The sequence below is a fragment of the Rattus norvegicus genome, chromosome 17 (genome assembly GCF_036323735.1).
Source record: "Rattus norvegicus strain BN/NHsdMcwi chromosome 17, GRCr8, whole genome shotgun sequence".
Taxonomy (NCBI): Eukaryota; Metazoa; Chordata; class Mammalia; order Rodentia; family Muridae; genus Rattus; species Rattus norvegicus.
The window spans coordinates 71198436-71341808 of NC_086035.1; the positions used below are offsets into that span (position 1 = coordinate 71198436).

At 44.6% G+C, this 143373-nt stretch overlaps 5 protein-coding genes and 3 long non-coding RNA genes across 15 annotated transcripts; 4 read left to right on the forward strand and 4 right to left on the reverse strand.

The window, feature by feature from the left end:
- The first annotated feature begins 21175 nt into the window (after positions 1-21175).
- On the forward strand, positions 21176-27469 carry Ucn3 (urocortin 3). Of its 2 annotated transcripts, none has more exons than XM_063276701.1 (2): positions 21176-21446; positions 26539-27469. In XM_063276701.1, the coding sequence occupies exon 2, from the start codon at positions 26550-26552 to the stop codon at positions 27042-27044; it is 495 nt and encodes a 164-aa protein (XP_063132771.1). In that variant the 5' UTR covers positions 21176-21446; positions 26539-26549; the 3' UTR covers positions 27045-27469. The 2 variants fall into 2 exon arrangements, with proteins under 2 accessions (XP_063132771.1, NP_001073677.1); NM_001080208.2 differs by having other exon boundaries at positions 21221-21446; positions 26544-27469.
- A 7289-nt stretch (positions 27470-34758) lies between these two features.
- On the reverse strand, positions 34759-46862 carry Tubal3 (tubulin, alpha-like 3). 3 transcript variants are annotated; one of them, XM_063276236.1, is made up of 4 exons: positions 46820-46862; positions 43647-43890; positions 37801-37953; positions 34759-36145 (listed from the first exon to the last, which is right to left on the reverse strand). In XM_063276236.1, exons 1-4 carry the CDS (start codon positions 46820-46822, stop codon positions 35205-35207), a joined length of 1341 nt encoding a protein of 446 aa, XP_063132306.1. In that variant the 5' UTR covers positions 46823-46862; the 3' UTR covers positions 34759-35204. The 3 variants fall into 3 exon arrangements, with proteins under 3 accessions (XP_063132306.1, XP_063132307.1, NP_001099588.1); XM_063276237.1 differs by lacking the exon at positions 43647-43890 and having other exon boundaries at positions 46820-46856; NM_001106118.1 differs by lacking the exon at positions 46820-46862 and having other exon boundaries at positions 35205-36149; positions 37853-37953.
- A 5330-nt stretch (positions 46863-52192) lies between these two features.
- LOC134482593 (uncharacterized) lies at positions 52193-58000 on the reverse strand. Its single transcript, XR_010058956.1, has 2 exons — positions 57075-58000; positions 52193-53333 (listed from the first exon to the last, which is right to left on the reverse strand). It is a non-coding gene; the product is annotated as an uncharacterized LOC134482593 (long non-coding RNA).
- On the forward strand, positions 52710-81910 carry Net1 (neuroepithelial cell transforming 1). Of its 2 annotated transcripts, XM_006254206.5 has the most exons (12): positions 52710-52985; positions 57903-57969; positions 60651-60710; positions 75719-75826; positions 76198-76365; positions 76728-76790; positions 77093-77189; positions 77318-77394; positions 77958-78215; positions 78543-78713; positions 79527-79713; positions 80063-81910. In XM_006254206.5, exons 1-12 carry the CDS (start codon positions 52858-52860, stop codon positions 80464-80466), a joined length of 1788 nt encoding a protein of 595 aa, XP_006254268.1. In that variant the 5' UTR covers positions 52710-52857; the 3' UTR covers positions 80467-81910. The 2 variants fall into 2 exon arrangements, with proteins under 2 accessions (XP_006254268.1, NP_001034112.1); NM_001039023.1 differs by lacking the exons at positions 52710-52985; positions 57903-57969; positions 60651-60710 and adding an exon at positions 71798-71971.
- An 18992-nt stretch (positions 81911-100902) lies between these two features.
- LOC134482594 (uncharacterized) lies at positions 100903-102019 on the forward strand. The gene is made up of 2 exons (XR_010058958.1): positions 100903-101063; positions 101434-102019. It is a non-coding gene; the product is annotated as an uncharacterized LOC134482594 (long non-coding RNA).
- Positions 102020-102503: 484 nt separating this feature from the next.
- On the reverse strand, positions 102504-104944 carry LOC103694125 (uncharacterized). The gene is made up of 2 exons (XR_596842.3): positions 104437-104944; positions 102504-102911 (listed from the first exon to the last, which is right to left on the reverse strand). It is a non-coding gene; the product is annotated as an uncharacterized LOC103694125 (long non-coding RNA).
- Positions 104945-105890: 946 nt separating this feature from the next.
- Positions 105891-106810, reverse strand: Calml5 (calmodulin-like 5). Its single transcript, NM_001400752.1, has one exon. The coding sequence runs from the start codon at positions 106665-106667 to the stop codon at positions 106224-106226; it is 444 nt and encodes a 147-aa protein (NP_001387681.1). The 5' UTR covers positions 106668-106810; the 3' UTR covers positions 105891-106223.
- Positions 106811-131002: 24192 nt separating this feature from the next.
- On the forward strand, positions 131003-134633 carry Calml3 (calmodulin-like 3). 4 transcript variants are annotated; one of them, XM_063276491.1, is made up of 2 exons: positions 131003-132035; positions 132770-134633. In XM_063276491.1, the coding sequence occupies exon 2, from the start codon at positions 133183-133185 to the stop codon at positions 133630-133632; it is 450 nt and encodes a 149-aa protein (XP_063132561.1). In that variant the 5' UTR covers positions 131003-132035; positions 132770-133182; the 3' UTR covers positions 133633-134633.
- Positions 134634-143373: the final 8740 nt, after the last annotated feature.

The window sequence follows — 143373 nt, forward strand, 5'->3', positions numbered from 1 at the left end:
CTCTAGAACAAAAAGAAGCAAATACACCCAGGAGGAGTAGAAGGCAGGAAATAATCAAACTCAGAGCTGAAATCAACCAAGTAGAAACAAAAAGGACCATAGAAAGAATCAACAGAACCAAAAGTTGGTTCTTTGAGAAAATCAACAAGATAGATAAACCCTTAGCCAGACTAACGAGAGGACACAGAGAGTGCGTCCAAATTAACAAAATTAGAAATGAAAAGGGAGACATAACTACAGATTCAGAGGAAATTCAAAAAATCATCAGATCTTACTATAAAAACCTATATTCAACAAAATTTGAAAATCTTCAGGAAATGGACAATTTCCTAGACAGATACCAGGTATCGAAGTTAAATCAGGAACAGATAAACCAGTTAAACAACCCCATAACTGCTAAGGAAATAGAAGCAGTCATTAAAGGTCTTCCAACCAAAAAGAGCCCAGGTCCAGACGGGTTTAGTGCAGAATTCTATCAAACCTTCATAGAAGACCTCATACCAATATTATCCAAACTATTCCACAAAATTGAAACAGATGGAGCACTACCGAATTCCTTCTACGAAGCCACAATTACTCTTATACCTAAACCACACAAAGACACAACAAAGAAAGAGAACTTCAGACCAATTTCCCTTATGAATATCGACGCAAAAATACTCAATAAAATTCTGGCAAACCGAATTCAAGAGCACATCAAAACAATCATCCACCATGATCAAGTAGGCTTCATCCCAGGCATGCAGGGATGGTTTAATATACGGAAAACCATCAACGTGATCCATCATATAAACAAACTGAAAGAACAAAACCACATGATCATTTCATTAGATGCTGAGAAAGCATTTGACAAAATTCAACACCCCTTCATGATAAAAGTCCTGGAAAGAATAGGAATTCAAGGCCCATACCTAAACATAGTAAAAGCCATATACAGCAAACCAGTTGCTAACATTAAACTAAATGGAGAGAAACTTGAAGCAATCCCACTAAAATCAGGGACTAGACAAGGCTGCCCACTCTCTCCCTACTTATTCAATATAGTTCTTGAAGTTCTAGCCAGAGCAATCAGACAACAAAAGGAGATCAAGGGGATACAGATCGGAAAAGAAGAAGTCAAAATATCACTATTTGCAGATGACATGATAGTATATTTAAGTGATCCCAAAAGTTCCACCAGAGAACTACTAAAGCTGATAAACAACTTCAGCAAAGTGGCTGGGTATAAAATTAACTCAAATAAATCAGTTGCCTTCCTCTATACAAAAGAGAAACAAGCCGAGAAAGAAATTAGGGAAACGACACCCTTCATAATAGACCCAAATAATATAAATTACCTCGGTGTGACTTTAACCAAGCAAGTAAAAGATCTGTACAATAAGAACTTCAAGACACTGAGGAAAGAAATTGAAGAAGACCTCAGAAGATGGAAAGATCTCCCATGCTCATGGATTGGCAGGATTAATATAGTAAAAATGGCCATTTTACCAAAAGCAATCTACAGATTCAATGCAATCCCCATCAAAATACCAATCCAATTCTTCAAAGAGTTAGACAGAACAATTTGCAAATTCATCTGGAATAACAAAAAACCCAGGATAGCTAAAGCTATCCTCAACAATAAAAGGACTTCAGGGGGAATCACTATCCCTGAACTCAAGCAGTATTACAGAGCAATAGTGATAAAAACTGCATGGTATTGGTACAGAGACAGACAGATAGACCAATGGAATAGAATTGAAGACCCAGAAATGAACCCACACACCTATGGTCACTTGATTTTTGACAAAGGAGCCAAAACCATCCAATGGAAAAAAGATAGCATTTTCAGCAAATGGTGCTGGTTCAACTGGAGGGCAACATGTAGAAGAATGCAGATCGATCCATGCTTATCACCCTGTACAAAGCTTAAGTCCAAGTGGATCAAGGACCTCCACATCAAACCAGACACACTCAAACTAATAGAAGAAAAACTAGGGAAGCATCTGGAACACATGGGCACTGGAAAAAATTTCCTGAACAAAACACCAATGGCTTATGCTCTAAGATCAAGAATCGACAAATGGGATCTCATAAAACTGCAAAGCTTCTGTAAGGCAAAGGACACGGTGGTTAGGACAAAACGGCAACCAACAGATTGGGAAAAGATCTTTACCAATCCTACAACAGATAGAGGCCTTATATCCAAAATATACAAAGAACTCAAGAAGTTAGACCACAGGGAAACAAATAACCCTATTAAAAAATGGGGTTCAGAGCTAAACAAAGAATTCACAGCTGAGGAATGCCGAATGGCTGAGAAACACCTAAAGAAATGTTCAACATCTTTAGTCATAAGGGAAATGCAAATCAAAACAACCCTGAGATTTCACCTCACACCAGTGAGAATGGCTAAGATCAAAAACTCAGGTGACAGCAGATGCTGGCGAGGATGTGGAGAAAGAGGAACACTCCTCCATTGTTGGTGGGATTGCAGACTGGTAAAACCATTCTGGAAATCAGTCTGGAGGTTCCTCAGAAAATTGGACATTGAACTGCCTGAGGATCCAGCTATACCTCTCTTGGGCATATACCCAAAAGATGCCTCAACATATAAAAGAGACACGTGCTCCACTATGTTCATCGCAGCCTTATTTATAATAGCCAGAAAATGGAAAGAACCGAGATGCCCTTCAACAGAGGAATGGATACAGAAAATGTGGTACATCTACACAATGGAATATTACTCAGCTATCAAAAACAACGAGTCTATGAAATTCGTAGGCAAATGGTTGGAACTGGAAAATATCATCCTGAGTGAGCTAACCCAATCACAGAAAGACATACATGGTATGCACTCATTGATAAGTGGCTATTAGCCCAAATGCTTGAATTACCCTAGATCCCTAGAACAAACGAAACTCAAGACGGATGATCAAAATGTGAATGCTTCACTCCTTCTTTAAATGAGGAAAAAGAATACCCTTGGCTGGGAAGGGAGAGGCAAAGATTAAAACAGAGACTGAAGGAACACCCATTCAGAGCCTGCCCCACAGGTGGCCCAATCATATACAGCCACCCAATTGGACAAGATGGATGAAGCAAAGAAGTGCAGACCGACAGGAGCCGGATGTAGATCGCTCCTGAGAGACACAGCCAGAATACAGCAAATACAGAGGCGAATGCCAGCAGCAAACCACTGAACTGAAAATAGGTTTTGAAGGAATCAGAGAAAGAACTGGAAGAGCTTGAAGGGGCTCGAGACCCCAAAAGTACAACAATGTCAAGCAACCAGAGCTTCCAGGGACTAAGCCACTACCTAAAGACTATACATGGACTGACCCTGGACTCTGACCTCATAGGTAGCAATGAATATCCTAGTAAGAGCACCAGTGGAAGGGGAAGCCCTGGGTCCTGCTAAGACTGAACCCCCAGTGAACTAGACTATGGGGGGAGGGCGGCAATGGGGGGAGGGTTGGGAGGGGAACACCCATAAGGAAGGGGAGGGGGGAGGGGGATGTTTGCCTGGAAACCAGAAAGGGAATAACACTTGAAATGTATATAAGAAATACTCAAGTTAATAAAAAAAAAAATGTTTTAAAAAAAAAAAAAGTTTCCACTTCTAAACTGAAAAGAGGTTAGATTCCTTTGCAGAGATGGTTCTACAATATTGGAGATGCTTAGACTTCTCGTGAAATAAAGGGAACTATGTATGTTTTGGGAGAGAACTGTCGTCTGTATGCTAATTGATCAGAGTCATTAGGAAAGAAATCTTGCCCGTGGTTGGAGAAATAATTGGTGCCAATCTCTGTTCTCTTGGTCTGCCTGGCTAACTTCTCTGCTGTCAGCACTGGTTGGCCCTTTAATTCTCACTCTGACTGGATTAACAGCAGGGCCCTGAATCTCAGATGAGTCCACGGTTTGACTCATTCACTAAGACCAGTGGGGAATATAGCAAAGCTCCAGAGCTTAACGCAGACTGTAGCACAGCTGGCTCCGTGACGGAAGCACCATTCAGCTATAAAACTCGGCACGTGGGCACCACCCCTTGCCAACGCTAAAGCAAGGGCCTAACCCGTCGAAGTCCAAATAATTCTGGGAAAGTCTCAAACTGTACCAACCTTGCTTTTTAGCTTCTGTGGGTCTGCTTCTGTCTAGCTACTCTTGTTAACTGAAGTACGTCAACCCAGGATGTTTGTTTTGGCTTAAAACCTCACCCTGTGGAAGGCCCAGGACTACACTGGAATCCCAAACACCTGGTGTCGTCACCAGCCAGCTAGTAAGGACTTTCTATTGGCTTAAATCCATGTCTGAGCAGTCTTCTCGAGTGAATAGCACTACATGATGATGCTATCTGGCTGCCCTTAGCAGCTCTAGATAAATTGACAAAGAGGAGGAATGGTCCCTGAGAAAATTAACCAACTTGTAGCATCCCATAATACAGGGAAGGATAACAATGAAGGCAGGCAGCTGGCAGCTGCTTGTGAACAGTCTAACGGTTTCTAAGTGTACCCTAGAAGAGAATCTTCTCTTTAGCACCGCAGAGCTCAAGCTGAGGAAAATCAAACAGAGACCCTCATTCTAAGGTTAGCTGAACTGCAGCAAAAATATTCAAGTCCCAGCCTCAGAGGGTGTTGGCAATTAAAGTAAGGGCATAATGTAGTAAAACAGTGGAATCCTCTAGCTTGGATAGGGATGTGCAGAGAGAACCCTACTGAAACTGAGAACTTTGAATCCTCAGATTTTTCAAGGTTTGACTCCCCTGAGGAAGTAGTCTCTCTACCCTAAGCAGAGAATGTACTCCCACTCCCACTCCTGTGAAATATCCCCTTTTTCCTCATTGACTGAGGAAATTAACCCTTCATTGTCTGCTAAACCACCACTGACCTTCTCTGAAGGAAGTTCCAGGTAAGACAATACTGATATCCCTCAACCAAGAGTTGCCTCTAGGGGCTGGAGAGATGGCTCAGTGGTTAAGAGCACTGACTATTCTTCCCGAGGTCCTGAGTTCAAGTCCCAGCAACCACATGGTGGCTCACAGCCATCTGTAATGAGATCTGATGCCCTCTTCTGGTGTGTCTGAAGACAGATACAGTGTAGTTATATATAATAAATGAATAAATGAATGAGTCTTAAAAAAAAAAAAGAGTTGCCTCTAGACCTATAACGGGAGTTAAGGCAAAGCAGGTAGGCCCCTCGAGGAGAGGTAGAAAGTGGGGTCTGTGAGGAGATGTGCTACGCCACTAAAGAGCTTAAATTGTTTGCTATATTCATTTAAGCAGAAGTTTGGGAGATATGTATGGGAATGGTTTTTAAGATTGTAGAATAACAGCATAAAACTGAATCAGGCTGAGTTTATTGATATGACCCCTCTGAGTGGAGATTCTAGGTGACACGGAAGCTCACACAGTTGAAGTTGTCAAAAACTTGAATGGTCAGTTGAAGCATTGGTCAAAATATGGCCTACTAACAAGGACCTGAAGATGCCTGATATTCCTTGGCTTGGTGTTGATGAAGGGATTTTAAGGCCAATGGAAACTACAAAGCAACACACACATACACGCGTACACACGCACACACACACACATACAAACACACACACTACATATTACATATTACATACGTGTGTATATGTGTGTACAACCTACTGAGTCCATTTATTGTGGCTCGTAAGAGTTATTTTTAAGAGGAAAAATCATGTCAAAGACAACATAAGACACATTTGGAATTGTTAGACAGTTTTTTTTAATTAATTATAATGATAATAGGTTGATTTTTAAAAGTCTGATCCCGGGGCTGGGGATTTAGCTCAGTGGTAGAGCGCTTACCTAGGAAGCGCAAGGCCCTGGGTTCGGTCCCCAGCTCCAAAAAAAAGAACCAAAAAAAAAAAAAAAAAAAAAGATTAAAACTCTGATCCCATGGTGCTCTTCAGAAACAAACAAAGACCACATAAGACACATTTGGAATTGTTAGACTGTTTTTTTAATTAATTATAATGGATAATAGGTTGATTTTTAAAAGTCTGATTCCATGGTACTCTTCAGAAACAAAGATACAGAGAGGAAAATTAAAGATACAAGTTATTTAAGGTGAAATAATGCCAGCCAATAAGCACATAAATGAAAGGGTTAGAAAATGGCATATGTAATCTCAGTTTATCTGGGCATAGCTGACCTGTATCCTCCATTTTGAAAAAGGATCCCATCGGCAGTGTTGGTTAGAGAAACCAAACCTTGGAGGTAAAACACCCTGAGTAGGGAGTTATTTGGTCAATTCTCTTATTTCACAAAACAGAACCCTGACAGATAGCGCTGTCTTCAAACTAAACTTTGGAGGTTTGAAAGACAATCCCAGGGACAAAGGGTGGGCGAGTCAGAGATAAGCAAGGAATGTCGCTTGTGGAAATCTCATTTTCACTTCCAAGCTGCCCAGAGAGTGTAGTGAGGTTCTTGTTAGCAGCTCAGTTCTGCCTGGGCTGCCCTGCATCCCAAGCAGGTATGATGTCAGCTGACCTTCTGCAAACATTACGGACTGAGCAGCATACCTGCTGAGTGCCTGCTTCTTTCCAGCAAGAAACTCAACTCAAGGATCCCATGGGCTCCGTGAGCCATCCACCTGACATGCAAAGTGTGAAACGAGCATGATTGTTTCCTGACCTTGAGTGGAAAAAGAAAACTCAGTCAAAAAGAAAGGCAGGTTTTAAAGTGTTCTCATTGTTGTCATGTAGATAGAGAGAGAGAGAGAGAGAGATAGATAGATAGATAGATAGATAGATAGATAGAGATATAGATATTGTGTGTGTGCACACTTGAGCATGCTTGTGTGTATACACATGTGTGTGAGTGTGTGTGAGCATGTGTGTGTGTATGCAGGTGTACATGCATGTGCATGTGCGTGTGTCTATGCGTGTGTGTGGGAGTGTGGAAGTGTTGTGCACCTGTGTGAGTGTATGTGCATGTGTGTGTATGAGTGTGTGTGTGTGTGTGTGTGTGTAAAACCACAGTTAAAGAAAAAGAGGCCATGAATTTTATAGAGAGCAAGAAGGTACCTAAGAACAGAGGGATGAAAGGGACAATAAGAAGGATGTAACTTCAAAAAATTTAAAGAGTGTTTCCATTGGACATGGCACTGTGTTATATAACCATGTGTGTGTGCGTGTGTGCATGTGTGTGCGTGTGTGTGCGTGTGCGTGTGTGTGTGTGTGTGTGTGTGTGTGTACATGGGTATGTACAAATACACATGCACATTTTTAGGTGTGTATGTGGAGACCAACAATGATGTCAGTTTTCTTCTTTGGAACAGCCTCTCTCTCTCTGAACCTGGCTCCCACCATCTGACCACACTAGCTGGTCAGCCAGTGGGAGGGAGTCCCCTGTTTCCATTCTCCCAGGGCTGTAATTACAGGCAAACTTTAATTCCTAGCCTTTGACACGAGTTTCAGAGATCTGATTTCAAGTCCTCATGCTTCTGCAGAAAACACTTTACCATCTAAGCCATCTCTCCAGGCCCACAAAAGGAGATATCTCATTGAGAATTGTCTCTCGTGTGTGTACGTGTGTGTGTGTGTGTGTGTGTGTGTGTGTGTGTGTGTGTGTGTTGAATATGTATATGTGCATGTAAGTATGTATGCATGAGTGTGTATGTGTGCTTGTTAGTGTGTCTGCTTTAATAGGCAAATGGGAAACTATAAATTGTGACTAATTCTGAAATGTCAACACTAACTCAGAATGTTACTGACCACAGGAAGGGGAGCTATTATAATCTGGAAAAGTGGATGATGTCAGACCTCTAGGGGTCCCCCTAGATGGGCCTTGGCTATTGGTCCTTTGTCTTTTTCTTCAGAGACCAAGGGCTAAAGGACACTTTGCTATTGCTTTTTCCACCTAACAGAACTCTAGCCTAATACCTGCAAGATAATAGTCAAACATGAAAAGAATGAAGGCAGATGTCTTGACTTTTGGGGTGGTGGATAAGTGCATAAAACATAATCCATATTGAAAGTCTGAAATGTAATGTGAAGTCCCACAGCTTCCATTTTGAATGTTTATTCTAACAATACTTATTCATTGAGTCGTATAGGATTTGGGTCTGGTTAATTTGGGCTTGCAATGTTTTTATCCATTTGCAAGTTTTTTTAATAGAAAGTTCATAAAACTTTATAAGATATAATAAAAACAAAAATTATTCTTTGGAGGCAGTGAGTTCAGCAAAAAGTGAGAGGAATTTCCTTGGTCCCAGGGCATCTCTAGCTTTGGGAAAAACATCTATGGAATCATGGTGTATATGTGAAAGTGGGAGAATGAAAAGCACACTGGTTAGCAGCTCCCATTAGCTGACTAGAAATAGCCTACTGGGATTTGCAACAGAAACACTAGAGGTCCCAAGCTTCTAGGCACATAGGCAACACGGATAGATAGCTTGTCGAAATCCGAGTTACATGTATTTATAGTCACAGCACAGCTGCTATTTGATATTGCAACCTTTATTTTTCTGGGCTGGAAGGATAGCTCCTCAGGTAAGAGCACTGACATTCTTCCAATGGACCCAGGTTCGATTCGCAGCATGCACACGGCTGCTCACAACCATCCGTAACTCTAGTCCCAGGGGATCTGACGCCATCTTCTGGTCTCTGTGGGCACTGCATCCATATGGTGCACCGCCATTCGTGCAGGCAAAACATAGATACACAGAGAAATAAAACGGAAAGGAAGTATGCGGTGCTGGGGCCACGGAGGTGACTACAGAAGCATAACTACCTTAGGTCGATCCCCAAAGCCCACAGAGAAACACTGGGCATAGTGGCAAACACCTGTAACACCATGTGGAGACAGAGACAGGATACCTAAAACTTGGCGGCCAACCAGTCTAGCTGAAGTGATGAGATCCAGGTTTGCTGAGAGATCTGTCTCGAAAGATAACTACCAGATGCCAACATCCATCCCCTACACAAAGTCATGTACACCCATAAACACGTGTATGCTCACAAATGCACAGATTCCCCTTTGAATTTTACAATGCAAGTCAGCTTGGCATGGTGTTTCATTGTCAAAAGCAAACTCTTAGCGGTGTTACTGCTTTCTTATGGAGTACCAGGTCCTCACAAAACAAACTATACCTCCTACAGACTTCCTGGGTTGCTAGAGATAAACTATAACCACAATGCCATCTGATCCCCGCACTTGTCTTTCTGAGTAAATATCTAATAATCTCTCATCTTTATCTTATTTCAATAATATTATCTTCAATTACAGGCTCTGTGGCTAAAACAATCACTCACCTTCTAAGCAGGGCCCAGTTCCACACTCACTCAAGGCAAGCCATGGTCAAAGTCCCTGCTGTTGCACAAGACAAAGCCGCACAGAGCATGCCTGTGCCCAGGACCGGAGATCTAACATGGTCTGTGTGATCCTGACTACCTGATTTAACACACCTGAGCCTCAGTTTCCTCTTTTGAAAAAAAAATTGAATTCGATTTTTGGGCCAAATGTTTGATGATTATAGAAAAGTTTTTCCAAAGCTCAGAAATATTTAAAATTCCTAGAGAATATCTGTTTGGGAATACATTGTGGTTATAATGAACAATTTTTTTAGTTCTACCCAAGCCCACATTTTACAGAGCAAGCTCGCCAAAACATTCACCACACAGACGTAGATCAAAAGAACTTCCTCCTTCCCCACTTGACGATGGATACTCATTTTGAGAATCCAGTAAGGAAGAGGGGGGAGGGGAAGGTAGGGGGAGGGAGAGAGGAGGGGGAGCGGGAGCATGCTACATGCATAAACACACTCGGGAACACACAGAGACATACACGCACATGCACACACAGCAATACATATGCAGACATACATACAAAAGCATATACACAGCCACCACCACCACCACCACCACCCCAATACCTCATTTCCCCTGCCTTGATCTAATCTTCTTTCAGTCATGGTATTTTCAAAATTGTGTCTGAAGGAGTTGTTTATTTTGAGTTTGGCTTGGGCTTGTTTCATTCAATTTAATGTAGTAATAAAAGCTGTGTTCCAGACACAGTTTTGCACAGAATTCTATTATATAAAATAGAGAAAAGCAGGAGTCCTAGTGGCTGCGTGGAAAGCAACCTGAAACCCTGCCCCTTCTGTCTCCTCCTCTTTAGCTCACCCCAAACCGAACCCCAACCCATCCTCCGATTTCATGGAAGATGCCTGTCTCACCATGACCATTCTTCATTTCCAGTGAGAGGGAATGGGGCGGAGGTGAGCCTAATTTGTTCAAAACTAACAGTTCTGTTCCCTGGTGATTCTTTTTTAACTAAAACAATTTCTATATAAAGTGGACCGTCAGCCCAGCTACGAAGAAGCCTGAGGCAGGAGGATTGCCAATTCAAAGCCTGCCTGGGCTGCAGGGTGAGCTTGAGGCCAGCCTAAGTGACCTAGTGAGGCGGTCTCAAATAGGAAAGCAATGGATAAGGCTGCAGCTCACTGACATAGTTCTTGGTTAGCATGCACGAGAGTCCTAGGTTCCATCCCAGCACTTCAGAATAATTTTAGTGGGTTTTTTAAGTACGTGTGCACGTGGTGCGTTCATGCATGCATGCGTGCGTGCATGCGTGCGTGCGCGTGTGTGTGTGTGTGCGTGCCTGTGTGTGCGCGTGCGTGCGTGCATGCGTGCATGCGTGCATGCGTGCGTGTGTGTGTGTGTGGTGTGCGTGCCTGTGTGTGCGCGTGCGTGCGTGTATGTGTGCGCGCGCGCGAGCATGCGCACATGGTTTACATGTAGATGTCAGAGAACAGCTTGTGGGAGTTGGTTCAGTCCTTCCATCATGTGGGTCTGAGGAACCCATCTCAGCCATCAGTCTTGGCAGTGGGTACCTTTACTCACTAAGCCGTTTTACTACCACCAAAAATAACTTAAAAATACTTCTATAAACTGAGGTCATGTTATTTTAAGAGTTACTTCCGTGTGTAACCTTTCCAATATGGCCTCACTCTTCCAAAGCAAGCAAAAATACTCCTAATTTTTTCTTTTTTTTATATTGGGTGAGTATGGCATATTTCGGTCCTCCATTATGTTAGCCGCATGAAGTCAAGTTCAAGTCCCTTGACGTCATACAGTTTCTCTGCTCAGGCTCGCACAGTACTCTGAACACAAAGGTACCTAACTAACATTCTAAAACCAAAAGTTTCTTCCCCATTGCCCTTTCCTGTTGCCTAGAACTTTTTACTCTGAACGAAAGCACCTAAGTTTGTCATAACAGAAAATCTGCACTGAGGAAAGCATTGTGTCTGTCGAGGACACAGTTAAAAACAAATACTCAATTTCCAGCCTTGATCTTTGCAGGAATTTCTTATGTTCCCTCAATCTCTGCCGAAATAGGTTTGCAATCTCAATTTCAAATTCCCATGGATGGGGAGAACACTTTCCTTACACCTGCACCATCATTAGTACTGCAGAATTTATTTATTTATTTGTTTGTTTGTTTGTTTAAATGTTATTTGTGTGAATGTGTTGTTCCTGCTAATTGTGTGCTTACTGTCATGTGAGTGTAGTCTGCATGGTAACCAGAAGAGGACACCCAATCCCCTAGAGCTGGAGTCATGTCATGTGCTGGGGACCAAATTCCGGTCCCTGGCAAGAGCAGTCAAGGCTCTTAACTGCTGAGCCATCTCTCCAGCCACTAATGTAATTTTTTTTTTTTTAGAGATTAAGTTTTACCATCCAATGGAAGAAAGATAGTATTTTCAACAAATGGTGCTGGTTCAACTGGAGGTCAGCATGTAGAAAAATGCAAGTCGATCCATTCTTATCACCATGTACAAAGCTTAAGTCCAAGTGGATCAAGGACCTCCATATCAAACCATATACACTCAAACTAATAGAAGAAAAAGTGAGGAAGAGTCTCAAACACATGGGCACTGGAGAAAATTTCCTGAACAAAACACCAATGACTCATGCTCATGTTGATCAAGAATCAACAAATGGGACCTCATAAAATTGCAAAGCTTCTGTAAGGCAAAAGACACTGTCATTAGGACAAAGTGGCAACCAACAGATTGGGAAAAGATCTTTACCAATCCTACATCTGATAGAGGGCTAATATCCAAAATATATAAAGAACTTAAGAAGTTAGACTCCAGAGAGCCAAATAACCCTATTAAAAAATGAGGTACAGAGCTAAACAAAACATTCTCGACTGATGATTATCAAATGGCCAAAAAGTACCTAAAGAAATATGTCATCAGGGAGATGCAAATCAAAACAACCCTGAGATTCCACCTCACACCAGTCAGAATGGCTAAGATAAAAACTCAGGTGACAGCAGATGCTGGCAAGGATGTGGAGAAAGAGGAACACTCCTCCATTGTTGGTGGGATTTCAAACTGGTACAACCATTCTGGAAATCAGTCTGGAGGTTCCTCAGAAAATTGGACATTCCACTACCTGAGGACCCAGCTATACCTCTCTTGGGCATATACCCAAAAGATGCCCCAACATATAACAAAGACACATGCTCCACTATGTTCATTGCAGTCTTATTTATAATAGCCAGAAGCTGGAAAGAACCCAGATGCCCTTCAACAGAGGAATGGATTAAAAAAAATGTGGTACATCTACACAATGGAGTACTACTCACCTATCAAAAACAATGACTTCATGAAATTCATAGGCAAATGGAATGAGCTAGAAAATATCATCCTGAGTGAGGTAACTCAATCACAGAAAAACACACTTGGTATGCACTCATTGATAAGTGGATATTAACCAAAAAGCTCAAATTACCCAAGATGCAATCTACAGACCACAGGAAGTTCAAGAAGAAGGATGACCAAAATGCGGATGCTCCCACTCCTTCTTAGAAGGGAAAAAAAATCCATAAGAGGGATATGGAAGCAAAGTTTAGAGCAGCAACTCAAGGAATGGCCATTCAGAACCTGCCCCACATGTGGCCCATATATATATATATATATATACAGTCACCAAAACTAGATAAGATTGATGAAGCTAGAAAATGCATGCTGATAGGGACCGGATATAGATCTCTCCTGAGAGACACATCCAGAACATGTCCAGTACAGAGGTCAATGCTAGCAGCAAACCACTGAACTGAGAACAGGACCCCCTTGGGTGGAATTAAATGAAGTATTGAAAGAGTTGAAGGAGTTTGCAACCCCCCCCCCAAAAAAAAAAGAAAAACCAACAATGCCAACCAACCAGATCTTCCAGGGACTAAATCACTACTGAAAGACTATATATACATGGACTGACCCAGGGCTCCAACTGCATATGTAGCAGAGAATAGCCTTGTTGGGGCAACAGGGGAAGGGGAAGCCCTTGGTCCTGCCAAGGTTGGACCCCAGTGCAGGGGAATACGGGAGGGGGCAAAAGGGTGATGTATATGGGGAATACCCATATAGGGGAGGAGAGGGAATGGGGGCTTATGGACAGGAAACCAGGAAAGGGAATAACCTTTGAAATGTAAGTAAAGAGATACATCTAATAAAAAAATTTTTTTTAAGTTTTAGAATATTTCACGGGGAAAAAAATCTGCTTCCACAATGAGACTGTTCTCTTTATCAACCCCACCCTGCCCCCATTGAGAAAATGATCAATATGCTTGGTATGAATGACAGTTCATTTTACTTATCACAGTTATGAAATAAGGGAATTAATTACCCTGCAGCCATATGATATTGAGGCTTGAGAGACAGATGGTTTGCTGAGCAAAGGTCTGTTCCTTCTCATTCTTGACAAATGTAGAGACAATCTTTTGGTGTTATTAAAGTAGCTGCATTTTCTCATAGTAGCACTTACCTGTTTATTTTAGGAGCAGTGTTCCACTATGTAGCCCAGGATGGTCCAAAACTTGTAATCTTCCTATCCTGGTCTCCAAAGTGCTAAGATTACAAGCATGTGCCATCACCAAACCATCTCCCATCTGATGAATTAGCCTGGTTTATTGTCAGTTCCTCAAGAGATGACTGGAGCATTAAGACAAACCAAGGTTGTCCTGGCTTTGGCTTTCAACGCTTCAAGAATTAAAGAGAGCACAGGGGTGAGAACAGAAGGTTGATAAAGTCAATAGAGTCAACACAAGAGGCTTCTGCATTCATGGGATGAAAGTGTGTAAAAGAAGAAGCCATGTGCAAGGAGGAGAGGTGAGACAGAAAGGTGAAAGGAAGCTGGCATGAAAGATGTGCCCATTACAGCAAAACACCCCTGGTGTCCCAGCCTCCTCTCAAGCCCCAACACTCTGGACCACACATGTCATCAACCCCCTTGCTTCCTGAGCCCAATTTCCAGCATCCAGAACCTTAATGTCTACCAGCTTGGGAGGAGGTGCATGTGGGTGAGGAGCCTGTGTACCTGCATGGGTGTGGGAGCCACAGGAAGCATCGCTATCTTTCCTCAGGTGCCAGATGCTTTTCATTAAACAAGAGGAAGGCAAAGTGGAGGAGTCTTTCCACAGAAGTGACCTCGTAGGGCAAGAATAGGCTTTTGTCCACCCCATTTCTGGGTGGCCTGCCCAAAAAAGTGCCCACCAGGAGATTTTGTTGTCACCTTCTTCTTCTTCTTCTTCTTCTTCTTCTTCTTCTTCTTCTTCTTCTTCTTCTTCTTCTTCTTCTTCTTCTTCTTCTTTTCTTCTTCTTCTCCTCCTCCTCCTCCTTCTTCTTCCTCCTGCTCCTCCTCCTCCCCTTTCTCCTCCCCCTCCTCCTCATCCTCTACTCCTCCTCTTCTTCTCCCCTTTCTTCCTCCTCTTCCTCTTCCTCTTCCCTTTCTTCCTCCTCTTCCTCCTCATCCTCTCCCTCTTCCTCCTCCTCTTCCTCTTCCTCCTCCTTCTCCACTTCTTCCTTTGACAGCATTTCTCAGTGGTCTGGAACTGGTCTAGTAGGCTGACTAGCCAAACAGCCACAGCAATCCCCCTGTCTCTGCCCTCCCAGCATTGGGATTACAAATACTCTCTACCCTGCTTCGGTTTGGCTGTCTGTATTGTTTGTTTGTTTGTTTGTTTGTTTGTTTGTTTGTTTGTTTGTTGATGTGGATTCTGAAGATTGACCTCAGGTCCTTTACCAGCTGGGCTGTCTTCCCCAATCCCTGTATTTATCAGTTTTCATCATGATCTTTAATACAGAGATATCCGAGCATACCCCAGATTACTTGGCGTTCGTCTTGTATTTTTTTCTAATAAAGAGAATGCACATCACTAGAGAAAAGATAAAATGAACTCTTCCAAATTCTTAATGAAATCATTCCAGAAAAATTTTTGCACTGCTATCAAGCCTGTCCGAAAAATGTCTCCATTGTTAACTCAAAGTAATGTCAATGAGACGGAAAGAAGCCAGCTGGGGTTTGGAGGGTGGACCTCCTGCTACACCGGGGTTCTGTTTGCTTTGGTTAATGGACTGTTTCATTTCGGTTTCCAAAAGGGGAGGAGGAAATTGGGCCCCTCACAGGTGAGATCCTGTGCTAAGTAATAACACATACCATCTCGAGTAACTAACGCTCACAAGAATGGGCCTGGTTGGGTATAGTGGTTTTCACTTTCCCTGATGAAGAGAAATGAAGATGTAGAAAAGTCAGGTAACCAGCAAAAGATCGTCCATGTTAAACTACCACAGGGCTTGTTAAAACAGTCAGCCTGTCTGAATCCAAAGCGGAGCATCTATGAAAGTTTTATGACCACCTCAAATATGCCATTTATCTAGAAAAGCGCAGTTCAAAAGACATTATAAGTGGCAGTGCAATTTTTAAGTGGTCAAATTTTAACAAATAAAAATGAAACCATATAAGACAGACAGACAGATTAAAAAAAGGAGGGAGAGAGAGAGAGTTCAAACTACAAAATGGCAGGGCAGTAATGGTGAATACCATTAACCCCAGCACTGGGGAGGAGGCAGAGGCAAGGGGACCTCACTGAGTTTGAAGTTCCCGGATGGCAAGGGCTACACAAAGAAACCTTGGTTTTGCTTTGTTTTCTTTTTTCTTTTTTTCTTTTTGATTGATGTATAGAGTGTTCTGCCTGCATGTAGGCCTGTGTGCTAGACGGGGGCACCAGGTCTCATTATGGATTGTTTAATGAGCTACAGCATGGTTACTGGGAATTGAAGTCAGGGCCTCTGGGAGAACAGCCAGTACTCTTAACCTCTGAGCCATCTCTCCAGTCCTGACACTGTTTTTTAAAAAAATTAAATATGTTTACTAGGATGGCTTCCCTCTCCTCTTGATTCATGGTGCTTTTTGGACCACTTTCCCCTGAAAGCATCCTCCTATAAGGGTTGCTTCCCTCCTGTCAGTTACTCGAGTCGATACACAAAACTACAGTTTGTGCACAGATAGAGATAGGGCAGCTTTGCAGTATCCTGGGTTCTCCATATCCATGGAGAAGGAACTGGGGTTCCATGCCACGTACTTCCGGTGGCTCTTCTTTTTAGGAGCGAGGTGAATGAGACCCCGTTCAAAGGGCATGCTCTCGTGGGAAAGCCATCACCATTGGAAAAGGTTTCATTTCGTTTTATCTCTGTTTCTTGAGACAGAGTCTCACACCATAGCCCAAGATCACCTAGAACATACCCTATATCACAGACTCATTTCAAGCTCATGGCAATCCTCCTGCTTCAGCCTCCCAAGATCAATGCAAGCCACCACTCCCAGCTTAATCATATGTTCCTTTCAACATATGAGGTTATTTTGGTGACCAGAGACGTAGCTCAATTGGTAAAACACTTGACTGGCATGCACGAGATGCTTACTTTGATACACACACACACACACACACACACACACACACACACACACAATCAGTGACATCATCACACACTCACACAAACACTGACACACACACTGACCACACACAAAATCAGTGTCAGCATTACACACACAATCAGTGACATCATCACACACACACACAAACACTGACACACACACACTAACCACACACACAAACATTGACACACACACTGACCACACATACATACACACATAAACACACACACTCACACACACACACACACACACAATCGGTGTCAGCATTACACACATTCACACACACAATCAGTGACCTCATCACATACACACACACACACATATACACACAAACACTGACACACACACTGATCACACATACACACACACATAAACACTCACACACTGACACACACACACAATCAGTGTCAGCATTACACATACTCACACACACAATCAGTGACATCATCACACACTCACACAAACTTGACACACACACTAACCACACACACACACACAAACATTGACACACACACTGACCACAAATACACACACATACATAAACACACACACACACAATCGGTGTCAGCACTACACACACTCACACACAATCAGTGACCTCATCACATATACACAAATAAACACTGACACACAACACACTGACCACACACACTGACACACACACAAAATCAGTGAAAACAAGCTTGAAGAAAGAAGTAATTTGTGACAGCAGTTACATGCCTGCGGTCTCAGTACTCTGGAGATGGAGATTTGAGGATCTGGGATCTGGGAACCTGGTAAGCTGTAACAGTGAGACTCTGCCCCAAGAGAAGAGTTGGGAGGGATGAGAAGGGAAAGAGGAAGGAAAGTAGGAATGTTACCACAGATAAGGAACATTTTATAACAGCAAAAATGTCAATCGATAAGGAGAAATCAGTCCCTTAAGGGCATGTGCTCATAGCAGAGTCTCAAAAATTATGTGGGACAAATATTAGCCACAAGCACATAACAGAGTAAAAAGAGATTCTCTTGGGCCTCTTCTTAATTGTCTTCAACTCAACATAATTTTCAGGCTACCATGTTAGTTTAGGTCTTGGTCTGAGAATCAGCAGAAAGGGAAACTTCACTGTCCTGGCTTCAAGTTAAAACCTGTATCACTGAAGCTTTCTTACAGCTTTCTTAAGACTTGTTCCTTTTTCTCCACCATCAAGTTCAGATTTTAATAGTTATATTGTTAATGTAAGAGCTTCGAGCACACTTTATAAACATAAACCATTTCTAACTCCTATGTGAGGGCACGTAGCTTTTTCTTCTCACCCTGGCCCTTCACATATTCTCAACAGAGTGCTTACACCCTTAAACAGCATGCTAAATGCTGTTGCTAACTCATAAAAGAGCCTAATGGTTCACAGGGGCCAGAGAGATGTGCTAGCACAGCAGGAAGCCTTGCTAAGGCTTCAGGAGGGGATGGGGAGGAAAAACATGGCTTCCTAGCTTCCAAGTGACACTTGGGAACTTTACTCGGTAATCATACTCGTGTTGCTCCGAACTGTCCTTAAAGCTCTAAAGCAAATGATTACTTAGTGGTGTTTTCCTCACCACTTTCATCAACAGACGTTTATACCAAGACCGCAAGTGCCATGCACCCAGGTCTTTGTACCATTAGATGCCGAACTCTGTTAGTGGTGGATTTGAAAGTCAACTCCCATCAACCCACGGAAACGGATGTGCTTGCTCTCATTGTTAAAACCCTAGGTTCCAGAGACAGTCACAGCCACAAAGAAGCCTGAATCTTCACAGGGGACTGACTTCTGGGAAGGAGGGTTTCTGGGAAGTCCAGAGGCAGCAGAGCAAATTCGTAAGAAAAGAAGTCACCCTCCCCCCTCCCCATCCCCCCTCTCCGGCTCTACCTGAAGTAGGCAGGAGAGCTAACCACAGGGTCATGAGAGCAGGAGAATTGGCCCCACCACTTGCTGGCTGCAATACTCGGGAGAGCAGACCCTGCACCTCACCCGGGCAGCACAGTAGAGCTGGCTCCGCCCTTTTCTGACTGTGGCATCGAGTGAGCTAGCCAGGGCAGTGCCAGAGAGCTCACCCTGGTGTATGGGTGTGAGGAAGCTGGCAGACTGACCAACTCAGCTGCCAACCAGGCCCAGATCCAGGGCTTTGAGTTGGCCCACTCCAACGTCTACCCTATCTATGAGCTGCTGGAGCGTGTGAAAGGTCCCTGCGGACCAAAACTGCAGGATCTCTATGATACAGGGCAAAAACAGTATATGTGAGAGGGGTCCCAGTGAGGATCCAGTATTGATAGTGTAGCAGAAGCCAGAAGCCTTGAACCAGACCAATGACTTGTTGCAACACACATTTGCAAGTAAGTTGCAAGGGCAAATGGGTATACCTTGTGACACACTAAAGTTTCCATGGTGAGATGGGTTTTTTTGTTGTTGTTTTGGTGGTTGTTGTATTTTGTTTATTTTTATTTATCTTTGTTTCATTTTGTATTTTCTTTTTAGGGACAAGGTAGCAAGGGCAAAATCAATGGGATGGGGAGCTGAGTGGGACTGGGATGCATGATGTGAAATTCACAGAGAATCAATAAAAAGTTAAGAAGAAAAAAGAAAAAGAAAAGAAAGGAAAGAAAAGTAACCAAGGTTTAGTGCCTCACCCTAGGCTGTTTTGGTTACCACAAATGGTGTGTGGACAGGTGGTTTTGTTACCACTGAACACAGAACAGACAGATGTTGCTGAATATCCTACAGGGCTCCATAAAGACTGCCACATCGAGGGACTGTCTGACCAAAATGTCAGTACAACCAAGGTAGAGAGACCCTGATTTGCATGAGCCGTGTTTGCGATCATCCTAGGTCTGCCTCCCTTCCACATCAGAGCTCATAAAAGAGAAATGAGTCAAGTTCAAGTTTCCTACCACCTACCCTCCTTCTATCTACCTGAGGCCCCTGGATGCCTAAAAAAAAACAAAACACAACAAACAAAAAGCAACAACAACAAAAAGATTCTTCTCAAAGACTAGTATACACTAATTAATTAATTGATGACAGAGCTGGTGGATCTGAACATAAATCTAGTTGCACTTTACCTCTGACTTCCTGAGAATCTCATCTCTGAAGGAAGGGGCTTCCTTTTCATATCTCTCTAAAACTTGTGCTACTGGAGGGTAGGGTCCCAGGCTCTGTGCCCTATCACTGAGCTATAGTTTCCTATCTTATAAAGAAGGTTAGGTTAGAAGAGACTGGGTACCTTAGCCTCCTTCTCCACTTATCCCTAGAAAGATTTATGGACACTGAAGAGTCTTAATTGTCTAAGAAGTCCACCTAGCTAGTTCTTCACCCAGAATTTCAAGAAAGGAACAGTCATCTAGGCTGGGGTCTTTGGTTTTGACATGAAGACCATGAAGACCCAGCCCGTTCCATGGCTCTTTAAAAATTCTACTCAGCCGAAAGTCTAACATGGACTAGGAATGGTATCGTGCCGACTGTAAGGCTGGTCTAACCTTACTCTGTGACCCTGAGCCTATGTGGTCCCAACAAGATTTCCCACAGCCTCAGTCTTTTCATCCATGAATTAAGGGTCACCTGCATGGACTCTGCCCCCCTTCGAATCTTCTAAGACTTATTAAAACGATGTGTGCTCTTTAAACAGGTCTTCAAAGCACTTGTAAGTGTAGGCCAGACCTAGCTTCCTTTTGCCTGGCTCCTTCCCAGCTTCCTCTGTCCCTCAGCTCCATCCACACCAGACCACTGTGAGCTTGCCTCCTGCTCTCCTCTCACTGAGCACAGGGACCTCTCACTCGCTTAGATCTGCTCCATTCTAAACTAGGGTATTTGCCCTTGGTAATTGAGTGTGCCTTCTCTCTCCCCCTCCCCCCCTTCCTCCCTCTCTCTCTCAAGCTCTTCTCTATACCAGCCCCAACTTCCTTATCAATGAATTCCCCCAGAGTCTGAAAAAAAAATGCCTGACTTACAGTAAGTATCCAGTAAATACTGGGTTCACAGATTAGTAAATTTCAAGTGATTTCCTACTAAAAATCTCTAGACACAGAAGTATTTGACAAACAGTGACAATGAGCTGTGTGAGTAGCCGGCTAACACCGCTGTCAGAAGCCACAAAAGGACAAGGCAACAGATGAACTGCAAACCACCTTCTCTGCTTGCAAAGCAGTTTGGAGCCCCAGATTACCAATGGGAGGGTGAACGGGAGAGAGAGGTTAGGGGAGGCTAGAATTAGCCTGAATTAAAACCAGTAATGAAACTGTCCAAAGACAAGGCTTCTCAGCTTACCTGTGGTTTGGGTTCTGTTGTTATCTTTTTTTTCTTTTGCCTTTAATTAAACAAGCAAGTTGCAAGGGCAGGAGGGGAAGAAGGAGGTGACTAGAAGAGGGAGAGGCGGGAGGTTCCAGTCTCCTGAGTACCTGTCATCTCTGTGACGTGCACAGCTGGCTCTAGTTGTATTTTAAATGAAATCTCATCCTAAAGTAGACACTACGTCTGGAATTACGATCCACCCTGTGATCTGTCACTTTTACATACATGCACAGGGGAGTGGAGCGGTTTCCATAGAGAGGAACTACCACAGCTCACTACGAACAATACCAGAGAAGACGAAGCTGCGACCCCGAACGGCCAGGAGTTCAGAGGACCTGCGGGGAGCAGCCCTCCGGGCCCAGAAGCTGTGCCCCTCGACCTGAGCACTTCCACCCTAGAGCAAAGTCCTCTTACAGGTAAGGTTGTCCTCGGGGACTGACTTATGAAGTGTAAATGTATTTTCTCTCAACAAGGGCTGGCTACTAGACAGCTGAGAGCTGGCAGCAGCCCCTCGGTGGGAACTCCTGGGAAGGGAGTGCTGAACTCCACCGCCAGGCTTGTTTTAAATCAGCAGGAATTGGTACCAGAGACACCAGGGAGAAATTATTCAGGGGCAGAATGATTATTCCTGTGTTAGTATACAGAGACCTGCTTGGAAGAGACCTGCTTGCATATCCAATGCAGTCTGTACACACACACACACACACTCTCGAAAGCATGCATGCATTCATGTGTGTGTGTGCGCTCTCTCTCTCTCTCTCTCTCTCACACACACACACACACACCTCTTGTCTCTGAGTACAGTCTGTCTATGAATACAAAAACCGTCCTTGGTGATACTTTACAACTGCTTAGGGATCCCAGAGCCTCAGACACTAGAGGCCCATATTCCACACTGCCTCAGAGCAGCAAGAATGCATTGCTGTCCGGTACTTGGGTGTTCTTCTCACCTGTGGCATCTCCTTTCCTTCCCTGGCATGGTTGGGGGGAGGGCGGGGAGCAGGTCCCACAACAACCCCTGGTGCTAACCCAATGCAACAGGAAAGGTGAAGAATTCCCCCAGCCCTGAATCTGTTCCAGCTTCTAATGCTGAAAAGGGGGGGGGGGGCGGTTCAATGACTACAATGGCTTCCACCTGTGAAAGCCAGTGATCGGGAACACATTGGGGGATGTCTCACATCTACCGTTTCCCAGGAATTCTATTTGCTGTATCCTTTCTAAACTAGGCTATATAAAAATGAATAAATAAATAGAAAAAAAATAAATAAATAAACAAACAAACCTCTTCTGGGGATGGAATAGTTAGGACACAACTGTAAATAGCCTATCCTCCATCTTCCAGGGAAGAGCAGAGCCTGTCTTGCACAAGCCCTCACTTTTTACATTCAAGGGAAAGTGTCTCGGGTCTAGGTCTAGTCTGGGGAGTGTTCCACAAAACTCTCCCAAAAGTAAAATATTTCGAAAAGCTTCATCTTACAATATTCGAAGTGTTTAGTGTCCCCTAAGTTCTGCAGCGTGGACTCACTAAAATGTTTTAGCCTTTTTAGGTGCACTTCGTAGTTGAGTTTCTTATCTGTGTTTGCAGACATGGGCCCCAGAGGTCCGGCTCTGTCTTTGCTGCTACACTTGGGAAGCTGAGAAACCCATGGTTTCTGCATCCTGTGCTTTTTTTTTTTTCCTGTGAGTCTGGCTGGATCGTTCATGGCCTCATATTTTAAGCTTGATTCTGTTAACTGTTGTCGGAAGTGAGTGGATCCCTTTAAAGACCCTGTAGGAAAGTACTGCTCAAACAGCCTCAAAGAGGTCAGACACCTGACAAGAAAAATATAGGTTCACAGATTGGCTTCCCAACCTTAACTAAATATGGTGTTTCCATAGGAAGTAACAAGGATGCCTTGATGCTGTTTCAGTTGGGGTAAAATGGTCCTGAAAACGTTAACAGAGAAGTCCGTTCAAGAATCATGAATCGCCTAGGGAACCTTGGCATCTTTTCGTGTAGTTTTGCTTTACTTCATTTGTTTATTTCGGCTTTTCAAGGCAGTCACACATTGTCTTGGGTTGGCTGGTACTCCCTGTGTAACCAATATGGCCTTCAAGTCCGACTGCCCTATCCCTGCCTCCCAGTACTGACATTATAGTTATGTGGCACTATACCTGAAAATGAATATCTTTCCTCTGATTTTATAACCCTTGGAGAGATACAGATGAATTATTACAAGAAACATCCTGAAGAGAAATGTGACTCTGTCTCCCAACCCTAACCATGGCTTTGATTGTGAAAATACCCAGCATGGTACAGAATCCTTATACTCGAGATACCCCAGAGCCAGGGCTTCTCTAGAGGGACAGTGGGTCTGGGTAATGGTCTTTGCTTTACATCTTTTTATTGGTGTCAAAGCTGATGTTCCTTTCTCACCCGAAACACCCACAGTCTCATAGGCGTACACTAGAACTTAGGGTCCACAAACAAAGTCCCACACAAGACATTTTCCCACAGACACTTACTATGTATCATTTACACATCATTTGCTTCCTTCCCATGATGACTTTCTTCTCTGATGGAATCACATGGCCTAAAGAGTAAGACAACAACATATTCCTCTCTGTGTGTCCCTGTCTCTGTCTCTCTCTCTTTCTCTGTCTCTGTCTCTCTCTGTCTCTCTCTGTTTCTCTGTCTCTGTCTCTGTCTCTCTCTCTCTCTCTCTCTCTCTCTCATACACACACACACACACACACACACTCGATAAATAGATGAAAAGGGATCTCACCTCTCAGCCCAGGGTCAGTTACTTGTGGACTTGAGATAGGACACAAATATCCTGAGGTAAATATGGGGGGCTCCAGGGAGGCCAGGTCATAGCAAAAGAGGAAACTTTAAAAAAAAATTTCCTGGGAAAACTGTAGACTGATTTTGCAGAACTGTTTTCTACACATATGTGTGCAGAAATGCATATGTGTGATTTCAACAAAAGCAGGACAACCAAAGCCCTTTGCCTCGGAGAGCATACTTGTCCCCTCAGTAACACATAATAATAGCATGTATCTGCACAGAGAAAATACCTCTAAAAGGAGAATGGAAACTAGGTTTTCCTGCCTTAGGGGAAATAAATTTCCTTAAGTGCCTGAAGGCTAATCTGAATGTCAGTTTATATAGCAAGTATTTATTGAAGATGCGATTTAGTATAGGGCTCTGTTGGCTGTATCTGCTGCTACCCAGGTTCTCAAGAGCCCCGGGGAACAAAGGGAGAGAAAATCTCCTCATCACAGAGCCTGGCACATAGCAGAAGAATTGGAAACAGCAAAGAAACACAGAGTTCAGAGTGGCCCGGGTCTTTAAGAGGCTGGCTTGTAAATTCGGGCTTAGTTCACACAGGAGGAGCAGCCAGGAGGGGTAGGGTTAGTCCCAAGATGGACTTGGGTGCAAATTACAATGTTTGTGCTTCTCGTATAAAAATCTAAGCTGGTCCCTGCTGCTGTGCCACAGTGGGTTTCAGGAGAGGAAGTGGAGTGAGTGTAGGATCTGGATGTCAAGGCTGTGTGTGCCTGAGAATCCCCTCACTTAGAGTCCAACCAGCTCCAGGAGGAAGCAGCCTAGGGAGTGGGGTTAGAGCACACACGTTCGCACATTGGCCATTTGACTTTAATTCATCACTTAGCCTTTGTGAGACAGTATTGTCACCCTGTTTGCCCAATGAGGACATTGAATGTCACAGGGCTAAGGAATCTGCCTGAGGCTTTCAAAGGACCAGATGGACCCTGAGCAAATTCTGTCTAATTCCGAAGTGTGTGCTGTCACTAAAGCCTGTGGCACACTCACAGCTGGCCTCTGTATATGTATTCAGTTTCTTTAAAGCAAGGTTCATTTTGTCACAAAATACTATAAAATATTTTCGATAAAAATATTTCATATTTTTATCAAATGCTTATGATGCTAGACATAAATAAATTGCTTTAAAAGGAAAGAAAGGTGGTAGCTATGATGTGCATCCAGGAAAGAAGAAACTTTTACAGGAAACTACAACCAGTGCAGGGGGCTTGAATGTGCATGTGTATGTACGTGTACATGTGTGTATATGCATATATGTGTGACTGCATGTATCTGTGTGTATTATATAAATGCACGTGTGTGAGTGTGTGTGTGTGTGTGTGTGTGTGTGTGTGTGTGTGTGTGTGTGGAATGTGTGTAGGACTTAGAGGTTGTTTCAGAGAACTGAACTCAGGCATACATGCAGTCTGAGCTGGGTCTGGTGGCATTTGCATAGTTTTCCAGTACTTGGGAGTCTGAGGCAGGAGGTTTATAGCAGGAGCTTGAGGCTAGCCCAGGCTACATCCTGATCAGTTCCATACTGGCCTGAGCTAAAGAGAAGGGTTCCTGTTTACAGCCTAAGGAAGTCTAAGATTGCCTTGAGACCACCCCTGTTCATCTATTGGGAAAGGGCATGGCCTAGGTCACATAGGCATTAAGGGGAGTTTAGAACCCAGCCTTCTGATTACATGTCCCCTGTCACTATACACCATGCCTGCAGATCACAAGACATCCTTTCTCACTGCTAAATACTCAGCAGAATCCCTGTGTTGGTTTACTTAAGAATATCTCTTGCCTTTTTATTATTGCAAATAGATTCTTCTTTTGTACAATATATGCCAACCACAGTTTCCCCTCCCCTGTCCACTCCTCCAAGCTTTTCCATACACACCTCCTCCTTCCCCCAGACCCCCACACACTTCTGCCAATCGTTCTAAAGGACAAGCACAGACAACTAGTTCTGAAGACCAGGAAGGTGGCCACGTATTTACTTAGTACACGTGTTATTGGCTTTTTTGGGCCAGTAGCAAAGCTAAATTAAACAAGCTAGAAATGCCAGACTGGCAAACTCTCAGACTGTAGGGACCATCAGAATTAATGGGCGGTTAACTGTTCTGCATTGCTCTAATAAAATACCAGGCATGGGCAACTTCAGGGAAGAAAGGGTTATTTTGGCTCATGGTCCCAGACGTCTCAGTCCATCATGGTACAGCAGAATATAGACGCTACCATCATGATAGAGGGAATTCAGACAAGAAACAGCCAGGGGTGATATACCTCCTAGAAACACACCCCATACCCCAGTGAGTTTCTCTCTCTCTCTCTCTCTCTCTCTCTCTCTCTCTCTCTCTCTCTCTCCCTTCTGAGTTTCCAGAACTTTCCAAAAGTACCTCTATCCAGAGACCAAATATTCAGGCCTGAAAGCCTACAGAAACCACTACATATCCAGAAATATCCGAAGGATGCGTTAAAACACAGATTGCTGGTCTCTGTGTTTTGATTTTCGCTGGTTGTAGAGAAAGATCTGAGAGTTGTTTGCCATTGAAACAAATTTCCAGAACATGCTGATGTTGCTTGTCTGAGGATCAACCTTGAGAAACCTCCCAGAAGACCATTAGAAAATACTCTATTAGACTATATACCCCATGTCCTCCTCAGACCTAAGTCCCTCTCACACCTATTTCCACATCCTTCTTTCCTAGTACAGGGAGCGATGCTGATGCCCACTTACTTCCTGCTGCTTCTGCTGCTGCTCCTAGGGGGCCCAAGGACAAGCCTCTCCCACAAGTTCTACAACGCAGGACCAGTCTTCAGCTGCCTCAACACAGCCCTGTCTGAGGTCAAGAAGAACAAGCTGGAGGATGTGCCGGTGCTGAGCAAGAAGAACTTTGGCTACCTGCCCACACAAGACCCTTCGGGAGAAGAAGAGGATGAACAAAAACACATCAAGAACAAAAGAACTTTCTCAGACGCTGTGGGTGGGAATGGAGGTAGAAGCATCCGGTACAGATACCAATCCCAAGCACAGCCCAAAGGAAAGCTGTACCCGGACAAGGTCAAAAACGACCGGGGCACCAAGTTCACTCTGTCCCTCGACGTTCCCACTAACATCATGAACATCCTCTTCAACATTGACAAGGCCAAGAATTTGCGAGCCAAGGCAGCGGCCAATGCTCAACTCATGGCACAGATTGGGAAAAAGAAATAAAGCAAAGGCCAGGCAGGAGGGCGCCCCATCGAGACAAGAGCCCCAGAATAAAGGGGAGGGAAACTGAGGACGTGCCCTCGAATTGCAAAGGACGGATGGTCCGTTTTCACAGGCTACTCCACTGCTGTACCCCTCTGACCCTCTCCTGCTTCCAGCCTGTGCCCACAATGGAGGTTAACGTCTCTCCCCATATCTTGTGTTTGCTTTCTAGTTCCCTGTGGCAACAGACAAGTTCACACAGTGCCCCTCCTTTCCAAGTTCCTCCCTGATGTCCCATGTCTGAAGAGAGAGCTCTCGGGCTCCCTCTTTGTTCTATGTTGGTCTGAGCCTCGGCAGAGACACGGAGAAGCACAGCTCACCCTCTTGCTACCAAGTACCTCCCCTACTTCCTCATCCGGATTAAAGTCAGTGGCTTCTTGAACTTGTGCTTGTCTCTGCTTTTTCTTCCATCAAACTCTGAGCTTAGAACAGGAAAGGCTAATGAGGGATGTTAATGCGGGTGGATCAATCCCCAGTCCCTCCAAGGAGCAGCATCTGATAAAGAGAAAAGGAAAGATTGAGTGTCAGTCTGTTGGCTTTCCCGTCTCCATCTCAATCCATCTCTGTAAATAGGTCCTACAAAAGGAGCATAATTTCAGATTTGTTTCTGAGAGAGCATCAGGGCTATGGAAGGGCAGTAAGCTGCAACGTTCCAAACCTCCCTAGGCATGGAGCCACGGGTTTTTTTTTTCCCCATGGTGTGTGTGTGTGTGTGTGTGTGTCTGTGTGTCTGTGTGTCTGTGTGTCTGTGTGTCTGTGTGTCTGTGTGTCTGTGTGTGTACATGTGTGTATAGATGCATGCATATGTGTAATAGCATTGTGTTGATGGATGTGGCTGCATGTGTGTATGCATGTTGAAGGTGGAGGCTGACGTCGTCGTCTTCCTGAATAAAACCCCATCCTTATACACGGAGGCAGAATCTCTTACTTGAACCATAGCTCACCGATTCAGATACTGTAGTTATCTAGGTTGCTCTGGGGATCCTCTGTCTCCCCCTCCCAGAATGTAGGATTATAGAAAACCCACCAACCACAGCCCCCCCGCCCCCAAACCCCACCCTTTTTATAGAGATACTGGGAAGCTTGCATGATGTCTTAATTTCTTTCTGTTGCTGCAATAAGACACTATGGCCATGGCAAATTATGAAAGAAAGTGCTTATTTTGTGCTTACAGTTTTGGAGAATTAAAGTCCAAAACCACCGTGGTGGGGAACATGCCAGCAAACAGGCAGGGAAACATGGTACTGGAACAGTAGCTGAGAGCTAACATCTTGAGACAGAAGGCAGAGCAGACAATGGCAAAATGGCTCGTTTTGAAACCTCAAAGCTTGCCCTCCAGCGACAAAGCTTTTCCAATAAGGACACGCCTCCTAATCCTTCCCAAACAGTTCTGCCAACTAGAAACCAAGTATTCAAACAAATGAGCCATTCTAAATCCAACCACCACACATGGCAAGTGCTCTACCCACTGAGCCATCTCCCCGACCCCTTCCCTGCAATCTCTTTGAACCCACATACCTACCCAATACAGAACAGGGCACTGCGGCAGATCCTGATGTCTCTCTGATACAAGGGGGTGCTTCTGCTGTCTGAAAGCCAATAAACTAAGTGAATGAACAGAGGCAAATCTGGAAAGAAGCCAATGATGAACTTGAGAGTGTGGACGGTTGTGTAAAATTACAAACATATTCATAGATACATATAAAGAATCCAAAGATAAGAATATTTAATATGAACAAAATTCTTCTAAAACTGGACCACACTAACAACTCTCTGGTGGCCTCCTGGCAGCAAGACTCAATGGTCAGATTCCCAGAAAAGACACACACACACACACACACACACACACACACACACACACACACCCAGGAGCATCAGCATCACAACCAAAGATAAAGTCAAAATAAAACCAAAGTTAGGCAGTCAAGTGTGGTAGCACACACCTTTAATCCCAGCACTTTCGAGGCAGAGAGTTCGAGACCAGCCTGGACTACAAAGCATGTTCCAGGACAACCACGGCTGTTACACAGAGAGACCCAGTCTTATAAAAGGCATTTTAAGAAAAATGAAGCTGGGGCATAGTTCAATGGTAGACATTTGCCTAGTTGTTGGCAAGGTCCTTGGTTAAAGTCCAATACACGGAGAGAGAGAAAGATGGAAATGAATTTGGAAAATGTTCTGCCACTTGTGCAAAAGTGCACAGCTTTCGGATCAAATATATGTAAGGAGCTATTTAAAAAAATAAACTTAATAGGAACAAATCCAAAAGAAAAACAAACAAGGATGTGGCAGATCACATGAGCACATAGACATGTGCAAACTTCGTAACGACTGCACTGCTACAACTACCACATGTGATGCTCTCATCTCTCATATGGGCAAATGTCTGTGAGTTTCACTACCCTGGTGATTTTAACGGCCACTCTCCAGAATTATTCGCCAACATTCCTGCAATTCAGAGAGAGACGAGTTGGCAATATACAGTGAAATTATAAAGTTTTACATTCTTTGACTTAATAACCATTCTTATATAAGCATTATGGGAAAATTTTAAACCTTAAACATTATTAAATGTTAAATGCTCTATCTCCTTAGATTAATACTCGAATCTCAGAGAAATTAATTTTTCTGCATATTACATGTGCAGGAGAAAATCTTGCAAAGTCACTAGTGTTCCAAAAACCAGGCCTGATACGTATCTATGAATATTATCTTACTTAACTTTAATGAGTATTTTCCAAGGTCTGTAAGTTGTTTTTTTTTTTTTTTTCAGTTTTGGAGACAGAGCTTGAAGTTAAAATGATACTGGAGGTGTCTCTGCTGTGGATGGCAGAGTCACATTCATCCGCTGGTGACCCCTCTCTTAGTCAGTATTGCAAGCACTAGAAACTAGTGTATAAGGATGGGGTTATATTCAGGAAGACAACGAAGTCAGCCTCTATCTTCAACATGCACTCCATCTCTAAGAGCTGTGAGCTTAACGAGCTGCAGATGTGAAAGCATTAGAAAATAAAAAAACCTTCACATAAATCAGGGAGTTAATAGTATGGTCCCCAGCATGTGAACTTACAGATGATGAAAATGTGGGATAACACATGAACTGGGATGGCTGTCCCAATCTGAAACTCATCACTGAGAGTCGGTAGAACACAAGGTTTCCTTTCAGCGAGCCCCCATCCAACAGTTCTGTTTGTCTGCACATACAAACCCTGACTTGAGATTAAACAGTACCTCTATATAAATTAATCATAATCCCTTCAACACATGGGAGGGAGAGTTGGCCACATCCAAAGAGCACCGTCATTCCTATCTAACAGGCCCAGTTCACTTTTGTGTTGGTAACTTTGGAGGAGAGCCATCTGTCACTGCCTGAGGAAGTCCCCTGGTCCTCCTGGTTTCTCCCCAGTCAGACGGGGACTAATGCACAGATGAGAAGTCACCCCGCCAAGCACAAGGGCATAGCAGTTCAGCTCAGTGATGAGCTGGTGTTACCTACTCTAGCAGCCATGGCAATCAGTACCTGACACAAAGGGAGCTTTGAACACACAGGAATTAAGCACTGTTCAGGGAGCTTCCATGAGTTCTAGACACATAATAATGCTGCCATTTTCCTAGGACGCTGTTTTGAATTATTCTGTAAGACAGTTGTGAAGGAACAATTCAATGACCTGGTGAGGGAGCCTCCTATAATCAGTGTTTGAGAACTCTCAGAAACTGTGGCACTGTCTAGTGATGGCCACTCACCCTCTTGGGATTAACAGTTTCGATGGCGTCACTTAGGTTTTCTTCAATCAAGTGGGAGGAAATGACTGATCAATGTGGAAGTGCACAAAGGTGTCAGGCCTCGCCTCTGTGAGCAGGTTTTGGTTGATCATGTCACACGGAATATTAGAGGACCATGTCTGACTCAGAACCCTGCAATGGTGGCCTGGACAAACGAGAAGGTGTCAAGAACAGCGAGTTGAGTGGAATCCATTTATTATGCCTCTTAACTCGTGTGTAAATTACGTTTTATTGATTACGTGCACGCGTGCACATGCAAGCGTTCAATGCCACAGCACAAATGGGGACATTTGAGGTCAATGTACAAGAGCCATTCTCTTCTCCTCCTATGAAGTTCCCATGGTTTGAACTCAGGTCATCAGGCTTGGCAGCAAACACCCTGACCCCTGAACCATCTTGCTGGCCCTTCTAACAGACTTATATTCAGTTTATTACTTTCACTCTCCACGTTCACTACAGGCTACTCTCTATGAGAACAAGAATTATGTTGTTAAGTGTTGTGTCCCTGGTAGCTAGACTAAGGATAAACCTACCATGCATGAGTGACTAACAAATTAAACGAAGACGTTTCAAGCTTCTGGAGGTATAAAGAGGTTGTACACATTTGACTTTAAACTACACTGTTTACAAAAATCTAAGAACACCTGGCATAGAAGAATTATACTAAGCCCTTTCACTCGCAATTGAATTATGAACTTTTCATAAATAAATTTAAACCCTGTAGAGTCAAGTAATGATTTTTCTAGTTTATGAATGCTTCTTCAGACAGGTGAGGGTAACTAGTTTAAACTTATAGTTTAAATTTTAAAATTATTACTAAGGGCTTGTGGAAAAGTTTGTCATACTACAGCTGTCCTTAAATGGAAATGGGATAATATTCAATTCATACCTGACCTCAAATATTTAGTACCATTTTTTGAAGTATAAATAGCATTTTCTTTTTTTTTTTCTTTTTTTCCGGAGCTGGGGACCGAACCCAGGGCCTTGCGCTTCCTAGGCAAGTGCTCTACCACTGAGCTAAATCCCCAACTGAAGTATAAAAAACAGTATCAAAAATGTGTGTGGATCCTGTAAAGGCAAGTGTGTAAGTTTGCCTACCTGAAACGCTGGGCAGGTGTAGCAGCTGCCTGTAATCTTGGCATTCAGAAAAGGAAGATGGGGATTGCAGAGCAAGCTGGGTGTTCCGCTCAATCGGAAAGCTCTGAACTCATCTCAGAGACCTTACCTCAGCAAACAGTGAAGAGAGTGATCGAGGGAGGCACACGCCCAGTTCAGCCTCCGACCCCCACACACCTGTGCACACATGGGCACATACACTTGTGCACACACATGCTCCCCACACGAGTGCACACATGCATATAAACGCGCGTGTGCACACACACACATACACACACACACACACACACACACACACACACACACCTCACGTATACACATGGAAAAAAGGAAAACCCAGACTTTCAAATAGTGGGATTCATAAGGTTTATTTTAAAACTCAAGAAACGGTTCTCATTTGAATACTATTATGTAGTTAATTTTTAAAATAAAATCTACAAGTGGTTTGTGTGTGAGCAAGAGGACGTGCTTCACTGATGCCCTCTAGTGGCTAAAGAAAAAAGGTAACAAAGGTGTAATAAAGAAGGTAATGAATTTTAGCTTTAAAAAAAAAAAAGGCCTAACAGAATTGTAAAGCACTGTATAGGATATTCAAAAAGAGGTGTGGCCTTGTTGGAAGACATGTGTCATTACGGGGTGGGCTTTGATGTTTCAAAAGCCAACTCCAGGCATAGTGTCTCTATCTCTCTGCCTCAGCTACCGTTACAGCATTGTCTTAGTTAGGGTCTTATTGCTGTGAACAGACACCATGACCAATGCAAGTTTTATAAAGGACAAGGGGCTGGCTTATAGGTTCAGAGGTTCAGTCCATTATCATAAAGACAGGAGCATGGCAGCATCCAGGCAGGCATGGTGCAGGAGGAGCTGAGAGTTCTATATCTGAAGGCTGCTAGCAGAATACTGACTCCAGGCAGCTAGGATTGGGGTATTAAAGCCCACCCCACTGTGACACACCTACTCCAACAAGACCTCCCCTCCTCATAGTGCTGCTCTCTGAGCCGAGCATATTCAATCCGTGGCAAGCAGCATGTCTATCTGTTACTGGCCATAAGAATAGTAGGCTATGGTTGGGGGGTTTAGTTCAGTGGTAGAGCGCTTGCCTAGCCAGCGCAAGGCCCTGGGTTTGGTCCCCAGCTCCGGGAAAAAAAAAAAGAATAGTAGGCTATCTCTCTGAAACTGTAAGAAAAGTCCCCAATTAATTCCCAATTAAATGCTTTCTCTGTTTCTAAGAGCTGTCTTGGTGTCTCTTCACAGAAGTAGACCAGTAACTAGGACAGTGGGGAAGATGTCCTTGATGGTAAATGTTGTCAAGTTGACAAGACTTCCAGTAGCCTAGGAGACAAACTTCCGAGTATGTCTAATTCTATGAGGCATTTTCTAGATAGGGTTAATTAACACTGGAAGACTCATCTGAAAATACAGACAGCCCCACTCCATGGGCTGCAGCCCTGGAATAAAAAGAAAAATGTCAGCCAGGCATCAGCATTGAGATCTCCCCCTCTCCATCTCCCTCTTTGCCCTTCTTCCTTCCTCTCCCCTTCCCTCTCACGAACTCATGTGTGAAGTGGTTTTTAAATACCCCACCCTCTCTTTACGTCTCTCCCGGTTCCCCAGGTTTTCTTTACTCCAGTTCAGAATTTACATCGTCATCATCAGACCTCTGAAGTGGTTCAGAACCAAGCCTGCTGGCCACATTCATGAACTCATGTAATTCATGTAATTGAATGCCATTGTCAACTTGACCGGATCTTAGGATCACCTCGGAGACATATGTCAGGTGTGTCTATAATGGTATTTCCAAAGAGATTTAGCTGAGGAGAGAAAGTCCATCCTAAATGGGGGGCTGTGTACCCACAACAAGAGAAAGGGGAGAAAAGGGAGAAGGAAATCTTTTTTTTTTTTTTTCGGAGCTGGGGACCGAACCCAGGGCCTTGTGCTTACTAGGCAAGCGCTCTACCACTGAGCTAAATCCCCAACCCCGAGAAGGAAATCTTGATAAACACTATCATTTATGTCTCCCTGCTTACTGACTGGATGTGATGTGACCAGCTGCTTAATGCTCCTGCTGTTCAAGCCCCGAACCTCCCCCATCCCCTCAAACCATGAGTGTAAAAAAGAAAAGAAAGAAAAAAGAAAATAAACAACAACAAAAGAAAAACACCACTCCCTTTGTTAAGTTGTTTTTGTCTGATTCATTCTAATAGCAAGAATAAAAGTAACTGCCAATAGCCTTGTGAGGTGGGAGAAATGGTCCAGGGGACAAAGTGCTTGCTGAACAAGTATAAGGATCAGAGTCCAGACCTCCAGTACCCACAGAAAGTCAAAGACGGCATGGTTGCCCACCTCTAATCCCAGTGCCTGAGAGCCTGGGCCTAGACAAGCTGGTGATGGAGAGACCCTGCCTTGGCAAATAAAGTGGTAAGAGATTGAGAGAGACACTTGTCATTAGTTTCTGGCTGCCATTTGAAATGGCAATATGCCATACTCCTGCAGACATACAAACACGTGCGCGTGTACACACACACACACACATACATATACACACAGAGAGACACACACATACACAGACACAGACACACGCACACACATGCAAACAAATAAAGCTTCCTTCAGACAGGGCACCTGAAGAGGCAATAGGTACTTTCTTACCTGCAGGATACTCATACCCAAATTCTAAAAGTGCCCAACAGTACTCGTTTGCTTGCTTGTTTGTTTTGTTTGAAAAGCAAACTGAGGACTTAAAGCTCACACTTGGAAAAAGAAAAAGAAATGTTCTGAAAGCGTTTATGATTTAATGATGTGCAATGCATAGATAATGGAGAAATAACATTCATAATCTGTGCATTTTCCACCTCAGACAGACAAAGGAAAGCAGAAACATTAGAGTTCCACACTCCCCCAATGCTGCATTTCATTTTGTTTGGCAAAGAATAAAGCTGGACTTTTACTATGACGTAAGAACTAACATAAAATAACTCTACCTAGAAGAGACCCAGTAGTTCAAATGATTCTAATCCCCAGTAGGCTCTCAGGTAGCAGAGGTGAATTCTACTGTACACAAGAAAATATTACTTTATTGTTGACATTAATACATTTATTTAATTTAATGCAGAACTTTGGATCTTGCTGATTTGATTTTTGCTCTCCTCTTATCCACTAGGTATATAGAAAACAAAGCATGAGAGTTTTAACTCAGCGTTCATTTGCCTGATTACCTTTTCGTCAGAAACTTAGACCCACTTCTTCATAATCTTTTTCCAGAGCAGCCAGATCTTCCCTGGCCTCTTCAAACTCCCCAAGCTCCATGCCTTCTGTGATGTACCAGTGCAGAAATGCCTTCTTGGCGTACATGAGGTCAAATTTGTGGTCTAGGCGGGCCCAGGCTTCCACAATCGCTGTGGTATTGCTCAACATACACACAGCACGCTGAACCCTGGCTAGATCCCCTCCTGGTACCACTGTGGGTGGCTGACAATTGATGCCCACCTTGAAACCAGTTGGACACCAATCTACAAACTGAACAGAGGTCCTCGACTTCATGGCTGCAATTGCTTCATTGACATCCTTGGGGACCACATCTCCTCTGTATAGTAAGCAGCAAGCCATGTACTTCCCAAGCCGGGGATCACACTTGACCAACTGGTTGGAGAGCTCAAAGCAAGAAGCAGTGATGTCAGGCACAGAGAGGTGCTCTTGGTACGCCTTTTCAGCAGAGATGATGGGGGCAAGGGTGGTGATGGGGAAATGTATTCGTGGATAAGGTACTAGGTTGGTCTGGAATTCAATTAAGTCCACATTCAAAGGTCCTTCAAATCGCAGGGAAGCAGTAATGGAAGACAGCACCTGAGCAATCAGCCTGTTGATACTCGAATAGGAAGGATGCTCGACGCCAAGTTTGCGATGGCAGATGTTGTACACAGCCTCATTGTCCACCATGAAGGTACAGTCTGAGTATTCTATGGTGGAGTGAGTGGTGAGGATGGCATTGTACGGTTCTACCACCGCAGTGGAGATTCGAGGAGATGGATAGACAGAGAACTCCAATTTTGTCTTCTTGCAATACTCTACAGAGAGTCGCTCCATCAAGAGAGATGTAAATCCTGACCCCGTGCCTCCTCCAAAGCTTCGGTAAATCAGAAATCCCTGAAGTCCACTGCATTGCTCTGCCTGGGGGGAAAAACAGGCAGTTAACTAGATGATAATGATGGAATATAACTTCCCAAGAACAAAAGACTCAGAAAGGAGGGGAGGGCAAAGGCTCCATCAGGAGCCTTACAAGCATGCAGGTCTGATCTTCGGAAGCTACCTACACAGTTTTAGAAAGAGGGAGGGAAGAGGAGGGAGAAGGGGAGGAGGAGGAAAAGGAGGAGGGAGAGAAGAGAGAGGAGGGGAAAGAACTGGTCATAGTGCCAAATGGTTATAATCCCAGGACTGGAGAGGTGGAGGGCAGACGGATTACCAGGGTTTGATGATAACCTGTTGGCCAGGATATCTGTGTTATCTTGGTTGGCCAGTCCCACATCAATAAGAGACCCTGTCTCAAACAGACCACAAAATAGATGCTATCTGAAGGATGACAGGCAAGTTTGTCCCCTGGTCCCCACATGCACCTGTGTATACAAATACACACAAGAAAAATATGTCCTTTAAGAGGATTCAGAATGGTTTCTTTGCCACATCAGCTACACAGCAACCATAGCTACTCTAAAATATACCTGAGTTGGGAAAGCCTGGAGTTGGAAAAATCTTTAGGGTTTGACAACTGCCTACGTGGTCCTAATCCCAAACTCCAAAATGTTCCAAATCCTCTCTTTTCTTTCCTTTTGAGTACTTACATGATGCCACTGATAGAAATTCCATATCACAGCTCATAGAAACGGGTGGCAGGCAACACAGCATACAGGCACACTAAAAGTACTGCATTAAATTGTCTGAAGCCTGTGACTATAAGTGGTATTTGAAATTTAAATAAATTTTACATTTCACTTGGGTTCCCTAAAAATTCATATGTGTGTGTAAATACTCTAAAGCCTAGAGAAAAATACCCACCCAGTAGTTCTGGTCCCAATCATGACAGATAAGGGAGACTCAGCGTATAAAAGCGAAGCCTAAATATTTGGCTACTTTTCATTGTTTCCCATGAATTTATCTACATATGATGTGAAGGTTTTGTCAATAGTAAAGAAAAGGAAGTCGGGCTGGGGATTTAGCTCAGTGGTAGAGCGCTTACCTAGGAAGCGCAAGGCCCTGGGTTCGGTCCCCAGCTCCGGGAAAAAAAAAAAAAAAAAAAAAAAAAAAAAAAACAAAGAAAAGGAAGTCAGCAAAATACAGGGGCAAAGTAGAGTCCTCTCCATGATATATAATGTGCCTCTCAAGTTACACACTGCATCCAGGATACTATGATAGGCAATATGCTACCAGTGGTTACACCAAACCACTTACCTAACAAAGGACCTGCAGATTCCTACCCTTACAGAACTATTAGACAAGTCAGCAAATAATCTTCACAAAATCTCTGCCCCGGTCATCTTCACAAGTAGTGGCGACAATTGGAAAAGAATAGATTTGAGAGAGCTTTGAACGTGTCTGCTAACACACACAGCATAAGTCATCCAATGGTAGGAACATAAAGGGAAGCTACCTGGTAGTTGTAAAGGCTTCCCATGTAACCACGTAGCTAAAGCCCCCCCTTAAGCATCTACAGGAGGCCCAGGGTGAACGGCTTGTGACAGAAAGAGGGCAGTAAGCAAGGCCGGTGGATGCTGCTACGAGACCACAAGTATCCAGCATAACCTATCCGGAAAGGGAGAAGAGCCACTTGCCAGCTTTCGGATCCTTTCTAGAACAAGCTCGATGACCTCTGAACCCACAGAGTAGCGACCTCGTGCATAGTTGTTTGCAGCATCCTCCTTTCCATTCACAAGTTGTTCTGGGTGGAAGAGTGAATGGTACTTCCCCACACGGACGCCATCTGCAGAGAGGGAGGAGTGGTCAGTGCTTACATTCACTTTAACTGCTGGCCTCTTTCAACCTCTCACAGAATTCTATACTCTGGTCTCCATCCTTTTCCCATGGTGTGGCCAAGGAATGGAATTTATCCTGCGGAAATGGTCTTTCTTAGTCTGGAAAAACAAATTCTTCTGGTTGGTGTTGGTAGGCAAGGTATTTGATATTCCAAAATAGACCTAGAACTTTTTATCCTCCTGCCCCTGCTCTCTGAGGTTTGGAATTACAGGTGTGTACTGCCATATCTTCTTTAACATCGAACTAAAATATTAATTACAAGATTCTTGCATGTTAGGCAAGCACTCTACTAACTACAACTCCCCAGTAGTTTCTTAGTTTTATTTCTTCGTAACACCCAGCAGAGCAATATATAGCCCGGATATAAGTATCTTTGGCCTTACCCTTTTTGACCTTAGTAAAATTTTTAATCTTTGCATTACATTAACATTCTTTGACATAGGTCTACTTTGACCCATCAATTTGTTATATGCTCTAACTCTATTCTAATAAAGATAACAACTCTCATCTAATATACACAGATTGTATTTCTCTAGTAGGGCAGACTAGCTTCCAAAGATGGCCATAAAAACACTTCCCATCAAGATGAACTCTCAATCCTAAATATCTATGCTCCAAATGAAAGGGCACCTACATTCATAAAAGAAACCTTACTAAAGCTCAAAGCACACATTGCACCTCACACAATAATAGTAGGAGATTTCAACATCCCACTCTCATCAATAGACAGATCATGGAAACAGAAATTAAACAGAGACACAATCAGACTAATAGGAGTTATGAACCAAATGGACTTAACAGATATTTATAAAACATCCCATCCTAAATCAAAAGGATATACCTTCTTCTCAGAACCTCATGGAACCTTCTCCAAAATTGACCATATACTCGGTCACAAAACAGGCCTCAACAGGATACAGGAAGATAGAAATAATCCCATGCATCCTATCAGATCACCATGCACTAAGACTGGTTTTCAATAACAACAATAATGACAGAAAACCCACATATACATGGAAGTTGAACAATGCTCTATTCAGTGATAACTTGGCCAAGGAATAAATAAAGAAAGAAATTAAAGGCTTCTTAGAATTTAATGAAAATGAAGAAACAACATTTCCAAACTTATGGGACACAATGAAAGTGGTAGGTACTAAGAGGAAAACTCATAGCTCTGAGTGTCTGCGAAAAGAAACAGGAGAGAGCATATGTCAGCAGCTTGACAGCACACCTAAAATCTCTAGAACAAAAGAAATAAATAAACCCAAGAGGAGTAGAAGGCAGGAAATAATCAAACTCAAGGCTGAAATCAACCAAGTAGAAATGAAAAGAATTATACAAAGAATCAACGAAACCAGGAGCTGGCTCTTTGAGAAAATCAACAAGATAGATAAACCCTTAGCCAGACTAACCAGAGGTCACAGAGAGTATATCCAAATTAACAAAATCAGAAATGAAAAAAGAGACATAACAACAGAATCTGAAGAAATTAAAAAAAATTATCAGATCCTACTACCAAAGCCTATATTCAACAAAACTGGAAAAATCTGCAGGAAATGGACAATTTTCTAGATAGATACCAGGTACCAAAGTTTAATCAGGAACAAATAAACCATCTAAACAACCCCATAACTCCTGAAGAAATAGAAGCAGTTATTAAAAGTCTCCCAACCAAAAGGAGCCCAGGGCCAGATGGATTCAGTGCAGAATTTGATCAGACCTTCATAGAAGACCTCATACCAATACTATCCAAACTATTCCACAAAACAGAAACAGACGGAGCGCTACCGAATTCCTTCTATGAAGCCACAATTACTCGTATACAGAAACCACACAAAGACTCAACAAAGAGAACCTCAGACCAATTTCCCTTATGAATATTGACGCAAAAATGCTCAATAAAATTCTTGCAAACTGAATCCAAGAAAACATCAAAACGATCATCCATCATGATCAAGTAGGCTTCATCCCAGGGATGCAGGGATGGTTTAATATACAAAAATCCATCAATGTAATTCACTATATAAACAAACTCAAAGATAAGAACCACATGATCATTTCATTAGCTACTGAAAAAGCATTTGACAAAATTCAACACCCCTTCATGATGAAAGTCCTGGAAAGATCAGGAATTCAAGCCCCATACCTAAACATAGTAAAAGCAATATACAGCAAACCAGTAGCTAACATCAAACTAAATAGAGAGAAACTTGAAGCAATCCCACTAAAATCAGGGACTAGACAAGGCTGCCCACTCTCTCCCTACTTATTCAATATAGTACTTGAAGTCCTAGCCAGAGAAATCAGACAAGGAAAGGAGGTCAATGGGATACAAACTGGAAGGGAAAAAAAATCAAAATATCACTATTTGCGAATGATATGATAGTGTACTTAAGTGACCCCAAAAGTTCCACCAGAGAACTACTTAACCTGATAAACAACTTCAGCAAAGTGTCAGGGTATAAAATTAACTCAAAGAAATCAGTAGCCTTCCTCTACTCAAAGGATAAACAGGCTGAGAAAGAAATTATGGAAATGACACCCTTCACAATAGTCCCAAATAATATAAAATACCTCGGTGTGACTCTAACCAAGCAAGTGAAAGATCTGTATGACAAGAACTTCAAGTCTCTGAAGAAAGAAATTGAGGAAGATCTCAGAAGATGGAAAGATCTCCCATGCTCATGGATTGGCAAGATTAATATAGTAAAGATGGCCATTTTGTCAAAAGCAATCTACAGATTCAGTGCAATCCCCATCAAGATTCCTACTCAATTCTTTATAGACATAGAAAAAGCAATTTGAAAATTCATCTGGAATAACAAAGAACCCAGGATATCGAAAACTGTACTCAATAATAAAAGAACATCCCTGACTTCAAGCAGTATTACAGAGCAATAGTCATAAAAACTGTATGGTATTGGTACAGAGACCGGCAGATAGATAAGTGGAACAGAATTGAAGACCCAGAAATGAACACACACACACACCCATGATCACTTGATCTTTGACAAAGGAGCTAAAACCATCCAATAGAAGAAAGGTAGCATTTTCAACAAATGGTGCTGGTTCAACTGGAGGTCAGCCTGTAGAAGAATGCAAATCAATCCATGCTTATCACCTTGTATAAAGCTTAAGTCCAAGTGGATCAAGGACCTCCACATCAAACCAGATACACTCAAACTAATAGAAGAAAAAGTGGGGAAGAGTCTCAAACACATGGGCACTGGAAAAATTTCCTGAACAAAACACCAATGGCCTATGCTCTAAGATCAAGAATCGACCAATGGGACCTCATAAAACTGCAAAGCTTCTGTAAGGCAAAAGACACTGTCATTAGGACAAAATGGCAACCAACAGATTGGGAAAAGACCTTCACCAATCCTACATCTGATAGAGGACTAATATACAAAATATACAAAGAACTTAAGAAGTTAGACTCCAGAGAGCCAAATAACCCTATTAAAAAATGGGGTACAGAGCTAAATGAAACATTCTCAGCTGGGGATTATCGAATGGCCAAAAAGTACCTAAAGAAATGTTCAACAACCTTAGTCATCAGGGAAATGCAAATCAAAACAACCCTGAGATTCCACCTCACACTAGTCAGAATGGCTAAGATAAAAACTCAGGTGACAGCAGATGCTGGCAAGGATGTGGAGAACGAGGAACACTCCTCCATTGTTTGTGGGATTGCAAACTGGTACAACCACTCTGGAAATCAGTCTGGAAGTTCCTTAGAAAATTTGACATTCAACTACCTGAGGACCCAGCTATACCTCTCCTGGGCATATGCCCAAAAGATGTTCTAACATACAACAAAGACACATGCTCCACTTATTAGCAGCTTTATTTATAATAGCCAGAAGCTGGAAAGAACCCAGATGCCCTTCAACAGAGGAATGGATTCAAAAAACTGTGGTACATCTACACAATGGAGTACTACTCACCTATCAAAAACAATGACTTCATGAAATTCATAGGCAAATGGAATGAACTAGAAAATATCATCCTGAGTGAGGTAACTCAATCACAGAAAAACACACTTGGTATGCACTCATTGATGAGTGGATATTAGCCAAAAAGCTCGAATTACCCAAGATGCAATCCACAGACCACAGGAAGCTCAAGAAGAAGGATGACCAAAATGCGGATGCTCCCACTCCTTCTTAAAAGGGGGAAAAAATATCCATAGGAAGGGATATGGAAACAAAGTTTAGAGCAATGACTCAAAGAAAGGCTATTCAGAGCCTGCCCCGAATGTGGCCCACATAGATAGATAGATAGATAGATAGATAGATAGATAGATAGATAGATAGATAGATAGATAGATAGATAGATAGATAGATAGAGATAGAGATATTCACCAAAACTAGATAAGATTAATGAAGCTAAAAAATGCATGCTGATAGGGATCAGATATAGATCTCTCCCAAGAGACACATCCAGAGCATGTCCAACACAGAGGTCAATGCTAGCAGCAAACCACTGAACTGAGAATAGGACCCCCTTGGGGGAAATTAGAAGAAGTATTGAAAGAGTTGAAGGAGCTTGTAACACCTTAAAAACAACAATGCCAACCAACCAGAGTTACCAGGGACTAAACCACTACTAAAAGACTCTACATGGACTGACCCAGGGCTCCAACTGCATATGTAGTAGAGAATAGCCTTGTTGGGGCACTAGTGGAAGTGGAAGCCCTTGGTCCTGCCAAGGTTGGACCCCCAGTGCAGGGGAATATGGGGGCAGTAACGGGGATGTTTTGGGGAAATACCCCTATGGGTGAGGGAGAGGGGAGGGTATGGGGGCTTATGGACAGAAAACGGGGAAGGGGAATAACATTTGAAATGTAAGTAAAGAAATATACCTAATAAAAAATTTAAAAGGAAAAAACTCTTCCCATCATACATTTGCTTCTAAAACTTTCTACTCTTGCATAAAAAAGTGGAGTGGGGTCTATATCCCTTCTCTGATGTCTTCATAACTACCTTGGCTTATTGAGAACAGAAGAAGGGGCACTAGGTGACCTTCAGAGCTGGGTGGCAGACACCATGTACATCTATCTGCCTTGTACCCATGGAATAATTGTTCTTGAGACCTGGTACCATGCTACGACAAGGATCTAGGCATTTTAGAGACAGGCCACGTGACAAGGACTAAAAGCCCCACCAACATCTATGCCTCAGGACTCAGAACATCAACTTGACACATAGGTGAATGAACCCCCATCCAGGTGAGTGCCCGGGCTCCCGTCCGAATCTTTAAATCTAGAATCAAGTAGAATAGTGAGAATTTGTGCCTTCTGAACTCCACAACAGATTACTACTCTCTTATGACAATGACAAAGTTTCAGCTTCTTTGCCAATAGCTTCTAGTTTTGCTCTCAGAGCCAGGAAAAATATTCAATGTTGGGCCGAAGTGTGTGTATGGGTAAACTAGGAGTTTTACATAGTTTCACCCCACAGGAAAGAAGGCCAACCTTCTTCCCATTGGAGTATGTTTGTCATGTTACAGACTGAGGTTTGAGGAAGGTCTACATGATCCTGTTCATATAGACTAGTCCAATCTCATAATCTTACCCACTTGGTTTGTTTGACTGTGATCTTGGTCAAAAGCACTAGCAAGTCAAATTTAGATTACCTATAACGGTTGGTTCTAGGTCCATGAAAAGTGTTCTGGGCACATGCTTCCCAGTGCTTGTCTCATGAAAGAAGGTATCTAAAGATACAGTCCTGTGATCCATATTAGGATTTTCCAAATGATTGTGTTGACCATCCAGGATAAAGCCATCTGGCTGGATTCCATGTTCCAGGCAATACAGTTCCCAGCAAGCATCACCAATCTGGACACCAGCTTGACCAATGTGAATGGAGAGACACTCCCTCTGCAATAAGCCACAGTGAGTTAGAACAGAGTAGGAGCTGAGACAGCATAAGCACTACTGATTACAAATGTCAAAGACCAAACTAGCTTAGAAATCACAGAGGAAGTACATTATAATCTAGCTGAGTGGTTCTCAACCCTTCTACTGTTGCGACCCTTGAATAGAGTTCCTCCTGTTGTGTTGACACTCGACCATAAAATTGTGTTTGTTGTTACTTCATAACTGCAATTTTGCTACTGTTATGAATCATATTGTAACTATCTGTGTTGTATGGTGGTCCTAGGCAACCCATGTGATGCCCAGGTTGAGAACCACTGCTCTAAAGAGTTCTAGGAAAGGGGCTAGGTGGTCCAGCAGGTAAAAGCAATGGCCAGCCCCTTTAACCTGACACTCCAAATTTAATCCGTGGAACACACGTACAGGTGGAAGGAGATAACCATCTCCACAACAGTGTCCCAGGAGAAACAGGTTCCAAGGAGCAGCCAAGGGTCATAGAAACCCGAACTGAGGACTAACATGGTGCTTACATTATTTCATACTGGTGAGTCTGTGCGTTGACTTGACAGCCCTGAGTTAGATCCCTGGAACCAAGGTAAAGATAGAAAGAGAGAACAGACTCTACAAATGGGTGGTGACGTGCAATGTTCATATAGTCACATCATACATACAGATGCATGCATACACACATTATTATTATTTTGTGTGTCTATGTGCATAGGAATTCAGATCCCCAGAACCCAGATAAACACAGTGTGGGGCAACTTGCCTATAATTCTAGACTGGGAAGACAGGGATAGAAGACCCAGAAAGCAAACTATTTGCAAGAGTAACTGCATCAGTGAACTCTAGGCTTGACTGGGAGACCATAGTTGAGTGAATAAAATGCAAGAAAAATTGAGAATGATTCCTCACATCAACCTTGGGCCTCCAGATGCATGAACTCTCATATACACATGTCAGCGCTCGCACATACACACACACACACACACACACACACACACACACAAGAAAAAAGAAAAGAAATCATGATTATACAAAACAAACTCTAGTTACTTCTGAATAAGTTTTTTTTCTTACGTAACAGTTACTTTTTTTTGAAGTCTGCCTTCATCAGCATCCATTATTTTTCTTAAAGGAAAACAATCCTTTGAGTATTTGAGCTGGGATATATTGACTATTTTTTTAGGAGAGAGAAGGAAAACGTAAGTCGTAGAAATCTACGGCAATATCTGATGTTAATTAAGCAGCTGCATTTTGTTTGCCCGTGGTCCTGGACCGAGTCTGCCCCTAGCTGCATTGTCTTCTACATTCTCAGGTGCTCAAGCAGCTTGGCTCGGTCTTGAAGCCCAGGGGCAATGCCACATGCACTGTCTCAAAGCCTGAACTCAACTACAGACCTCAGACTTCCCACCAATCACTGGCCTATGGAATCCACAGGCCCCCAGTGTGGGTGAGAAGGCAGAGGTCAAGGGCTCTGACCTGGCACACCCTGGCAATCTGATGTGGACTCTGTGGTGCTCCTCAAAACCTTGCACTTTGTCTCCACTGGCATGGCATACCATAGACTTCTCCACTTCAAGAGAATTTCAGGTTCAATAGTTAGAATTTCATCCTTGTTTCTTCTTTGTGCAACTCTGTTTCTAGTGTCAACGGCTGTCAAAGTAACATCAACTCAACTTCACTTAGAATGAACGAATAGCCTTTCCAAGTATTGGCATGTGAAAAATCAAAACAGTGCATTCCATCACGACCAAAGTCCATAAATCCTTATCTGCAAAGAATAATTTCATCCCTCTACCTTCGTCTTGGACTTTAAAAGCTGTAAACGCATTAGCCAAACCAGACCTTTGTCCTCTAAGTTTAAGAACGATTTCAAAAGGAGGGGTTGGCTGTTCACCATGTCTGCACCTCTCAGAACCTCTTCACCTATGAAATGCCCATGCAGACAGCTCTGAGGAATTCCCTTCTCCAGCTGCCAGCTGCCCCCTCAGGAACTCAGTTGAGAGGCACATTTGCTGACAGTAAGCCGCAGTGAAAAACAATCACCAACGGAGATAAATTGCTGTCCTTTGGGTGCTCAGACAACATGATAAGTAACATGGTTCTTTCTCAACACACCACAAACAAGTTGACCTGGCAAGCCCTGTTCCTGGCTTCAGAAGCATCCAAGGGTAGAGAGGACTAGACTGACTTTATTTCTCTCTCAACCTCTGTCACCTTTCCAAGCTCTCTCTTAGAATATTCATCGCAGTACTGAAGAGTCTAAGGACGCAACTATCCATTAAATATCAACATCAACAAGTCCCAGCACACTAATAAATGCCACTCCAAAACCGATCTTGAGTTTCCGAGAAAACCTAATTATCAATTAAGCCTTTAATGCCAAGATAGCTGTAGATTCAGCTGCAACTCGAAGAAATACGACAAAAGGCCTCCTATACCCGTCATTCATCTGCTCTCAGAGGAAATCTCTTGCAAGTCAACAACACAGCCAGAACGCTGACATCGATCCAGTCATGACACAGAACATTCTACTGCTACAAGTATCTTTCGTGTTGGAAGCCATGATTCCTTACAAGTGAAAACAACTTAAGCCAACTTAATGAGGGAGAGAAAGCCCACACTGGGGCAAGACAGAGAAGAGCAGTTCGAAAGGTTGCTTCCACTGAAAAATTCGAAATTCTAAGGTGCTAATAACTACTGTGAGAGGGGAAGTGGTTCTCTAAATGTAATCCCAAAACAGAACTAACAGAAGTAACTGTATTCACTCTCACACAGAACTAAAGAGAGGGTAAAGAAAACGTTCTGTCTTTACCCTGCCTCACGTTAGCGATGTATTAAGGATTTAGGTTGGAGGACCATGTCTAAATACAACGTACAAAATCCGCTGCCATCCCAACACTGTTAATTGCATCCCATGCCCACTTACCATGCTGATCTGAAGGTGCCCCTACAGCACTCTGATGACAATTAAGGAGCAGTCATTTCTAGCTCAGCCTTATCACAGGGAATGACTCCACCTGAGGGCTGTAAACATTCTTCCCTTAAAGCAACACGCCCAGTTTTTGAGTTTTCAGTTCTCCGACAGCAACCGAGCCATATTGGGCCTAAACAAGCTATAATGACGTTTGCGCCAGCTACAGCTTAGTCTACTAAGCTAGTGACAATTTACCCTCGACTGCTTCTAAGCTACGTATAGGTAGAATATAATAAATTACTTTGTGCATGCTTGGGGGGGATGTGCATGCCTTTGGAGACCAGAGGACAGCCACTCTAGTGTGGGTCCTCAGAAGCCACCCACCTTGGTTTATGTTGCAGGGTCTCTCACTGGCCTGGCACTTGCTGATTAAGCCAGGCTGGTTGGCTGGTGAGCCCTTGGGATCCATTTGCCCCCACCTCTACATCACTGATTGTCTTAGTCACTGTTCTCTTGGTGTGAAGAGACACCAGGACCAAGGTGACTCTTCTAGAAGAAAGCATTTAACTGGGGCTTGCTTACAGGTTCAAAGGTTCAGTCCCTTATCATGGAGGAAAGAACAGTAGCATGCAGGTGTATAGGGTGCTAGAAGAGTAGCCAGAAGTTCTATAGCCACATCCACAGGCATAGGCATGAGAGAGAGAGAGAGAGAGAGAGAGAGAGAGAGAGAGAGAGACAGAGACACAGAGACACAGACAGAGACAGACAGAGAGACAGAGAGAGAGAGAGAGAGAGAGAGAGAGAGAGAGAGAGAGAGAGAGGAGAGAATGACACACTTCCTCCAAAAGGAGACCACACCTCTTAATCCTTTCAGATAGTTCCACTCGCTGATGATCAACTATTCAAATCTGTGAGCCTATAGGGGTATTCTTATTCAAACCACCATACTGATGTAACTGATACAACGGGGATACAACTAAGGTTTTCAGGTTTGTGCAGCAAGCCCTTTCCTGATTATCTTCACAGCTCACAAATATCCTCCAAAATTTTCCCTTTGGTATTAAGAATTGAGTCAACATTTATGAGGAAAATGAAAGCATGTGGATAACACTCGCTACACTTGCAAATCAGCCTAGAAGTGCTGGGAGTCAAACTTTAGTCTTCCTCAAGAGCAGCAAGAGCTCTTAACCACGGAGCTGTCTCTCCAGCCCCAATCAACCCTTTCTGTTTGTTCCATGTGCTTTTCATAAGTATCTTGTCTTTGAATAGGTTTAGACCATTCTAAATACAAACAAGACCAGAAGACACATTCAGTGCTGTATAAACATAGATCAGTCCTAAATACTTAGGGAGAACAAAGTATCATTTCTCTTTGTTTTCTTTTCTCTCTTTCTGAGGTAGGCTCTTAGTGTGTAGACTATATGAAACTCAAATTCTGGCCTCTTCATGCTGAGATTAAAACCATGTATTGGAGACTGGTTCTAATGCTTTTGATTCAATTGTGAACCTGCATGCCCAAGTGCTAAAGATCCTTGTCCCCAACTGGTTTTCGATCGACCAATAAAGATGCCCACAACCAATGGCTGGGCAAAGGGAGACATGGTGGGACCCTTAGAATTGTGGGCTAGGACGCAGAGCGGAAGAGACAGAGAGATCACCACAAAGCGGTGGGAGATATATGGACGCAGGAGCTGCAGGAAAGAAAGTCAATCAGCCATTGGAGAATTCGGGTGGGTGGTCACTGGCCACTTCCCCGATTGGGCCTGGGGTAGCAGGGGAAGGTTTAGAAGTGCCCAGCCTTTGAGGTAACCAAGACATTTTAAAATTAACTAGCGCACTCGCGTGCGTGCGTGCGTGCGTGCGTGCGTGCGTGCGTGCGTGCGTGCGTGCGTGCGTGCGTCTTCCATTCTCAAATCCAGAGAGCTCCTGGGCAGATGACTGGAAGCGCGAGACCCACTGGATGCACGAAGCGGTGTAGCCCAAATTTACCGCTACAGCCATGTGTCGCTATTGCTTGGTCAGGTGCACTCTTCCTACCAGCACCTGCACTTGGTACAACAGCACTCCCAGACATAGGGGCTGTAGGGGTTATTTTCTAGATTTGTGCTATTACTTTGTTAATACAGTACTTTAATTTGTTAAATTTATTTTCTTAGAGAAGCAAGTTTAAATTCATAAACCTTTATGGGAGCATCTCCTCATATAAACTACAGCAATTCTCTGTAATGTGTGCCTTCCTTATACAATTAGTCCAAAAGGCCATAGGACCAAAATTGAGGCTCTCCAGAGAAAAAAAGAAAATTGTGATGTAGATAACAGCATCTGTGTCTTCAACAGTTCCTAGTCAAGAGTTCAAGCCCACAGGGCACCTACTGATGGCAGATCTCACAGCCCCTATCATCATATACAGCAAGTCCTTGGAATAAATCATATATAAATACAGTACTAGTTTGGACACAGTTGGTAGCTATGCTTAGGTCTTGAAAGAATGAAGAAAATTAAACTGATAAAAGCATGGTGCTTGCTATTAGGATTCCCTTTCATTTCCATTCGTTTCTTAAGCAGTTTTTAATAAATGTGGTTTCAGTGACCAGCTCTCCACATACAGCAAACCAAAAGAGCAGCCTTGAAATTCTTTTCAAGCAAGGCTTTGGATTTTGTTGTTGTTGAGCTCATTGTTTTTAAGATTTATGTTTATTTTATGTGTGTGGGTGGGTGTGGGCATGGGCCCCATGTGTGTGGGCACCCGTGGAGGTGAGAAGAAGGCATTGGATTACACTGGAGTTACAGGCAGTTGTGGGCTGCTCAGTGTGGATACTGAAATCCAAACTTGTACATTCTACACGGTCGACAAGTTCTACTCACTGCTGAGCTGCCTCTCCAGCCCTGGTTTTGGCTTTTTGAGACAAAGCCCTATCGTGTTTACCAAACTACCCTGAACTTCCCGTCTTCCTGCCTCTACATTCCAAGTCCTGAGGTTACAAACCTGTGAAACGTTGTTTGGCAAAGGAAAATACTCTCAGCAACAAGCCAGTGGTTTTGATTTTTTTGTTGTTGTTGTTTAAATCACTCAACTATGAAAAAATAATTCTGACATTTTTGAAATGGTGTTTGATGACCCTCCATTGGTGGGCTCTAAAAATCACTGGCCGTTGTCATTCTGCCCTCATTACACCTAAATCCCTCTCCTCTCCCTCCATCCTCACCCATTAGGAGCACAACTCAGCCTTTTAAGTCTTCAGTGTCTTTCCCTGAGATAGTCAAACACACGCGCACTCTCTCTCTCTCTCTCTCGCGCACACACACACACACACACACACACACACGCGCGCGCGCGCGCGCGCACAATGTTTTTGTCAAAGTTTCTATTGCTGCAATGAAACACCATGCCAAAAAGCAAGTTGGAGAAAAATAGGGTTTGTTTGTTTGTTTGTTTGTTTGTTTTTTTGTTCGTTCGTTCGTTTGTTTGTTTGTTTTATGCTTCCTTATCACAGTTCATCATCAAAGGAAGTCAGGACAGGAACTCAGCAGTACAGGAACCTGGAGGCAGGAGCTGATGCAGAGTGCTGCTTACTGGCCTGCTCCTCATGGCTTGCTCAGTCTTCTTTCTTATAGAACTAGCCCAGGGATGGCACCACCTGTGATGGGGTGGTCCCTTCCCTATCAATCACTAATTAAGAAAAATGCCCTACAGGCTTGTCTACAGCCCAATCTTACAGAGATTTATTTTAAATGAGGTTTCTCTTCTCTCTGATGACTTAGTTTGTGTCCAGTTAACATAAAACTATCCAGACACAGGGGCTGAAGAGATTGCTTGGGTTAAGGCTTAAGGGTACTTGCTGGCTTCTCAAGCCCCAGTTTTAGCTCTGAGCATCTGTAGTGGGTAGTTCATAATCATCTGTAACTCCCTCCTAGGACATCCAATGCCCTCTTCTGGCCTCTGTACATACATGCATACACACATACATGCATACATACAGACATGCATACACACATACATGCATACATACAGAGAGAGAGAGAGAGAGAGAGAAATAAAATCTAAAACAATTACTACACATCCAATTAATTGTCTCAGCTCATAAATCTTTCTTCCCAGCTTTTTAGAGTGATTGATGTCAGTACATATGTCTGAAGATTTTTGCAGGGGAATAAAAAAATCAATCTACACTTGAAGGTAGATAACACTTAGCCCCAGTCAAACTAGTGAGATTATCTACTCAGGGGAAGAGACCTAGCATCCAATTTTACATAAACAAATAAAAGGTTAAATACCACCAATTTTCTCCACTCTAACCTGAAAAAAAAATACATTAAAACAGAGGAACCATTTGCCCAGAATTGAAGACTCAGTGATTCATACACTTAGTGTTCTCCTAGGCAGAGAAAATTACTGAATCCAGAGAGCAGGGGGACAGGACATTTAGACATGTGCATTTGTAGGGATCCACTGGCTTTTCCGGGGTTTTAGGACCAACTCTCGATGTGTGGTTCTGATGACTTGAGTGGCAAATGTCCTTCACAGGCTCAGGTCTTTGAATACCTGTGCCCAGCTGTTTAGGAATGTTTATGAGGAGGTCCCTTACGTGGAGAAAGTATGTCACCGGGGGCTGGCTTTTGGAGGTCATAGGGCACTCTACGTCCAGTTCATGCTCTTTACCTCGTATTTGCAGTCAAAGATGTGACCACTTGTGCTGCTAACCCCGTCCCTGCAGCTTGCTGCCGCCTCTACCAACCATGACAGACTCTCGTCCCTCTGGAACCGTAAGCCCAAATAAACTCATCCTTCCATACGCTGCTTGGGTCGTTGTATTTTATCACAACAGAACAGCAACTGATACAACAGGCCAGCTTCCTTCCACTTGCTTCAATATACCATGGCAGTTCTCTGACGAAGATGTGTCTTGAGTTCCTTTTCTTATGCTACGACCTAGCTGAAAGCCTCGTATTTTATTGTAGATATTCAATAGATATGGGTGAGTAGTTAAAAAAAAAAAAAGGAACAATTTCCCAAGAATGAAACTTGAGTTTTCCTGCACTGCTCCCACGAAGTCCCCACACCAGCATCTATCTTTTATTAACTATCATACTGACAGTAAATGTTCTCTAAGGACCAGTGGTGACAACACCAAAACCAGCTTCTGTATCTGCAGGGATAGAGACAAACCACCTTGCTTCCGTTGATAAAGGTGTGTGGTTCCACCAAAATATCTGCATTCCATTAAACTCTGGGTAGAGTTTCTTCATCAGTGTTCCCAGCTAATGAATTGTTTTTAGATATATCCCAATCATTCATACGGATTGCCTTTAATTTTTCTATTATACACAAAGTCATTAATATCTTCCTGTATACGAGAGAGACTACATTTAAGACAATGAGCAATATTTAAAAATCAAAGAACGTTTTTATTTGCCAATCTTCGTATACAAACCTGAAAAGGTCCCTTGTTTCATGCTGCACCTTTTGCAGTCTTGCAAGCAGAGAAAGACGGGAGGACATAACTAGATTTCACTGGTTATGTAGAGACACCGGAAGAACACAGGTATTGTCTTTGGCAATTGGGCATATATCCCACACGAATAATTTGGTGTTTATATGCCCAACTGCGCCTTACTTTGGGGTCAATACCTTCAGCCCATCTAATGCTAAACAACATCAAATGGTAAACAGCTTCCAATCCATTTTCCTGGCCTGCCGTGAAAGTTATAGTGAAGAGAGACCGCCTTTGGAAGAATAAGGGGTGTAGTTAGAATAAATCCCCAAACACCTAACTTTTACCCTACTACTTTGCGTTTGTCCTTCAGACACCTTAAAGTGTGGTGTGAGGTCTTCCGACTGGGGCGGAACTCCACGTAGCCTAGCAACCGCTTCCCGTTCTCTGATTGGTCGATCTCTGGGCAGCCGCCATTTTCAAATCCCCGGATGATGGCCGCAGCCGCTCTCTGCTAGAAGGCAACTTGCTGCTTCGCAGAAGCTGGCGGGCACCGTGCCCGCCACGATCGGTCTGCTGGGCACTGGGCCACCGCCCCACCCACCCCCCTCTCCGGACATGGAGCCAGAGCCGGCGGCTCCTAAGCAACCCCGGCCGCGGAGGAGAAGCCGCAGGGCCTCAGTGCTCAGCGAGGACCAAGCCGCGGGGCTTCCGGCCGACACACCCGGGCCGGCGGCGAACGAGAGGTGAGGGTGGCCAGAGGTGGGTGGGGGAGAGCGGGGGACGGAGTCTGGAGACTCAGGACCGGGATGGACGGGAGAACCGGGAGGTGAGCAAGGACTGGCAATGGGGCAGGGGAGGCTGGGGATGCCTGGACAGAAATGCCGCGGGAGGAGAGTGCGCTAGCCCGGCGGGATGCACCGAGGGCTAGCCTTGAGCCGAGGCCCCAAACAGCCACTGCTCGGTCCTGCCTTGAAGGGGCGGACTCGATGGACTTGTTGACAGTCTTCTTTAACCCACTCCCTGGGGAGCCATACTTCTGCACCAGAGCTGTTCTCTCCATGCAGGCTCTCATATCCAGACTGTCATGGACCCTGTGGTGAGAAGAGGAATTGTCACCTGAGCAGACAGACACCAACCCTTTCAGCCTTTTAAAAGCAACTATTCAAATGAAATGTTTTTTACAGACCAGAACAGGTCAGGCTCCCAGAGTGAAGAGATCAGAGAGAAAAGACACTTTCTGGCTTTTCTGTTATTAACACATTTTCACAGTCTGTGTTGTGTCTTCCTTTCTGTGTGTCTAGAAAAGGCGGACCCTAGATTAATTTCAGAAATCTGTGTCTGGAAGAGAGGCTGTGGAAGTCAAAATATTTTTATTAAATAGGAAATGGAAACGGCAGTTGTCTGGACTACTCTGTCATTCTTTTGAGCTTCAAACTATGAAGAATAGTCTCAAAGTACTGAATATAGTGGTTTCCCATGATAATGTTTGACATTGACGTTACAAAGCGTATAACTTTTGTTCAAATTCTGTGTCTATGCAGTGAGTTTCTGGTAGTGTCTGCTTCATCTAAGGCATTGTGAACTTCAGTGCCTACCGTGGGTCTGTGCAGAGAATTCCACAGAGAATTCCACAGACAGAGAAATCTTGTCTGTCAGTTTTAAATCTGTAAAAGTAATAGCTTTGTGTCTGCGCCGTCTTGTCAGACATCCCCATGGTCCACTTGACATGATTTCAGTTTTTCTGGTTTTGTTTCTGAGACAAGTTCTCGCTATGTGACTTGATCATCCCAGAACTTACTACATAGAGACGCTGGCCACAAACTCACTGTGCTTCTGTACCAGAGCTGTTTTCCACCGAATCTGGTAGACTGCAGGTGCTCAGACCAAAATCCATGGAACTGTGAGGAGAGGAATTGTCACCTAGCAGGCTCCAAACCATTCTGCCTAAAAACTGGTGTTTCTTCCTTAGCCCCACCCCATTCTCAGATTGCAGTATGTACCTCCCTACCCAGGTCATTTGATACGATGTTAAACTAATCTTTTATATAACTTATAGTGCAATCATGCCCAATGGTTTTGAGGAAAAAGCAAACACTTTAATTAATAAGGCATGGGTAAACCCATTGTATTAAGTAACTCTATAAAGAACTGGGTTCTTTCACTTGGCACTAATTTTTTATTAGTTTGAAGTTTAATGCAATATTTGCCAAAATTCTTGCTTTCTGAAACTTCCTGTCTTCCAAAAAGACCGTGTGTTTAAGAAGTCAGGGTGCAGAAAGAAGTCATCTCTGAGACAGAATTACAAGAATTAGGATGGGCTGGTCAAAGAGCAGAGAAGGAGGGCTTCCAGAAGATGAATGGAAGCAGTGCTTCATTCTACCCTCAGTCTGTAATACTGTTGCCCCTGCCCTAATATCAGACACTGTTGAGGACAGTGGGGATGGACAAAAGCAGATGGAGCTCTTGCTCTTGGGAAGCTTACATTCTCTTGGGAGGAGTTAGTCATAACATGTAGTGAATTAAAGCCTTTTTGGTTCTGTGCAGAAGAGGAAAGATTCTAGGACCCAGAGTTGGTAGATGACTCCAAGGAAACATTATCTTCCAGACAGAATGCACAAGACCTGCAAACAGGTTCAAACCAGACATAATCCTAGCACTGAGAATGGGAGAGCGGACACACTGTCCCACCCAGAACCAAGAAGCTATTTGCAATTGATGCCTGCTGGAAAAAGGAAAGTTGTTTTGTTTCCAATGGGGTATTATTGGTATATCAACCACACTCAGAGCAAGGACCAGTCTTAGTGACTGTTCTGTTTCTGTGAAGAGACACCATAATTGAGATAACTCTTACAAAAGAGGCTGGCTTATACAGTTGCAGAGGCTAGTCCATTATCATGATGTGAGCATGTAGGCAGACACGGTGCTAGGGTTCTGTATCCTCATCTGGAGGCCAAAGACAGTCTGACTGGGCCTGTCATGGGCTTTTGAAACCTCAAAACTCATCCGCAGTGACACACTTCCTCCAACAAGGCCATACCCCTTAATCCTTCTAATCCTTTCAAAGAGTTTGCATTCATATATATATATATATATATATATATATATATATATATATATATATATATATATATATATATGACTATAGGTGTTGACGTAGGTTTTTTTCAAAGCCTACTTTAATAAGGGTTCTTAAATGCTTCAATCTCCCTTCTAGCCCACCACCCACCAGAGGTAATGGAAAGGAAAGGTTAATAAGGCAAAGAGAGACGTGGACCTGTTCAGAAGGGGCAATTCCAGTCTTCGTTGTCAGGATATGAGCATCTCAGTTCATATGAATCAGCAGTGGTAGCCCGATCCACTGGCAAACGCCCCTCATGAATCAACAAGGGCAGTTTGATCCAGAAAAAAAAAAAAAACATGAGGCTTTGCCAGTCACCAATCAGCCCAAGTCCAGGAATATCGTGAGAAGTTCTTTGTTGCGTTTCTCTCTGAAGTCATGACAATCAGTGAAGAAGGCAAGGTGAACCAATGCCAGAGCGTCAGTTTTTAGGTTATAATTACACACTTTCCAAACATCATGTGTCCTCTCTGGCGTCTGCTCCAGCACATAACATGCCCTTTTCCCAGGCAGCTTCCAGAAAAACACCATGTGTCCTATTCTCAGTGAAACATCTTCTCGAATGTCTGCTTCGGCAAAAACATCCTCTCATAAGACAGTTTCCAGAAAATATCACATGACGCAATGAGAAACCAGCAATTTCTACTTCAGATAGGGACCATTCTTACTCAGACCACCACACCAGAAGTAGCTGGTCCACACAAAACTAGACACCATGCTTTTGTCTGCTTGATTGGTTGTTTTGATGTGTGTATCCTGCACATAAATGAGTTTGTTTTAGTATTTTTTGTCTTACTGTCTTTTTTTTTAATTTGTTTTTGATTTTTGGGTTTGTTGTTTTTCCCATTTGTTTGAGGTGGGGGGAGATCAGGAATTGGGTGGGTGGGGAGGTGGGAAGGATCTAGGAGGAATTGCAAAAGGGGAAAGAATATGACCAAAGTATATTCTGTGAAAGAAAAAATTTCTATTTCGCTTTTATTTGGTTGGTTTTGGGGAAGCAGGTACAGGCATATGTGTGTTTCTTTCACCATGTGGACCCTAGAAATCAGACGGTGGCAGATTTGGTGGCGGGTGTTTTATACAGCCTAAGCTGTCTTAACAACCAGTTCTGTTTTTGATGAGGCCTTTCTCATAGCCAGTTTTTCTTTATTGTCTTTGCTGAAATACACACTTCTGCTTTCTCTTCAACTTCAAAAAGCTTGTAATTTTGCCATCTGTAGTGTTATGATATATACATACATCTGTAATGTAATGTATGGTAAAGGAAGATCATGCATGAAGGCCAAGGTAAGGGTCAGATTTACATATGGACCATGGACCTGGCCAAGAAGCTAAATAATACTTGCATAAAAGTTGATGTAAAATAGCTAGAATTTTATTAGCAACTCTCTACTTTACATTTTTTTCCTGAATCTTAAATTAAGATTTATTTTTAATGAAATTCATATTTTTCTTGCATGTATGTATATACACTATGTGTGTGACTAGTGCCCATGAAGGCCAAAAACCGGGCATTAGATCCCTAAAGTTAGAGTTAAGGTTGTTGTGAGCCACCAGGTGGCGCCCAAGCTCCTACAAGAGTAGGAAGTGGTCTTAACTGATGTGCTAGATCTCCAACCCCCTAGCATCTTAGAATCAACCAGAAAAGGCCAGATACACACTTTATCTCTAGCCACAGTGGATATCGCTTCATGTTCTCTTCTAGTCAACCCACCATTAGCTTCCGACAGCTCCACCCGGTTATACTGGCGCCTCTTCACTTCCGTCCCATTATACAGCCCCTCCTCCATTTACCGGCTGAACCTGCCAACAGGCCAGTGCTGGTAACTACCTCCCAGCCTCAGCGCGCTCCCTCGGTTTCTGCTTTCCTTTGGCTGTCGTTTATCCACGTTGGGAAAAAACCGTTCCACATTCTGTACGCCTAAAGGGTTAACCGTAGAGCGCATGGTTATAACCTATGCCGTTTCGATTTTTTTTTTACATATTTTGTAAATGCAGACATTTATATTTTTGTAAATATACAGGCCTATATTTTAGAAAGGTTAACACAGAGGTTGGGTTAACTCCAGTTTTTAAAAATCAGACGAACTGATTTTTAACTGATTTACATTAATGTAAATAACAGAATCTGGGTTTTATTGAATTAATGTCTTTTTTTACTTATTTTAAATATTAGCTGTAAGTTTTGAGTTATACCAAGTTCATTAGTTTTTTATTATTAATAATTATCAAGGCTACTATATATATTAATAGATTTTATATTGTTGAGTTATGTATATACTCATAAGATGAACTGTTTTTTAATAGTGATCTCTTCACTAATTTTATATATATAGTCTCTCTTCAGTATAAAGATTCGGGGATGGCATGTACCCTGTTATATTTTGGTATTACCAGGAAAGACCTTGCTCTCTCTAGGTGCTGACATCGGGTCACTATTTTAACTAGTTTTGAGACTAAGACTGTAAGAATTATGGCTTTTATCTGTCAATTCTCTTACTATTTTGAAGTAATTCTCTTTATCTGACTCTTCTGTCCATAGATGCTCCCTTCGGAGAGGCAGCTCCTTCACATTTCTAACCCCTGGCCCGCACTGGGACTTCACTTTGGTGAGTGGTCGCCTGGGTTTTCATCTGCAATCCTTAGGTCATCCCTTGTTTATAAGTTCTCTCCTCTCCTTCCTATGCAGGTGTGTCCATCTGCAGCCTCTCCCAACCCATGTGAGAATTCCATATGTGTTGCTCTAGATTCCGTGCAAGTTGTTTGCAGGTTCCCCAGATGGAAATATTTAGGGGTTAGGGTTAGCTGGCTTTGCAAAGTCATGATCACCATGTTCATTCTTTTCTGTATCTTTTTTAACATGGCCTTTTTTTTTTCCCTCTGGTTTTTCTAGGTAGGGTTTCCTCTGTGTAGCATTGGCTGCCCTGGATCTCGCTCTGCAGATCAGGTGTCTTAGTTAGGGTTTTACTGTTGTGAACAGACACCATGACCAAGGCAACTCTTATAAGGACAACATTTCATTGGGACTGGCTTACAGGTTCAGAGGTTCAGTCCATTATCATCAAGGTGGGAACATGGCAGCATCCAGGCAGGCATGGTGCAGGAGGAGCTGAGAGTTCTACATCTTCATCTGAAGGCTGCTAGCAGAATACTGACTTCCAGGCAGCTAGGATGAGGGTCTTAAAGCCCACGCACACAGTGACACACCCACTCCAACAAAGCCATACCTACTCCAACAGGGCCAAACCTTGTAGTAGTCCCACCCCCTGGGCAGAGCATATACAAACCATCACATTTCACTTCCTGGCCCCCATAGGCTTGTTCAAACATAAGTCAATGGGGGCCATACCTAAACATAGTAAAATGCAAAATACATTTAGTTCCACTTTCAAAGTCCCCATAGTTCTATAGAAGTTTCTGACCCCCATCCAGTCACTTAACTGTAATCCCCAAAGCAAGACAAGAAACCAGCTGGGCAAACTCCAAACTCTGCATCTCCAGGTCTGCCCAGTTCTAATCACTCTCAGCAACAAAGCCTTCCATATTCCTACTAGGAATCCCATTAAGCCCAGCTTAAAGCATTCTACTGCTTTCTAAAATCCCAAATCCACATTCCTCCAAACAAAAGCGTGGTCAGGCCTATCACAGCAGTACCCCAGTCCATGGTACCAACTTCTGTCTCAGTAGTGCCACGTCCTGGGCCAAGCATATACAAACCATCACACCAGGCTGGCCTCAAACCCACAGATATGCCTGTCTCTGCCTCCCAAGTGTACCACCACCGTCCTGTTAACATGACCTCCCAATCAGTGAAGGTTGCTTATCATCTGTCACTTGAGTTATGGAGTGTCTTCTCAGTCCCGACTTAGAGTGTTCCGTTATTACTATATCGTCTTCTCAGTTGGGAATTCTGTGTTGCACTTTTTGCTGCTTGAATGTTTCCTTCTGGTTTGCCCATTCCCTAGTAGAAGGTTTTTGTTTCTTTGTTTTTTGGTTTTGTTTTGTTTTTTTTCTTAGAATAATTTTAGATTTGAGGGGTTGTTTATAATTTTTTAATTATGTTTATTCATTTTGTTTTATGTGTGTTTTGTTTGCATGTGTATATGTACCACATTCCTGCTCAGTGCCCATGGAGGTCAGAGGAGGGTATTTATGGATTCACTGGAACTGGAGTTATGGGTAGTTACAAATCATTTTGTGGCTGCTGGGAAGCAAACCTGGGTCCCTGCAAGAGCAACAAGTGCTCTTCACAGCCGAGCTGTCTCTCCAGCTCTAAGGGGTGATTTTTGTAGGATTTGAACTTGAGATTTTTTTGTTTCTCCACTTACATTACCTTTTGCTTCTCCTTTGTGCAGGAGGGGGTTAGATAGCTTTTGCACCTTCACAGAGTTCCTCTCGTTTTCACGGTGACTTGCTTTGTCTACGCTGGCTCGCTGTTTTCTGTGCTGTCTGGCTCTGTCATTCCCCCTCCATCTATTGAGGCCTTTTTCTTTTCTCTCTTAACTATTCTGCTCAATTCTAATTGCACTCCAAGCCCTTCTCCTGGGGTCAAGAACTAGAAAAGAGCCTTAGATGGTCAGTTTTGGGTATTTGCAACAGTAGAATGTGTAATTTTAAGGTGCGGAAAGATAAGATGCTATTAAGGATGTCTATCCAGTAGTTCTGCCAGCACTGGCCCCAAGCAGAACTGATTGATTACTCAGTATTATTCCAGGACATGGTGGGTCCTCTTGCATTTGATAAATCCTGCTTTAGGCAATAAACCGGAGTTTAGGCTATGAGAAAAGGATTTTTCCCCTAAGAAAGACTTCCCTCACCCCTTGATAAACATTCCTTTTTAGAAACCTGCTGTGTTTCTGTATAAAACATTTTCTTCTTCTTGTAACAGTTCAGAAGACTCATAACGTAATCTGCAAATGTCACATGAGTAAAGTTTTTTAGCGGGAGAGCAGTCAGTCAGAGGGACCGTTTAGGCCACACATATTCCAGAGGCAATTTGTAAATCTCCCTATTCAAAATAATTTTTGAAGTGATTTTTTAAAAATAGTTATCTTAATTATGTGTGCGCCTATGCGTGTCCATGTGCCCACAGAGGTAAGAAGAAGGCACTGGATGCCCAGGAGATTGTGAGCTGCTGACCTAGGTGCTGGGACCAGAACCCCTGTCCAATGAGAGCAGCCATCAGTCTAAGTGCCCCAGCTCCTCAGAGTGGTTTGCCAGTTGAAGGGAATCTTTGTTTGATGCAGTAACATAACTTATGGATGAGCCAATCTTTTTTTTTTTCTTACAGAAAAGAAAACGACGAGAGAAAGATGATGATGTTGTAAGCCTTAGCAGCCTTGATTTGAAGGTGAGCCCTGCTACCCTATTAAATACAAACAACATCTTATTCCTATGCTGTGGGAGCAAGGAATCTGGGGTTCGGGAGGCAGAGAGGTTCATTCCAGGTGTTTGTTTGTTTGTTTGTTTTTTAAGTATAAAACTGAGCAGAGATGTATAAAACGGGCTCCAGATGCCCTCTGTGGTGGCTTGAATGAGAATGGCCCCCACAGGTTCACAGATTTACATGTTTGGTCCCCAGTGGACAGTTTGGAAGGATTAGGAGGTGTGGCCTTGTTAAGAAGGTATACCACCTCCCATATCAGGCCCAGTAGTGCGCTCTCTCACCCCCACCCCTCGATCTCTCTCAGATTGCCTTGGTCATAGTATCTTTTTGTGGTTCTGCTTCTTGTGAGAATAAAAGGAGAACCATTCTCAAAACCCTGATGAGCTGTGATAGGCAGGAGCCAAGGCCTTGACCTATGCAAACAAAAAGCTGGTAGCTGCAGGGGCCGGTCCTAAGAGTACCACACCCTTCCCAGAGGGCCAGGCTCTCTTGTCTCTGGCCCACTGGTGCGCTCAAGACTCACCTGGAGTCCAAACTTCCCTGTGAAATCTCCCAAACATTAAATACCGGGTCACATGGGGTTTTGTTTCATTTCCTTTATAACAAAAACTAAGCAAGCCTACAAGTCAGGTGGCCTCAAATACATGGCCTGCAATAAAGCATTCACAGTTATATAAAATACTGGGTGCTCTCTTATCAAGCTGTTCTTGGGTCCAAAGCTGCTGTCCTTGGATTAGCAGTTTCCCTCAGTTGGTAAATGCTGGGCCATGCAACAGACAGTGGCGTGGGACCTGTGCAGGGTGTGGTCTCTTTCTCTCTAGCCAGATGATTTTGTTTAAGTAGCCAGAACAGAAAAACATTGGGTTAGAGTCTGACATTCTCAAAATTATCTCTCAAGAAAAACACTAAAAATGGTATTCTTCCAGCAGCCTCCTGCTTTTGCTCTTTCTAAATGTAATCAATGTGTATCATTTTCTGTCTGTCCTATTTTACTGTTTTACTTTATTTATCTTTATGTTCAGTAAGCTAGCCACATACCCTGACGTGTAAGTAATCAGAAAAACACTTGACAGACGAATGTATGAAGTAATAAAGGTCAGATGAATGAAAGAAGACCAGGGTCCTTAAATAGATGGTGGGATGGTGTGATCACTGGGTTATGTGTTGTGGTTTTGGACGTCTCATATTTAGAATTTCATATTAGAAATTGTCGCCAGTTTTGTCCTATAACTGACTGTTCATTACATGCTTCTTTCAGTAAAACATAGCACTGTCTATAGTGTGTGCGTGCGTGTGTGTGTGTGTGAAGAGCCTTATTCTGTGTCACATGTAAACAGTTCATATAAGGTGCATGTTTGTCTCTTCAAAGGCATGTCTCTCCTCTACATTTCCCCAAGCCGTAAACTTGCCTTTGCCTTTTGACGTGAAGTGGAAAGTGGCCTTTGATCTTTGTTACTAAGAAAGGCTCCAGGGTGAGCAATGCTGAACTGTGTCTTCATGAAAGGGTTCTGTAAGTAGAAGAGGTGGTTACAAAAAAAACACAGAGGGCTTCAGAACGTCGCTCAGCTCTTTAACAGTTTAAAGGTATAGCAGGGACTACATTCTGAGTATTGGCACACTCTGCCATTTTTGGATTAAGCATAATGAAATAATATACAAATGAGAAATTTTTAAGGCATCAGGAGTGAAAATAAAGAGTTGGCAGCTTTCGACCTAGCACTGTAAATGCCTCTTGTAATCAGTGGCGTCTTGAACCGTGTGGGTAATTTGGTGATATTCCTAGACACGCATGTGAGTGGTTGAAGGTGGTTGTGTGTAACCCACACGGGAAAGCTACTGAGTTAACCAGCCCATTGGTAAATGCCTGTGCACGCCATCTGCCTGCAAGCCTGAGCTTTACCTGCTGTCTTGTGAAGTATCAAATATTATTTCCCTGTGACCAGTCCCATAAAGTGAAGCCAGCTGCTGGTGCCAGTGCTGAAGTAAAGAAAATCTGGAGATAGACACAGAAAATCAAGAAACAAAAAGATAAGTCCAAGACTAAGGTTCTAAGAAACCATTGCTAGCCCGCAGTGTATAAGTGAAGATTAGCTTAGATTGCTAGATATATATTATATTTGTGCTTTTTAGCATGCGGGAACATTTTTCTTACCACAAAAACTTAAAAAGTAGCCAGCTATTTAAATGTCACCAAGGCAATTTTTTACATGTATACACTTGACAACATATGAATCTCTGTACAGTAGGATTACATAGGCTATCATGATCCACTAACTAACCCTTTCAGAGTAGCCACTGTATGTATGCATGCATGCATGTATGTCTACACTAAACATTGTCTGTCAGTTTACTTCTCTAGGTCAGGAAGGCCTGTGTTTAGTCTGGAGTGTAGGTCACTGGAGCTATAATTACAGAGTTGCAAGGTTCAGTTTGCCAGTTCTGTATATTTACCTTCCAAAAACATTATAACTTCATAGTTGGCCATCAGCTTGTGATGAAAAGCACATACCTGCATTCTTATTTACGTGTATTTTATGACTTTGTAGATTTTTCCCAACTTTGGCATAGGTACACAAACAAACAAACCAAAAAAATCAAATACTTAAACAGCACTTAAACCACTTGGATCTGATCCAAAGGTAACGGAATCCACGTCTTCCTCAAACGCACAGAGAACATTTTTCAGGTACCCATGCGTTAGACTGGAGAATAAGCCTTAATAAACTTCATAAGGCTGCAATTACACAAACCGTTTTTTTTTCTGGTCTTAGTAAAGTAAAACAAGAAAGCAGACAACAAGGGGAAGTAGAAAATGCACAAGTATCTGAAAGAGTCCACTGTTCTTGAAAGCCAGCAGTGCACTGGAGGACAGGTCACTGGGGACGTGAAGTGCTTGAGGCCCGTGAGAAGGAAAGCACAGTGACCATGGTGGCACAGCCTGGCTTCCAGTACTGAGAGAGACAGAGGCAGGGGAGTGGAAAATTGAAGGCTACCCCCAACTTCACTTCAGGGGTCTAGCAAAAGAAAATGAGTGTCAGTGTAAAGCTAACAAGAGGAAGGGGGGTGCAGAAAAGTGGCAGAGGAAAGAATAGTGCAAGTGAAAAGCCACAGAGAAAGTCAGTGACTCCAGAACTCATTTCCTGGAAAAGGTTAATGGAGCTGACAAACTTTTGTATAGTTTGAGCAAGCAAAAAGGAAGGCTCAAATGACTAACATAAATATAAGAAAAGAATGTGGCTTCCAATTAACAATATAAAAAAAGTAAAGCATTGTTACAGCAGCACCATAAGAAACCCCACCTAGACCAGTGTCAGATGCCTAGAGACAGACCAACCCAAAGGGCAGTGAGAAAGCTAGATATGCCTGTGACCAGTACACAGTTGAGCCAAAGCCCTGAACAAGAATTACCATGACCTCTAACTCGCCAGGAAAAAAACAAAAACAACCGAAAGCAAAAGGGACTGCTCCCTAACTCACTCTGAAGGCACAGCTTGATCCCAAAGCTAAAGAAGGCACGAGAAAAACAATAAACCAGTATCCTATAAATATCATCTGTAGCATCTCAACAAGAAGATACTAACAGAGTGGATCCAGTAGCATAAGTCCCACCTCTTACTGAGCAGTAGACAGGATAACTAAATGACATACACACACGGGAGAACATATTCAAAACTAAAAATGAAGGAGCTTACAGCACATGCTCCAGCACAGGCAAACCTGGCAGACATTTCCCTAAGGGAATAAGCTAATGCCACTGCTTGGACTGGTGCTGTATGTCCAGTGTTTAGCATCAGATCACTGCATCAGACCTAGGACCTATAAAAGCTAAGTTTTTCTGTTACAGACTCCTCCTATTCCCCAGCTCTGGTTAACATGAAGCAAAGGCCTCTTATTTTGTAACTATTGTCATGCATTCGTCCATCCGCCTACTTCACAGATTCCTATTTCTAGCTTTTCACTACGGCTCTTCAAGCCACTGACAATTAACTAAAGTGTTTGCTGCTACTCAGGAGCCTGGAAGTCTGCCCTTGTGCCTCATCCTCCCCAACCCCCCACAGCTGAGTGTGCACCTTACCGCCCTGCCTCCTGGAAGTATATTTTAACCCATCTCGTAGGAAGCATTCTCAATGTATATAATGTGGAGGTGATCCATTGTCCGCTCACAGCAACACGTGAAGCTAATCATTTATCTTCTGTCAATTCGTTGTAGAGAATGGCTGCCTTACGACCAATTACAGTTAAAATATCAATATATCAGGTAACGTGGCCATCAGGATCATGAATTAATATAATTTATTGGTGTCCTGTACTCTTGCTTAAACATGATTCCAAGTGGCCCAGTTCCATCGATCCTTACATTGCTCTGACACTTGCCCAATCTCAAGTTTGACTCTGCCTGACACTGCTCATGTGAGGCAGCTCTGATGTCATGACATGCTATTTGTAAGAGGCTGTTGAGTCCGTATTTGGTTCGCCAGCACACCAGGGGCTGTTTTCAGCAGCAGTTTTCTATCATGGGAGGCATTAACCTTGCTCTAACATCCTTGGGCTCTGCATTCTGAAACGTCCTGACATTGCCAGAGGTATCACACAGCATTCTTGTCTGCCATTAGCACATCAGACTGGATCAGCTGTGCAAGGTTACACGTAGCAGGCAGCTTAAATCATGGCCTGCTACAGAGATTTCTGTTGCCCAGAGTCCCACTCAAACCTCAAGACTCTGAAAGTACTCGATAGTCAGCCTTTCAGGCCGTCTCTCGGATGAGAGAATTCCCAGATGCAGCAGAATGAATGCGCCCTTCAGAAAATGTTGGGCCCTGCCTGTTGCTGTGTTCTAGTACTGGTGGTGCAGTTTAGGACTGCCTGTCCTTCAAAGGAGAGAGTCCAGAAAGCCTCCGGCCATCAGCTCTATTAAAACTCCCCAGTGTGGTAACCTCTGAATTTTTATTTGTATTTGATTTCCTAAGGCATCCAGAACACTTCCTGTTTACTAAGCCTTTTTAATATTGATGTCATTGGCATGGTAGACTAACATAATGTTTTATGGACTGTCGGGGTCACTGCAGAGTCTATGGCCAGCAACAAAACAATTAACAGACAGTTAACAACCTCAGAACATGAAAGAGAATATGGACTTCCCTCATAAAAAACCAACTGCTTCTTGTGGTCATCCAGTGAAGGTTCCAAGAACACAGACCAGATTAATAGTCATAGGCCGGGCGCCAAAGGAGATTGACCATTCTGTACAGTGGACAGAGGAAGAAACACCACATCCGTTTACTGCGCTCTGCTGTCATTCACCACAGCCCCACAAGAAGCTCTTAGGTTGAGTGTGTATGGTGGAGGCCACCACACCCACAGTCCTCCTTGCCTGATGGCTGTTCTCAGTGTCTGTTCCTGGTGTGCAGTACTGCTTCTGATCTTAGCCTAAATGTAAGGATTCAGACGACAAGGATGCTGAATTTGGCTGTTGTCACCACAGTTCAGAAAACATTAAGAAGAATCCGCTGAATATTTTTTCAGGGCTTTTAAAAATTAACGGTAAAAATTAATTCTATTAATAAAAATTAATTAAATTTTTAAAATGTAAAGCAGTTCTTAAAAACCACGGTTTCCCCCACTGCTCATTTGTTAGCACTGTTTATAAAGCCGTGGCCTTGCCTCTGCATTAGCAGAACCCTCATCTCACTCCGGCCCTGTAGTCCTTTCCACCTTGTGTGTCCTGTCTGTAAGGCCAGGCATAGTGGAGGTGACCTAGCCTGGGACCCTCCGTGGAATGAGCTCTCACGGACAGATGGCCTATCTTGAGATGTGTCCTCAGGTAATAGATGGGACAATGAAACAGGAGACTGAACATGTGATGTGTGTAATTAAGCCACTTTCCACCCTGGGCAGATCTGTCCTGGCTGGGACACACTGAAGAGCCATGTAAATGCACCGTGGAGTTGTCTTCTCAAGACCTCTAAAGAGGGCTGCTTATTACCACAGCTCCTGAGGGCTCCCAGTCAGTGACGTCCTCGGAGTCACCTGTTCTCACAGCCTAAGCACAAATTGCACACAGCAGCATCTAATGAGCACAGTGGGAGGCAAGCCATACATCGAGGTGAGGCGAGGTGAGAGGTGAGGTGAGGCGTGAGGTGAGGTGTGACGCTGTGCAGAAGCGGAGACTGAAGTCAGTGAGGGGAGAGGGAAGTGAGCTGAAGACGCAGCAGCCCGGCCAGTGCAGGTTCAGAGAGAATGGGAGGAGTCCAGCATCCTCATACACTGTAAGAGATGTGGGCTGGCAAGATGACTCAGGAGGTAAAGGCCTTGGCCATACAAGCTAGGCACCCAGAGAACCCACAGTGGAAGGAGAGAACCAGGCCCTAAAGTCATCCTCTGAGTTATAGCTGCACACATAAATATCACACATGCAATAATAATAATAATAACAATAATAATAATAACAATAACAACAATAATAAAAGATTTCAAGACAAATAATACATTTTACTGGAAATTGTTATTATCCTGTGTATTTGAGACAAAGTCACCACAGACAGCAGTACCCATTTTATCTGGGTTTATTATTATTATTTGTTGTTATTACAGAGAACAAGATGCAAACATCACCTTTTGTCTTGTTCCATAGCACTTAATTGATCTCAGCTAAGCTCTTTTCTAAACCAAAGTGCTTACTAAAGCTTGAGTACACGCACTCTTGTAATCCAGTAACTTTTTAAAAACAAATCCACAAATAACTTCGTTACTAATTCTTTCATAATGCATCTTTTTTGTTTGTAGCTTATTCATCCTCTGAAGAGCTGGTTTCTCAAAAGTTCCCGTTTCTTTAATGGTACTTCCCTTTTTAGTAACATTTTAAATGTTATTTATAACTTATCTATTTTAGTTAGACAAATAATACATGTTTGTGATTTTTAACTCTAGAGTTTTAAAAATAGAACAGTTCCTTGCATTTAGAAAAGGTCCTGAAGTATTTGTAACCTGTGGAAACTGTTTCATGCACTACACAACATTTAAATATATATTTAGTTTATTAACTAGCTACATGAGGGCCAGAGGTATAAATTTTAACTGTCGTCTATGTTTTTCTTCAACTGAAAAGTTTGTTTATGTAATCATCTATACAGCAACCTAGACAAACATGATTACCATGTTGAGAGTAGGTTGTCCCTGCATTCCACAATATTTCCTGTAGAGGGCAGCAGAGAACTTAGTTGGTCTTTGACAGTCCTGAGCCTACTTGCCAACTTACCTGATAAAAGAATATGGAAACAGTACCTACAGCAAAAAGTGGTGGTTACTTTCAGGTTGAGTTTACTTCACGTTAAATGTAGGTTGAGTTTTTCGCATTAAATGTGGGAATGATGTAAGGATAACCTAACAGTCCCCTTTTGGTAGACAGAGGACACAATGTGACCTTTCTCTTGCCCTCTCCACCAAGGCAGAGCAAAGAATAAATAACTAAATCTGACCTTGAAAACCAGCAGTTTTATCAGAAACTTGATCCAGTTTGCCACGCTGTGTTATTTTTAGATAAGAGAAAGATAAGTTTTAATTTTTCACATCTTATTCCCCACACAGTGGAAATTCAGTTAGCTGATCACCCCCACGTGCCATCAGTCAAGAGCTGTGACTGACTTGCCGTTGAGAGCCTCGTCAGGCATGGCCACTGGTTGAAATAAGGCCTCCCCTAGCGTTAAACAATGGGAATTATCTCTGTGCCTATCTGAAGTCACCTAAAGGCCCAGCCGCTGCCCTGGTCTCCTTCACTATCAGACACTGGCAGTCAGTAACTAAATGAGCACAGGACTCAGGAGGTTAGGCTTGAAACCTAGTTCTGCTGAACACTGCTTTCTAGGTACTGTGTAGGGGCCAAAACATATGTGAAGGGTTTCATGCCTATTCCCTTGTCTGAAAGATATACCATAACAAAGGTAAACACAGTCAACTCTCTCCAACACCTTTAAACACATTTCTTAAATTCCAGTCTTTCTCCATCTTTAAGGTGATGGGCGCAGTATTTGTGACATTATTAAAGTCACATGCATGGAGCTGTAGCACAGGGTAGGTCCGTAGTTGCTCTCCTGCTCTTCCCCTCTCCCTTTCAGTTTCCTGTTGAGTAAACTGAAGAGCTGGGTCAACGGTCTGTGCCAGCTGACCTGCACCTGTCCACAGTGTGCCTGTAGGACATTGAGGAGTTGTGAGTTCGTGGTTGGACCATAAGCCTACACATTTGAAAGGAAACTAAGAGTTCAGTGGTGGTCAGCCAAAGGTTTTTGTGTTTGTTTGTTTGTTTGTTTGTTTGTTTGTTTGTTTGCTAGCTCCCATTTGCTTCACACAGACTCCACTTTCCCCCTGGGGTCCCAGCTGAAAGAAGGAAATGAAAGCTATCCCTTCCCCTCCTTATCTTGGCCATACTTCACACAGAGCTAAGTGGAAAAACAATTTCGAGAAAACATTGGGTAAGAGACCCAGCCTCTTTCCTAACTCCTACTGCACTTCGTCCTCTCTTCCCTGAGACTGTGTGGCCATAGTACTGGCCTCACTTGCGTTGTTTTTTAACTGAGGAAGTTAACTGTGCCAGACGACTCAATGGGTCCTGGCGTACACTATTTACTCGTATTATCTCGAAGAACTTAAGCAGACCTTTGATCTTACCTGAAAGTCCACAGCGTCCAGGTTCCTCCGAGTAGTGCTGTAAAGAGGCTTCTTATACAAAGAGTCATCCAGCTTTAAGGCTAAGCACATCACATGTCACCTAGGTGTAACCAAGTAACAGGTGATTGACAGAATATAGCAACTCAAAAAGTTCAAAGTTCAAAACAGCAAGATGCTCCCTCCTGTGAGATGCTCGCAGCTGCCTGAATGAGTTAGCACAGGCCTGAGGCCCAGCACTCAGAAGACAGACTCAGAGCCTGGTCCACATAGTGTCTTACAGGCCCCCCTCTCAGGAAAACCACACTGGTAGTCATAGACAGTAGACAGCAATGGCCTTCCCTGGACAAGGTGGCGCTAGGCTGCACATTAGTAAGTCATGCTTTAGTCTCATCTCACTGTTTGCCACTGATTGTCCCCTCCCAGGATTTGCCCCTGTCCAACTGACAGATCTTGAGGTGCTCAGTAAAGAACTGCAGATCTTTCCCTTCCCTCTTCCCCTCTTTCTTGCTTTCTCTCTCTTTAGTTTGCAGAATTCTTTCCCCTGGTGGTCATTCCTCCAGAATTGTACCCCTTAAACTGTGTTTTCATTCAGATTTTTCCTAAGAAAATCCATGCAAATGTCTTCTCCTGAATACCCCTCCTGAATGATTTGTGTGTTCTTGTTGCTTCAAATGCAGTGTGTCAAGATGAAATTTAGTATTTTCTTGCAAAATCATTGTTCTGCTTGTGAAAGTTATTATATGTTTAAAATCCTTGGCATCTTGCCTGTGTCCTTTCCTTCCCCACTGCCCCAACCTGAGGCAAAACTTTATGCCTTGTGAGATTTGCCTGTTTTCCCAGTCACCTTTTAACCACCTTCAATACCTCCAACCCCACATTAGCAACAGGCGTCTGCACTGTCGACAGCCTGCGGCCTTGTAGGAGTCTGTCTCCTCATCCTTGTGCTTCTTACTCAATCCTGTGAAGCAAGAGGCATCGGAGGCCCAGGGAATCACCGCCTTTAGACTTGTCCCTGTGTCAGGCGGGAGGGTGGCCCCGAGTGGCACTTGCTAGCTAGCTGCACAGCTTACTTGGAACTTGCAAAAGCTTCCTTTTCCCTGCCTCCCCATATAGCCTGCCATTACACACTAGGATCTCGGCTATAAGCCTACATTTTATCAGCCAAGTATCTACAGTTGTGCCTTTTCCATACAGGGCTTAGTTTATGCTTGTAAATACTTCACAATAGCCTTGCAGTTTACCAGCATCTCATATCAGCACACTGTTAAGATGGACCTACTGTGCAGAACACACAGGAGGGAGTTCCATTTATCTCAGGTCCTATCTGGAGAAATAATGCCTTTCCATAAAGGAACGTTTTTGCAAAGTCAGCAACTTGCCTCCTGGGTGACTTTCCCTGGGGGGTGGGCTTGTTCTTCCCCTATAAAATGCAACGTTCTGTATGCAGGTCGTTGACCCCGTTAAGACCACATCAAGATAAGTTTAGGGAAGGATCCTGATGTGTGTTTTTATGGCATAAAATGTCTCACACCAAATTGTGAATTGTTAATTTTTTAAAACAGAAATGTCTGGTGACCAGCATACTGAGCCTAAAAATTTGAACTAGCGCAGGCTAGCTTTGCCCAGGACAGGGCAGTCCAGAATAGAGTGAACTGAAGATGCCACTGTGCTTCCGTCAGTCCTCGAATTTTTTGTAAAAGGTGGGGAGGGAAGCAGTAACTACTTTAGTTTTTCAGTGCACAAAGTAACAGATTTACTGTGACATTTTCACTTATGCCTCTCCCCGTTACTCCTCTGTCTCCCCCACCCTCTGCCCCGATAGGAACCTTGTTTTAAGAGGTAGGTAATTTTGCAGCTGTGCTTAAGCCGATGTGCTTAACTGGGCTCTTTTTACTACATAATTTTTTTTTTTTTTGGAGCTGGGGACCGAACCCAGGGCCTTGCGCTTCCTAGGTAAGCGCTCTACCACTGAGCTAAATCCCTAGCCCCACTACATAATTTTTTAACCCAGAAGAAGTCTTTGCTGTTTTTATCCCATACTCAGTCCTCTCCAAGGCACTAATTTTAGAGAAAAGGATCTGTAACTAAGTGCTAGAGAAGCAACTGAGGTGTGTTCCCCTGGCGTTCACTCAGCCTCCTGTGGGCTTCAGCTCTTGCAGTGCAAGTTCCAGTGCTTTTTTTATTGAGAGGGACAGACGCTGCTCACAGCTACGGAGCAGCCTAGGTGCGCCCCTCGGCTGTTATCGGGAGTCACGTGGGTCCTGGCCCCGCCCCGGGCTCCTGAGGTCTGCGTGCGTGCTCGCTGCCTTTGCAGAAGCACAGCGCTCCACCGCGAGCGGGAGGCATGGGCGCATGGCTGCCAGGCCAGGCTGAGCACTCAGAAGAAAAGCCCGGCGTCTTGGCGGTGTTGCCCTGCAGGGCTGACTCGCATGTGGACTAACCCGAAAGACTTGAAGGGACACTTGTAAAGCATGGTGGCGCATGATGAGATCGGAGGTCTCCTGCCCATTAAAAGGACGATCCGGGTCTTAGATGTTAATAACCAGCCCTTCAGGGAGCAGGAGGTAAGAGCAGACCAAAGGAATGTTTTCCAACTCCGCAGAACTTCTAAGACTTTGCAACTTCACTTTTAAACTTTTAACCGTATTACGTCCTAAAATGTATAACTATTATAAGCAAGGCTGAAATGTGTTTAGGAACTGTGGTCTAAGTTTAAGCAAATTTTTTTATATAGCATAGCTAAATTTTGAAAAGTTACATACAAAGGCGATTTTAAATATATTTGAGTCTCTGAGTAAACGTTTCTCGTGTTCGGTATGGTTGTGGTTTTTTTCTAACTGCTGTTACTAAGTCTTGTGGACTGTTTAAGGGAGGAAGGAGAAATAAGAACAAGTGAGTAAAGTCCGACCTGGGATACGTGTTCACTTTGCTTTCCCCATACTTAAGCTTGCCCTCTTTTCCTCCGAAGGGAGGTTTGAGTTCAGAACACTCACCCTCTGCCTGCCTGGCTTTGCTTGAAGTCGTTTTGGCTTTCTCAAATCTTTATAAACATTTATGAAAAAATTATTTTATGAAATTTTATGTAATTTGTGAGTTGTTTGGTGCAGAGGTGTGTCCTGCTGCCTGGTCGCTTCCGTGGTAGAAATGGTTATGGTTTCAGCCTACCAGATCTTTTGATAGTGGTGATTTTGGGGGGGAAGGGGAGACATATGTAATTGTCCATTTTAATTAAACATGAGCAGTTTAATCACATGCCTCAGGGAATGTTTGTTCTACATGCATAGGCTGCCATCTTTGTGTGGGGGTTGATACTGAATTCTGTTATTTGTTTGGGTTCACTTTTCTTACATGTTATAAAATGAATAAGCATTGTCTGGGTAGAGAATGCTTCTTCATACAATTCTGTGAGTGAAAATACCCAAAGGAGCTATCTCTTAGGCCATCAAGGATGTGCATTTTTGTTAGTATGAGACATGGGCTGTTTTCCTGGTCCCTTTACTTGGAGCATTCAAATAACCAGGAACGGAGTCCTGGCTTCAGAACTGGTAACACAGCCCTAATGACCTGAGTGTAAAAGAAGAGAATACTTGGTGATCAAAACTCGTCTTTATCTTTCTCAAGGGAAAAAAAACTTTTTTTATTCTTGTTTTCCTGTTTTTAAAGTTGTTGCCAAGTGAGAGATTATATATGAGCAATCCAAAAGGAATAAAAAAAAAAAAGTACCATGATTCGATTGACTCTACAATATGCCCTGTAGTGAATGACATCATTAGGGGAAAAAAGCTACAAAAAGCTAAATTCCCCCAAGGGTTTCATCCAGCTGCTGGGTTTATCAATAAGATACATCCCAGTAAAGCTTTAAGGTAGACTTAACTCTGCTTATAGATACTCTGGCAATGTCCTAGGACACAGAGTTAGTGGGGGTGAACCATGAGAAGCCCAGGGCTAGGCAGATTCATTCCCTCATGTGATGGACGCGTAGTCTGATTAAAGATTAACTCAGCAAACAGCAGAGCCTCCTGAGCGGCTTTCCCCTTCCAAGTGAACCCTGACCCTCATCACCCTGCAATGGAAGCTCCTTGAGGGTGAGCCTTGTTAGCACTCGTTGTTTATTCTCCCAGATCTGCTGCTTGTCTTTAGGAGGGACTCTAAGCAAATCACCCCTGCCACCATTACAGAATTAAGCTGGGCCTGGCATGGTGGGGGCAGGGGAGGGGGTACTAGGGGGGAGGGGAGCCTTCGGGGGAGTGTGGGGCGGACTTTCATCACCTCCAAATATCACTACTGAGTCCTGTCCAGGAGAGGTGCATGTGGGTATAACAACAGCCTTATGATACAGATGCTCATGTCCTCAGTACATCAGATAGTACATCAGATAGCTGGGTGGTTCGCTTGGACCTGTAGAAGGACCACTTTTGCTTATAATTTACATAGCTCACATTGTAAGGCACATTCTCAAAGAAACAGATTTTGCTCCTACCTTTTTGCTGACTCTTGAGTGCCTAATCCGTTTCACTTCTCCGCCAAAAAGAAAAGTATGATCTTTTCTTCTACATTGTCTGTATCCTGAAACTGACAGTAGGCCATTTTACCTTTTTCATTATTTGAAAAGGAGTTCCCAACGGCTATCATGTTAGCCATTTTTGTTTGTATATTTTGGTTTGGTTTAGTTTAGTTTTTGGTTTGGTTTGGTTTTGCTTTTCTCAACTCACACTGGGTAGCCCAGGCTAGATCAGGCTGGCCTGGAACTGTTGCCAAGCCTCGGTTTAACCTGCCAAGTGTACACACTATATTAGGTACCCTGACTTTTACTTTCTAACTCACTGGGCAGTGCACCTTTCTAAAGACCTTCAAATGGATATTAAATATTTGGTGATTTACTGGGAAGTGAAACTTGTGTGCTTTGAACAGGGAAGAGGTGCCAACCTCTGTTTCCGAAGCACAAGAGTCAGGCAGCTGCTCTGTGTCTAGTTCATGCTGCAAGGCTTGCTTCGTGAGGTAATTCTATCTCCATTCACTGGAGACGCTTTGTGCTGTCTTTACTAAATGGAAAGGAATGCCCCAAGCTGCCCCTGCACACGGGTGTGTCACTCAGTCTGCACAGATGTGTGCTGGAGGCACTCACATGTGCCCTCGTCAGACAGCATCTGCCATTTTACTGCGTGTCTCAAGGCTTCTTGGTCAGCTCATTGTGGTTTATAGTTTAAGTTTTGCTTCCCAGTTAGTTAGTTGGAGGATGGAGGGAGTGGTTTATAACTCTGTTCTTAAAGCCTCCAAAGTTTTGGATTCTCTTTGAAGTCTTCAGTCATCACCAGTCCTTCCTGGTGGGTGTGTGGGTGTGTGTATGCACACGCACACACAATCAGGAGCTCAGAAGCTTTCTGGGCTGTTGGACTCATTGAAGCTTCTACTTAATTTTGTCATTTTTTTCCCACTTTGTTCTTAAATTATATGAGGGTTATTTTTATTTGGTGCCCTTGCCCTTCTCTTTTAAAGTAATTTTGGTCTTATCAGAATTTTTAGGGGAAAGCATATTTTTCTGTTACTTTTTAATTTAATGGTGATCTCTTTTTGAGATAGGGTTTCTCTATGTAATCCTGGTTTGCCTTTTGCCTTGAACTCAAAGAGATCTACCTGACTCTGCCTCCCAAGTGTTGGGATTAGAGGTGTGCACCCCTACCCAGCTTGGGTGGTCTCTAATGCAATATTAAGTTATATATCCTTCCAACCCTCATCATTTACCTCACATCTTATCACGTGCACCAAGTGCACACAGTGTGCACTCCCCTTGTGGATGCACTTGACTTGGAGTTCTTCGTTTCAGGAACTGTGTGTCCTGTGTAGCTCATACCAGCTCTGTGAAGCTCTGAGACCCAAGGATGCTAAGTGCTCCTTTGCTAGGCTATTGCTGTTTTCAAAGCTGTACTGGTTCTGAGCCCTGACAGGAGAGGCCCTGGCTGTGCCATCACAAGATCTAGAGCCCGGGTTCTAGGCCTGTCAGAACCAAGGAGTCCTTTGAATCTCCCCTCTGCCCATTTCTTGACCCATTTCAGTATTGGACATGCTTAAAGGTTATTCTCCAACTGAAGTAGTTAAGGAAATACACAATACTGGGACAGAGACGAAACATTGGTTTTCTTAAGCTGTTGTTATTTGGTATTGTTCTAGTTTAGCATGAAGAACAACAATCATTTTTGTAGTTCCCTGTCTGCTACGAACACTGTTTGGTAAGAGGTTTAACGTTGTCTGGGCTTGTATGAAATCGTTACACCTCAACCCATATTTATTATAATCTGGTTTTGTTTTCCCAGGAGCCAAGCAATAAAAGAGTTCGGCCCCTAGGTCGGGTCACATCCTTGGCAAACTTAATCTCTCCCGTAAGAAATGGAGCAGTCAGGCGCTTTGGTCAGACCATACAGGTGAGAGCGGGAGGGATGCATTAGGGCACGTTTTATAGACGCTGGAGATTTGTCTCCTTTGAGCTGTACAAACATGTTTGCGTTGTTAGACATGGTGTTTGGTTTGGGGATCTGAGTGGGGAATGCTTTACGGGTAGTGTTTGTACAAGCCGTGTTCATTTGGATCCTGTGTCAAAGGCTCCTCCTCATCTACATTCCCCACAACTAACTGGAGTTACTGAGTATTTATACTGTTAGATTAAACTTAAATGATTGCTTTATACATTGAGAAATCTTCAGAAATGTGGCTTAATTTTTTAGGATGCATTGTTTAAATGTAGGTAATTATTGCAGCCTCCAAATCTCACCATCTCCTTGGTTTGCCTCTCTAGTCCTTTACCCTTCGTGGTGACCACAGATCTCCAGCCTCTACCCAGAAGTCATTCAGCAGGGCCACAGTCCCTACACCCACCAAGAGAAGAAGCAGTGCACTATGGTCGGAGATGCTAGACATCAGTATGAAGGAGTCCTTGACCACTCGAGAGATCAAACGACAGGAGGTACGCAGCACTCAGTACCCAAGTACCCGAACAGTATTTATTGAGTTATACTGAGAGAGGAAAAAAAAGTTTGAAAATTTATATCTTGCCAGAGGAATAGGAAACTAACACGTGATTGTTTTTATTTGATTGTTTTTATTTGAGCAACTATTCCCAGCCACCCAGTCTATAACAATTCATAATGGGTGGTGGTGGTCGTCAGATTCAGCAACTCTAGTGGGTCAAATGATAGAAAAAGGTTGCAAGCTTACTTTAGATTCTATCCTGAATTAGAATTTTCAGACCAAGTCTCTTAATTAGGCACTGCAAATGTCAATTACATGAACTTCATGTCTGACCTGTGTTGTTACTGGATGTTTTAGGCAATATATGAATTGTCCCGAGGAGAACAGGACTTAATCGAGGATCTCAAGCTCGCTAGAAAGGTCAGTAGTCGCTCACCGTGTGCCAGCCTTACAGATGACGTCTCACAGCTTCTAAAGGGAGCCTCCCTAACCTTGGAAGTAGAAAGCAGAGGAGGTTTACTGATGACTACATCTTAGGCTTGAGACTGAAACACAGCTTTTCAAGTGTGACCATTAGTAAACTTTTAGGCGTGAGCATAAATTACAGCATTTCTCCAAAAGCTGTGTCCTCGATATGTACTTACGAGGGTGTGCTCAAGGACAGTTTGCCCAAGTGTTTCCCCTGCTCGTTCTCTGCGTGATGTGTCTCTTCCCTCTGACAGGCCTACCATGACCCCATGTTAAAGCTGTCCATCATGTCAGAAGAGGAGCTCACACATATATTTGGAGACCTGGATGCTTACATCCCTCTACACGAAGGTCAGTTTTACCCTTCCTTTCCATTTGTCTCAAAAGCACGAACAATCATTTTACATTAACAATGATATCACTCTTCGCCAGTCCTCTCCTGTCAGTGTGTCACTGCTCTCTCTCTCTTGTGCCCTCAGATCTGTTAGCAAGAATAGGAGAAGCAACCAAGCCTGACGGGACCGTGGAACAGATCGGTCACATTCTCGTGAATTGGGTACGTGAGTAAGTCATCCTGTGTAACCAGCAGTGCTGCGGCCTACAGTGTCACTCACACCAGCCTTGTCTGCCACCAGTCTCTAAGAGCAATGAAACATTAAAGTCCAGCAAAGTTATGATGATAAGAACTTACAGTCTTGTAAAAAAATACAGAACTGTATTGTGTTACAGATCTGCTTGCAAATAATGTCCCTGCTTCAGCAGACTGTCCATGGTGCTATGGTACTTAGCATCTGATGCAGTCTTCATGTAAATAAATGCTTGAAGACTTGCTGTATGCCAGGCCCTGTTGAAGGATTCCTGGGGACTCGGTAATGAAGGCCATTTCTGTGTTTATGACCTCAGACAAGAGAACGCACAGGCCCACAGCGTCAGGGTGTGACATATGATAGAAGCAGCACAGATAATAATGTCTTAGTGAGGCCACGAGACCTCAGTTGAGCCAGGAGAACTCCACAGCCGGTTACACACGTGGGGTCAGGCTGTCTTGTGGTTTGTGCTCATGGCTTACTGTGCACCCGGTCACGTCAGGATACGTCATGCTCTGTCTTTGCACCCCAGTTACCAGGCCTGAACGCCTACAGAGGCTACTGTAGCAACCAGCTGGCGGCCAAGGCTCTTCTGGATCAGAAGAAACAGGACCCACGAGTCCAAGACTTCCTCCAGCGCTGTCTGGAGTCTCCCTTCAGTCGAAAGCTAGATCTTTGGAGTTTCCTAGATATTCCTCGAAGTCGCCTCGTCAAGTACCCCTTGCTGTTAAAAGAAATCCTTAGACATACGCCCAAAGACCACCTCGATGTTCAGCTTCTGGAGAAAGCAGTAAGTGAACCCATAAAGGGTCTTGCAAGTTTATCATGGGTGACCTTAGAAAAGCATACAGTGGTACTTTTAAATCTCACATCATCAAAAGACTGGGTTTTTATCTAGTTCTTTCCACTGGCTGGCAGCCCTGAACTAGTCACCCAGTATGGCTGTTCACAGGTATAGTGAAGAGACGGGCTGGGTGACTCTGAGTCCATTCGAGCTTTAGATTCTGTCCTTCTGTGTGAGGTCGCTCAGGAGGAAGGCAGGGAGGGGGAAGGAGGATGGGCAGATAGGCTGCAGCTGCTCCATCTGGCCTTACCCTTCTGTCTTCATCATTTCTAGATTTTAATAATACAAGAAGTTCTTTCTGATATCAACTTGAAGAAAGGCGAATCCGAGTGTCAGTATTACATCGACAAACTGGAGTACCTGGATGAGAAGCAGAAGGACCCCAGGATCGAGGCGAGCAAGGTGCTGCTGTGTCATGGGGAGCTGAAGAATAAAAGTGGCCATGTGAGTTTCCACACGAACTGAAGGGAAACCACTGCTTCCCATTCCCACCTCAAGTCCTGCGAATAAACGATGAGGCAGTTGTTAAAAATGAGCCTGCAGCCTGCAACAGCAGATTAATGCTTGTCTGTGTGACCAGCAAAGAAGACTTAAACCTCTCCACTAGCAGTCGTCCTTTCTGCTCGCGATCCATAGGCCTGCCTGTGGCTGGCTCCCGTCTCATGAGCTCTTGCCTTGGGGATGGTGTCTGGTAGCAGGGCCAGAGGTTCCAGTACCACTCACGTTTTACAGCGGGTTAAATAAGAGCAACTTTATTTTTTTAAATATTCATTACAAAAGAACCTTCTGGAATTAAGGAGTCGGGAATGCTATTTCTGGTTTCTGTGCGCTTTCCAACAGCTCCATTTGTAAGTCGGGGTTGTTTAAGAGAAAGTTGAAATGCAGCCTATCTGATTCTGTCACAGAGCCTAACTGTTCTGTGAAGGCTTGGACCTGTAGACACAGCGGAACCGTGCCCTGTGTAGCAGCTCGCACAGGGCTCCCTGTGGAAGCTGCAGTGCATAGTCTGCTGACGCCGGGTCTTCCGGATCCATGGCATTTACTCAGCTGTTGCCTAACGCTGGCCTGTGGCCAGACAGGAGAGAGAGAAGAGCTTTGGGTGGCCTGAGCTTCACTGCTCCACATCAAAGCCATGAGATCACTGTTTTATGCCATTTATAAAGAACTTAGAATCAAAGTCTAATGTCAAATTTACTTCAGCAATTAAACCCCTTATTTAAGAACTTTTGGGTGTTTTTTTCCCCTTCATTTCTGCAGAAACTGTACATTTTCTTATTTCAAGACATCTTGGTTTTGACTCGGCCTGTCACCCGAAATGAGCGCCACTCCTACCAGGTTTACCGCCAGCCCATCCCAGTGCAGGAGCTGGTGCTGGAAGACCTGCAGGACGGGGATGTGCGCATGGGCGGCTCCTTCCGAGGGGCCTTTGGCAACTCAGACAAAGGTAAGGGCGCACTCTAGGGTAGTTTACTCAAGGGAGCCAGATTAGCCCGGGAGGAAAGGGGTGAAGCAGAGTGACCACACATTTGAAGCTAACCTGGGCTTCAGAATGAGACCCCATCTTGAAAACCAACACTGAAGAGAAGAAACAAACATCCCTAAATGAGATTAGAGTCAACCCTTAGAACTTGGAAAGCAGACTGTTCCCTAGTCGTGCCTGGCACAGCATGAGTTGGTCAGGGACTCCGGCCAGCAGCTGTCTGGACAGTGTATGTCTAGTCGTAAGTGCTGGAACTCTGCTTAAGACTTCATGACCACCTTCTTAGTCTTGATTTCTTCTTTCCTCCCTTCAGCTAAAAATATCTTTAGAGTGCGCTTCCAGGACCCTTCTCCAGGCCAGTCCCACACACTGCAAGCCAACGATGTGTTCCACAAGCAGCAGTGGTTCAACTGCATTCGCTCGGCCATCGCCCCTTTCCAGCGGGCCGCCAGCCCCCTCGAGCTGCAGGGCTTGCCAGACCTGCACGAAGAGTGTGAGGAGAACAACCCTTCTGCTGGGAATCTCAGAGCCCAGCGACGGTCATGCGTGCTTCCTGGTGTTATGCAGGTAGACCATGAAAGTGTGCTGGAGTGTGGCTCGAGTGTACAGACCTCGGAGGACACCAGGAACGCAAAGGCACATCGGCCTCAGCATGGCCTGCGAAGAGCAAGGGACAAGGCGCAGTTGGGTGGCAAAAAGAAAGAGACTTTGGTATGAGTGTGTGTGTTCCCCGGTGGGAGCTGTTTATTTATAAATGTGTACAGTTTTCTTGTAACGGGAGCGTCGAGGGCTACTCTGTACCAGATGTAATATGTCCATGGATTGGGTCTCTCTCTCATCCTCTCCCTCTCCCTTCCTCCCCCCCCCCAACCCCCACGTCCTCGTCTGCGTTGTCGTCATTGTCGTTGTTGTTAATGGCAGCTAAAGATACACAGGTTACTGTTAGAGTGAAGACTTTGAAGGGGTGTTTTCATGGATGGTGGCTTTTATCAGAAGAAATGTGGCAGAACCAGTGTCGTCCATGCTGGTAGACCGTGACTTTCCACCAAATGCCAGTGTTTGCCAAGCTTAAACCTTGCAAATGCTGAAGTTCCGTCAGCGTTCTTTGTTAGAGCTCAGGTGGAGTGCGGAATTTTAATAATGACACCTGCAGTCTACATGGGCGAGGTCTGAGTTTGAAATATTTCATATTTACAGGGAGCGCTGCTTCCTTGGAGAACAAGCATAAAGCCTGTTGTCTTCCCCTTTTCTCAACTGGAACGAACGAACGAACACCGTGTCAGTCTCACACGGTTCTCCTTCTCCATTCATTCATTCTGCCAACTATTTAATTTTTTTTTATTGTAAAGTAGTTTTTAGTATTTGCTTTTATTTTTTTACGTTGATGCCTTTTTAAATTGGCATATCCTTGAAGTTTTTCCTCCTGATTTTGTGTGTGTGTGTGTGTGTGTGTGTGTGTGTGTGTGTGTGTGTGTGTCATATTAATTTTATCAAGTGAAACCAAGCCATATTGTTTGAGCCAATTAAGAAAACAGCAGTTTTTACAGTGTATCATGTCAGGGTGATAAAGTCCCATGAAATGACTTAGTGTATTCTAGACTACTGAAAGAAACCACAGGAAGGGTGGGTGGAAGTTTTTGTGTTGTCAGAAAAGCAAGAGAGAAGGCAGGAGACTGGGATAGTAAAGGGAAGGGAAAGAGTAATTTGTCTAAAATTGTCTGGCTGAACCAGAGGAGCGGAGCTAGGAGCAGCCTGACCTGAGGGTATGTAGGAAGTTGGAGAAGGCCAGGGGGAATGTGAACTCTGTTTGCTTTGGTTTCTCATACCTGCAAATGCTAAATTTGAGAAGAAGCCACACGGCGTGTTGGAAATTTGGTTAATTCTGGTTGGTTTTCTTCATTCAAGAAAGCTCGTGATTCTTCACTGCAAAATGTTTGCATTAGAAATGGGGTCATGCTCTTTAAAGGGGGGAGAAGGACAGAGGCCCCATGTCAGCCCAGGGTTTTACTGGTGATCAGTTCAAGTCATTGTTAACCATTATGTGAAATATATCTCCAGTGGAACTGAAAATTGGAAAAGGCTGTAAATAAATCAATCAAATGATTTCTTTGTATAAACGAATTATACAATTAAAAAAAAGCACACACATAATAACCCAAAACACTTCTTGCCTGGTGGTTATTTGGGGGGCCGTCCACTGGACCATGAGGGCTTAGCTAAGGGGGGAAATAGTGCACACCTTTAATTACCCTTCTGAGATTGGTTGGTGCATAAGAAATGGCCGTAGTGTAATTCTTACAAGCCATGTGGTCTTTGCAGGACATGGTGTAATCAGAAGGCACCATTGTATTGCAGACAGCCAACCATATGGCTGTCTCCTGGATGCGAAACTAGAGCAAATAGCAAACATCTTCATTAATGTGGCTAAATCCAGACTGGGAGATCAGTATCTCAGCCTCCTCACTTTGAAAATTCAGATTCAGAAGTGTGCCTTACCCAGCATCGTGATCTGCAACACCAGAAAACAGGGCAGTGGTCCTGTCTACCTAACGTTCCCATTCGGAGTTTAATTTCTCTCAGTGGCTTTGTTCAGCTTCCAGAGTTACAAAAGCAAGTGGTTTAGATGTGGCAATGGAGTGATGCTTGGTTTCTCGGGGGAGAAAACAGTCGTGCCATGAGGTGAACGATCCTCAGGAGCAGCGTTTCTGTTGGGCTGTTTGGGCATCACCACCGATTTGTGATGCCTTAAAAAGTAAAAGTTCCTGGGCCTCACCTGCACCATCTCACTGTGTCCAGATGTTTGAAGGGAACAGAGTTGACCATGAATTTTTATGGTCGCATCAGGCCACTTTAAGTGTACAAAATGGTTTTCTAAGACAGTCTTTCTTTTAAGTAGCCCTGGCTGGCTAAGAACTCACTCTAACCCATATTGCCTTCAAGTTCATGATGGACCCTCTTGGCTCTGCCTCCCAAGTGCTAGGGTTACAGATGTGTGCCACTACACCCAGCCCACACGTAGTGCCTTCTAAACTCTAGTAAAAGTCTTGGACCGTTTCTCCGGGAAGAAGTGTAACCATATGTACACATCTACACAACTTCAGAGCCTTAGGCATTCTCCAAAATCCCTCTGATCTCAAGTTCAGATCTGCCCAAGTCTGTCCTGGTAGGGCTCTGCAACCTAGAAACTAAGAATTTGTTTTTCCTGTGGGTTCTCAAAGCATCGTTCTACCCTCACTTTCAAATAATTGTTTCAAATATATCATCTTCCACAGTCAAACCTGTGACTGTTAACACATTTGTGACACATTCGAGTGTTGTAGATGAAATTTTCTCCAAGATAACCTTGAAAAATAGAAATAATACTTTTCTCATTTTGTAAAACTGAATTTGAGACCCCCAAGTCCTGGCTTCAAAATGGTAGCTTTCTGAGTCCTGTCAAAATGTCCTCCCTCTGCTTTTATACAGAGGATGGGCTGCTTGGGGGTGATAAATGTGGATCTGAAGAGAGCCTAATTCTCTCCCTGGCCTCCTATGAGCCAGTTTGGTGACTTCCGAGAGTAGTAACTGTCATGGAGAAGACAATTTAAAAGATCTTGAAACACCTATCAGGATAAACTTACAATGAGTTACAACACTTCAAAGCCCATAGCTTCTTGAGTCTTTTAAAAATGAACTTTGGACCAAGGAAATGGCTCCATGGATAGAGAGGCGTCTGCTACCAAGCCCAACCACCTGATGCCCATGATGGGGGGAGAGAACTGACTTCCGCAAGTTGTCCCCTGATCTCCACACACGCGCTATGGCGGACGTGTGCTCAAACACGCATGTGCACATACATACACATACAAGAAAAGTAAATCAAAGTCTTAGTTAAACGTTTTATTCCCTATTAAATATTTCAGTGGACTGATTTATTGGTTCCATAGCTGTTTAGTGAAAGAAAATAATCAAGCATCTCTCCTGCCATTTCCTGTGCAAACCATCCCTCGGTAAGGAAGATAGGAAGGGAGGGTTGTGCCCAGCAGAAGCCTACCTCATTAGGTGAAGAAGTAACATACCACCGTCTAGTAACCATGGATGATGGACCTCAATGTAGATCATAAATAAAGGACATGACACAGGGGGGCGGGGGGCTGAATCTGAGGCAGAAGATGGAGGTGGGTAGGTAAGAAGGAAATGGGCAGGCTCTGGAAGACTTCAGACCCATCCAACACTTACAGTGCATGAACCAACCTTATTTGGAACTAAATCAAGCTCTTGAAATGAAACTGAGGGGTTTCAATAAGACACTACCCTTTCCCATTTGGCTGGTTCGAGGGTTTTTCACTATCAGTCAACGAGCCTGGTAAGGTAAGGTTCCCAGTTCCCACTGGCCACTGGTGGAGACCAAACTGATGATTCAGACCCCAGAGTTCTGCCGCCTGTCTCCCCTCCAGACCCTGTCTTCTCCATAGCCTGTGCTGCCCTATGGTCTTTGCCAACTTTCCCTTTCATTGTGGGGTCTCCTCCCTACCCTACTCTGGTATCCAAATAGACAACCAGCAAATGGCCTAAGTGAGCCCCATCCTGGGCACAAGCCCTAAAGAACAAGCCTACTTCCTGCCTCTGCTGCCGCCACCCAGGACTCAGTGCTGCCTGTCTTCTCTTCCGTCTCCCTCAGTCCCCGCCATGTTGAGCTTTCTCAACTACACTTTCAACCCACTCCTGTCGGTGTCCCCCGACTCCTGCATCTCAACTCTCCAGCTCCCCCTAAGTGGTAACTTAACATACCTTCCATGGCCAAAGCTTGTACCTTCCAAAGCCAGTCCCTGGGCTGCAGTCTCCCAGCAGCTATACTTGCTCCGTTGTGAAAAACGTTCTCGTCTTTTGTTCCCGAATATTCTCCTCAGCACCTTTCCTTAGCCCCCTTTATGAACTTATCTCCTGGCATTTGTATGCTGAAACTTAATTGCCAGTTTGATAGCACTAAAGGGGGGAAAGGCCTTTACAAAGTGAGTCAGGTCGTTACTTAAAAGCTCGTGGGCTCAGTTGGCAAAGGCTTCAGCTGCCAAGCTTAATGACCTGAATTTGATCCCTGAGACCATCGTGGCAGGAGAGAACCCACTCCCACGAGGGACATCTGCATTTATATCACAAAAGGCCAGGTGTGGTGGTGTACAGTGATCTATGATGCTAGCCTAGCCTCTCTGGTGATCCCCAGGTTCCAGTGAGAGATTCCACTTTGTAAAAAGGTGGACCATTCCTGAGAGACAGTGCTGGAAGCCGACTCTGGCCTACACACAGGCACGCACACGCAGTGCTGGGAATTCCCATATGCTCCTCTTCACACACAGGCACAGCCTCCTGGGCACCATGAAGGTAGGTTTGCTTTCCCTCATTGCTATATCTTACTTCATTACCTAGAGGCCATGGTTTACAGGAGAGGCTACTCGGTGAAGAGCTTTAACAAGTGTGAGAATTATGTAGCGCACTGTCACTGTCCCAGAACAACCCCTTTTCTGCTTGGTCCCCTTCCCTTTCCCAACCATCACTAATCTGTTTCCTCCATAGTTCCGTCTCTTCTTCCATACATTATGTTTGAAATCTCTCAGCAGTTTTTTCCAGTTGGCTTTGGTCTCCTGGTGCCACACAATTCATGCTTCTGTGTGTGCTGTCTTACCTTGCGAGATCACTTCTCTCTAGTGCTGAATAATATTGTCTAGACGCCTTATGGCTTATACATTTACTTAATTCATTTGTACTGCTGTCACAAAACTCCAGAGAACACCAATGTGTTTCTTATCACTCTGGAGTCTGTTCACGAAGTACAGTCAGATCTGATGCTTATGCTGGCTTTCAAGATGTCTCCACATGGGATTACGTATGGGTATCCTCCCATGGCAAGAGTGACTGACGGAAGCGAACAAACCAATTCCTTCAAACTGTGTGTGCACACGCACACATGCACATGTGTATGCGTGTGTGTGCAGAGACTGGTGCTAAATGTCTTCCTTCGGTCATTCCACCTTATCTTCTGAGGAAAGATCGATTCGTTAAGCCTGAAGCTCACTGACTTGCTTGCTGGTCTGTAGGCAGAGACTGAGTGTCAGTTTTCAGCAAGAAGGTCTGAGCTTCTCCTGCTGGATATCTGGGGCACAGCCTTCGCTCTCCCATGGCTCCCAAGAGAACTCTCTGTCCAGAGGATCAGGGGCCCTGGTGCCAAACCCAGGCCAAACACAGCATTTGAAAGAACAGCAGCCAGCGGGCGCTGGATTCCGTCCATGTACAGAGATCTGCCTGGACTTGTTCTTCAAGGCAAGAGGACAGAACAACCAGGGGAGGAGAGGCAATAGATTTTCTGAGTATCAGAACAGCACCCCATCCGGGTGAGGAGACTTGTGACCCCCTTTAACCTCCTCCAATCAAATCTGACAGAAGTTAGTCTGTTCCTGGCTGACCTGTTCTCTCAGCTTTTATGTCTGCTTTTGTCTCCTTTCTCTTCCGTGCCTGTGAGGGGAGAGGGGATCAGACATCTCTCTGAGGCCTCAAGCACCCTTTGGGACTGGACTAGATCAGCAACTCAGGCCTCTCACACCACAGAAGGCCTGCACAGTGATGTCATCGGCCATCAAGCCTCTTGTCTGTGGTTGAATGTCTCTCTCTCTTCCCACCAGGCCTCTCGGCACTCCAAACCTCATCTGTCGGTTGGATGTGACTCAGGAGGTTGGCATCAGGATCAGGCCTCCCTGCACACCTGCAAAATGAGTGCTTCGGGGCTGGAAAAGGGGCCTCTGTTATCTGACATTGTTTACTGCTGCCGAGCGTGGAGTGCAGGCCTGCTGGTCCCCATTCCTCCCCACCCAAGTCTCAGGCCTGAGCAAGTCTATCCTGGGGGACTGCCAGGTGTGAGCTCAGCACTCAGCTCCCTACTCTGGGGATATTTGGTGAAGAATAAGAGATAGAGGAGCAGCGTAAGCAAACCATGAGGGAGAAGGAAGAAGGTGAGCTTCAGACATTAGGGAAGCAGGCATAGGCTGGGCCACGGCGTGCATTTTCGTCTCCTTTTCTGTCTCTTCTCACATGTGTGGTAAGGGCCCTCACCTCAGTACACAGGTCAGAAGGAAGATGTTTACTGGAGATACTGTCCTGACAGGACATATAAGCTAAGGCAGCAAGGAAGCAGGCCACAGGGCAAGCCTTGCGATACTCACAGATTAAACATTAGAACGAGAGCACATGTCATTCTTCCATCCAAGCAAAGGCATGTAGAAATGCATCTCTGAGGTGGCTGAAACCCAAAACAGCTTTTCAACTCTCTAGACCCAGGGGGCCTGTGATCGCCTCGTGTTCTTTTCAGACCTCCAGTGATCCCAGCCAGCAGAGGCCTCTTCCAAAACAAAGGGAAATAATACCTGTGCCTATAAATACACACGCACACACTCCCTCTCTGAGGGCAAGTGGGGAGGGGTCCCAAATGATGGAACTACATTTGCCTCGAGCCAAGGACATGAGACAGTCATTTCCACCATGGAAACTGTTTCTGTCATCCCCCACTGTGCTAACATGACAGGCGGCAGGCCCAACACCGTGGAATCGCTCCAGGGCTTTCTGATGAACTTCTCGTTTGCCATAACAGACAAGGGCAGCTGCCTGCTTCACAGGATGAGGAATTTATTGTTTGAGATGATTCTAGAGTTAGAGGTGGGTAACTCCAGCAAGGCTCGGGGCAGGGTGGTAATGGTCCTATCGTTTTTCTCCTTCTGTCGCTCCAGCCTGGAAAACCATCTATGTGTCTTCTCCACTTCCCACTGGCCAGTGAGCTCCTGCCCTTCCCTCGGCACCCAGCTGAGCCTTTCTCTCTGAAACAACATTCCCTGAGTGCTTGCTCTGCAGAGCTGGTCACTGCCTATGCTGGTCCAGTCTCACCCTGTCATGGTCTTCCATTGATCTTTCTTCTCAGGTGAGGCTTTGCTTCTACTGATCTACTTTCTGAATCTCCAACTCCATATTTTTCCTGACGTAGCGAATGCATTCAGAGTTGCTCCCTGAACAAATGGCGAAGGCTGTATGACTTTTTAGCTGTAGCTTCAACAGGGCTTTATATCATAAATAGCAAGCTGATTAGAGACTTAACTTTTTATATCTGAGATGACCCTGCACAGCCAGCCTTCACAATGCCCCACCCCCAAGGATCCCGTATCTTGAGACGTATGCATATCCACAATGCACTGGGGCTAACACATTTGAATAAGGCCAGTAGCACATGGTGAACTGACAGTATGATTCCTGAAGCCAGATCATTAAAAAAAAAAAAAAGTTGATATTCTTGTTTTAATGTTTTAATTCTCTATTTTGAAGGAAACCTTTGTGTCACCGAAGACACTCGAGCTGCCTTATAGACAGGTCTATGTTAGGAGAAGCCAAGGCCTTTAGCAGACAGTCCATGAGGAGGCCCAGTCAAGCCTTGGGGCCAGTGTCACCCCATGTGCTGGTGTCTCAGCTGCTTATGGAAGCTGTTGAAATGTGTGGTGATTGAATATGCCCAAACTAAGACAGAATGGAACTGATCTAAATTGCCTTAGATAAACAGTGCATTTCCCATTACTTTTAGCCACCAAGCTTTCATGGTGTTGGTTAGATATACATCCTAAAGACCATACCAGACTGTGGTACCTGTGGGGGCGGAACTGTAGAAAGTCCCCTAATATCCAGGCTGAATGAGAGGAAATGAATAAGAAGTAAAATTCAGGATGAGACAGAGGCCTAGTCACCTGAGACACGGAACAGGGGAACAGGCCACATATCTGCTGGGTGTTGCTCATGGCCTAAAGCCTGAGGCCCAAATCCTCTGTAGCCAAATCCTATGTCTTAGGAAACACAGGCAACTAACCCGCGCTAAAATTTCCCAACCATTCTGTTTTCATGTTATAATGGGGGCAGACCTTGAAGAAAGTCAGTTTGTCCCTGAACGTACAGCTCCTAAGAGGCAGGAGGTCTGCCTCTGAGTCCTGCCAAGTGGATGTCCCTGGCTTATTTTCTATTGCTGTGACCAAGGCAACTTAAAGAGGAGAGGGTCTATTTCAGCATATAGTTTACAGTCCATCACGAAAGGAAGTCAGGGCAAGAACTCAAGACAGGAACCTAGAAGCAGGTACTGAAGCGGGGAGTAGAGGAATGTTGCTTCGTGACTTGCTCCCTCTGGCTACCTTTCTTATACATCCCAGACCCCCCTGCCCAGAGATGGTATTACCCAAAGTGTGCTGGGCCCACCCACATCAATTAGCAATAAAGAAAATGGCCCTCTGACACACTCACAGGCCAATCTGGTGAACGCAATAAACTCAGTTGTGTGTCAAGTCAGCTACTGAAGCCAAGTTGGCTACCTGTTAGAGAGAGACTCTTTTTCCCTGCCCCCTTCTCACCCCCCCAACTCCCCTTTCTGCCTCTTTGCTGCCTACCTCTCTCCAAAAGTGAATCGCTCCAGTCCTCCTAACCCACAATGCACAAAAACAATGCAAAGTATCTCTCATCATGCAGGTGTCAGCCACATGGCCATGTGGGAAGACGGAAGAGGGTCTTCTCAGTGCGATATCCTTGACATTCGTCTTTGCTTATTATTTATTGCTTCTTATTGTGTAAATAATTATTTCCTGAGGCAGGGTACACATGCACAGCAGTAAGTGGTCAACTCTCAGGAGCTGGTTCCCTCCTCCACCACGTGGGTCCCAGTAATTGAACTGAGATCATCAGGTTTGTCAATGGGCGCCCTTATCCACTGAGCAATCTCACCAGACCCTATTTGAATTTTTTTAAGGCACACCAAATGCTGATATGTTTAATAGCTGAAGGAGGGAATTGTATAAACAAAACTAAGGGAACTCACGAAAACGTAAGCAAAACTCTTTGACTATTCAAGTGCCATGAAAAATGGTGAGGCAGCAAGGATTTCAATCAAGTCCCCTTTCTTATATGCTGGACCTTCCAGATCAGGAATGTTCTGTTTTATCTACTCTTCAGGCTCACTGATTCCACTCTACTTCACACACCCTTCCTGCTCCCACCTCCCTAACCAAGAGACCTCTTCCATAGAGATATTAATCCATACAACTAAACATGGACTAAATCATTGGCTTGACTGTAGACTCCCGTGATCTGAAGATCATAGGCCTTCAGGGATGGTCATGGCCCCCCTGTTTGCCTGTCCTTCAGGATCCCTCTGAGAAAGCTTGCAGTTCACTTGGTCCTAGGCTCAGGAGTTCAGAAGTATGTTGGCCTCACACATCGAGTGGCTATTAGTCCTCTACAAAGGTCTGTTGAGGCCCTGAGGAACCCATACCCTGTCTTATCTACATCCGTACACGCCCTCACACCTGCAAAAAATAAGATGCAGAGAGAAGGACTAGCTATGGAAAAAAATCACACCCTCCTATACCTTCACAGGATAGGAGTGTGTGTGTGTGTGTGTGTGTGTGTGTGTGTGTGTGTGTGTGAGAGAGAGAGAGAGAGAGAGAGAGAGAGAGAGAGAGAGAGCATATTCAAGCAAACAACCATAGCTGTTTGTTCTTTATAACCACCCACCTTGATTTTTGAGACAGGTTCTCTCTTTGGGGCATTGAGCCCAGGTACCCATTTGTCTACCTTTCCAGCATAGTTATGGGTGCACACCATCACACTCAGGCTTTTACCTACACAGTTGCTGGGGACTGAACTCAGGTCTTCCTACTTGCAGGGCCAGCACTTTATTGACTGAAAGATCTCCCCAGCCACCTCCACAATAAGACTATAGCAGGCATTATTCCAGTCACCTGCCTTGAGAACCCACGCAGATCACCGGATGACTCAGCTGCTGTTGAGAGTGACTGATATCTACCCCAGGTTCTTATGTTCATTAAATTGTTCTTCAAATCAAATTTCACTGGACCTCAAGGACAAAAGCATCTCTCCTTTTTTATTCAGGCCAAACAGTGTCAAGCCCCAAAGGCCGTTTGTCCTTGAGTCCCCTTGGGTATGCTGAAAATTGGCAGATTACAGATAAAAAAAAAAAGTGGTCTGTTGTACCTTTTTTGATGAGCAAAAAAAAAAAAAAAAAAAAAAAAAAAAGCAATTTTGAGGCACTAAGGAATTCTGGGAAAGCTTTGGTGAAATGAATCAGAAAGTTTGAAATAGAAGCTTCGTGAAGTCCCTTCTGTAGCTGGGGCCATTCTCATGCTACTGATACAGATCATGGCCTCTTACCTGGATTTGAACAATGGATGGGAAGCAAGTAGCATCTGTGCCCCATTTGAGAAGCCACCTTCCTCTCCAGGAGCTAAGTTGAGGTACAAGTGTGAAGGACTAAGATCAGAAGTGGGGAACTCATGACCTTAGCTGTCCCACTTCGTTTATACCCTGTCTCTCTCCAGGAGGCCCTGGCCAGCCACCCTCAGTCCTCCTTCTGTGGCCCTAGCCTTGACCTTTCTCAATACCATGAGAGATTTGGAAAGGTTATTTTCAAAAGCTCAGTCATTGGTGTAACACAATCACACTTTCACCTTTAAAACACATTATCTCCTTGACATTTTCTGTCTACACTTCCCGTTTTTAAGAAGTGTATTTTAAAAGAATGCTGAATGCCATTGTTATTAAGTGGAAAGCCAGTTTCCTTTGCTTAAAAATAGAAGAAAAGAGTAACAATAGCCTACTGCAGGCAAAGCCACGGTAATGAGATTTTGGCTACCTTTGCTGGTTTCATTCTGAAGATCCTCACTCATCTTTTGTTTGCCCACATGAGCCCTCAAATTGCCTTAGATGCCACTAGGGGAATGGGTCCCCAGTTTTGGAGAACGCTGCATCTGAACAACTCTGCAGTCTTTCCAGGGTTGCCATCTTGATTGCAAACCCCATGTCTCCTTCTCAGCTGCTCTTGGCACTTTCCTGAAATAATTATAACACACACAAAACCCACAATTCCCTGGTCTACAAGTATAGGTGCTTTAAATGACCTTTATTTTTTTTTCCACAGCCAGCCCATAGAACAAGAGACCAGCATTGTGTTTCGAGAGAGATAAAGGACCCTGTTTCCAAAATCCCCTACTGCTGGCTGAGACAGATACCATAGTGGTTCCTGATAGGAAATCCCCTTCTGCCTCATGGAAAACCTAGAGAAAGAAGTGGAGCAGCCCCACAGAGGTAACTAGCCTCCACCCAGGCTCCCATATGTGAAAATTTTCCATCAGCGCGGGCTAGAATCCTGTTTGGCTGTAGGAAGTTGATGCTGTAATTTCTACTATGGTCTAGATATAGTTTATGCCCCAGAGCTCCTATGGTAAAAGCCTGGCCCCAATGTAATGATATGGAGAGGTGATGAGCCCTTTAAAAGGTGGAGATAACTAGCAGGCCAGTGATCAGAGTTTTTGCAGTACAGCTGTGTGAGGACCAGAATTTGGAAATCCAGAACCTGCGTAGAACTAGGTAGGCTTGGGAACTTCCTATAATCCCAACACTTGAAAAACAGATGTAGGATTCCTAAGGTAAGCTGGCTAACCATGAGACCAAGGTTCAGTGAGAGGTCTACTTCAGTAAATACGGTAGAGAGCAATGGGGAACATACCTGACATCAACTTCAGGCCTCCATATACATGTGGGCTTGTATACACGCCAACACATACATACACATGTACACATGCCACTTATATACAGAAAACAAAACCAAACCCCAAAACCCTCAGACCCAATTTGCTCAAGGGCTACTATTGGAAGTAGGAATTAATACACATCCTAGAGAAGAGGGTTATGTCTCTTGGGATTGGATTAGTTGCTGAGTGTGAGTTGTTATGAAACAAAGCCACCTCACAAAATGTTCCTTAGGCATCCCTAACTGCTTTCTCAGAGTCCCACCACACAACGCCACCCACCGTACTATGATAGAGGGCACAAGGCCTTGACCAGAAATGGCTGCCTGGCATGACCTTTTCAACCATCAAATGTTTGAGTGGAAGAAGCCTCTCATCTTTATATGGTACCTGTCACACGTGTACTTTGTGATAGTGGCATCAAATGGACTAAGAGACTCTAAAATGTAGCAGATGAGATGTAGAGACCCTCTGGGAGTCTCACTACCAGAAAGATGAGAACCACAAAGTCGTTTGTAAAGAATCTCAGAATAAATATCTATCCCGCCATCTGCACCCTCACATAAAGAATGATCTATCACAGGGGATGAGGCCATCATCATCCACCTTATCTGGACCAGAGAGGGTCTAGGCAACATGAACCCGAACATATGACATGACCAGTTTGTTCATGCTAGTAATGGTGGTGATCCAGCTATCTTGAAACTAGTGTGGATGAAGGAACACACTCGATTGCCTAAATTGCATGGCATACATAATATGCCACATACTTGTCCCCCCAACCCCATTCTCTGGGAATCTTTGCACTAGGACATGAGAAGTGTTTATTGGAGTGTATCAAGTCCTGGGCACTGTGGGTTACTGGTTCCTGTACTCAAGTTGGCAGGTGACACCTCATCCGAATTCCACCTCTAACCAATATTTCCCTTTCTCGTCACTCCCTTCTGTTACCTTCCTGCCCACACCAGCCTGGACCCTTGGTGCAACGGATCAAGGGGCACATGGTGGAGCTGTGGCTGGGTCCTCAGCTACACAAGGGAAGGGTGGATGCTATGCAAGAAAGAACAGAGCAACCATGTAGCAAGGAAAGTAAGTGTCCAATGTCTTAGACAAACACATGATTTTGATAAAGATTCCCTGCATCTGAAAACTCTTCATGCTTTTTGTTTTGTTTTTGCTAAATTCTCAAGTGTGAGAATTCCACTAAGTGGTGTTTAAAGGCATCTTGAATTTTCTCAAAGCCGATGTGGACTTTCCAGTCTCAATGGAAAGAGTACACAGTATAGCTGTTGTGAATAGCAGTTGGGGATAGAACTCTGTTGGTAGCATGCACAAAATGCTGGCTGGGTCCAGTCCCCAATGCCACATAAACCAGGCCTGGTGACTTATGACTGGTCTCCTAGGAAGTTAGAGGTGAGAGGATCTGACCTTCAAGGTCATCTTCAGGTACACAGAGCATTTGGCAGCCTCGACTACATAATGTGGTGAGAGAGAAAATTTCTTCGGAAACAGGCCCCCAGCTCTACTTACCTCCTGCAAAAGTCTCTACTTTTCTACTGTGCAGAACTTTGACTTTGTGTTCATTGAAAGGTGAACCTACTGCTTTCGGTTACAAAAATCCCATCCTAACATCCATTAACTGGGAAGAAGAATGTGTCCGAGAAACTATAATAGTTGCAAAGACTCAACTCCATGTTGAGAATTAAAGCAAACATTATTTCCAGGAAAACAAGGCTCTTCAAATAGTCTATACATCTCAGAAGAAGGACGGATATTTGAGTCCCTCCATGGCGTGGATGAGAGACCCTCTGCATGTTCTCTCCTACCTATCCATCTCCCAAAGGACCACATACCCCTGTCTTTGTGCTTAGTATACCAAAGAAGCTTCCACAACCAGCCCTAACGTTAGTCTGCAGGCTACCGGAAGCAGGTAGGAATTGCTTCCAAAGACTCTTCGTTCGGTTCCATTACTGTTGAGCAGGTCTTCTCTGGGCTAGCCGAATCTGCCACTGCTATGCACACAGTAAGATTTCTGGTCATTCTTGTCTTGACAGTCTCAGAAGAACCACTTGTGCCCAAAAGGAGAGCAAAGGGAATCTCCAAGTTGTTTGTCAAACAAAGTGGAATCTTGGGTGTTGGGATAAGCTGACCAAGCAAAGACAAGCTGTCCCGTTGCTGCCATTGCTCATGTGCTAGTGGGAGTGACAAAGTCAGAGAGAAACAAGAAAAAAAAAGGGCAGAGAAGGAGGCCCTGGCAGAGTTAAGTATCTGAGGGACTGACATTTACTCAGATCTTTGAGAGAAGGAGCCTGGTGGTGAGGCCGGTTAAAACAGAGAACCCCCAAGGCATGGGGAGCACCCCACCCTCTCCCCTCCTGATGACTTAGCTCTCAGTGCTCTGAGCCAGCCTGGTTGAGATCCCTCCAGATGGTCGGGCTGGCTGGCCTCTCCCCAAACAAGACCAACCCAGAAGGGTGTGGCTGCACTGCTAGGTACAAACCTGCCTTGATAATCACACTGGAAAAGAGGAACATCTTTTACAAGCCCTCCGGATACCATTCATAACAGTCATTTCAGCCTAGAATTTCAATGAGCTTGAAAAGGGATTAGGTAGCTTAAAGGCAGTGTAACCCCTGCTCCACCTACATGCAACCAGAGGTTCTCCTCAGAGTCACCACCGATCTGCTTGGTCTACTTCCCTTCTAGACAGCTTAGAAATAAGGTGTAGTATAGCCCCAGATCTCCAAGAAAATCCAGTCTCCCCTAAGCCCACAATGCACAATGGGTTTCTAAAGTTACTGGATGTTTTAAAAAACCAGCCAAGGGGCTGGAGTTGCATAGTTCAGTTGCTGGAGTGTTGCGTGGCATACACGAGGCCCTGGGTACAATCCCCAGTACGACATAAACTAGGCATGGTGGTACATTCGTCCCAGTACTTAAGAGACAGAGGTGGGGAGCTCGAAGTCACCCTTGACTGTATAACAAGTTCAAGGCCAACCTGGAACCACCCAAAGCCTCCAACAGCCCAAGAGCAGTATCGTGGTAGTTTTCCCTAGCTCCAGTTATTTCTTCTGTATCCCCGTGGAGAGAGTTCTTCCTGAAATCCAGGGCTGGGCCAAGCACTCTTCTTGATAGACCAGACTGGCCGTCTTTAATGGTAGTGGCGAGTCTTTGATAAAGGAAGAAAAACAATGCAGAGAGAAGGCAGAGAGGGAGGAAGAAAGGGGAGAGCTCGCTGCCCCTCCCACACTGGGCTTCCTCTCTGGGCCGAGCATCCCTTTCTATCCTTAAGTTTGTGAAATCTCCCTAATCTTATCTCTCTTCTGTAGGCCTGCCACAGAACAGTTGTGGGCAGCATCTCAGAAATTCCCTTTTCCCTCTAAAGATGTTAGCTTAGGGGAGGGAGAAAGTGTGGTATTCAGAACTTGCCTCAGTTCCGATGTGACAGAGAGGTAGAAAGCCCTAGGTTTGAGGGAGAGATGAGGCGGGCTGGCCCCCATAGCCACATTCTCTGAGCTGAGTATGAGGAACACGTACCGCCCACGCTCCCAGCTCTTGGCCAACATTGTCCAGACACCAGAGAAATCCCGGGCTTGACTCAATGCTCAGAAAGAGCACATTCTGCCCTGCTTCTATCAAAAAGCTGAACCGAGCTTCTCAGTAGCTACAGGACTCTGAGAACTCTACTGGGCTTTCACCATCGGTTGAGGCAAGAGGCCACATGGCCTCATGTTAGCCACCAGGATGGCCAGCACAGCAGGGACACTTCACAGGACTTTGGGTGGGTGCAGGGGTGAGGCTCAGCCTGGTGCGTTCACACCACTCACCTCCTCCCAAACTCCAAAGGTTTAGGCATGGAGGATTATTCAATCTGCCCATTCCTAGAAGCCCTTCCTCTGACTCAGCTCTCAACACTCATAGCCACAGATTACGAAACCAGATCTTCCCGGGGCTGACTTCACATTCTGCTTCCTCTAGCCCCCAGGGGGTGCTCACCTGCTCAGACTCCAGTGACCACATTCATCGTCCCCCGCCCCCAGGGTGGGTCTTCACGCCTACTTACTTCATCCCAAACCTCAAACCTCCGTCTTGAATCATTTCCCTGAAGCACAAAGGTGATCTCCTCTGATTAAAAACTTCATCTGAGGGCTAGCAAAAGGGCTCGGGGGTTAAAGTTGCTTACTGCCAATCCTGACGACCTGGGTTAGATCCTCGGGACCCACGGAAAGAGAAAACTCATTCTTCCCAGTCGTTCTCAGACCCCCACATGAGCTCTGTGGCACATATGTTCACACACACACACACACACACACACACACACACACACACACATGGAATAAGTAAATGTAATACAAAGGCATTTTTAAAGCCTCATCTGAGGCCTGACAATATAGCCCTATGACAGTAGTATACTTACAGTGGCTTAAATCTAGACCATCCACCAAAGAGGAGGTTCTGAACCCCAGTCTTTTAATTTCTAGCATTATTTTGAAAGTTGGGGAGCCTTTAGAAGGTAAAGCTTAAGGGACGGGCCTTTGGAGGTTTACACACCCCTGGGCTTCCCACCTGCATTCTCTGGTGCCATGTTCTGCCTTAGGCTCTTACCGCTTTCGAGAATCTTCTCTTGTCCTCCCCTCCAGAGTGAACAGAAACCCTCCTAAAGCCTGAGCCCAACCCCCCTTCGGTCCCTCACATTGCTTCTTTTCTGTATTTTGTCAGAAAGATGAGGAACATAGAGATGTGGCTGATATGCTTCTTACTTAGTCAGCTTACAAATTTGAATTCTATTTCTATAACGGCTGAGACATCTCGCCTCACAGCACCGAGACATGGCAGAGTGTGTGTGTGTGTGTGTGTGTGTGTGTGTGTGTCCTGTCTTCATTTTGCTTGAAGTCAAGACGGCTGTGATTTGTATCCTTTGTTTTAGATTTGAGTAAACTGAGGCACATGAGTGTCACTGACCTGCACAAGGTTACAGAGCCAGAGAATGGCTCTACCGAGATTTAACAACTCCATCCTCCTTTGTCTCACCATGGAGACCCTCTGCAGTAGTTTCTACCTTTGACACCTGCATCTCTCCGGGTCTGTAACCCCACCACCACCACACACACAGAGCTGTTTGTTTGTTTTTACACATCCAGGACCCTGCCAAGAACGCCCCGTGCCTGGTAAAAACTACCCCACCTCTACTGCCCAGGAGTGGTGTCGCCTCCTCCAAGTCTCTGCTCTCTGGTGAGCCATCTCCTCTGCCTGGACTCCTTAACCAGATACTCGCCTCCCTCTGTATGCGTTGCTTCATGGCTACAGCTCATCTCGTCTCCCTGGCAAGGCACGCAGGTGTGTGTAGGACCTTCCTCCAAGCCCCATGAGAATGGGGAGCACCCAGGAAATCACTTGTGGGATGACTGAATGGATGAATGAGGACCAGCAACACTGCCCACACTGTCATGATACAGGGCTCCAATTTCAAAGGGAAATAAGGCTGAATGTGGCTCCATGGGAGCATGGAGAGTCGCGCCCGTTTAGATGGAAAGTCAGCGGGATAGGAGGACAGAGCTCTGGCATTGGCAGAAACACCAGGCAGAAACCTGTCTCCAGGTCACGGTGAGTGGGCTTCAGCAATAGGCCACCAGTGCAGCACCCTGCGTTCCCAAAGTGATTTAAGCATATTTGGCCAACCCACAGACCTCCCACTAGTGGAGATCCATGGAGCTCAATGCTTGCCCCCTAGTATCTTCCCCTCCCCTTGGAGGCAATTTGCCTGGGGGACCAAAACAGAGGCTGGGAGTGGGGAGTGCCTTGTATAGTCACAGTTTCCAAAGGCAAGTTAGAGCAGAGGTTCTTAATCTTGCCTTCTCAATCTTGGCTGAGCAAGCGCCTTAAAAAAAAAAAGACAGCCACACCCAGGCCTCTCCCTATACCCACTGTTTGGGGGAGGCAGCTTAGGGGTGGGCACATGGGTGGCATTTTTTTCAAAAGCTTCTGGGTGTTTCTATATACTCCATAAGGATGGGTCTTCAACCCCTCCCGCTGTCCTCACAACATTAAGACTGATGACTTCTATCCCATTTTACAGCTGAGTAAACTGAGGCATGAGAGTCTTACAGTCTTACTCAAAGTCGCCAGCTAGGGAACAGCTTTGTTGAGACTTGAGAACTTCAGATTTCTTCTCCTGACCACCGAGGCTGATGGTAGGCTGTTAAGTCAGTGTAGCACAATGGTGTAAATACTGGGAAAGGCAGCGCTGAAATGAGAAGCTGCCACCCACCCCCAGTGTAGAGATGGGAGCACCTGGTGTGAGGGAGCACCTGGTGTAAGGGAGCAGCTGTACCTCCCTGGAGATAGTAAACACCTGTAGATACGCAAGAACTTGCTTGCGAAAGTGGCCTTTGGAGCCGTTCCCAGATCGTCCTCAAGCCAGAGAGAAAGAAACCCAGGGAGGGGCAAGGTGAGGTCATCTGTGGGCTGAGCAGGGTGGAGTCACTAAGACAGACTCCGTCTTCGCCCCCTACAGGACAACTGAGTCTGATCTTACTGAATTGAGAGCCATGTTTAATGACCTTCCAATATCAGAGAAAATAGGAAAGAATATCTAGATTGGTTCTGAGACTCTAGAACATCTACTAGGAGTGAGGGGCTGGAAAGATCACTCTGGTTATACTGCTTACTGCTATTCCAGAGGAACAGAGCTCAACTGAATCCCAACCACCACCACCACCCACAGTGAGTGGCTCACAGTAACTCCATCTTCAGGGGGATCCTTCATCCTCTGTTGGCCCCCACAGGCACCTGCACACACGTGGTGCACTCGCACGCACATGCGCACACGCAAATAAGATAAAATATTAATATTAATAATTTGAAGGCTGGAGAGGTGTCTCAACAGTTAACAGTGCTTGCCACCCAACTATGAAGACCCACAGTTAACATTCCAGGATCAAAGGTTGACCATGATCCCCCTCAGGCCTGCAGCCTTTGCATTAAGGATGGCGGAGACAAGGTCACTGGGGCCTGCTGGCTGCTGGCCTAGCTGAAGAAGAAGGAGGATGAGGAGGAGGAGGAAGAAGAGGAAGAGAAAGAGGAGGAGGAGGAGGAGGAGGAGGAGGAGGAGGAGGAGGAGGAGAAGGAGAAGGAGAAGGAGAAGGAGAAGGAGAAGGAGAAGGAGAAGGAGAAGGAGAAAGAGAAGGAGAAGGAGAAAGAGCTTCTCATTCAGTGAGAAACTCCATCTCAGAGGGGCAAGATGGAAAATAAAAGGTGAGGATTCCCGATAGCCTCCTCTGGCTTCTGCACACAGTTCCTCAGGTCGGTTCACAGCCTCACAATACACAACACACACACACACACACACACACACACACACACACACACACACACACACACACACGTGCGTAAAGAATTTCACAGGTGGGAAATGAAGACGTTGCAGCCTAAAATCCTATCAATAGGTCCAAGGAGTCCAGTCTGTATGAGTTATTACATGTGTGTGTGTGTATTTCACATGTGTTTATTGAGATAGCATCCCGTGTCAGGGCTTGTGTATGGAGGACAGAGGATGAATTGAAGGAGCCTGCTCTCCCTCTTCACACTCTAGATCCCAGGACTCTACCTCAGGTCTTCAGGCTGGCTGTCAAGCGTCTTTGCCAGCTGGGCCAGCTGGCTGCCCACCCCCAGCCCCCGGATTTTTTTTTATAATGTTTTAGATACTCCTTCCTCTGTGTCCTCTCTGGCTAATCCCAGATTCTCAGTCATCCTGCCTCAACCACCAGTGTGCTGGAATTCAGGCTCGCACAACCACACCCTGCTGGTCCAACGTCTACATTTTATCTAGCCCACATAGTGTAGAATCTCCCCATTTCTAAACTAAGGGATGACTGGCTGGAAATGGAGGGCTACATAGTCATGGTTCTCAGGCAACAGAGTCCAAGAAAGAAGCTCCTCTCTCCAGCCTCACCTGAAATGCTCCTTCTTATTGAGTGCAGCCATGTTTCAATCCCTTTTTACCTTGACGACATTATAAAAACCATCCCTCCTAGAGACCAGAGAGAGTGCCTGTAGGTCCTGGAACCCAGGTCAGCCTGCTGTAATAGTACATGCACTGAAAAGGCTGTGCCTTTCAGCAAACATGCTGGAGAGTTCCCCATCTAGGCTAGGCTCAGTTCCTTATCTGGAGTTCTGGAAAGAACAGTGCCAGACCCTGCTTGGAAAGGCTGAGGGGAGGAGAGGTAAAACAGGGACTTTGAATAGGGATGGGGTCCCCAGGACTGTCAAGAATGGATGTAGACACGAGGGGTAGACACTCGGTTAGATGGTAGAGTGTTTGCCTAGCATAGGCAAAACCCTGGGTTCTCAAGTCTGCATAAACTAGGTGTGGTGGAGCACACCTATAATCCTATAATGAGGATTAAAAAATCTTGGGGCAATCCAATGAAAACCGCGTGTTATTTAAGGACATAGCTTTCAGACACGTGGTATAGTTCATCTTAAATCAGTTTGCTAGTTAGTGACTTGGAAGGTCTGGGGAAATTTTGTTTTGGTTTAATAAGTTTCATGTTTCAAAGGGAACAGTTCCAGTAGACTGTTAAAAGGTCAGTTCTGATCAGCTAAATGTCAGTGGTGCCTCTGTGTGTGATTCAGATCTAAGACCCTGAGAACCATCAACTACTGACCAAGCAGGCTGAAAACTAGCTGCACATGAAGAGAGTCACTCCGAGCCGGGTAGGCTGGGTAAGTACACACCTGCAATTCCAGGGTTCAGCAGTGGAAGGTAGGAGACTACAAGTCAACCAAAAGGAAGCAGCCGCTCTCCCAAATCTGAGATTCAAAGCACAAAAACCAAAGAAGCGAAACCCGGAGAACTTTAGTCTGTCCGGCCATGCTATGATGGTTAGATGAGTTGATTACACTTAAAATAGTTTACTAAACTCAAACCAAAATTCTAGTTCTAAGCTGGATAAATAAAACTTCAAAGAGATTTACAAACACTGTCAAAAACAAGTCCTCCAAGATAAATCTTATCATTTCATATATATATATATATATATATATATATATATATATATATATATATATATTTTTTTTTTTTTTTTCGAGACAGGATTTTATTTTTTCCAGCCCAGGATGGCCTTGAAGACACTGTGTAGCTGAGACTTACCTCAGACTTTGATTCTCCTACCTCTACCTCCAGAGTGCTGGCAGGTACAAACAGAGCTCATAGCCCCGCCACCACCACCACCACCACCACCACCACCACCACCACCGCCACCACCGAGCCACCACCACCTCCACTCCAGCAGCAAGCCCAGGTATGTCCCAGAGGAAGCTGGAGATCTCAGATGTCAAATTAACTCCTAAGTAATGATCTATGTTGAGACCCCAAACTCTCTCCAGAGCCTTGTACACACCCAACTTCTACTCTCTTATGGTTGAGATCTTGAATATCTTCCCTAAACATCCATGCCCCAAAGGCACCATTGGGAGGTGGTTGTCTATTTAAGAGGTGGGACTTGGTGGAAGGAAATTAAATCATTGGGAGTGTGCCCCTGGGGTGGGGTCTCACATTTTCCTCAAGTTTGTTACTTGCTCCCGGGCTGCCGGAAGGTAATTAGCTTTGCTATGCACAGAGATGTAACTCAGAAAGCAAGGACTAAAAACTCTGAAACTATAAACCAATGTAAACCATTGACTGTCTCTATTGAATTGATTGTCAACAGACCTTTTGTTACAGTCATGGAAGACTGACTAATACCCTCACACCCAAGGTAGTATTATGCAATTGAGGGGCTCCTCATAAACACTCACTAGTACTTAGCATCTACCTACAAACGTAATATAGCAGGGATGTTGTTAGGCCACTCGTGTGTCACTCCAGGCATGTAAGGGAACACTCACCATTGCTCGTCTGAAAACCCGGGCTATCCAACTCCATGGTCAGACTGCCTAAGAGTAGGCTTTGATTGACAAACATATCTTAATGAGTGACTCTTCCACAGGCACACCTACCCACAATCTACTGCCCCGGAGGCCCAGTGATGTCTTATCATTTTACTATAATCTACAGCCCTTTTTGAAGATGGTATGTAAGCTCTCAAGCCTAAACATTTCTTTGGGTTTTCACTTCTTTTACGTGACCCTTCTGTATGGATGCAAAGTAAGTTGCCTTGCCGATTCAGCTGTCTTCCAACCATTTAATGTGTAAATGCTAATCCCTGAAGCTGAGAAGGGAAAAGGTTTTCTCCTACCTAACACACATGACATGATAAATGGTAGAGTGTTTAGCTAGAGAGCATAGAACTCCGGCTTTGATCTTCGGCACTGAATGAACAGTATGTGGCAGTGCACAGGTTCAAGTCCAGCATGGGGTAGGTTGTGGGACAAAGACTTCTTCTTGCAAGACCCAAGAATTTCAGTTCCAATGCGTATTCATGTTAAAATGTTTTGGTCTTGGGTCCCTGTTGCAGAGAAAAACTAGATATAACCCGAGCGAGAACATTTCCTGCTGTTGGCTGGGTGCTGTAGGAAATGCCTTGATTGAAGCCAGGTAATGTCTTTGTCTCTTCCTGATTCTTCCCAGCCCTGCAGTTATAAAGTTTGCAAAGATTACATGTCTAGTTAATTAAACCCAAGCTCTTTTATCCCCAGTCATCCAAGAGGTGGTGGATTCAGAGTTAGAGAATTCACTTAGGTTTCCTACTGTGAGGGTCCGGGTGAGCATAGATAGTTAGCAAAAAAAATACCATCTAATTCTCACTAGGTGTGGCTTAGGCTGGAGGATGATTTTCGTCTAAGTACCCCTCTGTAATCTCTAATCTTCTAAGGCCCGCGGGTATTATTTTTAGTCTAAAGTAGGTAGTCTACACCCAGACCAGAAAACAAAACACTAAGGGGAATCTTGAAGAAACAGCCACGCAGAATTTCACCTTTATTATTCTCATGCACTAGACAAAAATATTCACACAGAAAAGACTTTTTCAGAGAAAATCAATTTTTTTGTCCCTCTTAGACCCAAGCAGTTGCTGTCAGATGCTTAGACCCCGTGGATCAGTAAGATTTCAAAATAGATTTAAAGACACGAGACACCCAATCCAAAACTCCAAATGACCCTCTGTTAATCATGATAGCTTCCTGCCAGAAAGGACATTCAACGCCAAAAACCTGGGAACGGCAGGTTCTCAAGGGTTTTCAACAAAAACCGAACGGACACAAAGCTTTTCTCTATTGCTTTTGATCATTTTGAAACGGCCACATGTAGCCCAAGCCCGCCTGAAAGTCACTATTGAGCCAGGAATGACTCTGAACTTCTAATCCTCCTGCATCTGCTTCCCAAGTGTTAGGCTCACAGACTTATGCCACCACATGGGATTTTACACCATGCTGGGAATCAAAACCAGGCTTCTTACATACTATACAATCCTTTCCCCGACAAGTACATCTGCGGTCCATCTTGTCTGTTTATATTTAATTTTATCTTGCCCCAGAAAACTTGCAGTATTTCCTCTTGGACCAGAGTGTAATCCCCACTTTAGACAATCAGCCTGAGGCTGTCTCTGCCCCATTTCCCTACCTTATCTCCTCATCCTTCCACCAGAGCACCTGCCTGCCCTTCTACCCCTGGCACTTCCCTCCCCAAAGCACACTGAAGGGAGCCAGAGTCAGCTTCCGGATCTCTCTTACCCATTGCACCCACCAGGCCTCACCTCATTCCAGCCCTGGGCCTTCCCTACAAACCAGGACTCCACCCAGCAGGCTAGAAGGTAACCAAAGGGGCCAGATATCTGAAGACAGACTGGAGGGGAACAAGGGTAGCTGTGTATAAGGACCAAAGAAACTGAAGAAACCTCAGAGTAATCCCACCATGGAGAAATTTAAAAAAAAAAAAAATCAGGGTTGGGGATTTAGCTCAGTGGTAGAGCGCTTGCCTAGCAAGCGCAAGGCCCTGGGTTCGGTCCTCAGCTCCGGAAAAAAAAAAAAAAAACAAACAAAAAACAAAAAAAAAAAAAAATCTCACAGACATGGCTGACTTCCCTCAGTGAACACCCTTCCTCCCTCCACTGAGCTCTGTGCTGAAACTGGGCTGAAGCAGACAGGCTCTACCACTCACCACAGCAGGTGTGGGCTCCCACAGGGGTGTGCACCCAGCACAGGTGTGCCAGAATGTGGGGCTGAAGGGACTGGCTGGGCTGAAGCATTTTGCAATAGCTCTTCAGAGAAGCTGTCTCTGTCTCTCTCCTCGCCGGGATGAGAGCCACTGACTTGGCATGGCTGAGACAGTCATTTGAGCTTAAATTCCATTCGAGAGAGAGAGAGAGAGAGAGAGAGAGAGAGAGAGAGAGAGAGAGAGAGAGAGAGAGAGAGAGGGAGGGAGGGAGGGAGGAAGAAAGAAAGAAAGAAAGAAAGAAAGAAAGAAAGAAAGAAAGAAAGAAAGAAAGAGAGAGAAAGAAGAGAAGGGAAGGCTGGAGGGAGGAAAGGAGGGAGGGAGGGAGGGAGGGAGGGAGGTGGAGAGGAGAAAATCCCATTTCATGAAGGAGGAAGGAGGAACCCAGACTTGTTAAACAGCAAGCACAACTCTTCCTGTAGTGTTCAAAACCGGACAGCAGTGTCCTCACCAGTAGTGACCTTGCCTGCCTGGGATGTGGACTGGGCTGGGAGGCGCCCTGGCAGCCCTCCATTTTTCTCCTCCATCTTTTATCTGGAATGAACCCCTGAAGCTGAATCCTTGAAAGGATTATCAGAGTCTTACAAGGCCAAGAGGGAGCCACTGTCAGAAGTCTGAGCAAGCAGTATTTTATCCTGTGGGGACGCAAATGCCCTGCTCTCAGCTTTGGAAACCCGTATGGGTATGTCTGCCTTCTGCGTGTAACCGCCACCACTTCCTCTCTCACTCCCATCCCTTTGCCCATCATATATGTGCTCTGGTCACGCCTCATCTGGCTACACATCTGTGACTTTTGTACAGTGGATCCCATTACTCCAGACTCATCTTTTTAAAATATCTTTAAGGATGATCTATTTCAGATACAGAATCCGTGCAAACACAGAAATATGTACATATATTCAGATACACACAGGGATACATGCATGCAGCTCCATGTACACATATACACACATGCAGGCATACATCTCTAAACCCATGTGGATATCCATGAATAATATGGACAGGCATGCACATACACACAGACGGACTTACACAGACATAGACATGCACACAAACAGACTTGTGCACGTATAGGCATGCACAGAGGCACAAATAGAGAGACAGTTCTTGCCCTCTTTATTCAAGGTTAACACACGACAGGCTGTGTGAGAAAGAGGATGTTTTTCCTTTGGGGGGTTGCAGTTAGTCCTACAACAACTTTGTCCATCTGACCACCCCCAATCACAGACCAATACTCACTTTTCCTCCTTGTTGAGAACTAGGGAAGACCAGCAGTAGACAGACAGAAGGGCTTCTCAGATCAGCTTTCTCCCCAGCTCTATGAAAGTGATTGCAGCTCCAAAGAAATTTTTTTTTTGAAAGCCCTTAGGATTTTCCTCTTTAATTAAACACCGAGCACACAGAATTTGCATTCTTTTTATTTAAACCATTATAAGAGCCCTGGGAGGTAGGAAGCACCCATTCCACAGCAAGAGGGAGAGGAAAGACCAACCCAAAGAAACCGTCCTTTGACCAGCGTCTCAGCAGGCAGAGAGGAGACTTAGTGAGCAGCTCCGGATGTCCCAGCATCCAGATCTAATAACGTCATCCTCATCCATGAGGTAGTTTCCCACACACCAACACAGACTTCTTTTTTAACCCCACCACAAAAGCAGAGCCCCGCTAGAAGGCACGAGTGCCTGTCAGAGTCAGGCAGCTGAGGAGGCGGGGCTTGCATCCAGCAGTCTCACTTCTCACTTCTCGAGGAAGACTCTCAGAAACTCCTCATAGTTCACCTTCCCATCTTGGTCTGCATCAGCCACACGGATCATGTCATTCAGCTCCTCCTCGGACAGCGTCTCACCCATCTGGGACAAGCCTTGCTTGAGTTCGTCCATCGTGATGTACCCATCACCATTCTGGTCAAAGACCCGGAACACAGCCTGCAGCTCCTCCTTGCTCCCTTTCTTATACTTCTCCATGGCGGTCAAGAATTCTTCAAAGCTAATGGTGCCATCGCCATCTGTGTCTATCCTGGAGATGAGAGCTTTCAGGTCCTTCTCTGGGATGTTCTTACCCATCTGCTTCATTACGTCTCCAAGTTCCTGGACGTTGATACGGCCATCCTTATTCTTGTCAACCCTATCGAAAGCTTGGTGTAACTCAGCCACCTGCTCCTTAGTAAACCCGTGAGACATGGCCGTGTTCTCGGTACAAAGCTTCCAAGCTCGGTGTCAACCAGATGTCAGTCTACCACTCCTGGGGTTTCTGTTCCAGTGCTCAAGGCTGCTGCTGGGCTCTGAGGCTGTGTCTGTTGAAGGGCTGAGCTATAGGTAGCCTTGCCCTGGCACAGGAACCCCCTCCTTTTCTGCGATTGGAGCAAAGGGAGGAGGCTTCCCCACCCTCTACTTGCCCTCAGGCAAGATGCTCCTCCCAGGGAAGGACCAGCTGCAGACAAGGAATGAAGTAATTTTAATGGATGAGAAGACCTGTGGATAAGTTGATAGGAAGTGGCCTCGAGGGCATGGGGCAAAACCTGCCTGCCTCTTCTGGCCCAGATAGCAGACCACCCTACTGCAGGGACATCTACCTAGACACACTTCCCCTGTGGCTGGTTTTCACAGAGGCTTTGGCCAAGCTGGTGGTTTCAAGAGTGCTTCCCCAGTTTCAGAGACTCACTGGGGAGAGGCACTGGTGTTGAAGAAGCTGTGGAGGGTCAGGATCAGGAATCCTTAGTGGGGTTCAGATTAGTACTTCTCTCAGCTCTTGTCCCAAGGGTGAGGTTGATGGAACGGGAGAAGTACCAAGTCTTTCTGGATTTAACGAAAGCCTTCACTGCACTCGCAGTCCTGGGCAAGAAAGGAGGATGGGGCAATCTGTCTTTAGCATCCAGGAAGTAAGGGGGTGGGTATTGTCCTGCTGCCGAGGCATTGTTTAGAAAAACAAACATGAAGTGTGGTTTCAGAGGTGAGAGGAAGGACCTCTCATCTCCCCTAGGGAGTCCTACAATTCCGCAGCTAAATCCAGTGTTCCCTGGACTCTCTGGTTCTTCATCGGAGGTGAGAGATGTTCATTCCGTGCACAAGGAGGGGAAACAACTTAGATCGAAGAGCCTTGCCTGGGTGGGTGCTGCTTCTGCACTGGGAGGCAATGTGTGGCCAGCAAAATCCAAGGACAGGACAGCTGCGAAAGGAACTTGAGCTCTTTGGGATCTCCTGTATCAGCACTAGGCACACTAGTCCACCTAGGACCCCCTACCCACGGCCTTCTGTGTATAGTCTGCATTCTGGAAGGAAGCTTATCCCTGCACAACCTGGAGCAGGTTGTTGAATTTAGATCAAGACCTCACTCTTATGGGGTAGTCCTTGAGGCTTTCCAATGGTGGGAACAATGCTCCTGAGTAGACATTTGCCATGTAGTACCCAAGATGAGTTTCAAGTAAGCCCTTTTCGACCACTAAAGATTCTTCTTTCTTCCTCCACCCTTACCCAACCTTAGAAACAAACTTCCTTACTACCCTCCTGAGAAACTTAACAAACTCCACCTGTCTCTAATTCAACCAGGTAAATGCATCTCTGAAGTGAGAAACAGCCAGACACTCTGGTACTTTACCCCAACTCCCACCCTGTGTCCACAGAACCTCAGATGTAGAGAGAATTGTAAAGAGAGACGCTCCAGTTAGGGAGTTCCTTCCCCACAACACCCCCCCCCAAAAAAAACTCTTGAAGAAGGATTGCTATTTCATCCCTGTGCTGGAAAAATACAGAGGCCTCAATGAATATTAAGCAGCCAATTTCTCAATGAGGTTGACAACCAGTTCTGGGTGGAGAGTGTCATCGCAACCTGGACCGCAGCGTAAGGAAGCATCTCGCTGGGTGAGAGACACAGGAAAGGTGGGGCTTTTAATAACAACCTTCAATGCAGATGCTTTGTTTGGTTTTTTTAAAAGAATATTTGAAGATATCCATCTATATTTGAAATTTCCTTTTCTCCTCATCTAATTAGCAGAGCCCGTGACTAAGTACGTAGCAATCATTGTGCTATCATGACCCTTTGGCTAATTAGTGCTTTGCATGCAGTGTTAGGAGATTTGCTGTTCCTAGTTCTGGATTCATTGCTGATCTGGCCAAATCTGTCCCAATGTCTTCATCTGTAAACAAAGGTGATGCATCTATGGTGTCCAGGGAGAATAATTAAGACCAAAGTCAAAAGTTCAGGGGAACAGATGCTTCTACTCTATGATAAACCTCATATTCAAGGAGAAGCTAATTTACCTTCGGTGGGAGCCTCAAAGAATATCTACTTGAATGGGAAGTTCATTCTGTCTCATTATCAATTCTTTCTTGTTTGAACAACAACAAAACAAAAAAAAACCCACCAAAATGTATGTCTACTTCAAGGATACAGATAAATCATGTAGGCCACGTCTCGAAATGTTAGCAGATTGTGAACGTCCAACCACCATCCTTTTCTTTTGGTTTTTTTGTTTGTTTGTTTGTTTGTTTGTTTGTTCTTCCTCTTCCTCCTCCTCCTCTTCCTCCTCCTCCTCCTCCTCCTCCTCTTCTTCCTCCTCCTCCTCTTCCTCCTCCTCCCTTTCCTCCTCAAGACAGGGTTTCTTTGTGTAGCCCTGGCTGTAACTCACTTTGTAGACAATGCTAGCCTCTAACTCAAAGGTTCACCTGTCTCTGCCTCCTCTACTCCTGCCCTTGTCCCTACCCCTGCCCCTGCCCTGCCCCTGCCTTTGCCTCCAGAGTGCTGGGATTAAAAACTTTGGTATCGATGGGAGAGGAGGTCCTCGGTCCCAATGGAGGCTTGAAGCCCCAGTGTAGGGGGATGCTAGAGGGTCAAAGTGGGAGTAGGTGAGTGGGTGGGGGAGCACCCTCTTAGAGGCAAAGGGAAGGGGGAATGGGATGGAGAGGTTTGTGGAGGGAAGATCGGGAAGGGGGACAACATTTGGAATGTAAATAAATAAAATAACCAATAAAAAAGTTTTTTTTAAGGTAGATTTGATTTAAATAAAAATAAACAATAGCAGAACAACAGCAACCAAAGGTGCACTTCTACCATCCGGCTAACCAAAGCCGTTTCCTGTAAAATGGAACTGTCTGGAAAGATATCTGTGAAGCCGAGACTACGGCTCTGTTGTCAAAGTGCTTTCCATTCAAGCCCAGGACCCTTGTAAAAGGCCAAGTCCACGTTTATAGTCCCATCACTGAGCGGTAGAGATGAGAGCATCGCTGGAGCTTGATGGACAGCTAGTCTAGCCAAATCCATGAGCGCCAGGTTCATCAAGAGCTTCATCCGGAAGACAATAGAAGAAGCGATCGAGGAAGACCCCTCTAGACATGTGCACATACACACACGATATACCCAGAAAGAAGGATCGAGGGAGGGATAAAGGAACAAATCTACCTGGGCTGGGGATAAAGCGAGCCCAGTGGTAGGGGCCTGCCTAGTATGCTTAAGGCCCCAACTTCCACCCCCAGTACCACCAAATAATAATAAATAATAATAAATAATAATAATAATAATAATAATAATAATAATAATAATAATTAGCAGAGTGATGCCATGGCGAAGAAAGGTAATCGTTATGTGATGAAGTAGAGTCGTTAGCAGGAAAGACCTATGACTCCTGGGGAGTCATATGAAAGGCTTCTCCCTCCTCCTGCCGTGTGGGCTCTGCTTCCTCTCATAGGACATGCTTTGCCATGTATAAACACTGAAATGGCTTCTTACCTCCTTCCCACCTAGTCTCCTGACTCAGTGTCAACTGTACGACTTGCCTTCCCAGGGTAGAAGTCATCAGGGACAGCCATGCCGCAGGAACCTCATAGAGTCAGACTTGAGGTTGAGAAAGATGTTGCTGACTGCCCAAACCCACTTCCGCCAAGGCCCTTCTTCATTGGCTGGTTTAACACACCAAGCTGGCTCTATGGTGTGATTTGTATGGGAAGGAGCAGAGATGCCTTGGTCTCGTGACTGCCTATAGGGGAGACACCTGCACCTCTCAAGAGGTTCCTGTTTGATAAAGAAACAATGGATAACGTTCATTCATGAGTAGCTGAGGGCTTCGGGGCTTGCTTCTTGACACATAGCTGGGGGACACTTGAGAAGGACACTCAGGTAGCTCAGCAAGAGAGGGGAAGAGAGTGGCAGATCTGTCCAATGCAAAGAGGCTGGCCCGGAAGGTGGCGAGTGACACATGGCAGGTGTTACGGGCACAAGAGAACTGAAGCTGAGAGGGTGAGGTTTGCTGATAAGGAGCTTCTGGAACCAAGTAGGGAAGGAGAGGGGCAGTGGTTAACAGAAGAAGAGGCTGGAGCAGGGGTGAGGCAGGATGTGCCTTTGGGTTGATTATTGGAGGTGGACTCTGGCCTAGGCTGTAAATGATCTCTCATGACTACTTGGCCTATCTTCTCAAGAAGATGTGGACTCTTCTAAGTGAGAATGACTATTGCCCTGGATAAGAAGACGTAAGCTCTTCTTTAAGGCTGACTAAAGACCTCTGCAGGTAGCAAAGTAGAGATGAAAACTGCCTTGAATATGCTGGACCAGTCCCTGAAGAGAAAGTGGCCACAGTGGCCACCGGACAGTCTTACGCAAGGACCGTATGTAAGTGTACCTGTGCGCAGGCATGTGTTTCTGTGCTCACGTGTATGAATGCTGACTAGCAGTATGCACACATGTTTGTTTATGTGTGCATGTGCATGTGTGGTCATGCATCCTGGTTAGTTTTGGAATTAGTTTGTTTGTTTGTTGTTGCTGTTGTTGTTGTTGTCAACTTGACACAAGCTAGAATTATCTGGGAAGAGGAACCTCAATTAAGAAAATGCCTCCAGGGTTGGGGATTTAGCTCAGTGGTAGAGCGCTTGCCTAGGAAGCGCAAGGCCCTGGGTTCGGTCCCCAGCTCCGAAAAAAAGAAAAGAAAAAAAAAAAAAAGAAAATGCCTCCATCAGATTGAACTGCACACAAATCTGTGTGAGGCAGTTTCCTGATGAATGATTGATATTAAAGGGCCCAGCACACTTGGGACAACGTTTCTCCTAGGCATGTGGTCCTGGAAGGTATGAAAAAAAACAAACCAAGCAAACCACAGAAGCAAGTCAGGAAGCAACTTTCATCCATGGTCTCTGCCTCGGTTCCTGCCTTGAGTTCTGCTGTGCCGTGTATACTCACATGTGTGAGTTTGTATTCGTACGTATAGTGTGTGTACAGGTGTTGGGAGAAGGTGTGTGGGTCGCTGTACTCCAGCCCAGATGTTTAGGACAAATGGTTAAAGCCGACTCCTGCATTCACACCCAGTACTTGCAAAATCGTTTGGTTGCTGTGAGAAACACTCTTGCAAAGACTCCAGAGAAACCAGGTTGGGAAACACAGACCCTGCCGTGGACTCTTCTGTGTCCTGTGACTTGCAGGAACCTGATTTCACTCTCCTCACACCTGAGCTTCCATGGTTTAGGAACATCAGGCTCTTCTCCAGGAGTCTGGGTGGAGTCACCTCGTCTCACGGGGACGTGATCTATGGGAGAGAACTGGGCAGAGCTTTGACAGCTCAATCCCAGGTTTCCTAAGCACCAATTTCACGGACGTGAAGGGCAACGCTTCCTGCCCTGTTCTTAGTGTCTTCCACAGTCTGGCTATGTACCTGTTGAAAGAATTGGACAGATGACAGGAAATGATTTCAAGTTGAAGACTCAGAGGTTGAAATCCATGCTGCGCTGTCGGTTACTGTCCAATCACCAAGGCAACTTCTGAGCTACAACAACAGTATGTCACCCTGCAGTCCCCTGGGAAGAGGGTTGAGGCCCTGCTCTCACGGAGCTTAAACCTAGGTAGGGTTCTGTGGTGAGGAGAAGCCTTGGGCTGGTAAGGGCTGCTATTTATTCAGTGCTTGAGGTTTGCCTGAACTTGTTCGGCTCTTACCCAGCATTGACATACCTGGGAACTTGGCAGGACACACATTGCTTTGTGTCCCCAAACTCAGGGACCATGTATTGGGTCCCCTCTCACAAACACAGCCCCTAGTCCTCCAGGACTTTCTGTGAGAAATTTTTTGAGACATTTTTTTTAAATATTTATTTGACAGTAGATTTATATAATTTTATTTATTTATTTTTGTTAGCATTCTGTCTAAACTCCACCCAACAGTTACCTGGCAACAGCCAGGTAGGCTCCGCCCCACAGTTACCTGACAATACCCAGGAATGCCTGACTCACTCTAAAAGGGGCTGCTTGCCCCCTCTTTCTCTTGCTCTTGCCTTCCTGCTCCTGCTCTGTCCTCTGGTCCCCCACACACAACATGGTCATAGCCAGCTTCTACCTCTCTCTCTCTCTCTCTCTCTCTCTCTCTCTCTCTCTCTCTCTCTCTCTGCCTTTCTCTGCCTCTACTATCCTCTTGACTCCCCTCTCCACGCCCTGAATAAACTCTATTCTATACTATACGGTCTGTGGCTGGTCTCTGGTGGGGTGGAGGGGAGGGATGCCCCCACACCTCACCACACCCCCACTAAACATATCCCTTCCTCTATCTTTGTATAAACACATCCATTTTGACACAGGATCCTGTGTACTCAGGCTGGCCTCAGACTCACTAAAATGACCCTGAATCTCTCATTCCGCTGCCTCCGCCTTCTGTTACTTGTAAGTCTGCACTGCCACATGCCATGTGTTCAATGCTGGGACTGAACTCAGAATTCTATGACTGCTAGGCAAATACTCAGTCAACTGAGCCACACACCCAGCCCCGAGTGAAGGGTTTTTCCAAACAACTGAAGAATTTTGTCTAATCACACAGATGAGTGTTTCTCAACCTGTGGGTCCTGACACCTTTGGGGGGTTGCATATTAGATATTCATATTACGATGAGTAACAGTAGCATAATTATAGTTATGAAGTAGCAGTGAAAATAATTTTGTGGCTGGGGGTCACCACAACATGAGGAACTGTATTAAATGGCTGCAGCTTTAGGAAGGCTGAGGGCCATTGCTCTAGATCAACTCTTTCTGAAGTAGATCATGTGCTACGTTTCTTCTCATTTAAAGAGACTCTAGTGGTTCAGTACTCTGTAACTAAACTCATGCTCAATTCTGCCATATGGCACTGCGCACCGTCTGTGCGGGTCTGTCTGCCACACCTGAGACAGTCCTATCTGCTGTCATTTTCCCCAGGTCATTGTTGTCACATGTTGTCAACCATGTAGCTAGCCGTCCCTCTTCATCATCTTCTCGAAGTGAGTCTTGTGTTCCCATTGGTTCATGGCTCTTAGCCATAGCACTCAAAGCTTTACTCTGGGTAAAGACTTTGCAAAGCAGACACTTCATCTAGAAGTAGACCATGGATTCTGTACTGTGTTTGGAAAATGGAGATGACCAAGAGTCAATAAGCACACTGGATAAAAATGGCTGCTGTGACACAGATACAGAAGTCCTTTGGGAGAGTTTGCCTCTAAATAACTCAATGTAAGTAGGTGACACCAAAAGTCAAGTGTAAGCAGAGATAGACTTAAGTCACTGGGAACCCAGAAGTTATAAAAGACAAGGTTAACCCATCTGACCCTACATTAGGCTCAGGATGACTGGCTCATCTTACCTGCAGCTTCTATGATCAAGAATCCAACCAATTGAAGAGATAAAATATTGCTTTATAATTTTTTATTCTTGTGAATTTCTTATATATATTCACAATGAAATAGGATTGTATTCGCCATCCCTGTTTCCTTCCTCCCAGTTCCCAAATATCCTCCCCAACAAGTTTTCCTCCTAAATTCATGTGCGTGTGTGTGTGTGTGTGTGTGTGTGTGTGTGTGTGTGTGTGAGAGAGAGAGAGAGAGAGAGAGAGAGAGAGGACTAAAATAGAGTCCTCAAACTCCCTCCCCCCAATTAAGACAGAACAATTTCTATCCTGGTGCCATCTCCATTACTATGACAAGTTTCCTGACCAAAGGGCAACTGAAAGGAACAAAGGATTTATGGAAATTAGAGTTCCAGGTCACAGACCATCACCAGGGGGAATTCCAGTCAGGAACTTGAAGGCAGGTCTGCCTGCTACTCGACATAGCCTTACGTCTGACCAAAGAATTCACTCACAAACAGAGAATGCAGCAGGAGCCATAGAGGATGGTACCTGCTGGCTTTCCCCAAAGAGACTAAAGGCTTGGAAAGAGAGTAGGAGGTGTCTGAAAAGCTAAACTGTCTCTACTGCAGCGAGACTGGGTACAGAGAAAAATACGTATTTATTGTTTGTTTGGTGTATATTTACATGTGTATGTGAGTGCATATGTGTGTGTCCAGGGGTTGCATGGGCACATATGTATGTAGAGGCCAGAGGAAAACCTTAGGTGTCATTCCTTGGGAGTCATCAGACCTTGTTGTTTGAGATAGGCCTCTTGTTTAGTCTAGTTGCAAATCTGGGTGGGTTGGCTAGCCAGCCCACCCAAGGATCAGGCTGTCTCCTTCTCCTTAGTCCTGGGGTTACCAATATGTGCCACTAGCTCTGGATTAAAAAACAAAAACAAAAACAAAAACCTCACATCCCCACGCTTACATGGCAGGCAGTTTAGCTATGGGTCCATTTTCCCAGCCTTGGAGAAACACTCCTGGTAGGAGTCAGAGGAATTCGACTATGATTTGGCCCCATGGCTTACTACTTTGGGCCTTTGGAGAAATGACAGTTCTTGGAGCCTTAGTTAATGGCAACTGAAAAAGAGGCCAATAATCTCCAACATTTATAAATTATGGGGCCACTGGGGGAAAAATGAATTGGAAAATGACTACAGAAACCCTACATAGCTGCAATTCATGGTACAATGGTGACATGGTGATTTACCATCCTCACCTTTGGATCAAACCTCTTACTCACTACAGTTGCTAGGAAGTACTGGGGGTTGACCATGGAATGAAGGAATGGTGTGTCCAGGACTTTATTGATCACTGACTTATCCTGGTTTCTATCTTACACAGTGCAAAGAGAGGATGAGCCTGAGGTTTGGTACTGGCTCAGGAAAACGAGAAAGAACACAGTCATGTAGTCAGATAGGAAGCAGATAGGGGCACAGTTATAATCAAGGGACCACAGTGGAGGAAGGGGCAGGCATAGAAATGTTCCTATGCAAACCTTCTCAGCCCAGGCAGACAGAACCACATGCTTCTAACCTGGCTGGCTGCAGAACAGGTCCTAGGACCGCTAGCTGGTGTAATCTTCCCGAGATAGGGGAGATGGGCCACCCAAAAGGAAGGGGAGAACAAGAGATGTACTTTAACCTTAAAGATCCCTCTCTGAGATCAGCCTAGAACCAAGAAATAGAGACCGCCAACAGCTCTGGCCACAAGTATGTAGGTTCATCAAGTAGGGATAAGATGTGCCCTAACAAGATGACTTCCTGTGAGGAAGGAAATTGCTTCTGAAGGCAAGTTTGCCATCACCTTCTTTCCCTCTGTTCCCTCTCCTCCCAGCATCCCCTCCCCACCCATGAAACTGAAACCCTACTTCTTCCTCCAAGCCTTTGCCAGGCCATTTTTCTGCCTCATTGAGTGTCTAAGCATCCGTATACAGACCAGGTTTGCGGCTAGCTGTTGTACTCATCACGAAGTAGGGGCTCAGTTCATGCGTGGAGAACACCAGGAAGGTATGCGTGACAGAAGGGCATTACCTTCTCAATCCTGTTAATGTACTTAGGGCTGACCTTGTCATGGATGATGCTTCAGAGGATCAAGTCAAATCGACCAGGTAACCTAACTAGATTCAGAGCAGAGCTGTCCTTTTGTCACAAGCTGTGCCTAAGCCTAGCAGAGGCTGGGTACACCCAAAATTGGCAGAACTGAGCCTGGAGTTCTAGGGATAGCAAGAAAAACATGCAGAAATGGAGATTTTTTGTCACAGCTAAGGATTCCTGGTCCATGTCAGTGGTGTGTAGGAACCCCCTCCCCTCAGTCTTTCTTTACTCGTTGCAATGGCAGGGTGGAAGGGGAGGAATCTGCCTTTTGAGTACAGCCCCTCACTTCACAAGGACATGCCTAATGTCCCCTTGTAAATGATCCTTTCCTCCAGATCCAGGGTGGTGATCATGATTATCCCCATTTCAGAGACCAAGAAACCGAGAAGCAGAGAGGAAAAACCCCACTCCTCAACGAGGGAAGCATAACTTAAATATGTATAAAGTAAATTTACTTAACTTTTGTCACATGCCGACCTCCCCATTGGGTATGATAACTTTCTCATGTGCTCATGGACTCCCTCCTGTCTCCTACCCCCTCTAATCCCAACATTGATGGCCACTGCTGTAGGCTTCTTTAATGCCCTACTTCGATGACTATACTCACTTGTACATCTCACCACAGATCTTTCAGACTTTCCACAGCGTTGGATAACTGTGCTGATCAGTTTTTAGTTGGGTTGACACAGACTAAAGTTACCTAGAAAGAGGGATCCTTAACTGAGAAACTGCCGCCATCAGATTGTTTTGTGATCGTGGCTACAAGGAAGTTTCTTGACTAATGATTGATGTGGGAAGGCCCAGCCCACTGTGAGTAGTGTCACCCCTGGGATGGTGGTCATGGGTTGTAGAAGAAAGTAGGTTGAGCACACCATGAGAAAACAAGCTACTAAGAAGCTTCCCATCTGTCGTCTGGTTTACCTTGACATAGACGGTAACCCGAAAGCCAAATAAAACCTTCCTCTCCCAGGAGTTTGTAGTGGTTTGAATAGGAATGGCCCACATAGACTCGTGCATCTGAATGTGTGGCCCCTAAGACTATTAGGCACTGTTAGGAGGTGTGGCCTTGTTAGAGGAACTGTGTCACTGTGGGGTCAGCCTTTGAGGTCTCCCATGCTCAAGCTATGCCCAATGTGGCACACGGTCTCCTTGCTGCTTGAGGACGAAGATGTAGAACACTCAGTTCCTTCTTCATTGCCATGTCCGCCTTCACTCTGTCATGCTTCCCGTGATGATAATGGGCTGAACCTCTGACACTGCACGCCAGCCCCTACTGAATGTTGTCCTTTATAAGAGTTGCCATGGTCATGGTGTCTCTTCACAGCAATAAAACCCTAACTAAGACCATGGTTTTGGTCCGCGTTTTATCAAAGCAACAGAAACCAACAGTCACAGACAACATGCCACAGGCTTGCCAGTTTACACACAACTGAAATATACCAAGGTGCTCGGTATCACATTCTAAAAGAAACCCAAAAGTCATTTGTGGGAAGATGGCTCTGCTCTGTAGTTAAATGTGCCTGCTCTCTAGAAGATCCCAGATCTTTTCTCAGCATGATATCAGGCTTTACTGATACAACTCCTGGGTTTCCAGAACCTTCTTCTGGCTTTTGTGGGCACCTACACACACACACACACACACACACACACACACACACACACACACACACACAAAATAAATCTTTTAGAAATTCAAATCTTCATCACCACTTCATCTGTTAACTATTTTTCTTCTATTAACTAGCTAGCATTTTCAAGATCGTCCTTTTATCTGCTGCCCTGAGAATCTGAACTTCATTGGCAAGGTTGGTCAAAGCTCCTTTTTCCCACATGAAACCTCTTGCTGTGACTCCTTGGCTGGCCTTTCCTGTGATCCCACAGCTCTGCCCAACCAGCTACAATGAGAGCCCTTGCTCCTTCCTGCTTCCTCCTTTGGGGAAGTGACTCTTGCCTGCCCTGGAGCTTCAGGTCAACTTTAACTAGCTTGTGATACATAAGTGATAGTGACATTTCATACCAGCAGCAGAACAACCCTGTGGCTCATATAAACGTGTCTCTAGTATTTATACTATTCTTTGTTTGGGGTACCTGGAAATCACTGGAGCCCGTGTTCCACAGTATGAGCCGTTGCTACCAGACTTATCCTTTACCTGAATACCCTTTCCAGCCTAGCAACACCTCATTGACTGAACTGGCTGGGGCCACACTGACGTCACTGCTGCCCCATTTACCTGAAAGAGAGTTGAACCGACCCCATTGTGTTCTCCTTATTCATTCTTGTTTTACAGAGGACACTATGGAGGCCCACTGGTGTCACAAAACTAGTCTGTGGTAACCCGGGAAACTGAATCCAGTCTCTTATGCACGGCAGCAATGCCCATTCATCTCATGACTTCAACTTCCTTCCTAACCCACTGAAGACAGACAAGACACCCCTGGAGACTTGATAAGACTTGACGGCAAAGCTTCCTGGTCCTGACACACAGTGGACACTGTCCCTTAGTCATATGCACCTCCATAGCTCTAATCAGGGACGTAGCCCAGATCAGAAACTTGTAGGATGTGGCTGCGGAGTGGTGGTAAAATGCTAGGATGTAGATTCGGCTTTAGGATGTGGTCTCAGCTTTGCCTTCCAACTGTACCATGCATTTTAGAGCATTTCATAGTTTAAATCCAATGAGCTGGTAAATATAGTCGGGAGGTAAAAGGTTCTCAATTCATCTCTTTTCAGTCTTTGGAGGAATTATTATCAAGAACTTTATTGTGAGCCAGATGCCACAGGGGGCATCTTTCGTCCAGGCACTGGGAGGCAAAGGCAGGCATATCTGTGAGTCTGAGGCTAGCCTGGTCTACACAGTGAGTTTCAGGCCACCCAGTTCTACATAGTGAGAGCTTGTCTCCTAAGATAATTTTTTTGATCAATAAAGACTTTATCATTTGTAAATTATCACCAGTCTGACTGTTCACAATCCAAAATATTAGATGAGAAACCACCATGGATTCTTGGTGGGTCTTCGTGACCACTTAACCTATGCTTAGCTTTGAATCTCTGTGATTTATTTTTTTTTCCTTAATCTTATTCCCAGTTCTTCACTTCTGTGTCTCAATGTCTGTGCTGTGAAACGTGTGGAAATAATAATTGTTTCCTGGAGAACTTTGGAACGTCCTTTTTTTTTTCTCATTTTGGTTGACATTTTTTAGGCTTACTTATTTTGTACTTCATGTGTCCGGGTTGTTTGCCTGGATTTATATGTGTGCGCCATTCGCAAGAGCAACACATGCTCTCAACCACTGAGCTATCTTCCCAGCCTGGAAATTATTCTTCAAGAAAGATTATTCTTTTAAAGACAGCAGCTTCCCCCTCTCCTCTTTGAGACAAGGTTAACCTAGGGTTGCCTTGGATTTGTTATGCAACTTCAGATGACCTTGATCCTCCTGCCTCTGCTACCCAATGAGATGGGTATACACCACCTTGGTATAGATAGGATACCCCTGAGATGTCAGGTATACACCACCTTGCCTGTGCCCAGCTCCCCTTCAAGAAGAACTGGTCTTCTGTCTTAATACCTTTTTAATCTGACAAGAATTTCTTCATCGTCCTCAACCCACTCCACCCCTAGTCCCACCCTCACCCCAACTCAGAACATCAGCTTCATTTTCTGTCTGTCCCAGCATCAGAAAGACATATGTCTTGCTTTTACCCATAGTGTGCTCTTTTTTTACTCCCCCATAAACCCCATGATCCATTTGAGTTAGACTCCTCTTTGCCAATACTCTCCAAGCTGCTGGCATTTATAGGGAAATAGGTTTATACAATTCGAGTCTTCCAAATCAATTTGAAATATGTCGACTCACGGATGCAGTGGTTTCCTTAGACGGTAGTGTTTTCCCCTGAGAACCATGTAAAATTTCTTCCTCAAAGTGTCCTTTACAGAGCTAGGATCCACAGGTTTGCGGGTCCCTACTTTCACTAAACATTGGAAGGGAAGAGCAGCGTAACAAGCTCAACCCCACTTTTGACCTGGCCTACATTTTCCATGGCCATTTCATATGACCACAGTATCAGGATCTCTCTGAGTCCTTCCTCTGGTAGAGATAGTGACTGTTTTTTCCTGTCTGGGGTAGCAGTCAGGAGCAGCTCACAGGCTGGTTTCATAGGGAGCACCCATTCTGGCTGCTCTTCAGAACAGCCTTCCTCAGATTCATCTCGTTACACACAGATCTCAGGATTAGAGATCTGTTCGGATGTTCACAGAGCTCAAATAAGAGTTCCCTTCCCTGACTCCTCTGTAGGATCAGCCTCTCTCCTGTGCACACATAGTTTTTGTGGTATTGTATGTATAACTAGCTAGTACCTCAGCCTCTTGACAGAACTTTGTTGAAATGACTTGAGAACACAAAGGAAGACGGCTGTGGTCTCGCTCTATTAAAGTAACCTGATGAATGACTATGAATATGTATGGATAGACAGGTGAAAGTGAATACATTAATACAAAGTTCTGGTGTATTGAGTTCTTTCTTTTTACCCAACCTGATTCCATTGTGCTTAGTAAATTCTCTTTCTTGGTTGACTGATACACATGTAAATCTCCTTTCCAAGAATGTGGCTGAATCCAGTCCTGGACCCATCTCAGTGGGATTCATGATAGGTTACTACTAGTTCCTTGTTCTTCTTATAAGGAGGTGTGCGATTTCTCTTCATTCCAAATCCGACTCCCACGAGGCAGCCATCACAGGAGACAGTGTGGATAACTCTGAACACTGTCGCCCCTCCCTTTCCTTTCATTCTGTTTCTCCCCTCTCCCCCTAACCACTCCTGCTCCTGAGTTGCATGATAGCACATTCTTAATTAATCTAAGATATATCTGTGTCCCAGATACCTTCATTTTACACACACACACACACACAAACACACACACACATACACACACACACACACACACACACACACACACACACACACACACGAGTTCTATCACCCTGTAGTCCTTCACTGTGACCCTTGGACCAGCTAGAAATTAATCTGAATCCTCTTCTGCCTCCCTCCCTCCTTGCCCTCTCTTCTCAGGGTTCACTCCTACTCCTGCCTCCAACCATTTCCCAGGCCTTTCCTCCCCCCACCTCCTTCTCTGGATCAGCCTTTTTCTGCCACTTGAGTAACTGCCTCCCCTCCTAGGGGCATCCCTTCTCTGAGTCACCAAATTTGTTCTGCTGTCAGCATACAATGTTCAGTCTTGGGTGGGGCCCTTTCAGGTCACCTCCTTATTGCTTCAGAGATGAAGTCAGAAACTGTCCGCTTTTTTTTTTTTTTTTACTTTAAAAAATGTAGAAAATGGCATACAAAATGCTGAAGAGTTTTCTACAGATCCGAGGGTCTACATTGTACCTCCCCTGAAGTCAGACAGTGAAGCCCTTGCCCTGAAGGTAAAGGTCTTCAGAAATGAGTGCTTTGAGAAATTATATTAAGATGGCATGAGATTCTGAAAGTGTGGGTCCATGAGAATAACTCTTCTGTGAGAATGAATCACTAGCATTCAAAGACAGCAATCCACGTTCCTTGAGCTCTTGCTGTGCTAGGCACCCAGCAGTTCTCCTGAGCTCCGTGTCTCAGTGCACACTACCCTGTAGCCTGGCACTGGTCTACATAGGTGAGCATTCTGAGCCACATATGAAAATCAGAGCTTCATTGGGGTGGTTGTGAGTAGAGTAAAGGGAACTTTGGTCTCCTATCCTTACTAAAGGATCTCTACTGAGTTCCATGGTTACAAAGAACAGGGTTGATAACTGCTGGGTAAACGGCTGTGGTGAGTGCTGGTAAAATGGCCACCTTGTTGGCTCACTTCACCTCCTTCATCCCCGCAACCTCGGCAGGAAGTGTGTGCCCTACACGTTCCTGTTTTCTGCCTACGTCAACATGCTTACCTTGAGGAAGCATACTCTCTCACATGGATAGTGCCACACTGGATTGCATACGTGTGTACCTATGCACATATACATATGCTCATATATGCACAAACACATTTTTGAACTAAAGGCTAAAGCGTTTATCGCAACCATCAACTTCAAAGGCTTGGAGTCCAGAACGAGAGCTCTTAGGGAGCCATCAACCTCAGGGAAGTTCAACTTGTTTTCTTGGAGGCAATTATCTTTGGTAGTAGAGGCTTACATCAATGGGTAACTCTTACTTATCCTAATTATCAAATGCATCAGAAGCTGGGCGTAACGCCATTGGGAGAGCACTTGCCCGGCATACAGAAAATCCTGGGTTAATCCCTAACACCTGGATGTGTTATTACCTATAATCTGAGAAATCCAAAGGCTAAAAGAAGGAGGGTTGGGAGGTCAAGATCATCTTCAGCTATATTGAGAATTCAAGGCTTGCCCGGGTTACATGGGACCCTGTTTCAAAAGAAAAATTACACTTTGGTAAAAAGAGATTTGTAGTAGCTCCAAGGCCCAATAAAATCAATCTACTTAATACTTTCTGTTTCCTGCTCTTCCCTTTTTTAACATCAGTTTTGAAAGGCCAGTAGTTCATACACATAAAACGCTGCCAAGGCCTGCCGTTTCACTGCTTCCTCTGACGTCACCTCCTGTCTGTTCATACTTCCTTCACCAGCTTTCGCTTGTTACCTCAGCACAGGGGAGATAGCAAGTAAGCTCGTGTCTACTTACCTAGGCAAGTTCCAACCCTGGCAAATATCACAAAATGAACAGCATTTTCCATGAAAAGTAAGAGGTCTAAGACCAGATTTTTCCTTCATTGGCATTTTTACTTTTACGTGAAGCCTACTACTAATTTGCTTGTGTTTGGGGAGGAAAGAGTAGGACTTGCCATGTGGGCCTCAATCTAAGAAGACCTGGATTCTTTGAATGAAACCCAGTTGTTTAACCCTTGAACACTTAGGGAGCTTTACCTTACAACCAGTCAGAAGCTTTCAAGCTAAGGCATTCTCCTTCGAATCCTAAAGGATGCTCTACCTGGCTACTCATCAAACTTCAGTTACACCAATTACAACTGATGCCATACAGTGATTTCACTGGGCTTCGTGAAAGACTGACCAAAAGGCACCCAATGATATGGGTTATGGAAGATATCTGAAATAAGTTTTCATAAGATAGTGGAAAATTAAGATCCAGGGCTAGGGATTCTCAAAGAATTCTCATCCCATTCTAACACATCTATTGAGAAGACCCTAGCATAGCAACAAGGAAGACTGAGAAAAATATCATTTTGCTCCAGGTCAATGTTGGTTAGATTATAGAGCAAGGCCTATTTATTATTGAAACAAGCCTGGTCCTACAAAGCAACAGAAATAGCAGGTGATTACTAAGGTCACCGCATGATACGGGTTATCCCTGCCCAACTTTGATCAACGTCTTTACTATCTTGCAATTACATTCTCCATGTATTTGTCTATAACATTGTTCTTGCATATTTGCTCACAAAATGCTAAGGTCCCAGACCAACAACAAAAAACATGCTTTCCTTACAATTTCTACCTTGCCTGATTAGTAAATACTCATAGAATTGTTCTGACGGATACTCACTGATAGAAATTTGGAGGACTGATGCTGAAAAGCTCAAACTCTCTCCACGCCATGCACCAGGTAAGAAGACAGTCCTGTATACGAGGTAACCACAGAACTTGCTCTGTGATATATGGCTGAGAATCAGAGGGAATCAGAGAAGTTCTTTCTTCATTCTACTTGCATAAAAAAGTAGAATTCAGGAAGTGCCTAACTCACTGTGTGAAATCTGAAGTCCGGTGCTGTGCAGGCCTCCCCAGGCCCTCTCCTCGCTCAGTTCTTTTGTAGTTTTGTGCTTTGTTTATTTTGTTTGAGACAGGGTTTCATGTGTCCCAAGTTGACCTCAACCTCACAATCATTCTAAGGACAATCTTGAGCTTTCAATCCCCCTGCCTCCACCTTTGAAATGCTGGTGTTGCAGGCATGCACCACCATGCCCAGTTTTATTGTCTAGGAATTAAACCCAAGGATTTCAGCATGGGAGGAAAGACACACACACACACACACACACACACACACACACACACACACACAATATACACTAGGCTACCTATCTTCTCAATTCTTTCTCTCGGTTCTGATTGCCCCACACCATCTCTCCACCCAGGCACTCTATATCAACTCTGGTTGGCCCATCAGTCTAACTTTCAAATTCTTCTTTGTCTGGAGCCTATTTCCATATCATTGCTATGACTGCTCTATTAAAGAGGAAACTCCCACTACAAACATGAGGCTGTCGGTACTTATCATTTCAATAGTCTCTGATCTGCCCATAGAGAATCCATGCTACATTACCTGGGTAGGAACTAGTATAAACAGCTAGGCCAATAAAGCTACCACATGACCGGAGTGCTTACAGGAAGCCGAGAGAAGAAATCTAAGTCTTGGACTTGAGCTGCAAATCTGAGGTACGCTGTGGAGGAAGGGTTTGCTCCCATCACCGTAGAAATCTGCAACAGGAAAAGCCTTCGGCAGATGTGTACAGGTGTGGAGCATAAGCAGCTGTTCCCAAGGACTGACACAGAGGTCACTCGTTACCGCGGAGCCATACACAAACATACAAACAAAAGATGACAAAGCATCAGACTTCATAGGATGAATATAATTGACATTTTGGAAAGAATTTGAGGCACACCACGGAGGTTTTTGAACCGTAACATGGATGGAAGATAAGGCTGGAGAAGTCCTTCTCAGGTGGTTGAAAACAAAGTTGCTATTTATGATGTAGCCTTCTTGTGTAAGTCAGCAAACTCTGGCTGACTCATTGCGAGGCAGAGGGCCTGTCCTACGTCACAGGGCAGCATGAAAAGAACGATCAGAAACAGACTTATCTGTCGGAAGAAAAAAAAAAAAACAAAGCAAACAAAACAATGACCAATATAAAGCAAGAAGGGATAAATATGAAGGGGAAAAAGAACAGGAGGAAGGGATGAGGAGAGGAGAGGCTCACCGGGAAGTGGCATCCCATTTTCTACAGAGAAGCAGAGGAGGAGACCGCTGCCTAGGGGCTGGGGACAGATGGGGCAGATTGTATGATGACGTTGATGTAGGAAGCAAGGGAAAAGTGTTAAAGGCACAGAAAGTGGGCCAACATCTGGAACACAGTGATGGAGGCCAGTGATGCAGAGACAACCAAGAGGGCAGGAAATGGTCATAGAGGACAAAGGTAGCCACCCACTGTCAGGAGTTCAGATTTTATTGCAAAACCAAAGATGCGTCCTTATAAGGGTATGCGAACGACATGGCGGTCGCTGAATGGTCAAACAGAAGGGAGATTGGCTTTAAGAGCATTGGTCAGTCCTATTTCAAGATGGTGATGAGTTTAATGAGGTGGGTGCATTGGGACATGTCCTGGAGGCAGAGCAGAGGACTGGAGATGGCACGAGGGAAAGGAAAGAATTAAATACATACAGCCTGTAGGCATTGCTCTGACGAGTTGAGCAAACTGTCTTTGGGAGAGACTGGTGACTGGGCAGCTTTGCTGGGTAGTGAAGCCCAACTCCTCCCTTAGTCACGGTCACTTTTAGGTGCTGCTTACGCACAGTAATGGATGTGTAAAGTTGGCGATTGCTGCTTGGTGGATAAGTAGGCTAAAGACGCACGACAATGATGTCATTTCCCTGCACCTAAGACAGCGATGCTTATCAGTGCCTTCTGTAGCTCCCCAGGCAAAGACGTTTGCAGTCAGAAGTTGGTGATGAGTCCAAAGACCATGGGCTAGGATGCTGACTAAGTGGGTAGGCATGGGTGAGAAGGTCTAGACGCAAGCCCAAGACTTCCTCGAGCTCTTTCGCTAACTCTAAGTCATATTGAGTTATATAGAGACACCGCAATGAGCAGACACAAGTAATCACTCAGCGGATAGTGAGCGGGTTCATAAGCATTTCACGATAGAGGTGTTTGCTTACACTGCTGGAAAAGGATGGCCGTGAGCAAACACTAGGCAGGTGGGTAGTTTTATCAAGAAAAGAGAGAGGGAGAGCCTCATGGTCACTCGTACATGATCTTTCTTGCACCATGTCAGGAAATTGGAGTACAGGATCCAAATCTTGTTCTGCGGCATGCTGGGAGACAGCTATATCGATGAAAGCATTTAACACATATTTTTTTCTTTTTAAGAAAAAACAAAAGTCATTTCTAATCCTAATTGAGCCCACAAAAGCAGAGTGTCTCTAGACACTGTACCTGTTCCTAGACACTACTCTTCAAAAGGAGTAATTACAACAGGTGAGTCCCTCTGCTAGAGTATCCATGGAGTCTTCATCAACACTATACTCACATATCAACATATCAACATACTCATATATCAACTCTATATCACGACTGCAGAATTCTCGGTATTTATCTGACACCACAGCTCAGAGGACTTGACACCCAGTTCACCCCTCTACACCTCAGCGTTCTATAGCAGTGGCTCTTCAGGGGTCTTTAAAAGACAGAAGATAACCTCAAGGGCCTTTGAGAAGTTGAGAGAGAGAGAGAGAGAGAGAGAGAGAGAGAGAGAGAGACAGAGAGAGAGACAGAGAGAGAGACAGAGAGAGAGAGAGAGATGGAGAGAGAGACAGAGAGAGAGACAGACAGAGACAGACAGAGACAGAGAGACAGAGAGAGAGAGAGCAAGAGAGACAGAGAATGATTTTCCTAACAATTCTAGTGTCTTTGTTTATAATGTCTTGACACTTACACAGACAAAAGCAACCATGAAGAAAGTGCTAGTCTCTTTGCATGAATCAAATGACTACATTTTGAACCACTAAATGTCTCATTAAAGAAGATCCAGGTTCATTGGAAGAAACTGATTTTGTACATTTGTACAAATGTGTTCTCGTGTATACCTTCTTTGGGTTTTGTTTGTTTGTTTGGTTTGGTTGTTGTTGTTGTTGTTGTTTTCTTTTCTTTTTTCTTTTTTTTTTTCGGAGCTGAGGACCCAGGGCCTTGCACTTGCTAGGCAAGCTCTCTACCACTGAGCTAAATCCCCAACCCCTTGTTTTTGTTTTCTTAAAACAGAGTCTCTCTATGTAGCTATGGCTATACTGGGACACACAGAAATCCTGCCTCTGCCTCTGGAGTGCCAGAATTAAAGGCATGGGTCACCAAATTCAGGTTTGCATACACATTTTTAGTGTCTGTCGAACATATAATTGCAACAGTTGCCATGAAGAAAACATTTGCATTGCTGAGTGTAATATTCCCCTTGAGGTGTCTTCACCCATAGAATCACTTTTATTGGAAAATCAGCTGGCAAGCTATGGTTATCAGATGCAACACTTGTCAGACATTAGGTGTGACTCGTTGACAATAAATTTTGAGCTTCCAAATAAAAAATTAATAACTTGGATTGTTGATGTTTAACATTGTGAACTAGACATTCATCAATGCTTTAAGTTTTTTTCATTCATATCGAAATATTTATTATTCTGTAATAATAATTTATTATTATAATAAATATTTATTATTCTGAGATTTTTATGTTATGTATGAAAGGGTGATGCAGTGATAGAATATCTTGGTCATTGAGAGCCAGGGAATACTACAAAAATCACATCACAAAACTTACCTCACGCAAGTGATTTATTGGGGGAGGGGCACAAAATGTCTGCCTCTGAGTAGAGATGGAGAAAGTGACAGGCCAGCCTGTGATGGCCAGCTTTATAGGGGCTATGGAGCACAAACATGGGGGGAGTATGGCAACCATGGAAATGTGTCACATTAGTTGCTAACGGGTGATGGTGGGCCATTGGCCCTGAGTCATTGAAGGTGGAGTTGAGGGGTAGGGGGTTGGCAGATGGGGGTAAGGGGAATAGGTGTAGAGGTAGAGAATAGAGATAGGGGGACGTCTTGTTCCAGAATGTGATCAAAGGAATGTTGGCCGGCCTCATTATGCCCAATAACAAACTTAGTGGGTTCGCATTCAAAAGTTCCATGAAGGAACAAATCAGAAATTTCCAAGCAGCCAATGCATGGCATTATGAAATCACATGTGCATACCACAGTGCAAGCAAGGCCAACAGATTTATATGTGAGACTACGGTGACACTTTGCTGATGTGTTCTCCGATTCCATGTTACTGCAAATGATGTTTAAGAAACAGCCAGATGTCAGGTTTTGATGTAGCTTCAAAGACGACTAACTCAACTTTATGAAATGAGAACCAAAAGCCACTCAAGTGTCCCATCCCTCCCTATCTGCCTGTCTATGGGAAGCTGAGTGGTCACTTGCTTCAAGATAACATTTGCCACACACTTAGCCAGATGCAAATGGCTGTGGAAAAGCCAGGCTTTAAAGAGACCCACAGGACTGCCACCCCTTACCCTAGGGATTGTGTGTGTGTGTGAAGTTATTAATAATTATTTTATAAAAACATGTTACTTGCGTGCACAAATCATGAGACTTTTTTATTATAATTTTTAAGATTCCGTGTCATATATTTATGTATTTTAACTTGAAATACAGTAAATATTGATACATGTATCTCTCATAGACACAAATTCTTTGGTGTTTTAATAACTTTTAAAATATACTTTATTTAAAAAAAAAACTCTTTGTTGGAGCTGGAGAAATGTCTCAGCAGTTAAAAGCACTGGCTGCCCTTCCAGAGGACAGGTGTTAATTCCCAGTACACATATGTGGCTCACAACCATCTCCAGTTCCAGGAGACTGATGATTTCTTCTGGTCCCTGTGGGCACTGTACAAATGTAGTACACAGACATGCATGCAGGTAACACACACATACACATAAAAACTTTTTAAAGTGTTCGTTCCTGTTGTGATTATACACACACATTGCCACACCATACATGAAGAAGTGAAAGATATCGCGTGTTGGTCCTCTCCATACACCATGTTTGAGACAGGGCCTTCCTCGTTGTTTGTGGCAGCATATGCCACCTGTCTAGCTGGCCCTTGAGCTCCTGTCTGTCTCCCATCTTGCTAAAGGAGCACAGGGATTATAACTTTGCATTGCAGTATCTAGCTTTACATGGGTTCTGAATCCAAGCTTCCAACCTTACACTTACATGTCAAGTTCTTCAGCCTCCCAAACTCCCTTTTTAATGTCTTACATATATTAATCACACACAACAATCGGTTGCAATATAGTATCTTTATTGCATATATAAAGCATTCTCAGTAACTTTTAAATGTCTAGAGCAGCGGTTCCCCACCTGTGGGTTGCGACCCCCACTGAGTATTGAACAATTTTTTCCATCCCTGTGAAAGAATCTCATTGGAGACCGCAGATATTCATATTACGATTCATAAGAGCAGCAAAATTCAAGTTATGAAGCAGCGACAAAAATAATTTTATGGTTACCACACGTGAGGAACTGTATTAAAGGGTCACAGCCTCAGGAGGCCTGGGAGCCAATGGTCTACAGAGTCACACATAATTTTTTCTCTTCTGGAAAGAAAGGAGCCAGTGTGGAGGGTGAGAGCTGAGGGGGAAGGGGGAGATTAAGCCGTGAAGTGAGAGCTGTCCCCTCTGCCATAGTTTCCCAATTTTTGGGTTGCAGCAGTGTGGCCACCACAAGGCAGTGCTTCATGAGTCATGGTCGTAGCAATTCTACTGAATGTCTTTCCTGGGTTCTCTTTCAATGTGCCTTTTTCTGTAAATGCAAGTGGACAAAGGCTGGATGTTTGACCCACAAAAACATGCTCCAGGAACCAGGAACCAGAAACCCAAAGCTACCTGTGTCCTCTTGAAGGACAGGATTGTGTCATCCAGCCCTCAGCCCTCATCTTCCATGGGACTGTCTGCTGTGGGTTAATTGTTTTCTAGAGATGCAAACCCTGATTCTTCAGAGGCAGATGGCAACATGGCCAGGTACAGTTTTGCCCCCGGAAGCTGCCAGGTAGTGATAGAGGGGGAGGGGAGTGGTTAACGTGGTCTTCCAGTAGGCTCTTGCTCAGGCCATCAACTGAGAGGATGGGGGTTACGGTTAATCTTTTTTTTTTTCTGCTTTTTCTACTTTAGAACAACTGCTCGCCATGTTCTCACATTCTCCAAAAATGGGAAGTTGCTCAAATTACCTGGTTCACCAAATCCTAATTATCTTCAGAAAGAGAAGAGAGTATTCAGAGTTCAACAAAGCATAGGACCAGTAAGATGACTCAGTGACTAAAGTAGATTGCAATGCAAGACTAGGGGCCTGGATTTGATCCCTGGAATCCTGAATGAAAGTGAAAGAAGAGAACAAATGTGTTGTCCTCTGATCTCTATACAGGTATGTGCCTGGGCACGGGCGCGCACACACACACACACACACACACACACACACACACACACACACACACACACAGGGCTAAACAGTTAAGGGCTCTTGAGTTCAGCTCCCAGCATCCACATGATGGCTCACGACATCCTTGACTCCAGATCCCAAGGAGTGCAGGTCATGGATTCACAGTAAAAAAATAAATCTCCAAAAAAAAAAAAACCCTAAAAATAAAATATATATTTTTATCAGCAGGAGCTTTTAAATCTTATTTATTTCCCTTGATAACAGAAACATATGGTTTAATGAAAAAATTAAATGTGGGAATACATATATACCAATTTTATTACATTTTTATGGGCAGAGGTGTATATATACGTGTGTGTACACATGTGTATACACATGTGTGTGTATGTGTGTCCATGTGTGCACGTGGACCTTCATGCACCATAGCACACATGTAGAGACCAGAGAAAATCTTATGGGGCTGTTTTCTCCTTCCACCTTGTAGGTCCTGGGGATCTGAACTCAGTTCATCAAGCATTCCAGGAAGTGCCTGCCACTGATCTGTCTGCCCCAAAGTGCCTGTCAGCTATTTCAATGTAGCCACAGGATGCTTAACTAACACAGAAAGCCAGTATCAGTAAGGGGGGCTGTGAGGAGAGAAGACGAGTCTCAGCCTAGAAACAGAGATGGTAGCTCCTTATCATCTGCAATCCAACCAATTTTATCTTATTCTATTTCCTGTTCATCCCTTTGCTGGCGAAACAGAAAGAAAAAAAAATGTACCCTAGGGGTTCCTAGCCTGAACACCTTACCCACACCACCAAACATTTAGGAACGTGGAGGAGAGGGGCTTCTGGCCACTCATGGAGTGGCTGTTCACTGTGTGCTTTCTGAGACACCTTACTTCCTCCATCCAACCCCTGGGTCCCCATAGCAACCCATGTCCACACCCTACTCCACCAGGGTTCATTTCACGGTGAGTGGAAGAAGTATGTTGTCTCCCTTGCCTCTCCCACAGCGAACTCTTTCCTTCTCTCTTCTTCCCACACACTCAAGGCCTCGGCTTTGGGGGACCCCTTCGAGCAGGAAGTAACTCATCTGGCAGATAGGCAGCTCCTAGTCTCTCCTGAACCGGAACTCCCTCTAGACAACAAAAACAGGCTGTCATCTACTTGAATGAAGAAGGCACTTGTATACTAATATTGTAAAGAGGAACATGAAGGGAGGTGAGTCTGGGGGTGAACAACCCACCTCCAGGGTAGTCTGGGATCTTCTCTCTTCGTAGCTATAGGTCTTTATAAGTATAATACATTCCCTAGGCACAGTCCTGGCCCCATCCCTACCTATCCAGCAATAGACGTAAGACCCAACTCTGTTTCTCTCCCAAATGGGACTGGGTTGGAGCCCTCTTCCCTAGGTCGTTTCCCTAGCCTCCACTCCCACCCAAAGGGAAGGAGCTGGGGTCCTTCTTGATTATGTTACCTCCTGGAGATTCTCCCACCTTTTGCTCTGACTCGACGCTATGCATGGCTCAGGCAAAGGCTTGCTGAACGCTTCCAACAGTACTGTGATCAAAGGAGAGTGGAGCGATTCCTTGCTGAGTCCGGTAAGGTCTCTCCTGTCTGTTTTTCCTGTCTGTATTCCCTATTCACTAGACAGCAATCATATTGACCGTCTTTCTTCCTCTTAGCCCCACCATGCCCCCCCCTTCCCTAGGTCACTCCCCAGGGTCTTTCTGCAGAAGGGTTGTCCTTGACCATGAACCACCACTACGGCCCATGCCTTTCATTTCCTTTGTGGCGTGCATTAAAAATATCCAGTGACCTTGATTGGGCTTCTCTGTTAGTCTTCTTGATAATTCAGTCACAATTTGAACATGAACTTGAGGGAGGCCGGGACTCCGTGCTGTGTCTATTCTGGATTCTTCTCAGCCTCCGGCAACACCGGCACTCACCAGGTGCTTGGTAAATAGCTGTGAGTGAACGAGTGATAAGCAAACACTTTGGCAGAACTTCTCCACTCACACCATTCATTTCCGAGGACAAGACAACCCTGTTTTTTATCTGGAGGAAAACCCCTCATTCCCATCTGAAAACTCGGGGAAATGGCCAGGTTTAGAAATCACAGACAAGGAGCACACAGGCCACATCTCCTTCTCACCTACAGAAAACTCCACGGAAGAAAGGGGTATGGTTATTTTATTGAGAGTAGAATAGAAGGCTGGTTTGGGAGTAGGTACAGAATGGAGAAATCGAAAGGGAAAATGGCAAACTCAGAGCCAGAAGAGCAGGTTGGGGGTTTTGCTGTTGTTCTTTGATTGTTTTGTTTTTTTATTAAAAGGTTTTCACGTACACCTGGATAAAAAGTGTTGCCCTGACCGCTGCCGGCCCTGCTGGTGTTTGGCGAGGAAAGTTGCCTTTCACACACAAGAGCTGGCGTCAGCTCAATTAGCAGGCCAGCCTGGTTGCTGCTCTTGGACTCTTGTCTAAACAGGACCTGGCCTTCAGGCAACCACAGGGGCGGGGGCGTCTACGGATGGCAGCCCAATCCTACCAGACCAGCCATGGGGGAGGACTCTGCTCCTTCTTAAGATCCAGCCTGTCAAGCCAGGGCTAGAAAGCCAGTCAGCCAGCCGCCCCTTGCAGTCTCCACCTGTCTTTACAGAGCTGGGGAGAGGAGCCCAGCCCACAGTTAGTGCTTGGAAGCATAGACCAGACTGACCACATCTGCCACATCACCCGAGATCTGCTAGCATGGCCAACCAGCTGACTGAGGAGCAAATCGCCGAGTTCAAGGAGGCTTTCTCTCTGTTTGACAAGGATGGGGATGGCTGCATCACCACCCAAGAACTGGGCACTGTCATGAGGTCCCTGGGTCAGAACCCCACAGAGGCTGAGCTCCAAGACATGGTGAACGAAATCGACAAGGATGGAAACGGCACCGTGGACTTCCCCGAGTTCCTGACCATGATGTCCAGGAAGATGAAAGACACCGACAGCGAGGAGGAGATCCGGGAGGCCTTCCGGGTGTTTGACAAGGACGGCAACGGCTTCGTCAGCGCAGCTGAGCTGAGGCACGTGATGACCAGGCTTGGGGAGAAGCTGAGCGACGAGGAGGTAGATGAAATGATACAGGCGGCGGATACAGACGGCGACGGGCAAGTGAACTATGAGGAATTTGTTCACATGCTAGTGTCCAAGTGAGGCTGCGCCAGAAACTGGTACAGCCAGGTGCCCACGAGGCTCCTGGGCTCCAAGCTTAGCTGGGTAATAGCTACCCTCACTGTGGCGGGAATCTTACCCAGGCCTTAGATGTCTTTCCCTGTTTCCCAGCTTCCCCTGGGCTCTATGGACTGCACCCACAAGTCTGCCTTTCACTTTCTGCATCTTATTCTGCCAACTTCCTACCAGCTCGTTCCCCTTGACTGAGAAGGCCTCCGGCTGAGACAGGCATCAACTCCTCCTAGCCGGCAAGAGCTGAAGCAGAAAGTCCCATCTCTGTATGGATAATGAGCCGAAGGACCCACACTCCTATTTGTTTGCTTGCTTGTTTGTTTTTTCCTTTTCTTCTTTTTCCCCGTTTCCAACAGAAATGATCTGTCACCACCACCCAACGCATCAAGGTGGCCTGTGGCCATCAGTTCACACGTCATAGTTCTTGTACATCTTTGGCTGAAGACTGCATCTGTTGAATTTGGAAAGGATCTGAGGATTGGGACGAAGGGCAATGGTGGAGGTTTTAATGACTGAGGTTAGACTGTGTGGAAAATATCCCTTCCCTTCTGTGCAGACTTGCTTGCTCCTTCCTGTCTCAATCAAATCCTGGTTTGTTTGTTTTTTGGTTTTTTTTTTTTTTTTGTATGTTTGTTTTTGGGTTGGTTTTTGTTTGCTTGCTCTTGTTTTTGTTTTTCTTTGTTTGGCTTTTGAGCTGAGAGTAAAGCTGGGGGGGTCATTGTAGCATGTTTGTATCCATCTAGAAGGAAAGAAATTTAAATACAAGAGAGAGGGAAGCTTCAGGGGAATAAATGAGTAAATGACACCCATGCTCCTACTCCTTCTGCTTCTAACTAAAACACTGTTTCTTGTCTAGGAGATAAACCAGTCAGCAACTTCCGTTTTGTTTTGTTTTGTTTTAATGTGTGTGTGTGTGTGTGTGTTTTTTTTTTGTAAATGCAATAAATTCCTAGATTGGTGTGTATAGAAAATCTGGATACAATATATCTTTCATGTAATGACTAAGTCAGTAGCAAAGAACAATTAGACATCTCAGTAAATTAGGGCGGGATGTAGAAAGGTCACTGATAGCCTAGCAAGCATAAAGCGCTGGGTTCTTAATAATCAACCCACAAACTGTGTGTGGGGTTGCGTATCTGTGATATCAGCATTCAGGGGATAGAGGGGGCAGGATCAGAACTTCAAGGTTGTCCTTAGGAGTTAGTGGCCAACCGGTGCTGCAAACCCCAGTTTTAGAAAAGGGAAGAAAGAGAAAGAAATATCAGCTGCTACAATGCCGGAGTCAACTACAGTAGACAGGATCTCAGGGGTTTCATCCTGCTACAGTACAGTCTCTCCGGCCTTGTCAAGTACCCAGTACTTAGAAGGTTGTGGAGAGTTAGAAAGTCTAACTTTGAGATGGTACCACACAGGTACAATAGCAATTCAGAGTAGTTCTGTCTACACTAGCCATACACAGAGGTTGGTCCAGAGACTGGGGGGCCCCTTCACTCATTCTTTGAGTGGCAAGAGGGGTGGAAGCAAAATGCTTTGTAATACGAACCCTAGAGTGGGGCTCATCAAAAAGAAACGCTGACCTTCCTTAGCTCCACCTTCCTGCTATCTCCGTATTTCCTCCTTTGTAAAGTGGCGAGGGTGGGCTGGCTCTGCAGTGACTGGAACAGCCTGTGGTTGCAACCCTGCCCTTCTACTATCTCTATGGTTGTGTCCCTTCGTGATATCAGGACCTGCACACCGTCCTTGCTAAGTGAGAGGTACTCGGTGTACATTGGCACTCGCTACCATCCTATAGGGCATTCTTTGTTTCCTATCTGACAACTGAGGAGTCTGAGTGCCTGTCCTAGGCTTGATCTTCCTATTGGCTGAGCCCAGCCCCTTTGCCTTCCCTATGACGGTAATAGTGGCCTTGCTCCACATTGGCGAGGATTATAACAATGGTATTTTTTCTTTCTTCTTTCAATACTGGTGATTGAACCCAGGGCCTTATACACACCAAGGAAGCACTCTACCACTGAGCCACATTCTCGGGCAATAATTAATATTTTTAATTTTTATTTAGTATTATTCTGCATGCGTGGTGTGTATAGGAGAATGCATGTGTCATGGTGCATGCATATGTGGAGGTCAGATGACAACCTTGTGGGGTCGTTTCTCTCATTCACCCTATGTGGTTTCTAGGAATGGAACTCAAGTTGTCAGGGTTACACAGCAAGCATGTTACTTATTGAGCCCTCTCATTGGCCCAAGAATAATATTCTCAATACACTTATCATAGAGTAGGCCCTTAAGTAGGCATGGATGTTCCTTGGTAAATGAAACATAGCTAAGAATTCCTTGTGGCACCAATAGTCAACAAGGCTTGCCACCCTCAAAGGAGCCCAAGGATCAAGGGCAGAAAGGAGGCAACAAAAGGCTCTCTGTGCCGTCTTGCAGAATCTCAGGTAAGACCTGGCTCTGATACAAGGTCACCGTCAAGCCTCCCATCAGAAGAGCAGGAGCAAATTTCAGACTGAGCTAACTAACCTCCGGCTTTGCTAAGAGTCAGAGTTGGCTGGGCATTTCCACGTAGGGATTTGGGGTTGAGTGTCAGAAGCCTTAGGGACATAGCATGCACAGATGACTGGATAGCAGCTCCCTGGAGTCACTGGAACAGAAGAGCCGAGACTGTGGTATGGACATGGGTCACAGAGCCATCTGCCAGAAGAGAGCAACATCCCCTTGTGTGCAAACATAACCCAGTTCTCCACCTACATTGTCAGTTATCTCCTAAGTTTTGCAGGCAAGTGCAAAAGAAGTGGAAGTCCCCAGAGTCCCTCTGGTCCTGGAGATAACATGGCTGGAGTGATGATATTGACTCTTAAAGTCCTAAGTTGTAAGTTATGTGACAGACTTACAAACACTAGGACCTACTCACACTGCTAAGAGTTTAGCGGGGTGGGGGGACTCGGGGGTTGGGAGGTTAGGGGATTGGGGTACTTTTTTTTATTTCCCTGCCTGTTCCTGGCAATGTGTCAAAAGCAGCCCTGATGTTCTATTTGTGATCCACACATCGCCTTACATTCTACTCATACTTATATTTTTCAAACTTCAGAGCCTTTTGTGCTGAACTCTTCTGCCAGGGCAGGAACTGGCAGGTAAGATGGAAAAACCCCCTGCTTGCTCTCAGCCAAGAACTGACAGGCCCTGAGCTTCCCTCGGCAGGCAGATCTGTGAGAAGCAGAGTGGTAATTAAAACTGGTATGGGGGAGGGGGGCGCGCTCGGAGGTGCTTCCTCCTCTCCTGGAAGCTCTGAGGCATCAAGACCAAAGCCAGCTAGCCCAGTGACAAGCTGATTGTACCTGGTCCTGCTCCACTGGTCTTCACTTCCCCAAACACTATTTATTAAAACTGTTAGTGCAGCCTCCTGTCCTGAAGACTCGGGGGTATCTAGCAATAAGCACCTGCTGCTTCGGCCCATGGCTGGCCCTTCTTTCCAGCCTGTTGGGTTTTTCAGTGAGGGATATTGTTGCATCCCTATGTTTCCTAGGGGAAATATAACCAAAGTCTATTCACCCCAGGCAAAGCACCAAGGACAGACCAATTCACAACTTCACCCAAGTCTGGCTTGGTGACCTAATGAGGTTACTGAGCTTAGAGGTTAGAGGTTAGAAGTCACTGGTGTGGGAGCATGAGGATAGAGAACTTTTTAGGCACATCTCTGAGAAGTCCCATCCCAACATAGAGAACCATGTCCCCATAGCCTCACAGATGGAGACCCTCCTTCTTCTATATAACCTAGTACCTCCTAGGACTATACATGGGGGGTGAGTGTAGGGGGGAGGCAAAATTACATACAGCTAGGAAGAGATGTGGGAAGTAGTTGCTAAGACTTCAGATAAGGGTCTATACACACACACACACACACACACACACACACACACACACACCACACGAACACATGAACACATGAACACATGTAACTACACACTTTAATGAGAGAACACCCCCAGATCCAGTCTTGAAAGGTTCTTGTAGGTAGCAACAGCTACTGTGTTCACGATAGCGATGCTGTTATCCTCGGCGGACAGAATTCCACCACAGAGATAACTCCCAGGCTGCTCCTCTGATCTGCCCCTCACTGAGAGAGATTTGATATCTCGAGACTCCCTTGAACTGGCGGATGAGTGCCAAGCCTCTTTCCAGGGCTGGTAATGCCAGTCTCTATAGATAGGCATCAGCTAGTCAGACTCAGTTTACCCAGGACAATGTACCCCATTACACAGAAACGGTAACACCTAAAGTACTCAAGGCACATCATTGTCCCCCTCAACTTCATTTCCTCCCCCATCCCCTTTCTCTTTACTATGGCTAGAATCTCCAAGGAGTCAGCCCTATCCAATCGAATATAGTAATGGAGGAAATACTGTTTGTTGGTTTGTCTAAGGAAAGAAGACAACACCAATAGTTTTATTTATTTTGCTAAAATGTAATCACCATAATTGAGAGTGGGATTTTGCCCACTGAGTAAAGGCAAAAGGGACTGTGTCTGGATAGCAGGAAGGATCCACCAAATAGTCTGTAGTGTGTGGGGAGCAAGAGAGGACTCTGTTCTGTTTTCTTCTTTGACAGACTCTGGAGCAGGTATCCTATCTCTATCATATCCCCCTTCCTTTCAGACACCTAATAAACAGATTTAAACAAGCTCCCCTCCACCCCCTCCCAAAAAGGTGCTATCTGACTCCAGCTCGGCAGAACATTCCATCTATCTTTGGAGGAAAGAATTTATAAATATTACCTCGACTTTCATGTGCTTTCACTGAGCTCTGTCATAAATCAGGACTCAAAGGCTCCCACACTCCCAGATATATAAAGCTCGCCTCTGACTCCTGGGTTTCCAATTTTAAATCAAACACAGGCCAGCCTCACTGGCTCCTGTTTATCCTTACAGATTCCAGAGGCCAGTTCAAAGACTCTAAGAGCCAACTGGCTAAAAATGGCCCATCGTTCCTGTTGGAGAAATGTAATATGAAAAGTCACATACTGAATTAAAGTGTCTTATGTAGAATGAAGAAATAGGTGAAAACAATGGTTGGTTAGTTGATTGGTTGGTTGGTTGATTGGTTGGTTGGTTGGTTGGTTGGTTGGCTGGTTGGTTGGTTTTAAGGAAAGGAGGGAGAGGTGAAAAGTGGAGAGAGAGAAGTAGATGGGGGAAGGAGGTGGAAGAGGGAAGGAAACATGGAGGAAGAAAAGGAGGGAAGGAAGATAGAAAGGAGATGGAAAGGGCAAAATAAAATAATACAAAATCTAAGCCGATCTCTGAGAAGGTCAACCTCTCTATCATCCTGCTTCCACAATCACCGGTTCTTAGCTAGAACTCTGAACTAGACCAGGGAATGGAAGGTGGTTGATCACGGAGTCACTCCAGAAAGACTCTCCTAACACTCCCATGATGAAGTACAAGTGTGGTTGATCGGTGCTGGGTGTGGGATAGGCTAGCTCAGCTTCCTGCTTGGAAGGAAGGGCATTGAAGTGGTCCTAGGAGATATAATATGGAAACAGTGTCACCTACACACCTTCTCTGGGTCCTTTACTTCTTCCTAGAGCACTTAGCACTACCCAGGAGGGCAAAGGAGCCAAGTGTTATGCACATGTGACTGAAAACTCAAAATCAGATAGGCCCAGGCTATCTTACATCCTACGAGGGCTGCCAGGCTACACCAGTGGGGAGGACTGTCTAACAATGGACCCCAGAAGTCCAACCACAGGAGACACTCACCTCCCGTAGTTACCAACCTAGCTGGTTTCATTTACAACCCACAAAAAGCCCGAAAGACTCTAGTCTACAGTCTCCCATGATAGAAGTAGAGCTTTCACTGGACCACATTGACCCAAAGCATCATTACCAAGTCCTCAAAATAAGTTGATATGGTAGCGATTTCAACTCACTCATTTTAAAGAAGACTGAGACTTCAAGACTTTAAATAAGTTTCATCAATGTCTCATAGATTAGGTTGGAGTTTGATCCCGCGTCAGACTGACTCCTATGGTCATATCCTAGGCATTGTGCCAAAAAGAAGCCATGAGAACAATCAGCCTGCGAGCAAGTGTATTGGATCTAAGCAAGGCTATGAGCTCAAATAAGAGGACTACAGAGGAGATCTCCACGGTAAGAGGAGATCAGGGAGCTAGAGAAAAATATAAGCCACCACAGTCATGTTGTCAAGTAACTGCGAGGTGCCTTGACCTCTCGGCTTCCAGAGAAGGAATTGGATTCCCACAAACATACACATCCTGAGGGTTCAGATGATCAGCCTGTTCCCATTTCAAGGGAGCTGTTTCCAAAACATTGCATGTTGGAGTTCTAATAACAACACTCAACTCTATACAAAGTGAGTACATTTAGAGGTAGGGCCTGTGCAGAAGTAACCAAGTAGAAATGAAGTCAACAGAACTAAGTCCTAATCCAGTGTTTACAGTGTCCTTATAAGCCAGAGAAATTTAGACAAATAGGTGCATTCAGAGAAGACATTGTAAAGATGCGAGAAGTTGGCCATCTCTAAGCCTAAGAGAAAAGCTTAGAATAGATTCTCCCATGTAGACCTCAGAAGAAAGCCACCCACCCCACCCAAGAAATCCTGGACATCCAGGCCCTAGAACTGTAAAAAATACATTTCCTTTTCCTTTCTTTCCTTTTTTTTTTTTAAAAGAAGAAGCCCAACCTGTAGCACTTTGATACAGCAGCCTCAGAAAAGTAACATATTTCTCTGAAAAGAGTTGGGAGGAATTCACAGTCTATTTTTCTTTATTCTCAGGCCCACAAGGGTGGCTGGAGACTTGTTTTAAAGCTCTCTTCTTTGTCTCTTCTTCTGTGTCAGGCTCTGACTTCATATGAATAATGCAGAGATTCACAACTTCTAGGATCTAAAGATTATTCAAAGTGAAGGGAAGAAAGACTTATCCTATTATGCAGGAAAAAAAAAAACTTGGGATAAAGCTCTAATGAAATTGCCCAGGCTGTAGATTTCAGACACTATCCAAAGAATAACACTGCTGAGGACCCATTTAGTAACTATGAGAAAACTTGAGCTCCCTCTTCGCCTGCCCTTCTGAGGAAGTGCCAGGGTATTCGTGTCTGCTTAGCACAGAGTGCTTGACGGTTTGGAATGTTCTCCTTCCTTCCCCACATAAACAGGCAACTTGGCATTAGGATCACGGGGCCTGAAAAGCAGGTTGAGCTTTAAAATTCAGGTTTATAGAGTCTTAGATTTGTACATTATAAAGGTCATCTGGTTCAGTGTCTCACTGTAGACAAAAAGCTTAAGAGACACAATATCCTTGAGAGATGATTCATCTAACCATGGTAGAGAGTTCGATGAGGTCATATCCAGCCCAGTGATGAATAATTCTTATCCTTTAAAAGCTTTTTCTTTGATTGTCCTGAAATATGCCTTTATGTGCCTTTACTTTAGTGAGTTTAGCCAACTTTTCTTGCGTGCCATAGACTAGATAGAACTTAGAGCATACGAAGAGAGGAGAACCCCTTAGCCCTGGGTTAGTATCTCTATGTTATAGATGATGCTATACTTCCTACTTTATTTTCTCCAGGCTGGAGAGCATTCACTCAGTTCAAGATTGTCTTATACAATGCATTCTCTGCACCTCTTGCTAAACTAGTTGCAGCAAAACTTAACCAATATCCATGGTGAAAGAACTTCTCCCCCTTGTTCTGAACATGGCGCTTTAAGGAATAAAGCTACTCGTCCAACACAGGTTTGTGCTCTAATGATATAACATTTACTCAGCAAATGTTGTTGAGCACCGTATGTACACGTGCAAGGTTTTGGAAAGTGTGAAGATAGTGTTCTAATAGCAGTTTTCTCTCTGATATCTCGGAGTACGCAGCAAAGTAATGCAAAGAACGATGTTGGCTCACGGTTCCAGGGGATCTCAGTCCATCATGGTGGGAAAGGCCTGGTGAGAAGGCTTAGTAGCAGCAAAGCATGGGACAGAGATTGTTCACTTCTCAGCTGTAGACCTGGATACAGAAAATGTGATTAGCAGCACAGCCCAGCCATTACCCTCAAAGACTTGCTCCCAGTGATCCACCTCTGACAGCCAGCCCTACCTAAAGATTCTGCAGAGCAGTGCCACTCCAGGTATTGACCAGGTATTCAAACACAAAGGCCTGTGGTGGGGTAGTTCATATTCAAGCAATAAGAAATATACAGGCTGCAATGCTAAGAAAGAGGGGTGTACATTGGAAGCAGAGAGGAAGATGTGTCAGCCCACAAAATGAGAAGGAAGGTGCCTGGAAAACTCCAGATGATTCGTAAACTATTTTTAAGGCAGACAAGCAGATGAGGTAGGCAGGGATGCCCTAAACAAGGCAAAACATGAAAATTCAGAGGCACAGAGCTGCCTACTTGGCTGGTTACTTCCTCCAAATCCTTTTGCATTTAATTCTGATGTTGGGAGCACTAAGAAACTTCCCTTGACTTTCCAATGGCTCCAACTTCAGCCCTGGGCTGAAGTAGAGCCTCTCACTCTGCATATTCATCCTTTTTATAGACTCAACACTCTATCCCATTACTGTGATGTGTGTTTGACATCTTCCTCTCCATGATTCCTTTGCTTCTCTGGTCATCTTCACAGCCAAATAAGGAGCAAAGAACTCAACTTAGAGTTGTTATTAGAAATAAGCCAGTTGATTGGGACAAATAGAGCAGTTGAGTATGGTCTGTTTAGAGATGTTAGTGGCGATGATGGTAAGGTGGCCATGTGCAAGGTTAGCAAGAGATTGCCCTCCCTTTTGTGGGACTTTGAGGTCCATACTGGGGACAATGGAGAGTCTTGGATTGATTGATTGATTTAGGAGAATGGTAGCTACCGGGAGATTAAGGGTAGAGGTTGGGGAAGACAGGAGTCTAGATAGAATGCCTGGGAAGTAACCCAAGTAAAAGGCAGAGCCCAGTAGGTTTGGAGCAAGGATGTAGCAATAGGTGAGTAATGACAGAAAGAGAGACAGAATCCAAACATATCAAAAGCTAGGATGTCATCAAGAATTCAGGGAGAGAAGAGGCAAGAAAGATTCAAGCAAATGTCTTGATAGTGTCAATTTCTCGGAGCAAAAACTGAGAAAGGGACGAGTGTCTTAATGGTTGGAGACTTGGAAGGAAGGACAAGATGACAAATCTCTTTTTTCGTCTTCTTGGTTTTCAGGTGCTAGCACTTATAGGTAGAAGTACAAGGTGAAGACCAATGATCTGGGGAGACATCAATGTATGCAAAACTGCATGAACATATGAGGCTTGCCAGGGATGGTGTCAAGGGAGCAAAAGTTGAACTGTAATGAGTTCTGCCTTGTTTACATGCAGCTGCACAGAGTGCATTTGCAGAAAAAGCCCATGGTTTGCTAAGCTCTCCTGCTATTACTCAAACCATGAATGGTACCTGCAGTTACTCTTTGCACTGGACTGAATGTGATATGAAACCATGCCTGCTCACTGTTGTGGCCATAGCTCTAGAAAGAACTTCCGTGAAGATGTCATGCAACACTAAATGTCTCCATTACAGTTCTCCATTCTCCATGACCTTAGCCGGTGGGCCAGTTTTTATATCCACCCATCATGTGGATACAACTTCAGCCTTTTCCTTTCTTTACCCAGAAAGCATTGACACACCACACTCAGAATAAGGAGGACAGGCGACTATTCACATCACCTGGGAACGTAA

What these genes read in the sequence shown, in the direction of transcription:
- Calml5 (NM_001400752.1), bottom strand. Translation starts at nt 106,667, where the DNA reads ATGTCTCACGGGTTTACTAAGGAGCAGGTGGCTGAGTTACACCAAGCT.
- Tubal3 (XM_063276236.1), bottom strand. An exon ending in CCTAGAACCAACCGTTATAG is followed by an intron (nt 37,954 to 43,646) that starts GTAATCTAAATT and finishes CCCTCTCTGCAG; the next exon opens with ATGGCGTCCGTGTGGGGAAG. An exon ending in AAGGATCCGAAAGCTGGCAA is followed by an intron (nt 36,146 to 37,800) that starts GTGGCTCTTCTC and finishes CCCCCCAGGCAG; the next exon opens with AGCAATGCAGTGGACTTCAG.
- Ucn3 (XM_063276701.1), top strand. Translation starts at nt 26,550, where the DNA reads ATGCTGATGCCCACTTACTTCCTGCTGCTTCTGCTGCTGCTCCTAGGG.
- Net1 (XM_006254206.5), top strand. Translation starts at nt 52,858, where the DNA reads ATGGAGCCAGAGCCGGCGGCTCCTAAGCAACCCCGGCCGCGGAGGAGA. An exon ending in ATCTCAAGCTCGCTAGAAAG is followed by an intron (nt 76,791 to 77,092) that starts GTCAGTAGTCGC and finishes TCCCTCTGACAG; the next exon opens with GCCTACCATGACCCCATGTT. An exon ending in GTCACATTCTCGTGAATTGG is followed by an intron (nt 77,395 to 77,957) that starts GTACGTGAGTAA and finishes TTTGCACCCCAG; the next exon opens with TTACCAGGCCTGAACGCCTA.
- Calml3 (XM_063276491.1), top strand. Translation starts at nt 133,183, where the DNA reads ATGGCCAACCAGCTGACTGAGGAGCAAATCGCCGAGTTCAAGGAGGCT.